Source organism: Phodopus roborovskii, unplaced genomic scaffold (genome assembly GCF_943737965.1).
Source record: "Phodopus roborovskii unplaced genomic scaffold, PHOROB, whole genome shotgun sequence".
NCBI classification, from domain to species: Eukaryota; Metazoa; Chordata; class Mammalia; order Rodentia; family Cricetidae; genus Phodopus; species Phodopus roborovskii.
In genome coordinates, this window is record NW_026126588.1 from 25,816,983 (window position 1) to 25,961,161 (window position 144,179).

General features: G+C 39.9%; 1 pseudogene; it reads right to left on the bottom strand.

Moving 5' to 3' along the window:
* Window positions 1-127,128: 127,128 nt before the first annotated feature.
* On the bottom strand, window positions 127,129-129,271 carry LOC127236707 (phosphatidylinositol-3-phosphatase SAC1-like; annotated as a pseudogene).
* Between the last annotated feature and the right edge of the window lie 14,908 nt (window positions 129,272-144,179).

Consider the following 144,179-nt stretch of genomic DNA (forward strand, 5'->3'; position numbering starts at 1 on the left):
CTGAAGAATGAAATTTTAAAGCCATGCCTAATGGTATTGGTGAACTTTCTTCATTCTAGGGTTACAGCTTGCCATTTGGTACCCAAGAATTACATAAACTGAGATAACAAAGCCAAAAATACCCAATTTCCCTTCAAAATTGAACGGCCTGAGTCTCTATGCCTGTGGCTCAATGATTGAGTTCTTCCTAACATGCATGAAATCCTACGCTCCATCATTAACATGATAGAAAAACAAGATAATAAAATAAAGGCAGATTGGTCACAGGGAATATGAACTGTACTACACGGGCTCTGAACTATATGGAGTATATAATTATAAACTGTGGATTATATTCCAGTATTAAAAGGAAAAATTGTCATCTTAGTATTCTTTAAACTGTAAATATCTTTGATGACTGAAAATGAGACATCACTTTATAGAGGACAGCAAGAACAGCTAACATTGAACATACTACTAAAGAAGTGACCCTTACCAAACCCTGGTTCCCATTTGCTAGCACATTCCATGCTCATGGCTGCAGTCACCTCTTGTTGCAGGCAGTTGCCATGTTTCTGGTTTTGTGCCTTACCTGGTCTTTGGTGCAATGTGTTGTACATCATGCCTTTCTGATATACTGAGATTCTGGATGCCTGGGGTTGGTCCCTATCCCATTCAGCAATACGCAGATGCGTTGCTTACATGGGAAAACTTGAAATTTGACATCTAACAGGCAGTAATTCTTAATAATTAAGGAAAGACTTTGGAGCATACTTTAGCTCTAGACTCTGGTAATGCATCAGCTCAGAATGCTCTTCAGACTCCATTTTCAAACCTTCCTCTAATAAGTGTCATATTGCTGGAGGATCCAGATGGTTGCTGATTTAATTCAGTTGCTACACACTAAGGGGAAATAAAGTTTAGTTTATGAACATTGGAGACATAGAAATTTCAACTTAGGAAGCAGGCTGATGCCGCTTAAAATACTGCAAATACTTTGATGGACATGATGAGGTCATTGTTTCTCACAATCATACAAGACAGGCAGTTTTTCAGGCCATGTGGCTAACCTGGAGCATGTTGGTCTCCCAGTTTCATTTGACAGTAATCACATACTTTCTGAAGTTTTGCATGGCAAAGTTTTTAATGCATTGATGGGCCATTTGTTTTATTTTATTTTATTTTTTGCTCATTTAATGCACAATTGGGAGCTAGGTGTTGGTGGATATGGGACAGTTGGTATCTGCCTAGTACCTTCAGTTATTTAGCTAAACCAGGGACTAGAGTGGATAGTGTCCACGATGCCTCCCTGTCCTAGATGCTATGGCTTAAATGCTTCTAAATTCAATTAATAATGTATCAATATCTAATTTAAAACACACATTTTTATATGCACCCGTTTTCTTCTGAAATGAGAACAGAAGATGAATTAATTTGTGATAACTTCATTAAAAATATTGTTGTCTTTGCAGACACCCACCAGTTTTCATAAGGCAGAGCAGTCAGTGTAGAGATGACAATCTTTAAGCCACAGCGAAGTACCGTTTTAGTGCATTACTTCACGTGAAAACTCATTCATCAGCCTTTAGAGTCATGAGACATATTAACAGTGTCAAGCCAGAAATGACAGGGCAAAATGCAGATAGATTTAGGCTTTCAAAATTGATTAGTGGTACTGAGCCATGGGAGCAATCTGTGTGGCATTTTCACTCTAACAGTTGCTAAAATTGATTAGCAAGTTAGAGGAAGCTGAAGCAAATCGCTTCGCTAATCAAGGAAAATTAAACCTTGGAATGGCTTGATCAGTAAACTCTGTAAATGACTCAGAAAGCCAGGTTGAAAACAGTTTTTTTTTTTTTTTTTTTTTTGAGTGGCAGACAAACTTCAGCGTTTTCTATTCTTTGATGTTTATGTTGGTTTGGTAAAATCAATCATAATGACTTTTACTCTTATGATTTTCATTTATTTCAGAAAAAGAATTCCTATCATTTGAGAAGATTCATACATCTATACTATTTTTCACACCAACCTATTGGTCTTTGTATTTATCAGTGTTAAAGTGTATTTCCTTTACCTGGTAAACAGAGATCCTGAGTACCTGGGGTAGCAGAGAATTTGTAGGTTACAGTGTAGACTGCTAAAGAATCCCCTTCCCTTTTGGATTGAAGTCTTCACTATTTACAAAGTCCATATGAACAAGATTTTTGTATTAGTGATGGTAGGTTCTCTCCCACTCTACCATCACTGTCTTGGAACGTTATGTTCATGTCCTTAGGATATGTTACTGCAATGGTAAATATTAAATTAAACTTACATTCACTTCGTGCAAGAAGCGATTAATGTTATGTATATCGTATCAACAGTTCAACTTATATTAATAAATAAATCTTAGAATATCTGTATATTTAAGTTAGTCATTGAGCTTAAACTTAGTGCCTCCTCTTTTTGAGACTTACTGGACTGGCTGTAAATGCCTTTGTCATTTGTTAAACACGTAATAAAAGTAACAAAACAAAAATACCCACATGTAGAAGAACTCACTTCAAATGACTTTTTGGAGAAATTGACAGTTAAAAGTGGGACTTGCCAACAAATATATTCAGCTGTAAAGAAAAACAAATCATGAACCTTGGGGTTCAATGAATAGAACCTGAACAGGTCAAATTGAATGACGTAACCCAGGCCCTGAAAGACAAATGTCACATGTTCTGTCTCATCAAGGACATCTAGCTCTAAATCTTCAAACGTTAATGTAGTTATCAACCTTCATCAAGAAAACTTCCTTATGCAATGTATGGAGACTGTCTTGGTAAGGTTTCCATCACTACGATGAGACACCACAACCGTGGTGATGCTTAATTGAGTCTGGCTTATGGTTACAGAAGTTTAGTTCATTATCATCATGACTGGAAGCATGACAGCATGAAAGGGAGACATAGTGCTGAAGGAGCTGAGAGTTCTACATCTTTTTTGTTTGTTCGTTCGTTATTTTTGTTTTTACATTCCAACCTAAGTTTCCCCACCGCCAGTTCCTCCCTCCCCTGACTCCCCCCATAGCTCCTTCTCCTCCTCTGTTTCTCTTTAGAAAAGGGCAGACCTCCTAAGGATATAAGCCAGCCAGTGTATGTCAAGACGCAGTGAGAATACACACCTACTCTTCTATTGAGGCTGGATGAGGCAATCTGGTAGAAGGAATAGGTCCTAAAAGCAGAAAACAGAGTCAGAAACAACCCCTGCTTCCACTGTCAGAAGTCCCCCAAGAAGACTAAGTTATACAACTGCAACATTTATGCAAAGGGCTTAGGTTAGTCTCCTTCAGGCTCCCTGGATGTCTGCTCAGTGAGAGGTCTACATTTTGATCTGCAGGCAGCAGAAATAACATGAAACTTCAAAGTCTGTCCTCACAGTGACACACTTCCTCTAACAAGGACACACCTGCCCCAACAAGGCTACACTTCCTACCCCGTGGGCCAACACATGAGAGTATGGCATCCATACCTATTCAAACCACCACAGAGACTATTACTGAAAACCCAGGAAAACCAGTTCCACGCAGATCTTTCCTTATGTGCCTTAGAGTGATGCAAACAACCTCTTTTGTCTATTTTTGCCCTTCTCTAATCTCTTATTAGTTGCTTTAATGTTTTATGGTTCCAGAGAGATAGAATTTTATGGGCCTAATTGACACACTTGTCTAAGTCACTGAGATATGCCAAAACCTGCTCTACTTCAGAAAGATCATGCCTCATCATAGAACTCAGAAAAACCTCTAAATCCCTACAATTAGTCTCCAGAACCTTGCTTAATTAACTTCTTTCTTAACTTCCTTGTGAACAGTCTTATTTAGCCTGATGAGTAAGCATCAAACACCAGTATCTCTTGCCCAGTTCACTCAGCAGTATGTTCCTCCTCCGTTGCCTCCCTGTTCTCAATCTTCATGGGGACTGGGAGGTAAGGCGGTGATAACCAAGTGTCGCTAATGGCTAGTGTGAGCTAGCTCATCAGAGACTGATGCCCCTTGTATTGTCTGAGATTATACAATTCCTGTGAGGAGTTGTTTCACTGCATACTTTCTCAGCTCCCATAGTATTCATATTGATCCCTGCACTTTGTAGCCTCATGAATTAGACCATGAGGGTTCTTTTAATTACTTAAAAGTTCTTCCCAATCTGGGGAGTTCAGAGACAGAACACTGAATTACAGTCATAGTTCCCTAAATAAGACCATTATTAAACCCATACTTGCATGTTCAATCATGTATTTTCCATTCCTCTGCATTAAAGATTTTTATTAAAGGCATATCTACTATCACGTTCATCTCATTCTCTCCCTCTTCACTCCAGACTCTTCCAACGGGTTCCAAACTTTTGGGGCTTAGCAGGGAGCTCTTTGACACATGTCTAATTTGTATTATTTCCTTTGGCCCATAGTTATAACAAACACAAGGCTGAACTTCTATCTCAACTTATTGCATCCAATTTGCCTTCCAAACCAGAGGCTAACATAGAGAACAAGAGCACATATTTCCTTCACATTGACCCTGTTAAACCTGAAATAAAAGAAAAAAAGCAATAGTACAACAAATGATTAGTATTTGAAGAAATGAAAGTGTCCATTACCTTAATTTGGCTACTGCACATGGTAAAATGTAAATAATTATTATACTATGCTTCATAAAGATGAACAAATGTCATGCCTCAATTAAAATCTAAATAAAGGTCAACTTTGGAAATTAAATGGAGCCTTTAAAAATGTCACAGAGTTAAGGAAAAAAAATTTAGTGAGTGTTAGATGCTCAGAGGGAAAGGAAAATATCAAAAGATTCATTAATAAGATAAATTCAGGAAATAAGGGTATACTGCCAGAGCTGAGAGTTTGAAGTAGGAAATGATATTGAACATGTGAGTCAGAGAAGGTTAGAGAGGAACTAAGTGGTAATAAGGTCAAACTTAAATCATAGCCCCAGGCATTAGCTCTTGAACATAGAGATATGACTATGAAGATTAAAGGCACTGGTACTAGTAAGGATGTTTCAGATCTTTATGAGCAGTCAGAGAGGAATGTTAGATCCAGCTATACTGAGAATGACCACATTCTTCCCAACCTGAACTCATTACCCTCTAAGTATATTTCTTGCTTCCATAAAGAGTCAGATGTTGTGTTTTATGATCGGATTATCCATTTTTGCCACGAAGTCTGACTCGAATGAAAGATATAAGTACATATCACTGAGGATTAACTTTGGAACTTTTCTATTACCAAAGAAAGAACTAGTAAGAGATTCAGGGAGACTTGGTTCAAGTAATTTCTGACACTCATAATGAGGCAAGCAAACACAGAAAATAGCCTAGTTAACTGAGCTTTGACTTGACCTGAGCTATATACACACCCTTCTTCTAGAAATGCATGTTCTACACACACACACACACACACACACACACACACACACACACACACACACATATTATCTCATAGCTCAGGCCAGCTCCTCTCCATAGTTGCTGCTGTCCCTAGTTGTCATCCCATGGAACTTGCATCTCTGAAATGCTCCACTGCAGCTGTCCCAGACCTTCACCAGTAGCCTCTCCTGGGCTCTCTTTAAGGACTCTGGCCCAGCTATATGGTCCCAAGCCTCAATTTCTCTCCATGGCCCTTCAACACTGGGGCTCCCAATGCAAGTGAAACTGCACTTCCACCAATGGCCTCTCCTGGCTTCTCATGGTGCCAAGCCTCATCTGCTCTCTGTGACTGCAAACTTTCAAATAAAGTACTGCCAGGGAGACTCTTACCACAAGTCTTACTATTGTAGAATGTTAGTTAAAGATGTGTTATATATTTGTTTATTCTGTGGAATATTTGATTAATGATGCAAAGCTGTGCTGCATTCTTTTATGTTGCATTTGTTTATCTCTGTGAAGCTGTATTACTTTGCCTGTCTCAAACACCTCATTGGTCTAATGAAAAGGTGAATAATGAATAGCAAGGCAGGAGAAAGGATACATGGGGCTGGCAGGCAGAGAGAATAAATAGGAAAGCACTGGAAACCCTTTAGCTTCTCTGGAGTCTTAGTTGGATGGAATCTTACAAGTTCTCCGCTGCTTCCGTGAAGAGCTCAACACTTCTATTTAGTGGTTCTAATTTCTTTAGCAATTGTAGCCTTTTTCAACACTAGACTTGACTAAGAACTTAAACTTCCTATCATTCATTTCCTCTCCAAACTGTACATTTTTATACTTCTGCCCAACTTGTGCTTTCTCTTTGTAGAGCTATATATGTGTAATCAGTTATAACTATGCCACACACTCAATGCAATGCTGTCTTGAAATTCCTTCTGCCGAGTAAACTAGTCTACTATTTTGAATTTAGCCTCAATCAAATTCTCAGGATATTAGCAAAAATAAAGCCACATTTTTGAGCCAAAGTATCAAACAAACAGGCCTTATCCATGGTCTTGATAGAAATCTTGCCCTCCTCTGAAACCTCATGAGCTGAGCCTCTACTGTGTGCATTTCTCCTACTGTTGCTGAGTTCTAACTTTCTGAGATCTAACTTGCACAAGAATGGCCTCTTAAGCCCTGCCCACAGTACTAAATGGCTTTGATAGCCCAAAGTTTCAAAATCTTTCAGAAAATAGTGAAGACACAGAAGAACATGATCAGATTTATCACAGCAGCAGCTCTACTCTTGGTGTCAAATAATGGAAGTGGCCAGCTAAGTGCTCCACTACTGCTACAGAAGCATTTCCCTGTCTCCCTGCCTGAAGCAGCTGGGAGTTCTTGTTTGGCAATCTGCAGATCTTTATTCTTGCCTCTTCTGGCTTTTGGAGGCCCTGGAGACCAGAGTCACAGATTTTGTTGTTATCATATCTACATATCATCTCCTTCAGTTCACCTCCTGTCCTCTAGGTTTCCATTATGGTGCCAACCCCAGAAGCTACTTCTGTACCCTTTACATTTCTCTTCCTCTCTCTCCAGTTACTGGGTGGTGGTTTGCTGTGACCTTACTCCTCTCATGGATCTGATGATTCTATTTAGATTTTTTCAGTGTCTTTCTTGTGCTGAGGATGGGAGTGTTGATGTTGATTTATAAGCTCTACTTGGCAAGCCCCAAACTATAAATCTGTCAATGCCTAATACTTTTTTGTTGTTGCTTTATAAATAGTCATTGGCAGTGTATACTATCTTCTGAACTTTGGCTAAATGTTGATACTGTCTTGGAAGTTTTAACAAACTCTAGCATACACAAACATACTTGCTAGTCTGTGGTTCAACAGTGACATGGCATACAACAGCTTTGAGGTGAGGCTAATATTTGATTAAGGGAGACATCCTGAGGATCTTGGCTGCAGATATGAGGGGAAAAGCCAAGAAAGACTACAAGACAAATGATGGACATATATGCTGATCCCTTGACATGGAAACAACTCTGAGATTGAATAAAACATGATAAATCTTGTTAACTACTAAATCTTCATGACCTATTATTTCATGCCACTCTTTCATATGGCATGGATGGAGGTTTGGTATATAGTCCAAACGGTTTTATAACATTGACAGATGCCCTTTAACTACTCAAACATAGAGGACAAAAAAATCTTTAGCTGACTTCTACACACCACATATTTCATAGTTGTATATGTGTAAAAGTTTCCTCAAATTCTGCATCCAAAACATCCTCAAAGCTACTAGCTGAGGTGGAGCAGACTCACAGACTACCCAGCCATAACTTTAGATAAGTCTTGTGCTTTGCCATTACACTGAGACTAGACAGCAGCTAGCTCTTCCAAGACTTGACTATTATCACAATTTCCTAAGGGCCCCCTAAAGATGTTGTTACCTCCACCAAACAACAGAAATCAGTCTAAAGAACATGATACCCACATTCCCAAGAGGTGGGCTGGATAGTTTTTGGTCATTTGTTGGGTTATGGATTCTTGTTATTATTTATGGGGGTTAGTTACAAGTTGTTATTAGTAATAGTCAGAAAAAAAAGCCTAAACAAATGAGATTAGATTCAGGGATCTCTTTCTGAAGGGCTAGAGTGAGGATATAATATAGAAATTATGTTATAAAAGGGTGGACTGTTGAGTCTACTTTTTAACAACCACTAGTCTCAAATATTTTACATTGGTATGGATTTTTATATATTGACACAAATTTAAGGTTATTTTTGTTATATTGCATACGTTTTTACTCTACTCTTGTTTAAGGTATTGTACCTAGGCAGCTCATTTAAAGATGCAATGTAAAGTTCTAGTCCTTAAAAGCTATTAAAGATAATAAGAAAGACAGGTTTGAGACTAAACAATGCTGGTCTTACAACAGATGCATCTTCTAGTGTGAGACAAATAGTTACACCAAGAATAAAAATGCCTGGTTTATAATGTTAGCCTGACTTGTGGTTTGGGCTCTGCCATGTGACCTTCAACAAAATCACATGCCACGGTGTCACCTTCTGCAAGGTGGACATAACAGCTTCATTACCCTTGCCAGCAGGCTGATGGGCAGAAGTTCTCTGGAGTTCTTAGTGCAATTAAAACCTAAATGCTTATCAATTATTTGGCCTCATCTGCTGCATGCATATTACTGGGAAGAGGAAGGAAATTTATTTTCAAGGATCTAGAATAGTTGTTCTCAATCTTTCTAACGCTGCAACCCTTTAATTCAGTCCCTCATATTGTAGTGATCCTCAATGATAAAATGATTTTCATTGCTATTTCATAACTGTAAATTAGCTACTGGTATGAATCATAACATAAATTTCGGGTATGCATATGGTCTTAAGTGACCCTTGTGAAAAGATCCTTTGAACCCCAAAGGGGTCATGATCCACAGGTTGAGAACTGGTAGTCTAGAGGGGTACTTTGTTCTTTGAATAGTATCTTCCACGTGACAGGATTGGTTAGTCTTGGTAGAGTTCAGAGCAAGGCGAGGGAGTTTAGGGAACATAGCAAGCTCATTAGCCACAGAATAAATTTCTGCTGGGCAAGTTCATTAGTTTAATATATGCTTTGCCATCTGGAAATCTGCCTCATTCACTGGCATTTCACCCACACCCCCACATTCAAGACAAAGTTCTCCATCAAAGTAGGTTGCTGCACTCTGTGCGAAGTCCCAATGGGAGGGTGACTTCCAGCACCTCTCTATGAATTTATGCAATAGAAATCCAGAGGTTGCCTTGAGGCACCACTTTCAGGCAAGGCTGTAAAGAGATGCATATACGTGTGTCCACTTAGGTTGAATGCAGATAAGTAAGTACCACATCCATGGCCTACATCTGGAGGCAGCCAGAGCACAGGCAGGGCTTTCCCTCTGAGAGTTATTCCCACCTAATTTGCTCCACACAGGGTCTTGGAAAAGTGAGGTAATTGCCTGCATTTGAAAGGGGAATTTTATTACTCCTTTTCTCGACAGCTGAGAGGAGAGAAAGCAAGGGAAGCAACATGCTGAGAAAATGAAAGTATAACCTTTTTGGAGCAATGGGTGGTTGGACAGAGATATTTGGGTTGAAAGATACCTGATGCAGTCCAGAAGCAGGTTGTTTAAATACTTGGGTAGCATTTGATTATCTTAACGATGGTGAAGGTCTGAGTTAGGCCAAATCCAGTCGTTTATGGCAAAGGTGAGCGAAATTTCTTCTTGGGAAAAGCCCATGAGCACTGAAAGTCAGTGTTCCACTCTGGCAACTTGTGCATCCCAACACTGCCCAGAACCCAGGAAAGCCATTTCCTGTTTTTTTTGTTTTTGTGTTTTGTTTTGTTTTTTTCTTTTCTTTTCAACATTTTATTGCTTATTGGAGATCTTCTCCAACAGACTTCACCTCAACAACTGCAGGTCAAAGCCTCAGAGAATTGAGCCATAGTCTCCCCCTGCTGACTATTTTCATAACAAATGGCTGCCATTTGCTCCTGCAAGCATGGATGCTGCACCCTGCTGGAAGGGCCAGTACCAACATCTATCTATAAACCTTCCTCTAGAATTCCAGCAACCACAGAGCTGAAGGATCTCCTCTGGGTCATCAAAGCCAAAACAAAAAGGAGAAAGTACTGAATCCCAGAGGACTCAGCAAGTAGATACCAAGCACATGCGCACACATGCATGCCATATACTACAAGCACATATACATGCCCCTCTCCCCCAACTCATGCACTCGTAATTAAACACAATTACAAACCCTTGAACTTTATTCTTCAGAAAAAGGAGGGACTATATCAGGCATGCTTATTCAGTAGGGTACTTAGGTCAATTAAGTTTTTTCCACTTATAATATGATAATCTCAATTTTTATTTGTTTGTTTGAGACAATCTAACTAGCTTAGGCTAGCTCTGATCTTATAATCCTCTTGTGTGAGCCTTTGAATGCTAAAATTGCAGGTGTATGTCACACACAGTTAATCCTGTCAGAATAAGACCATTTCCATAATTTTGAACCAAATTTGAAGGAGGCTTTAATTAAATACTGGAAAAGTTGGTGGGCTTTGGCCAGGTCCATTTCTGAGTTGCCAGAAAATGGCCAAGAGTCATGTTTTACAGAGGCTTAAAATCTATAATTCACCACATTTCCCATCAGGTCCAATCAAGGGCAAGCATACACCCTGAGGTATTTCCTGCCTGTGAACCTCCAATCCACCTGTGATGAATCACCTCTGGTGCAAGATGGGTCAAATGAACTTGATTAGGGGGATAGAAACATAAACAATAGCCTCCATCTTTTACCTTTGGTTCTTACAACATTAACCCACTGAACAAGACTAAGACCACTATCAGTATTTATCCCTAGTATACAAATGGACTTTGGGAGCCCATTCCACATAGACGGATGCTCTCTCAGCCTAGACACACACAGGAAGGCCTAGGCCCTGCTCCAAATGATGTGGCAGATTTCAAAGATCTCCCTAGGGAGCAGAAAGGGGATGGGATGTAGGGTTGGTGGAGGACAGGGGAGGAGGGAAAGGAGAGAGAACTTGCTTGTTTCTAGTTTAAATAATAATAAAAAGAAGAAGGAGGAGGAGTCTACTACCACAATTTAAAGCCAAATTTGAAGCAAGCTTTAAGTGAATACTGGCCAGGTGGATGGGCAACAAAGCTAGTTGAACTCTACCAGCTGACTAGGGATTTGAACTTCAATCCCAAGGTGCTCTAATAGCCCACCTGAGCATTCCTCTCTATTAGTTACTTTTGTCGTTGCTATCACATGAAAATGTACCTGACATAAACAACTTACATGAGAAACTATTTCCTTAATTTGGTTCATAGTTTCAGAGGTTTCACTGAACACTAACATGGCTTCATTGATTCTAGGCCCACAGTGTGTCAGAATATCATGAAGGCAGGAACACATATTAGAGGCGGCTCACCTTGTAGACAGAAAGAGCCAGATAGAACCAAGCCTGGGACAAGATAAACAGTCCAAGAATATGCTTCAGTCACAATATTCACCCAGCCAGATCTCTTGAAACAGGATGAGCTGGTAGGGATTTCGGACAGGATTCTTTTGAGGGGATACCTCATATTCAAACTATAACTTCCCCACCCCCTCCCACCAGAGTTCTAAGCTTCTATTTCAGATATCTAAGGAAATTCATGGTAAACTGAATAAACACCATTCAGAGAATTTATGCATTGTTGGAAGCATTTTGTTTTTCCTGTCTGGTGTTTACTTGTAGCTGTGTAGTTTCATAATAAATGTCCCAGACACCCAGCCAGATGTGTAGATGAAGTTTTGCCCTAACATCTGTGCTTCACTGGAACACAATATTCTCTGTATTCTCTCTCAACTTTGTGTTTTTGATCATGTGGCTTACTATGTTGATTGATTTGACTGCTTTATTCATTCACAGGGAATCCACCCTTTCAAGTATTAGATTCATATTTAAAGCTTCACTGTGATCCTGAAAATCCCCTGTGACTTTTCTGCCTGATGTATGAGTTTATTCTGCATGTTGCTTCTGTATGCTGTGAAACCTTCAGGCCTTTAAGAAATATCCCTTTGGATATGGCTGAGACTTGTCTAAAGCTACTGTCCTCCTTCAACCCCTGTCTCCAATAAAATCACTCCTGTGGTGTCAGGAAACAGTAAAAAAAAAAGGGGGGGTCAGAGGATGGTCATTCATGATGGGTACTGTTAATGTCTTGGTACCATGGAAGAGAAGAAAAGGGAAAAAAAGAATAAGAACAGGATGACATTGATGGTTGCAACCACACCATGGTGACATCTAGTTTGTTCAGTCAAAAGTAGTCCAGGCCTGGCCTCTTCTGGTCTGAATAACTGATGCTAGAAGGTTGAAACTTAGGGTTAGAATGCTTGCCCAGTAACGGGGGACCCGATTTAATCTTTAGCTGTTGTGGAAATGAATACAATACAGCATTGCATGTTTAAAACAAATGTTCCACACTATAAAAAAAAAAAATGTACCATGTATTCATTTAGGCTGCATTTGTTTAATTTTGTGAAGCTGTGATTCTTTGCCTGTCTAAAACACCCCATGGTCTAATAAAGAACTGAATGGCAAAAGCTAGGCAGGAGAAAGAATAGGTAAGGATGGCAAGCAGAGAGAATAAACAGCAGAAATCTTGGAAGAAAGGGAGAAGGCGCAAGAGAGAAAAGGCAGTAAGAAAAGAAAGGGCCAGCCACAGAATAAGAAGGAAAGTAAAGATACACAGAAATAGAGAAAGGTAAAAGACCTGAGGCAAAAGGTAGATGGGATAATTTAAGAAAAGAAAAGCTGGCTGGGAACAAGCCAAGCTAAGACCAGTCACTTCTAAGAAAGAATTTATGTGTGATTTATTTGGAAGCTAGGTGGCGGCCCCCCAAAAGAGCCAAAAAGAATAAATAACAACAACATTCACCACCATAAAGAGTAAAAGCTAAGAATTATTGATGTGTCAATATAGAACTGGCCATAAACATACTGAAGACTTCAGTACACTCTAAATTTTCTCAACCCCTTTAGACGTGACCCCTTTAAAGGTTATATGATCCTTCCACGGGCTCACCTAAGACATCAGAAAACACAGATATTTACATCACTACTCATAAAAGCAGCAAAATTACAGTTATACAGCAGCAACGAAAATAATTTTTTGATCAGGGGTCACTATAACATTAGGAACTGTATTAAAGTGTCGAAGCATAGGGAAGTTTAGGAGTCACTGCTCTCAAGTATCTACTTAATAATTATTATGCTCCTGATTCTACTGATGAGTGTGTGTGTGTGTGTGTGTGTGTGTGTGTGTGTGTGTGTGTGTGTGTTTGTGTGTGTAGATCTTGTGTAAAGATATGCTTACATATGTGTGGTTGCATATGGAAGCCAGAGGTCAGAGGTCAACCTAGGATATTCTTCTGGAATTACTAATTTTTTTAAAAAACAGGTTTCTCATGGTCCTATAACTAATACTACAAGTATGCTACATTATATCTGATTTTTTTAAATATGGTTGCTGAGAATCAAATTCAGGTCTCCATGCTTATATGGTGAACACTTCATTAAAAGAGATCTTTTTTTTCCCACCCAAAATACCAATTTTAAAAATTGATAATGGATTTTTCCATAGACAACAACAATAGCAACAAAATCCCCTTAAAAAATAGCAATGACTTTGTATCTAGTATAGATTTTATGGCATATGGCTGAATTTCCTTACATTGCATAACAATGATTTTTAACTGATAATTTTTCTCATTATGTAAGTGGCAATACTCTTCATAGAAAAGTTTTAAGATAATAATATAAAAGAAAAAACTCAAAGCTACCAACTGCAATCTCTGGAATGCTTTGCTAGTTTATTTATCACATTTCTACACTGATATGGTTTCCATAACTGGGCTTCCAAGACATGCACTGCTCTGAAGACACCTTACTTTCAATTTTATGAGGAACATATTTTCTCATCTGATACTCCTGAAATTCTTTTGAAACATTTATAAGACAGTTCATATGCAAATGCAACATCTTTATTTCAGTATCTCCTTAGCAATGTGTATTTTAACTTTTTATATATTTTGCTACTATACTGTGACACCTGATAAACACATTAACTCACTGATCATTAATTGTTTTCACTAGGAATCAAGCCAAAGCATCTGGGGAATGTACAAAGTGGTCCATGGCTAAATCATACCCCTAGTCTCCATTTCTGGTTATTTTCTAGTGATTAATCACAAATGAGCTCTCTATGTCTAAGAAAATGGACATTGTTAAAGATTCTTTGCTTTTAAGGCCAACATAATCTTCTGCACAGGGGCCAGAGGCGAACCTGTGGCCTCACATCTGTGTGCAGTAATTTATTATCAATCTGACCAGACGTTCATCCATGCATCACAATCCAAAAGGCTATAATAAGCAATACAGGCTGTCTTACAGGTACAATTGCTGTGACAAAACACAGTAACCAGAAGCACCTCCGGGAGGAAAGAGTTTACATGTGCAGAGTCACATTCTATTGATGGAAGCCAAGCAGGAACTCAAACTGGGCAGGAACCTGGAGGCAGGAAAGGAAGACACTGAGGAATGCTGCTTACTGGCTTGCTGAGCCTGCTTTCTTCTAACACCAAGAACCACAAGCCCATGGTGCTGGTCCCTTCCACACTAATCATTAATTAAGAAAACATCCTCCAGGCTTGCCTACAGTCCTACCTTATAAAAACATTTTCTCAAAGGGAGGTCCCTCCTCTCAGATGACTTATTTCATGTCAAGTTGACATAAAATTAGCCACCACACTGGCTATTAAAAAGTTTTGTGAGATGCTTGTTGTATAACCACATAATGCCAGTCCCCAAGAGATAGCAGTAGGAGATTTCTGTGTTTGGGGTCGATCGGAGGCACATCAGTAAGAGTCATTTTCAAAAGGCCAAAGGCTGGTGATGTCACTCAGTTGTAGAGGAGTTGCTTTGCATCTGCAGGCCCTTGGTATTGATACTAAGTACACACAACAAAAGAGTGTGTGTGTGTGTGGTGGTGGTGGGGGGGAATTACAGTGCTCAGTTTGAGTTTTGGTTGCTGTGATAAAACATTGACCTAAATCAACTTGGCAGGAAAGGTTTTAACTGGCTAACAGATGACATTCCATCATCCAGGGAAGCAAAACAGGAATTTAAAGCAAGAATTTGGAAGTAGAGAAGCAGAAGCTGCAGAGGAACATTCATGACTAGCTTGTTTCCAACTCACATTCACCTACCTTCTAGAAAAACACCTAGATACCCTGCACCTAGGGATGACACTGCCCAGGGTGGGCTGAACCCTTCTCTAACAATTAGTAATCAGAAACCACTGGACAGAAATGTCATAGGATAATCTGATGGAGGCAATTCTTCAACTGAGCATCACTCTTCTCTGGTGACTCTGGATTTATGTCAAGTTGACAGTTGTGACAATTTTGGAGACTTAGAAGGTATTTTATGAAGTGTTAGTAATGAAACTGAAGTGTGCCCCATAGGCTTGTGTGGTGAACACTCGTTTTCCAGTTGGTGGGACTATTTTTGGAGGCCATGGAACTGTTAGTGGGCAGAGTATGGTCAGCAGGAGAGGAGTCTTGTTACTGTGGGTGGAATTAGTAAAGTGCTGCTTTTCTTTGTTTCCTGTTCCAAAGGATGTGACAATCCTTTCTACACCAGCAGGGAACTCCACCATGAGTCTCCTACCAGGATAGACTGAAAACTGAAATCATAGGCAGGAATGCATCTTCCCTTCTTTAAGCTGTTTTTGTATTTTGACCAAAGCAACAAGAAAGGAAATGTAAGAAGAAAGAAATTATGCATTATTTTTAAACTGTTGAAAGGTAATGGGTATTTTACCATGGTTTATTTTCACCAAGTCTCTAGTATCAAGATTAGGAAAGTTCCTATCTTCCCAGAAAATCAAATCTTGGAAGGCAAACTCCTAAGGAACTTTCTTTTTTAAAGCTAAGTAGGAATGTGTGAAATCATTCAGAAAAGATGAGGGCAATACTTCTCATGCATGAAATTCTTAATTAACTTTTATTTTTGAAAAGACAGCATACAATTACAGACTGCATAATCACAGCATGGTGACACAGGACTCAACTCACTCATTAGGAGCAGGAAGGGCTGATGAATGCTCAGTAGGTGAATCTTTTCAGAACATTCACCATTTCCCCCCTCCCTGTGGGCCAAACAGAAAAGCCATATGCAAGAGTTTATGTGCAAATAAATAGCAAAGTGGAAGTCAATATCACCTAAATAACTAAAGACAGCTACCATTGCATGTGCTTATTATGTATAACACAGGGCTATAAAGAATGTGCATGTATATGTATGCATATATATATATACATATAATTAGATGCTGAGTATTTAGTAAAATTTTACCTTTTTTGGTGAATGTACTTAACACCCATCTATTCATATATTGTACATTTTTGAGACAGGATCACTTTATGGAGCTCAAACTGGTCTCAAACTTCTTATCCTCCTACCTCGGCCTCCGGAGTACTCTTATTATAGGCATACTGTAGCACACATGACTCTTTTTACATTTTTAGAGAATATGTTGGGTGTGGTAACACACAGCTTTAATCCCAGCATTTGGGAGGTAATGGCAGAAGCATCTCTGAGTTAGAGGCCAGCGGGTCTACAGAGTGGGTTCCAGGACAACCAGGGTTACACAGAGAACCCTTGTTGTGAAATAAACAACACACACACACACACACACACACACACACACACACACACACACACACTGTTCTACAGGGAATTATAAAATCTGGACTTGGACTTTTGTGTCTGTGAATGAGTATATGTGCGTGTGTATGAGTGTTTTAGTTTATGTGTATTTGTGTTTCAGTGTGTTTATGAATACTTGAGTGTGTGCAAGTATGAGTATGTAGCAGTGTGAATGGAAGTATGTGGATGTGTGTGAATATATGTATTTGTGTGTATTTGAGTGTGTGAGTATATGTATAAATTTGAATGTGTATTATTGTGAGTTTGTATACATGCATATGTATGTTAAAAACATATATATATATATGCATATGTATATATGCATGGGAATAGGTTAGTGTGAGTGTAAAAGAAGTGGGAGTGAATGTATGTGAATTTGTGTTTTTGTGAGTATTTGAGGGTGCAGGAATGTGAATCTCTAAATGTGTATGTGTGTGAGCATAAGTATATATGAGTGTGTACGTGTCTATATGTGTGTGTCTGTGTGGGTGTCTGTATACTGTATACATGTGTATTTGTATTTGTATACATATGTATGCCTGTATGCATGTGTGTAGTCTTGTGCCTGATTATATGGGTTTAATGTATGTGTAGGTTCACATATACCACTTAGGATTGAAAACACTCTTTGGCTTTTGAGACATGATCATCTTTGTTTTATTTCTATTTCTCTCCAGAATTTTGAGAGCACATATCATCCTCATCATAATTCTATCTTTGTCCTAGGGACTGGCTGGCTGGCTTGTTCCAATTCTTTCTGAACAGGGCTCCAAGTTCAGGTGTGTTCTGTAATTTCCCCAGCAGGTTTGAATTTTATGGCTTTGAGACAAGTGTAACCGTGTTTTCAGGGGTTTACTCCATGAACGTCACATTTCTCTGATTAGCACAGCATTTAGATGTATGGACTTAAATCCTTCGATGAGTTCAGCCCTGGTTGACAAATTCATGCGGTGCAAAATATAAAACCAACATGCATGAGAAGTAAACATTTCAAAACTGCTTCCTATTTTATTCCACACATGCTTAATCCTGACAAATAATTTGTTTATGAATTATAACATCATTGGAAAATGGAAAACAATAAAATGCTTTCAGAATGCAGGCTATAATGGAATTGTTATTAGACGAAGAAGAGAATTAGAATGTATTTCGCTCTCATAATGGGTTAGCACTATGATAGCAGATTACAGAAGGCTGCAAAGTTAGAAATATGAGTCATATGTATGATATGTTCTTTTCTAGCCAAGAGGCTGGAATTTCAAGAAGAGTTCAGGGCCACCAAGTGGGTTCTGCATCAGTGGTGATGTTACCTACTCAAGACAGGTGCTGGAAACTTCTTCATATTCAATGGATGTAGAGTGGAGCAGACCACTGGGGAACCTTGTTTGTTGATTAGGGGACTGTGTGAGATCTTATCCTAGGCCTGTTCCTGATAGTCAGTGTCATAACTAGACAACAAGAAAGCTCAGTTATTGCATCCTAGGTTGAGAGAGCTATAGCTTCTGGGTCTCCATGAGCAGGGCCCACACACTGTGCAGCTCAGCCTGGGAAGAGTGGCCCTGGCAATAAGTTGTTTATCTCTCAGGGCAGATCATTTACGAACTCTGCCAGACTCAATCTACCTGGTAACCCACTCAGCTTCTTTCTCTTGGTCTAAATTGTTCAGATTTACCAACTAAAACCACATGTTGGGAAAAAACAATACATGTACAAATGACTGGCAAACACGGTACACGAACTTCTTTATGCTGTTTTCCTAGTGCCCTACATGACACCATCATCTGAATGTCTGTCTGCCCTCCCTCCCTTCTCTTCTCTCTTTCTCTGCAGTTGATCAAACCATAATCTGTTATAATCATTATAAATCACTGAATACCACAGTTTCCTTTTAACCTATTTGCCTCCCAACTTCAAGTAACAAAACTCTATCATTAAAAAAGAAACCTGTTCATGTTCATGGTAAAATATGCTAAGAGGCTTGTTATAGTAAATAAGAGTTAGCTTGAAACCAAGAAGGTAAAAACAAAGAGAAAAAGCAAGGGGGTGGGAAGTGCTTTCAAACTAACTAATGCCCATTCTAACTGAAATAAATTGGCAGGTTACTTAGCTGTCACAAATCCATCACACTTAGTTTCTTTGTGGGGAAGATGATCCACAAGACAATTCCTATCTCTTCAATCAGTCTGCACTCTGTACATACCAAGAACTACCCAACACACATAACTCTGACCTTGACCACCTTTGGGTCTGTTATTCTCTGTGGCCAGAACCTGTGCAGATGTGTGGAGGTCTCTGCAAACACTATACCTGACAGAATAATGATTCATATGAGGCAATAAGGAAATCTAGTTCAATATAATTCAGTAGCTGGTGTTGGTTCAAACTTCTAGAGTCTGACACCAGGTAGTATATTGTTAACATATCTAAAAGTACAGTATAATTTTGGAACAAAGTTCCTGCTGTAACACAATTCCCTGTGCAGAAGGAGGAAAAATTACATTGAAACTCTTTTCAAAGTGCATGTCACTTCTTCCATGAAGATGGCTTCTAGAGACAGGCTGCATGTAGTATCTTAAGGGACTAGCACAAAATCTGGTGTGTTAGTCATACAGATAGAGGTCATCTAGGCTCTTAGCCTCCTCTGGTCCTGCTTGATGGAGCCTGGTATGACCTGGTCCTACAGATAGTGCAAGGTTTACCTAGGCTATTAGCCATCTCCATTCCTAGCCTTCTGGGTGGAAAACAGGTCATACATATTTTTCTTTGAAAAGACAACTCTGCATGTTTAACATTCCCAGTTTCCATAGTGATTTCTGTGAATACAAGGATCTTTGCACTCCCAACACAGACAGATAGGGAGACTCCCAAAGGCCAACTTGCTCTTTTATAGTTGAAGTAGACAACCTCTTACACTGTCATTTTGCCACAGTAGCTCTATATTTTGGGATCCTCAGAAACACTCAGCTCATATCTGACAAAGCATTAGTTAACTGAACCAATAGACACCTGTTCCTCTGTGTTATATATATATAAAAAAAAAGTAGCCTCTAGAAGCCATGGATTTTCTTTTAGCTGGAGTCACAACCCAGGATTTTCTTTATAAGGAGGAGTATGTTTCATAGTATCTATGAGCCCCAAGGAGAGGAGATCCTGGGTTGTGACTCCAGCTAAAAGAATATGAAGGAGAAGACTATGAATAGACCCATACACTTCAGTCTTCAACTCATACTTTTTTGGGAACAGTATCTCCATATTCCCTGGTACAATCAGCTGAGCAGAAAACAACTACTGTTTCTTTACCTGAGGCATGTGCAGTGTGTATGGGATCCAAGGTGTCTGAGAATTTGAAAAGCCAGAATGCTGCCAACTGGTTATGCTGGCTATACTTCTGTGTCTTTACAGGGAAGACTCCATCAGAACATGTAAAGCAAGCTGTCATAAGGTGACCTTTTATTGAGGTAGGTTAGAGGAGAGCCACCACCTATATTCAAATTGGATACTTTATTGGTGAAGAGTAGCACCTGGAACCTTCATCTCCTTGATGAGCTTGGGGAGCCTTGCACTAATGGTTAATCACCAGCAACAGCTGTGAAGTCTTCCCAATGGAGAGGGCTCTGAGTGGTCAGGCTGAGACACAGACCTGCCACCACAGTACACACCAAAGCACGAGATAAAAAGAGAACAATATGAAGCCCATGCTTTACTGCAATAACCCATGTGCCTGCCTGGTAACAGCATGTGCTTAAAAGGGAACCCTTGTAAGCAGGCTTAGATCTTTTAGAGACAATAAAATGGCAATACTTAATATCAATTGTCAACTTGTAGAAAATCTAGAATCACCTATCTGGGTTTCTGTACAGTTCTGTGAAGGAGTGTCAAGGCTATCTTAGCCTCTTGGCATGCTGTGGGGGATTATCTTGAGTATCTAATTAAGGTGGGAAATCCTGTCCACAAAAGCAATGGCATTGCCTAGTTTGGGTCCTGGACTGTGCAATGGAGAAAGGGAGCTGAGAAACAGCATGTGTTCATCTCTTTCTGTCTCCCCCTTGTGCCTGGAGTCCCTGAGCATCCCACTCCACACACACCACTAAGTTGCTTTTGTCAGAATAATTTGTTACAACAATAGGAAAAGAAGGTAAGACAACAACAAAGCCAGAAAGAAGCTACTCCATAGCTGGGTTTCTGATACATACAGTTATGTCGGAATCATTATTAACTGAGACAATGTTTCAATGCAATAGACACTGGGCAAGCTTAAGTCAATACTGCTCTGCTTGTATTCTTTTACTTACACCTAAAATAAAACCGTAGAAATACATTTACCAATTAAGTAGGAAGGGGTTTAATAAACAAAATACTCTGGAAATATTACTATATGAGATGGACTGCTTAATGAAAATTTTTATGAGACAGAAGACTACAGCTATTGCTCTAATATATAGTAAGAATTAAAAGTGTCTTCAATAGATACATAGGTCTTGGTTGAGCTACCAGAGAAGTTGTCAGACCTAAGACTTAGTTCAAGTGAAATGAGAGTATTAGAAAATGGCATTATGCCTCTTTTGTTTGACAAATACTTGAGGATTTTTAGCAATATTAAATCTGTTAGCAATATCCTTTACTTGTTAAAGATTCTCCTTTGACAGCCTTTGAAAGACCCATTGATAAATGTAGCTCAGTTATATTTTATATGTAAAATGGATATGAGAATGTTTAAGGCTAGAGCAACTAGCCAGAGTGAGCCTTTTCTGAGACTCCTATGGTCTCTCTCAGGTATGTCCCACATCCGATTATATGTGGCTATGGGGACAGAGATTACACAATTCACTCCTTAGGATGGCCATGCCGATGCTAATGATAACCAGCTAAGGTCATGCTTCCTGAAATCTCGCACGTTTGTTTGCTCACACACAATTGTTTATTTCTTCATTGTAAGTTATTACAATTTCTCCCTTTATCATCAAAAAGGTGCAAATTCTCCTTGAAGGTAGGATGGGATGTAACCTTAGCAACTGTATTTTACTCAACACTCTGCTTTTGCTCTTGGCAACTACAGGTTCTATGACAGTTAGCACATATGCATTTCTGCTGGGCCATATTTTTTAGCTATCTGGTTAAATATTACAAATGTTTCTGAAAGGATGTTTCCTATGGAGACCATTAATATTGACATTGGTGGGCTCTTGAGTAAAGCAGGTTGCCCTCTCTAATAATGTGGGGGCATCTAATAAGCTTAAGTCCCAGCTGAGTGAAAACCTCAGCATCACTAGAGCAGAAGGGAATTCCCTCCAACCCACCCCATCCACTCCTCAGAAAATGTAAGGCCTCCCATGAGGAGTCAACAAAGCCTGACATACATCAAGTTGAGGCAGAACCAAGCACTTCCCACTCTGCATCAAGGTTGAGCAAGACATCCTATCACAGGGAATGGGCTTCAAAAAGTCAGTCCATGTACAAGGGAAAGATCCTGGCCCTACTCCCAGGGATCCCCAAAACAGACCAGGCTACAAAACTGTCCCCCACATGTACAGGGCCTAGTTCAGTCCCATACAGTCTCTCCAAGTGTCAATCTAGAGTCCCTGAGCTCCCTGGAGTTCCTGTCAGCTGTCTGTGTGAGTTTCCCCACCGTGATCTTGAACCGCCTTGCTCATATAATCCCTCTTGCCTCTCTTCCACTGGATTCCTGTAGCTTTACCTGGTGCTTGCCTGTAGATCTCTGCATCTGCTTCATCAGTTACTGGATGAAGGTTCTATGATGACAGTGTAGTCACCAATCTGATTACAGGGAAGGCTAGTTCAGGCACCCTCTTCACTATTGCTAGGAGTCTTAAGAGTAAGGAAGTCACTTTAGTTGTTCATATGTGATTATTATAATTGCTGCCATCAGGTCAGTCCCTGCCTCCTCACAGGCTGCTTTTGTTAATCCTGTAAGTGAACAGTGAAGGAGCTCGAAGAAACTGAGATGCATTAATTTAATAAAGGAAATTTGTTTTGAGTAGTTCCAAAGATGTCTGCTCGCATCCCTGTCATTGTCCTAAACAGACACATGTGGCTGGGTAAGCAGAGGATCACTTTTGGGTAAATAGAAGCCTGAAGATGAGTTTCTATTCACCAGGAACCTCCCATAATCCACCTCAAAAGCCTACCTCAGGGAATGTCATGTTCCCAAGTCAGTCTGAACATCCTGAATCAACTCAAGGATCCCACCCTACTGGCTGTTATATAACATCTGCTTGCTTTTCAGCCATTTTGCTCTTCTCTCTGGCCCATGGGAGACATCCCTGGCAATTTGAGCTATATTGAACCTTTCTTTATAGCCATGTCAGTCTAGTTTGGTGGCTTCACTGAACCCTCCCTTACACTTTTCAGGACAGCTGACATTCATCAAGTTACAGTAACATTGTGGGTAGTTCTCCATGCCTCTGTGACATAATTTGGGCTGACAGATGTACTCTAATTCCTACACACTGAAAGCCTCCTCTTTGCTGCCACACACTATTGCCATTAATTGCTTCTGGTTTTCGTCTACCTCTTCTTCTTCTTTCTTTCTCCCCTCCATTTATCCCTTTTTATTTCCCCTTTCTCCACCTATCGTCCTGCTCATCTTTACAGCTCTTAAAAACCAATTCTATTTGAAAGCTGTGTCAATGGACCAGATTCGACCTGAGTTTAACAGCACACGTTACTTAACATCAACCGTAGTAAGACAGATACTGTTGTTTTCTAATAGGGAAATCAAGACAAATATATTAAATGATTTTCTCATTGGCATGTACCACCACAGTCTATCTCAGTTAGTTTACTTGTGCAGCCTGGGACCATCTACCTAGGGAAAGTTGCCACCCATAATAGACTGGACCCCCTTCCATCAGCTAACAGTTGAGACAATCCTCCACAGACATGTCCACATGGCAGTCTGATATGGGAATCCCTTAATGAAGATTTCCTTGTTAGAAGATTCAAGGCTTTGTCAAGATGACAGTAAAGCTAACCAGGAAACAAACTAGAGAGAGAGAGAGAGAGAGAGAGAGAGAGAGAGAGAGAGAGAGAGAGAGAGAGAGAGAGAGAGAGAGAGAGAGAGAGAAAGAGAGAGAGAGAGATTTTGGGGACTAACATTTTTTTTTAATTTTTAATCTTTGAATTATTTAAAAGTAAAATACATAATAAATATTGAGGATTGGACTTAGCTCTAAGTGAAAACCTCAGTTCATTTGCATTTCATATGTTTCTTATCAGTTTAGTCCACATATAATTTTATATTAACTTCAGTATACCTGTCTTGGCTGATACCTCTCACATAAGGCCAGTCATAGACGTTTTTGACTTTGGTTACAAATACATGAGTGCATATACAGATTATTTTAATTCAAGTTTCTTATGTAAGAAATAATACTTTTGTCTATTTCCACAAGATATCACCATTTCAAGCTAATCAAATTAAAAAGATAATCTTATTTATGTAATGTTATCCTTAAATTATCAAGTTCAGAAATAATAATCCTGTCATTTATCCCTTGCTTCTTTATAAGTAGGGCACTGTGAGTCTTGACTTTGAGCTGGCAGCAAGCTACATCTTGAAGCTTCCCCCATTGCCTTTTGGGGGTGAGGGAACTGCAGAGCAGCTGGTGACATGGCTCAGGTTTCCTCATTCTGTTTTGTGATCATTGTGCACTTTTGAGTTTTGATATTAATAAAAGGTAACACAATCCCCAAACTTCCCCCTTTGGTAACTATTGTTACTGGTGACATGGTTAGGGTATCTTAACATTGTTCAAGTTTTGCCAGACATCAGAGATGAAGTCCCATCTTCTTCACAGCAAAGCAGGTTGGGCACATCAACACAGTTGGGATGTAAGTAGCAAAGCTCACATCACCTCTTTGTTTTTGGGAACTTACCATCAGTTTATCAGTAGTAGAAAAGAAGAGCTTAAAAGATTCATTTTAAAAGTATGTGAGTCAGGGAACTAGCATAGAATTGGCCACTTTATTCTCTATAATAAACTATTTTTTTTCTTGTTAGTTTTAGAGCCATTGAAGGTTCAATTGCTTTCATTGTGGAAGTCATTTATTGAAAATTGAAAATGAAAATTTTAAAGAAACCCATTAATTTAATTGCTAACAGGAAAGCAGAGTAAACACATTTATTTCCTGCACACTTTTAAAAAAGTATGTAGTTTACAGAAAATAACGTTCAAAGGTTTTAGAGGCACAGATTAAAGTTTGATAGCTTTGTGGGCCCTGACACCCACCTCCACTAGATGCAGAGCATCTTCATTGCTGGGTCTTGTGTCCTGACAGTGACCCCTTCAGTCTCATCTCAACAAAAGACAATGCTTCAATATTTGTTCTGAAGGCCATTGCCAAGAGTAGTTTTTATTAGTCCTTACTTGACATCAGTTAAGCAAGGCACTTTGAGTTTTTCTCTGGCATCTGCCCCACTTAAGCCAATGTTTGGGAGTTACTGTTTGTCAATCTTGGCACTGGTGAGCTTTCCTTTATTGCTAAGCTTTGCCACACTGTTGTGAATCTTCCCAATACTGATTCTAGGTCTTCCTTCTCATGGAGAGGCAAGTTCCTATCAGTTTTCTACTGTTTGAATTAAAGACTGAAAACTTACACAGGTCTATTAGAGGATATGTCCTTTTACACTTGTTAGGGAAAGAAAGATATAGGTTAGGATTTGAGTTGCTAAGGGATGATGGGTCAACATTTCTAATTCTACCAGCAATATAAGCAAATTCCAGCTGCTCCAGTATGTCCTTATCACTTGACTCTTGTCAAGGACTTTTGTTGTTTTATACTGTAGTTGTTCTGAAGGGTATGAAGTATTCTTTATGTGTTTTTTTAATAGGCTTTCTGGCAACCTGATGATCTTTCTCATGACACTAGCCCTTTAATGCCCAACTTAGGGTAGTATCTTTTCAACTTGTTCACTCATTTTAAAGAGGAGAATAATTTGCTCTTCTATTATTGGTTAGCAAGCACATAATTTTGCAAGATATGTGTTCTGATTATTTTCTCCAAGCATAGACTTGGTTTTACATTTATTTTCTTTGCACCATTTATGCTGGCAGAAACATTGGTGTTAATATAGCCATTTTAAAATTTTTTGTTTGCCTTTGATGGTCAGTTTATTTATTTGTTTTTTAAACCAAGTCTAATTAAATTTTGCCTACCCAAGGGATCTTCTCTAGAGAAATATATAATCTTAAAAATAGAAGACCAATACTCATGGCCAATTTAATCTTCATCTGTGTATCTAGTATTCATGGCCACCTTTTAAAGTTATCTTTTCTATGTTCTCTCCACCCACAGTAGCTCTTCTCTATGTGGAGAGGTAATACACATATTTGTTCCAAACATGTCTAGGTCATCTATCTTCCTGCCGGGATTGGGTTGTTGTAGTTTCTCACTGTCCTAAACCACTGGGCATGGCAATGGTAAGAGATGCCCTGAGTGACTCCTATGATCCAGACATAATCTTCCTTACCTCCACTGCAGAGAGGCAGTCAAATTTCTTCCTGGTAGTCCAGGTTGACTACCACTACCACTCCAAATCGTTTCTTAATCTGCTGACTCTATGCCATCAGAAGCCTGAAGTAGTAGGCAAGTTTTAGGTCCAAGCTCAAAGGAATGTGTGCAGTGCCTTTTACTAGAAGCATGGCCAACCTTCCGCTGGAACACAGACTTCTAGGCTGACATAAGGTCATGGGGGAAGGAAGTAAGACCTTTCCTTGTGTGTCACAGAGGATCATAATGAGTGATTAAATTGTTAATCCATTTTTACTCCTTGATTTCTAGATCCTCTGAATCCATTGGCATATACATATATGTATGTATGCATGTGTGTGTGTGTGTGTGTGTGTGTGTGTGTGTGTGTAGTACTGATTCAGAATATATCAAGCCTTCTAAAGGAGAGTGTCCAAGGCCTCAATGAAATTACTAACAAGTTAATGCTGTGGCTTTGTCTTCAAAATGTCATTCCAGAATTCTGTCAAGCCAGAAGCTTCAGATTGGCAGGAAACATAGTAAGATATTGCGGTGATGAATTGTTGCTTTGCACATTCAACCTAATTGCTTAGTGGAATAGATGACAGCTCAGGATGGATATTTCAGGTTGTATATAATTTTGTCACCCTCCACCAAGCATTTGCTTTCCACTAAAGGCTCAATACCTGGCTGTCTCACAAAGGGAGAATAGTTTACTGCAGATAATTGCATAGCCTTGTTCTAAAATCTCAAGAGCCTCCTCTGTATTCAGCTATTGGGGCCTGTTGAAATCCCTGTTAAAAGATACATCAAGTACCCTTGGTTCTGCTGCATCATATTTCCAGGTGACTAAGTGTCCTGTACAGAAGCCTGAACATGCTGAAGAGCCTTCTGTTCTAAGTCCCACTGAAAACTAGCAACATGTAATTTGATGTGCCAGCTACAGTGACACACCCAAGTGAAGAGTGTGGTGCTTCCCAAATTCAAATAGACCCACTGAGCACCACACTTATTTTATGATTGCAGAAGTGGCCAGTTGCAAACAGTTGTCCTTAACCTTAGAAGGGCCATCTCTGCATAGCACTTACAAGGAAGACTCAAGAAACTTTACTGCCTGGGGACTTTGGCTGTAGTTACTTCTCATCCTTTGATGTTCATTTGCTTAACCAACAAGTACAGAAAATTCCTGTTGTTTTTTCTTAGGGACAGGTACTGGGAAAATTTAGGAGAGCAATAACTGCAAACAAGGTACCAGGAGATTGTACCAGGAGAGTGCTAATTTGTTTTCAAATAAGGGAACCACATTTTATACTGCAGATGCAAGTAGAGTCACTACTTGCTTAGGTTTGTGATAATTAACTGCCATTATCTATGATCTGTACTTCTTTTGCGCATGCTAATTAGGGCAGCCAGAAAGATTTTGATGAAACCTTAATATGTGCATCTTTAAGATTCTTATTTGTGGAACTAATCTCCCTAATCATTCTAGGAATACAATATTAGTTTGGTTTAAACAAATATCTTGGCAAAGATAGTTTTAATGCCTCCCATTTGACCTTTTAAATCACAATAGTCTCAAAGCACAGATCGAAAATATGAGGAGATTCTGCTAACGTTTAAATGCATCTATTCAACCATACATTCTGAAACTGAGGAAATCACAGCATAGTAAGTTTCCAAACTCATCTTGTTGCTTTTTTTCTCACCTAATCTCCATCATACCTTACTTTACCTGGAACCACAATGATGTTTGGCATTTCTTAAAATCAGTATTAATTTATAGCCAGTGTCTGCTAAACCATGTAAGGCCTTATTCTTTCATTTTCACTCATAACCAGAGGACAGAGTCTATACTAGGCTAGTTTTGAGATTTCCTCTGCTAACAGAATAAGTCCAAAATTCTTCAATTTAACTACAGGCAGAATATTCAGACAAAAGAAAAAACACAGTCACATTCTTCACCAAAATATCACAAGAATGATTTCTAGGCAACATAATAACATTCTTCTTCATTGAAACCTCTTGAGCCAAGCCCTCACAATTCATCAAATTACACTCAACACCACTGTCTTTCATGCTTCTACCAAGATGGGCCATTAAGGAGCACTTAAAGAGCTCAATTGCTTTTCTAATCCACAGTCACAAGGTCCATATTCCTTCAAATGAAAGCATGGTCAGGCCTATCACAGCAATGCCCCAGGCTATGGCAGCAACTTTACATTTGTTGGGCCTTCTACTGCTGTGAAAAGACACCATGGCCATAGCATCTGTTATAAAGAAAATCATTTAAGTGTGGTGGCTTACATATTTAGAGGTGTTGTTCATTACTATCATAAAAGAACATGACAGTATGCAGGTAGACATGGCACAGGAGAGGTAGTTGAGAATTCTCTATCTTGTAGGTGAAAGGAAGTGAACTGAGGCACTGGGTGTGGCTTGAGCATATATGAGACCTCAAAGCCTGCTACTCAGTGACACACTTCCTCCAACAAGGCCACACCTCCTGATAGTGCCATTCCCTATGAGTTTATGGGGAGCAGTTACATTCACATTACCATAACTCTTTTTTCCCCCAAAATTGTTCTTTTTTAAAAAAATAAAGTTGCTATATTTATGACTCCTAACAAAGGTTGAACCAGGACTATCACAAATGCATCAATCCTGTGTAATTTTTCAATAGTTCCTACTATTTGTAATCAGTGATTTCACAATTCCAGGAAAGTCTTTAGTACATTTCAGTTTAGTGAAATTTGGTGATCTACATATCACCTGACCAACAGAGAACTTCAACCTTAACAATTCTTATTCTCTAAAACAACTCCTGTTACTACAATCTATACCCTCTATGACAATCTATAAGGAAAAGGGATTTATTTGTTTGGCTTATATACTAGGTGTGGGAAAGTCTAACAATGGGCAATCTGCAAGCTACAACCTGACAGTCAAGAGTTTTTCAGTCCACAAAATCTAGGGGTCCCAATCTGGTGGTGAAGGGTTGGGCGATTCTTAAATATCCACTCGTCTTTAGTCTATGGTAGAAGGTTGATGCAGTTAGGTTTTGAATTCAGTAATGGATGAGCTATAGCAGTAGACATATACACTGGTGATAATTGAAGGTGGGCAGGAAATAGTACCACTGTTTTTCTGTCAAATCTATGTATATCTAGGATACTACTGGAAGATGCTGCCTACTTCCACATATAGTCTCCTGCATTCAGCCAGTCATTCCTGGAAGTACTTAACAAACTCACATAGCTTTCCTCCTAATTGATTCCAGATCCAATCAAGTTGACAATCAATATGTTGACAATCAGTATATTTTTTCCTCTCCTCCATAGCATTTTGTCATTTAAGGTTTCTAGTCTGTTTTCCCCTTTTTCTACCTATTTCCTTTAACTTTTAAACTTACTATTTCTACATTTACCTTAAATATTTGTAATTCCAAAACACAAGCACAACCTGTTAGTATTCAGGCATCTGTACTGGCCTGTCCTTGGGGGTTCTAACAGGATATGCCCTCACCTCAGCTGCAGCCATTAAGAGCACCACCTGTGCACATTCACTATGTTCCCTTTTAAAACGGCTCTGCCCACCTCCCATCCCCCCTCTCTCATTTCCCTCTCTCTTTTTCCTTTCTTCCTCCTTTCCTCTATCCTGCTGCTCCTATCCTGGAGGCCAGTATCCCTACTTTCCTTACACCTTTTGGTGAACCCTTTCCCTAATAAAAGGCCCTTCTGCTTGAACCCTGTCACATGTGCCTTTCTCTTTCACATTGCTTTTCTTAAATTACAACACACCCCACATTATCTGTTTTATGGTCATTGCTGGTGTATTAGACAGTTTTAGCTGAGCTTTAAGCTTATGTCTATATCATGATCAATTTGCTGCTGCTGCTGTTGTTGGAGCAGTTTGCATTACCCCATCCTGTTATATCTATAGATAATTTTACAGATGGAAATCTTGTTATGTAGATGTCTTTTCTTAGAAGAAGAAGCAGCAGCCATAATTCATTATGCTGCCTATACAACCCTGTCAACATTGCGGTGTGAGACGAAAAGTGTTTCTTCTTTACTTCAGCATTTTCTTCAACATATTCTTACTCTGGAGTAAAGGCTAAAGACAGATGAAAGCTTCCATCATCAGGGTGGGGTGAAAATCATGAATAGGGCTGTGCAAAACACAAAGTCAGAAGTCCAAGATGCCCTCTTCCCAGAAGCATCCCCCAAGCACAGCAGAAATGTCTGCCCTTTTGACCTTCATTAAGCTGGATAATTTCTTCATTTGTCTGTTTCAGTCTTTCATTCTGTGAGCTTTACACACAAAGGCACGAACACACACATACACACACACACACACACACACACACATACACACACACACACAGAGAGAGAGAGAGAGAGAGAGAGAGAGAGAGAGAGAACATTTTCAGATGGAGAGTTTGTAAACCTGATGTTTAATAGTGGGAAAAAGATCTAATTTATTCCCTTTGTTATTGAGAATTATTTCTTACAAATAATCTATGTTCAACTTTATCAAACACCTTTTTCATTAATTCTTCATTCATTGAAAATATTGTATGTTCTTTTCCTTTTATATTGTCAATGCTGTAAATAATGACTATTGGCTTGTAATGATCAGCCATACATTTATCAGATAAATGTATTAATATCTTTTTTAAATGCTATACATATGTGTGTGTGTGGATATAATGTTAGATGGATAGTATATGTCATGTAACATGTGCACATATGATTTTGAGCACAATTTATTAGTTATTAGGTTGGTCTTCGCTCTAGTTTCATAAGAGGTGCATTTTAATTGTTTTTCCTAAAAAAATGTCTTTGTTAAGGGTCTGTTTATAATTCTTTTTGAATATAGATGTTCTCATTTAAAATGCTCATAGAATTCAAAAGTGAAGCTAGCGAGTCCTCATGCTTGTTCATGAAAAAAAATTTTAAACAAGACTCAATTTCTTTAATAAGTGTAGATGTTGAAATACTATATTTTGTTTTAGATCAGCGTTAATAATATACACATATTTATGTTTCAGGAAATCTGTCTATTTTATCAGTGTCTCATCATCTCTTTTACTGTCATACTGCTTCATTCCCCAGTGTCTTTTTCCCAAGCTTATTTTGTTTTGTATCTTTTATGTTTATGGGTTGATCACTTTTAGGGATTTATTAATTTTGATGACTTTTTGAAGCAACAGTTCTGTCTCTGCCATCATTTACCTTTCTTAACATTTTTCTTTGGTTTCTGTTCTTACTTATCAACCCCTGACACCTGTTTATTCTGTGATTAATTTATATCTACTTTTCTTCTAACCTTTAGGCAGGGTGTTAGATTACCAAATTCTGGCATTCCTTTTGTTAATCATTTGCTATGCTGTGTTTTTCTTTGTTCCCAGCCGGAGTTTCTGTCTCTTCAGTGGAGAACCCTTGATGGCAATCCCAGTATGCTGCACTGTAGGAGGACAGATGCACTAAGCTTTTGCGTGTTTGTCTCTCATTGTCTAAGGTGGTTAGGCAATTAGGCAATCTTCCGAAAACATAGAAGAGAAACTGTGAATAATGCAGCCCACAGTTACTTCATGGTTAAGTGAAACTCTGTACTGTTTATCTTGAAATAATCAAGAGTTATTATTAGCATAGGCTGAGAAAACTCATGGTACTTTTAGATGATAACTGTGGAATACGTGAGAACATTTTCCTTTCAATTTGCAGTGAAAATACAGGAAGCAAACTGGGTGCCTTTCCTTCATCAATAGGCCAAAGGTTACTTTTAGTTACTGTAATACCATAACAAAGGATGCCCTTTCTTACCAAACAAAATTTTAGGAAAGCAGAAAAAACATACTCCTACTCCACCATTACAAAATGTGTTGGAGCGTCTTTTTCTCTGGTGTTTTTTGACACAGGAGCTTGCTATGTAGCATGGGCTGCCATCAAACTTGATGAAACCCTGTGCCAGCCTCCCATGTGCTCAGATTACATGCATGTACCACCACACTCCACTTGAAAATATATGAAAGTTAACTATCTATCCTGCAAAGGCCCTTGCATCCTCTGCCTTCTGTCATCCTATAGTTAGACACACTCTTTCAGTAAGGTCTGCAGTTCACAATTGCCCACATGAAAGGTGCAAGTTGATTCTGGGCTCATCCACATGGTTTTCTGGATGCAACTCTGGAAGTCAGCTTAAACTACCTTCCTCCACTGCTCGTTTATTTAGAGAAATAATTTTGTTACTTAAGAGCCAAAAGGCAAGAGAAAGCTTTTCTCAAAAATTGTTAACGTGTAAGTTGGATGCTCTACTCATCTACTGAGGGAGTATCTTTTTGTGGTGTCCACTAGCATCTTTGTTCTCTATAGTTCTTTGTAGATACCATATCACAGGACAAATTCATTCCACATAGGTGCTTAATCAGAACGCAAAACACTGGCCACATGGTTCGCAAAGGTCTTTAAGGAATGCTTTCCTTTTTAATGAGTTAAAAAACTGAAAATTCTCCAGCGGAGAAATGTTATTGGTACCTAAGATCTCACTGTGAGAAATAATTGTGTTCTGTACTTCCATTTTCTGAAGACAGTTGGCCTGAAATGAAATTTAGTTTTGCTTTAAATTGTCTCGGGAACCAGGTTGAAGACATTTTTGAGATAAGAGAAACAAAATAGAAATGGTTTCTCTCACTCAGAATCTTAAAAACAGTATTTACTGTTACCATTGATAAGACAGATTCACAGAAGCATACCTGTGAGTTCTGAGATGCCGAAGGAGTTAAAGAAGGATTTGAAGTTAAGAACCTGATGCAGTGTTGGCTGCTATTATTCTCAAAACAGAATCTGGGCTCCAGCTTTCTCTGATATGTTTGCCCCCTGATGATCTAATAAATCTTATGTCTAGTCAACTACAGGAAGGCATTTCCTTTCGCAAGCATTTGAGTTCTCATATCTTTATTTGTAGCTTTTTCAGAATATTATAAACGAATAAAATATTCACTTCAGTAAGTTGGAAAACCTAAAAGAAATGGTTGAATTTTTACATTTAGTCAAACCTTCAAAATTAAAGCAAGAAGAGGTGAACAACTCAAACTGACCCATAGCAAGTGAGGTGACTAAAATAGCAACAACAACAACAATAATAATAATAACAATAACTATTCAGTAAAAAGAATTTCAGGGCCAGATTGATCCATGGTGAAGAGTGCTGTAGCTGTTTTGCATTTAGGAGATAATGCTTCTCCCAAGTGGATGTATTATCTGTTGTTAGGGAGGAAACCTGTGTTTACTTTGTCATTGCTCTCCTGACTTCCAGAGTCACAGGATCTATAAATATCAGACATATATGTGTCAAAGCTTGGGGATCACCAGAGGAAGACACCTAAACTCAGCTTTGGAAATGGCCTTCCAAATCAGTCCACTTGTTCCTGGGTTCCCAGATTACATTCTAAAAATTTTCCATTTTTTTTTTATCTGCTTCTAAAACTAAAGCAGGCTTGTCTCCCTTCCTCAAGCTAGATACCCCCCTTCCCCGACAAAAGAAGAAAACCTACTACAAGAGTTTAGTTTTTAATAAAATATTTCTCACATGGTATTGTTAACTCAAGGTAGCCACACTTAACCCTAAACAAGTCTAGGTTATGAATAATTAGGAAGAACAAGCATTAAAGGTAGAGATGATAGAAACAATATTTAACCTAGTTTAAACTAATCAAGATAGACTGCTTTTTAAAATGACCTTTAATTGCTTTCTTGGTAATTATTTCTATTCCCTGCATGTTTTGTGATTGTTTGTCACTGAGTAGCCTCATGAGGCATACCAGTCTGTTAAACATTGACTCACAAGTCTGGAAACTATGTGCCAAAGCTATCCCCTTTTCAGCCATCTATCTCTGACATAGAACTTCATACGAGGGGCTTGACATTGCCAGTTATGCTAAAAATGAAACAGAAATATCTTATATTTTCATAGTACCTTTGATGTAAAAATTCTGGATTCAGATGATACATAGAATTTCTATTTCTTTTGTTTGTGTGTATGTGTGTGCATGTGTGTACAAGTCAGAGGTCAGCATATGGTGTCTTTCTTAATAAGTCTCCATCTCATTTTTTGTAATAAGGTCTCTCACTGAACCTAGAGTTTCACCAGTGTGTTACTCAAAATTTTGGGCAGCCCAAAGTTGTCCACTGAATTTTACTGAGGAACCTGGGGGGATCTCTTTTATGTGTTCTTAGTCTTGTTAATAAAATAATATAAAAACTGACTTGGAAGAAAGCTTGAACAAGGTTTTATTAGAGTTTGAGAGAACAGGACAGGCAAGCTGTAAATCTTGGCAGCTGCCAGACGGAGGGAGATGGAGAAGGAAAAAGAGGAAACTGTTGTTTCAAGGCAACCCTTTAGCAGAACAGAGATAGCTTCAGTGAAAACGTGAGAAAGCCCAACGCACTGAGGGTAAACTGACTAGCATCTGAAAGAAAGGACAGAAAGGAGAAAAGTCAGGAGGGAGGGACTGTAGAAATGTCTGCTCTTCCGGCAGCACAGATTTCAGGCCCCAGCCCCTAGGTTAAGATGCTCACAAGATTCTATAATGGCAGTTTCTGTGGATCCCACACTTTACACCTCTGGCATGGGCACAGCCCTGCACTCAGCACACATACTCACACAGAGACATACATATACACATAATGTATGGTTTAAAATTGAAAGTGGTTATGCTTTTCTGAACACTGAGCACTAAGCTGATCAGACTGCTACAAGATATGAGAGGTGCAGGCATCTGCATGGCGGAGGGGGTTCTTGGAAGTATACTGACATTATCTCACTGAGAGATGATCATTCCTCCCAGTATCTTAGCATGGCTATAGGGAAATTAGGCTGAAGTACCCGAGGGCCAGTCTCTTGAACAGGTAGTTGAAAGATACAATTGTATTTACTATAAGGAGGGGACAATAGTATGTAGCATTCTAATCCGTCTAGACAAAGAGGTAGATACTATTCTTCTTTGTACATTTTATTGTGTACAGCACAATAACACACAATCACAACATGAAGTATTAAAGTAATCTTAAGAGTATGCATGTAGTGGCCACGACCTGCTTTCTATGCAACTATTTTGGCTAAACATTGATGACCAGGAAGAAATTGCTTCCTTTAATGGGTCCCAGCAGAGTCCTGATAGCTATCCTCATTGCTTTCCAAGGCTACTCTAACATATTCAGCTAGGCTAGCTGCCCAATATGCCCCAGAGAGACTCATCTCTGACTCCTCAGTGCTTGTATTTCAGTTACAAAGCCACACCCATACTGTTCATGGATGCTGGGTGACACAGAAGGCCCCGTGTCACCCAGCTTAGAATTTCTAATTCTAAACTCACACTTAACATCTTCCAACCACATGCCATCTGAGTGGGTTTTATTATCACTGGCTGTAGTAATCCATTACAGTATACCCAAGCCTCCCATATTCAGATCAGACAACACTAATCAATAGTGGAATTGCCTGATGGATAGCATTTTAAGGTTTCACAACACAGTGCTCCAAGTAATTTCCCCCAATGTACTTGTTTTTATAACTGGTGGTGCCATTTCATTTATATAATCCACTGTCTATTGGCAGAACACCTTCATGAACCTGAACTTATTTCTTGAGATAAATTACTCCACCTATAACTGTACTGTGATAATTGTTTGGCTAAACATTCAGCAATGTAACTATTAAGTGTCTGGGTTCCTATCTCTCCTTTATTGTTTTTTTTTCTTTATTTCTTATTCACTCGTTTGTTTTTACCTGACTTTATACTTCTTAGTTTGATTCAATTTCTAAAAATAGGTTTGGGCAACACTGAGGGTTCTCCAAGAAGAAAAGACTCTCAAAGCAGTTCTGAGAGCTATGCTAGAAGGTCACCATGAAGGCATCATACATAGATAGATATCAGAAAGGAATGTAGCCTTGAAAAACCTGAGTTGGTGGTTTTCTTTGAGAACCAGGGAAGCACACCCCAAGGACAGAAGTGGGAAAGGGTATTGTAGTTGCTAAAAATACCTTGCTCAGCTCTGACATATAAGCCACGGGTTACTGGGTCCAACTCTCTAAGTTCCTCTGGGACTGGGGGCCATGGGTGTGGATGAAGGAGCAGGAGCCTGCACTTCTAAGAGGTGTCTCTGTGATGGTAATGCTCTTAAACCAGGGACCACCTTTAGAGCTTTTACATACTGTGTGCTCCATAATCACTCAATTCCAAAGGCTGACACCTTTCCTGTCTGGCTTGTTTTCTAAGCCATGGTTATTGGAAAGAATACAAACTGTGGGTCTTTGTCAGTCCTACAAAGGTCCCCTGTCAGCTTACTAAATGTGAGCTTACAATGGGGCCAAAGGACGAATGTCAGAGGCAAGGGTGCACCAGTGAGCATAGAAAGAATAACATTTTATTTAAGATCTAGTTTTTTATTTAAATTAAAAGCAATCTTTCTTTTACTTACCAATCTCAGTTGCCTTTCCCTCCCATCCTTCCACTCCCCCCTCCATATTCCCATCCCAACCCCATCCACTCCTCAGAGAGGGTGAGGCCTCCCATGCGGGATCATCAAAGTCTGTCACATCATTTAGGGTAGGACCAGGATCTTTCCCTCTGTATCTAGGCTAAGAAAGCATCGCTCCATAAGAAATGGGCTCCAAAAAGCCAGTTTATGCACTAGGGGGATAAATTCTGATTCCACTGCCACTGGCCCCATAGATTACCCATGACCCCCAACTGATATCCACACTCAGCGGCCTAGTTCAGTCTTATACAGTATACCCAGCTGTCAGTCTAGAGCTTAAGAGCTCCTACTTGCTCAGGTCAGCTATTTCTGTGGGTTTCCCCAAAATGGTCTTCACCCCTTTGCTCACCATTCCTCCCTTTCTACAACTTGGATCTGGAGTTATAGGCACTTGTAAGCTGTCTGAAATAGGTGTTAAGAACAGAGAACATAAGTCCCTTTGAACTACAGTTTACACTCGTAACTGATGGGCCACCAAAGAGATTCCGAAGGACAATATAGAGGAAGGATAGGAAATAGTCTCCATCTTAAGTCTTATAGTGAGGTCTACAGTCAATGGTGGGGACACTGATATTTGGAACTCTGGCCTTGCAAAAGCACACAGCACAATGGGCCCCTCATAAAAGTGATCAATGCCTCTGCATGGTACAGTGACCTCTGTGCATCCTTTGCTCCTCCTACTAGGAGCTGGTGTTTTTTACTTGCACTAATGACCCTTTGCTCCATGACTCATTTATATTCCTCTTCCTATCTCCTCAGCTACTTCCTTCTCTCAGTTCTCATTGTGCCTGACTTTTAATGTGATTCCAGATTAAATGGTACTAATAGTGTGCAGTTCTGTAGGATATTACCCTGTTTGGGCAACATTAATGCAACAACAACAACAAAAAAAAAAACATATAGCTTTGAAATAAGACCATTCTGTGCACTAGAGTGGTGCTTGGTATAATGAAGCAACTCATAAATAATTAACTTTGTAAGTCAGTAATTATCTGTAAATCTGCAGGGTTGGACCCACTCTGTGAGCCTTTTAGCTTGCAAACAGCTTTGAAGCAGGACTTAAACTTTTCTACTTATGACTTTTACATCCAATAACATTTACACAGCTCTGTCGTGGTTTCTGTTCTATTGCTGTGAGGTGACACCATGACTAAGGCAACTTATAAAATAAAACATTTAATTGAGGACTGGCTTACAGTTTCAGAGTATGACTTCATGACCATGGTGCATAAGAGGCAGGCAGTCATGGTACTAGAGCAGTGGCTGAAAGCTCTATAACACACACGTGCACGTGTGTGTGTGTGTGTGTGTGTGTATATACATAGAATAGATACACAAATCAATTAGTGACAATAAATCATAAATTTTTAAAGCAATATATACATATATATAATTTTACTACTTATACAAATAAATCCAATTTATAAACTGATGAGATCTTGTACTTATCTGACTGTACTTAAATATTTGAAGTTTTTGAAGCAATATTTTTATTAATTACTTTACAATTTCACAAAATATTTAAATAGTAGTCACTCCCTTGTTCAACTCCCCTCAGATCCATTCCTGCTTTCCTACCCATCCAACTTTGTGTTTTCTTCCCAAAAATAAAAATCGGACAGATAATTCAATTTGCATTACACGCCTTCAGTGTAGGGCCATCCACTGGAGTATAGTCAATCTACCAGACAAGACTGACTCTCTTTGTACTGGCAGTTATCAATTGCCTGAGCGAGGGATGGAACATCATGCCAATCCTTGTGCTCGATTCTTGTATTTTGTATGGCTTGAGCTTACATAGGGCTTGTGCATGGTGTCACAACCACTGTGAGTTCATATGTGTAACTGTCTTGTTGTGTACAGAAAAAAATGTTTAATTTTAGTCATCTTCTGCCTCTTATTCTAACACACTTTCTAGCCACTCTTCAGCAATAATCTCTCAAACTTCAGAAGGGGTGTATGTGAAAAATGTTCTGTTGGATGGAGTATTATGATGTCACTTATTCAATGCATCTTGACAGATGTGTATGTCTGTATTAATCATCACCTACTACTTCTTGATATTTTAAAGATGGGGGCCTCATGTAGTCCACAATAGTCTTGAACTTGCTAGGTAGTCCTGAATGCCTTGAGCTCTTTGTTATTCTGAGGATGTAAGGCATCAACTTGTGCTATGAAAGCACATTTCCATCTGAGACATTAAAGTAGCAAAAATAATTCTTAACTCAGTATTTGACAATGAGACTTATAATGACTTCAACATTTTTTGTGAATTGATATTTTTATTTAAAATTGTCCAAACTGATAATGCCATTGCACATAATATATAGTAGAAAATAGCAGAAGTATGTCTAGGGCCAATTCATTTGACCATTTTTATGATCTTCAAGTCAGCAACTCCAACAACAACTTTTAAAATCAGCCATTCTAACCCAATACAATGATATACTAATATGCAATGACAGTAGGAAAATAATTATGTTAGAAGTAATTTCCAGAATTAGTTTGTTGTTTTTCTATAAGAGCAGAGAATTTTGGATATAGAGTTTAAACACCAGCTGAGTAGCTATGGTGAGTATTATCATTGCATGGCATCATGGCATGTACTGAGTGAAGCATGTTCAGAACCAAAGCTGCTTTAAGTTGATGGTCACAACACGGGCAAGTATTGCTCCAAATCCCTTTGGCTCATTGTGCTTTGGATTTTAATTAAAAATTTGGTCACTGGCATAAAAAAAAATCTTTCACTGTTACCAAGTTTACCAGGTCCCTGTTAGGAGTCCCAATCACACACTTTGAAAGTCAGGGCCTTGTAATATCATTTAGTTCAATTAAAAGTTTTCTTTTCTCAATCTGACTGTCAATTTGAAGTGTACAGACAAATGCAGATATTAGGTTCACCAAACATGGGGCAATGTCAGCGTGGTGAGCCTATCGAGAAGCAAGGAAGTGGACAGGGTTACTATCCGCTTACCATGCACGCTCTGTGACTCTTGCTTTGGGCATGACTTTCAAACCCCCTAGGCTTACTTATTTCTGGTCATTTGTTTTTCATCAACTTTACAGATAATTAAGTGGAAGGGCATACTGCTGTGTGGTATACTAATTATATTAATCTCCACTTGCTTTGCTGTTCGTAACATCTCTGATTCAAGTGTTTTGGTGATAACTGTTGCCTGAGTTACTTTTTGGAAACTTGAAGACTGCCTTTGTCACACTGACTCTTGGTCATGTGCAGCAGTCTGTTGACTGATTTTTGATGTTGGAAAGCTAAACAAGAAACAGTTTAGCCTCAGATCCTGCTACTACTTCCATTTTCTAGGCATGTGTTCTATGAAGATCCATAAAGATTGACCACCATGCTCTGACCACTGACTACCTCACCACCTATTACCTTTCATCTTTTTTCTTAATCCCACAAATTCCCTTATATTCTGTCCTCATAGAAGAAGACTTGAGGTTAACTCTCTAGTTTCTACAAGCTGAGGTATGAATCAATCTGTTCTGCAATCTCATTTCAGTGATTGGTACATGGAACACACCTGGCATGCAGACAATGAAGGCCTGTGCCATTAACATTTGCGTGCTTTAAGGGTGGTTGTGTTTTGCCTCTGACCAGAGGGATTTTCGAATCCACTTATTGCTCAATGTGGGTTGTACTGCTCTGTACCGTGTTGGTCAAGGCTGGAGAATGTTCCTACAAGCACCTCAGTCCATTTTCCATATTACCTTCAATGATTGCACTATCCAGAATTGATCTGAGCAAGTACAGGCCCAAGTCTGTCTTCATATACTTTAATGGAGAGTTCTTGGCATCTATAAACTGGGGGGAGGTCTTTGTTTGAACAGGAGGTATTTTTGGAGTTTTGTAGAAATACTAACTATACCTTATTTTATCATAATAAGTGATAATGGCACTTAGATCTGAACGGTTCCTCTATTTGTGTCTTGTTCTTGTGTCCTCAATATACATAATACTTCAAAAAACATTGGCTTTAATGATTTCTAATATCTAATATCCCACGGTTACTTCTTGATTCCACTGGATACTCTCCTTTCTCCTATGGGAAGGTGATGCTATGTAGATTGTTTTTCTTTAATATCTCCCCAGTCTCTTCTTGGCTTAGGCTCTCAGCATTTGTATTGCATTGACGTGAACTCAGGATGCTTCAAATATCCTGTCAACTCATGCTATTAAGTTTGACTGGCTTCCAAAGCTTTGCACTCTCTGCCTGGCTAATTGTAAATGGATCCTGAGCCCATCTCTAGCCAAGGCATTGAAATTAGGCGGAAGACACGAGTGAATACCCACAAGAGGCTGCTCTGCTTCGGCTTGTCCTAGTCACTGGGCACTTGTGATTGAGGACAGCTGCTGCATAGAAGCAAGAAGGGCATTCTGGGTCTCTGGAGAAATGCCAAATGTACTACATAAGAATTTTTTCATTTTCTTAACATCGGTGTAGCTCATCTTTCCTGACGGTTCTCCCGGCTGATGAAAAGTGTTTACATTCTTTGCAAGGGCTTTTGTCTGTGCTGTTCTAATTTTTGGGAGAAATTTCCTCCTCTCCCTTTACTGCCCTTCTTACCAAGAAAAGCCGGCATGTTTGGCTCAGTTTTTCTTTGGGTGTAAAATCCTGGCACGTCTGTCTGAGATTTGGCTGGAGGAGACAGCGTCTTTCAGGGATGCTGCTCAAACCCTGCTTTCTCTGCTCCAGTGCTTCATCCAGGAGAAGGAATTCTGGGACTAGACCCAGAGTGGAAGACGGGTGTTGGCTCTGAGCAGCAAAACACCAGTCTCCCTGAAGAGTCTCCTTCATCTTATCTTTCCCAGCTTTCCAGTCCTTTTATTTAAAGCATCTTTTTTTCCGGGAAAAAAGCTAGTCTCCCTGGGACAAAAAAGAGTACAGTTGCATCTTATTTCTGACTTGGGTTCCAGGAGTGCCCTTATTCCATGCATTGTCTGTTCCTTGTCTCTGTTTCTGCTCTTGGTTGCACTGTATTTTCAGGCAGATTTTTTTGGTTTGGCTGTTCGTTCCTATTTTATACTGATAAAATAGAGCTGGAAGAGAGAATGTTGTGGGGGCCATGTGTTGTAGATTTTCTGAGAAATGTAATAAGCAGAGAGTTCCTTGCTACCTCTTCATTTTGTCTTTGGATTTGGGGGACATTGCACTGCTTCCTTCCTTCCTTTCTTTCTTGAAATCTGAGTTACTGCTTACAACCATCTTTCCTTCATCTAAGCATGCTAGCATGCTACTCATTAGATGTAGGAGAGGCTCAATGAACCCCAATGACCATTGGAGAGTTTTTGAAGAGAATTAGCAACCAGTTCATCAACAAAAACAAGAGAATATTAAAATAAAATGTATGGTGAGTTTTCAAAAGGTCTCTTATCACAACACACACACACACACATACAAGCATATATATATACACACGCACACTATATATATGTGTGTGTGTGTTGTATGTTATTGTTTGTAGAGGCCATTGGATCCTGTAGAGCTGGAGTTACAGGCAGTTGTGAGCCACCTGGAACTTAACTCTGAAACACTTTTAAATAATGTAATCTCTCCAAGCCCATAGTAAAACTATTCCTAATATATGTAGTTAATGAAACTTGGATTTCATTTTCATATTAAGACCATCAATATTTTCTCCCACAAATTTTAGCTAGATGTTTATAACAATGTATAGGAGCACACATTGTCCTGTCCTTTATGTGAGCCCATGCTCCAGGGGTGACATCCCAACATACACAAGAAGTGTTTTAAAAACCAAGCTTGACAGGAGAAACTGAGGGGGCTCCTCTATAGAGGTAGCATGCTTAGCCTGAGAGCCCCACAAGTCTGCACCCACGAATATAAAACCCTCAAATGAGGGGTTCCAGAGTAGCATGCATAGTTTGATAATCCCATAAGACTTTTTCAGGAGTTTGAACCCTCAAGCTCAGGGCTGTAGAGGAAGCATGCATGGTTAGAGAACCATGTGCTGTGTTCCCATGAGTTTAAACCCTCAAATTAGTTACCCAAACAAGCCTTCAATTTTCCTGAGTTCTAGAGCCATGCCTGATCTGGGGCTTCTGCTCCAGTGAACACTGGTTTTCTGTATCTGCTTGCTTACTGTATCAACTTTATGGCAGTCTTTGTTCTGTGACTTAAGTTGTCTGAAGGGTCTAAGTGCAATTTTTGGCTTTTAGTTTGTCACATGGAGGTGATAGCTGCCAAGAGCTTTATAGGCCAGACTGGAAAGCAGAAGGCTAACTGCACATATATATTTTAATTAAAATTTTGTTATAATAATTCTGCTTGCTAAGAAAAAAGCAAAACCACTTCAAAAGAATTTTGAAATGTCTGCAACTGTATATCCATTTTAGGAAGAATATATGCTTCTTGTTCTTTAATGAAAAGTTCTATCAACATAGCATTTCAACAATGAGAAAATCCAGTAAAGTATGTTCATCTCTCGGTCAGGGCAGCTGTCTATTGAAAGATGATGTAGTTTTGTATATTTCTTTTCCAATTCTTATATATTTCTTTTCCAATTCTTATTTTTTTTACTTTCTTTCATTTTCAATTTTTGTTCTTAGATAATTTCTTACATGTAATCATGATCCCCGCAATTTCCTGCCTCCAATTTCCCTCAGATACCTCCCAACATGTTTCCCTGTCTGATTTATGTTTCTTCCCCTTCCTCACTCTTATTCTTTCAGTATCCCATCAAGTCTACTTAGTGTAGCCCATTTGCACTTGGTGTAAGGCCATCTATTGGAGCATAGTCAAGCTGTCAAGGGCTTCATTCCCCATAAAAAGTTATTCTCCTGCCAACAGCAGCTATCATCTGCTATTATCTCCTCTGTTGGGGGTGGGGCTATAAGAGCTTCTCCCCTATTTATGCTGAAATATTGGATGGCTTGACCCTACAAAGGTGTTGTGCAGACATCCATCCACAGGTGCTGTAAATTCATGATGGCAATAGCTAGCTTATGTCCAGATGACCTCATTTCCAAGTATTCCTCCAGATCCTAGCCTCTACATCCTTCTTATATGATGTTTCCTGTACTTTGGCAGAGGCTTTGATAAAGATGCCTGTCTCATTTAAGGCTGAAAACTCACAGTAAATTGACTAGTTTGCAAATATTTTGTTGGGAAGATTTGATGCTGAGTGCAATAGAGTTTGGTCTATATATTTTTTTCTTTATCTTATTTTGTCATTGAGAAAATACAGGTTTCATACAAAGGTTTTGGAAACATTTCTTCCTTTTCTATTTCATGGGATTATTTGAGACATATTGATATTCATTGTTAATGTTCTGGGAGAATTCAACAGTGAATTCATCTAGGTCTGTGATTTTTTTTTAACTGGGAGATATTTTGATACTATTTCAATCCCATGTATCTGTTGAACTTTGTCTTTTCACCTTTATTTTTAGCATATGAAATACAGGTATAAATTAACTCATTTATTTAAGAATATCTAGTTAAACAGAATATAGAATTTTATTTTCTAATTTTCATTAATATCCATTATGCTGTAACCAGTCTCAGACCTACTTTTATTATTTTTTGTATTTTCTTCTCATTAATTCAGCTAAGGGTTTGTCAGTCATAGTATTCTTTGTTTCATCATTTTGTTTCTATTTTATTAACTTCTGTCCTGGTTATTTTTTGTAACCCACTGATTGGATTGCCTTGCCTCCATTTTCCAAACCTTAAAGTGAATTTTTCAAGTTATTTATTTTGGTTTTGTCCTATTTTTTAGTGCACAAATTTTCAGCTCTAAAATTTCCTCTTAGTTGTGCTTTTATTTTATCCCATAGGTTTTGGTAAGTTGTATTTTCATTTTCAATTGATTTTTAGGATTTTTTAAATCTCTTTGATTTCTTCTATGACTCACTTGTGATTCAATAATGGATTGTTAATCTTCAAGAGTTGTGCACATTCTACAATTTGTCTTTCTGTTTACTTCTAAGTTTATTCCATTGTGGTCAGATAGAATATAAGAAATTGTTTTTTAACTTACTGAATTTTATAAGACTTGATTTGTGTCCTATTGCATTACCTAAGCCAGCACAAGTTCCGTGGTCTTATGAGAATTACTTCACTTTGGCATTTCTGATATGCAGTGTTCTGTAGTTCATCTTGTGTATGGTATTTAACTTAAATGTTTCTGTTTCATTTTTATCAAGATGATCTATTGCTTAGGGTAATGAATTAACCCATTATTACCATGTTGGAGTTAATCTGTCACCTTCTACCTAGTTTTACTTGCTTTGTGATATTGAGTGCCCCTGTGCTTGGTTTGATTATGTTCAGAACTGTAATATCCTCTCAAGAGGTTATTACCTTAATCAGGATGCAGTAACATAGTCTTTCAACACTCAAAACAAACAAAAACCAACAAGACAAAATACACCAAGACAAAATGGAACAGTATGTCCTCAGAGCACACACACACACACACACACACACACACACACACACACACCAAACCTTGGAGTTCAACTACTCCTGGGCATGGAGCCTGCCCTGAAGAATGTTGGATATTTCCAATGATACTCCCTGAGGGAACACTGATTTGACTATCCAGCAGGCATCAGATTTCAAATAGCTTCTTGGTTGGGGGTGGGACATTGTGTTCAATTTCCCTTCTTAGCCCTGTGATATTATCTGGTTTAAGCTTACACATGTCTTGCACATGATGCCACAGTATCTAACATGTGTATCAGTCCTGTTATGTCTAGAAGATGTTTTCTTGGAATCATGCATTACCCATGGCTTGTAATCTTTCTGCCTTTTCTTCTGCATAGATCCTGGATCCTTAAGGGAAGGCAATTTGATGAAGATATCCTTTTTAGGACTGAGTTCTCTAAAGTCTCTCATACTCTTTACCTTGTCCAGTTGTGTTAATCTACATTAATCCAGACCTAGAAACCATTGTTTTTGACACAGAAACTCTTACTGAATTCCTATTGATCTCGATTTGTTTTGAGTAGCTGACCAAATTCCCATGGACCACCCTTTCTCTGGAGTCCTAGAAATGAGACTACTTGATTGATTGCTATCTGGGTGTGGAGATCTGAACTCAATTTCTCATCCCTGTGTGGCAAACATTTTATCAACTCATCTCCCCTGTTGTAACTCTGTTTTTAACTGTACTTTAAAGTTAAATGTATTAGGTGCATGTGCACTTAAGCATGCTACTGTGTAAATGTGGAGGTCAGACAAAAATACATGTGGATTCTAGGAATCAAACTTGGGTCATTGGTTGTAACAAAAGTACCTTTTAGGGTTGAGCCATCTTACTGGTCCTGAACACTAATATTTATTTTATTTTTATGTTCATTGGTGTCTTACCTTCACATTTGTTTATGTGAAAATGTCAGAGCCCTGGAACTGCAGTTAAAAATAGTAATGAACTGAAAATTGAACTAGGGTCCTCTTGAGAACAAGTGAGTGCTCTTAAATACAGAGCATTCTCTCTAGCTCCCTGAATCCTAGTAGTAAATCTAATCTGTTAACTTGTGCTGTGATTGCAGAATTGAGTCCATTATTATTTAGATTTATTACTTAAGTGTGTTACTAATTCTCATCATTTGTTGATTTTACCTTATTCAGTGTTTTCTATCTCTCATTTGTTAAACAGATGTTCTATCCTGTATTATATTTTCCTGTAGCCTCATGGATGTGTTCATCTTTCCATTCAGTCTCTTCTATAGAGGTGACTTAGTAGTCAAAAATTGTTTAGCCTATTTTCTCCTGAAGTTTTCTTCTTCAACTGTTATCAGATTAGGTGAAATGTTAGTTTGGGTTGATTGGTTATGGCCTAAGAGATCTACAAAATGACTAGATCTAACTAGAGCTTATGGTAATCCCTCTTGGATTTTACAATTCCTGTTTAAAAATCTGATGATATTCTGAAGGGATGCCTTTATGTAGACCTTCATGTTTCTCCCCTGTACCTTTATATACATTTTGCTTGTTCTGTGATTTTAGTGTTTGAACTATACTATGATGTGGGGAAATTCTTTTATCTCCTGTGTGTTATCAGCCATCTTTTCCTCTGGATTTGGGAACTTACCTATTGATAGTTCATTGAGAAAGTTCTCTGTTCCTTTGGCATGAAATTCTTCTGGAATATATGGTCATGATTTATAGAATTTGCCTTTTCATACCATCCATAGATCTGACATATTCTTTGTTTATGATATCATTTAAATCATTTGTGTTAGAGGGTATTAGTCTGGGAATACTATGGGGGAAATCACAATGGTTAAGTTTTTCATGTGTCTTATCTTGATCCACAGATGCTGGTCCCATCAGTGAGAAACCCTTCAAAGGTAAGATCATACATGCTGGTGACACCCCTGGGCTATCTCTCAGAAATCAAGTTGTAAATATTAACCCTGGCCCAGGATGGTCCTTTGGGTTTTGGATCACAAATGGTGGTCACTTTCTCATAAGTCAGGCTGCAAATCATGGCTTTGCTCCCACACAGTCCTACCCAGAATTCAGTCTGACTTTAGAACCTCAATGTATGCCTCTGCTAACACTGGCCCTGAGCAGGTTTCTACTCCACCATGTGAAAAAATCAGAGAAACTAACTCACAATGTCTTCTCTGTGGTCTTGAAGTATCCTTTTAGTCAGGTTTCTGTATGTGAGTCTATGACATTTGCTCTGATTCCCTGTAGACTGTGGTTGACAGAGGTTTTTAGTGTCCACCATGCTGCCAACTAAGCAAAAGTCTTTTTGACAAACTACAGACATGATTCCTAAAAGGACAGTCTTAGGGGTCTTTAAAGTGGCATCCTGTGGCGGTTCACATACTGTTCCAAGAAGAGAATTCCCTGATGTCTCCTCCATCAGCAGGTCCTGCTGTTATGCACCTCTTTCCTTACTCTCCCTTGCTCTTTAAAATGCCCTTTATTCAAAACAGAGTACAGATTTTCTGAGACTCTGTCTTAAACCCTGGCTCTCAACTGTCACCCATTGGCACACCCTGTCGTGTCCCTTGGAGCTCCCTAGACTACGTCAAAAGATCTGGGACAGACTCTGAACTTTCCTACTTTATACATCTGTAATAAGATATAAGTTTCCATATATCTTTAATATTTAAAACTAGAGGTATTCAGGCATCACCTCCTTTATCTAATATCTGTTTAGTACCTGATTAAAACCTAACCCAGTTTAGTACCTAAGATTCCAACAGACTACCTGGGTGGATAATCTACCGTCTTAGATCTGCCCAAACCACCAAAATATTTAGAGAACATATTTTAGCATTTTCTCTAGCTGTCACCTACTCAGGTTCAATAGTCTTGAGTGCTAGTTCCTTTCCTCTTCGTTCCAACCAAAATGCATCAGTGTCCTTAGTGCCATCTTGTACTTACCTTCTTGATTCTTCTGAATCTTGTGGGCTCCTGATGCCTCAAATAGAAGGGATATATAAATGTGACTTCTGTCCTGTCTTGTAATGTTCACAAGAGTGCTGTGGTTTCAGTCATGCAAGAGGGTTCTTCTATAGTAGTGGTTTGAATCCCATATATAAAGAATGATAAGATAGCTTTAGAGAGTGAATCCCAGGAAACCAGGACCTAATCTTCTTCCATGGTAGCACACCTAGAATGCCAGCCGTTAGCACTCAGGTTAAGGAGATGAGGGGGAGAAGATGTGACTCTACACTGGGCTACTGTGTAGCACAGTCCCTGAAGCACCATAATAAGAGTTCTGGGTTTGGAGGGCTTCACTATAAAGTACCAGTCCATGAAAAAGAAATGCAAGGCAGTGTAGGCACAGGAGAACAAAGGATGTGCAAGTGAGGAATGAAGCAGTTTCTATGTCCTCCAGTGATTACCAACTGACCCAGGGACTCTGCATGGAGCACTAGTGTTTGCTAAGGGAGGATCACAAACAACTGTGTCAAATTAGTGCACACAAAACAGTGATCAAGCAAAGTCAGGTGTGCCCCACTTCTGTGACAGGCAGTTATAAGTACCCATATAGAGCTGCCTAGAATTAACAACAAAACTTAATCAAATAGTCAGGCCCTGCATTAATTACTGTGAAAACTTGAATACCCCTTGCCTGAAATTCTTGGGACAGAAAAATTTTTGTTTGCTTGAGACAGAGTTTCTCTTTGTATACCTGGCTGTCCTGGAACTCACTCTGTAGACCAGACTGAACTCAAACTAGAGATTTGCCTGCCTTTACCTCTCAAGGGCTGGGATTAAAGGCGAGCACTACCATATCCTAGCAAAGAAATGTGGTTTATTTTTGTTTGTTTTTGTTTTTTGGGTTTTATTTTTGGCATGCACATAACAGATATTTTAGGGATGGGGAGAATTCTAAACACAAATTAATTCGTGTTACATAAAAACCTCATTTACATATCTGCAATTAATTTTATTTAAAGTTTTAGTCCACTCTACTTACAATTATATACTAATTGTACATTTCTATACATTCTTATACTGTACCTAATTGTACTTGATAATGTTTTAGTTGTTCCCCCTGTTGCTATGATAAAATACCCTTAATAGAGCAACTTAAAAGAGAAAGTGATTGTTTTTGCCCATAGTTCAAGGATACATTCCAAGAAGTAGGGGAGCCAAGCATCCAGTTCCATTCCATCCACCTGTCAGGAATAGAGAGCAATGATGGCTAGTATTCTCTTCTAATCTCTCTGGGACACAGTCAGGGAATCTATTCCTAAAGCTTTGTTCCCTAATCTTCTTTTAATGGTTCCACCCCTCTGAACAAAGGCATTGAACTTTGAGTTTCAACGGATGAAATTTGGGAGATGCTTTCAGAATCACCCTCTTGTATTATAGTTCTTTTAAAAAAAATAAGTCTTGCTTGTTAAATTCTTAAAAGTAGGAAGCCATTCTTATCAGTGCCCATGAACCCAGTTTCTATAGAGGGTTTATGTAATTTTTATTGAGGGTGGAAAGGAGAAATGCTATTGTTACACCTAGCCTATTATATACCACAAGGAAGGAGAGATGTACAACTTACTGGTTCCAAAGACTTCAATAACTTCCCACATAAGGATGTCACTGGTAGATCAGGGCTGCGGGATAAGACTCTCGAGAGCCTTGTTTCTCCTGATATCCCAAAGCATGAGCGGAAGCAGGGTTTACAATCACAAAAATCACAAACATTTGTTGCCAAGTTTCAATTTCACCAATCAGGATTTAGAGATTAGGGGCTTCTTTAAATGTTCCATCATTGTCAATTGATAAGCAATGCAAGCCCTTCAGTCCAACTAATCTGATCCACTTGTTCTTTCTGTTGTTAGGAAAGGCCACAATAAATCAATGACAACAATTTGTAGACAGAGTCACTGCCCTTGAGTCCCAAATAAACATACAGATGCTTATATTTTTTTTTATAAACTCTTTAGCCAATGGCTCCAGCTTTTTTCCTGCTCTCTTCAGTATCATCACTTACTTTGGTCTAGTAAATCACATTGCACACAGGTGTCAGAAGTTATATGACACTTAAATGCAATTCCTACAGAAAATTTTGAACGTAAATGTTAGAAACAAAGATGGAAAGGGAAGGGAGAATCACTAAAGGGGAAAAAATGCAAAAGGAGATATAAGTTTACTGGGGCAAGATGGCTTTGAAAGCATAGTTCTAGTTGGTGAGAAGAGATAAATGAAAACAATTAAGAAGAGCATTGAAGCCATTAGATTCTTAAAGAAATAGAAATGGGTGCAAATACCCACCATCAAAGGTATGACAATGTTGTGAATTGAACACTTAATAAATAAGAAGTTTATACTTCTGGGCTTTGCTAACAAAGTAAATAATTAGAATGAAAATTGAAAAATCGAAATCTCCAATGTTTTGCTTGAAACAATAAGAAAATGATTTAATTTTAAGACATTAGTAAGTCAACTGTCATTTCATCACTTTCTCCACATATTTATCAAGAGAAAATGGGGTTAATCTTTAAGATGTAGAGTAGAATTAATAGAATTTCAAGTTTGTTGTAATTTTACTCTTCTGCACTTGGAAATGGTTAAAATATAAAATGAGCTCTGTTAAATAAAATTAGTCAAATGTTGCACTTTCTCCATTATACTCCTTCGCCTCTTTGAGCCAATAAAATAGCAGGGGTGAGATTTGCATATCAGCATAATATTAGGAATTAGGAAGGTGGGCTAGATCAGCCAGCAGTTCAGTAGGCAGATGAATCACTGCAGTAGATACTGACCTAGGTTTGTGTTTTTATGTTCTTTATAAACCAGTTCCCCCCATCAGAAAAGAAATTCCAGTTTTTTAATATAAAATTCCTTGCACAAACTGCAAGATAATAATATCCATTATAGTAAATTTCACTTTCAGAAAATTTAAACATAAAACTTGGCATTAGAGGAAAAGTTAAGTTAATGGATGATTTCTTACTTTGTAGAACAATTCAGTAGTGTTTATTTTTATAGTGGATACTAACATATAAGTAAAATGTGGCTTGACTTTGCATCTAGAACTTTCTTGGACTTATTTATTGCACAAAAGCTACAAATCTGCTGTAAGCATTCCGACATAATGCAATTACTAAAAATGCACAACTGATAATCCAAAGTCCCTCGATTAAGGGACTTTAAAATGCAAATGATAGGCTAGATATGTATGACATTAGAAAATTTGTAAGGGTAAGATGGGCAGCCTAACAAAGGTCTCACCTACTGTAGTTGCACTGTATATTTGCTTACATATTTTGACTCACTCTGAAAGGTCAGAGTTATGTATGTGATGAGTTTCTGGGCAGAAGAACCTATGCAGGTCTCCCGTAAGAAAACTCTGACACAAACATGCACACTCAACATGTACATGCACACACACAACACACACACACACAGAGAGAGAGAGAGAGAGAGAGAAAGAGAGAGAGAGAGAGAGAGAGAGAGAGAGAGAGAGAGAGAGAGAGAGGGTTATCAAGACACGTCCTAACTGCCATGATCTGTATCATTATAAAAGAGAAGCAGAGGGAAGTTCAATGCATATAGAGGAGAAAGTCATGTGAGGACTGAGGTTAGTTAAGAATATAGTTGTGAGTAGGGTACACAATTATAGAACCTGGAAAAGACAAGGGATGTATTCCTTTAATTTTTACATTTGACCTTCCGACACTTTGAATTGCTGCATCTGACCTATAGAGAAACGAGGGCATAACATTTCTCTTCCTGAAGTCACAAACTTCGAGACTATGTCTTGCAGCAGCCAAAGGAAACCGGTACACTCCAGATATGTAAAGCAGAAAGATATTTGACACAGAAATATGCTGTCCACAAAAATTACGAGAAGAACGTGAGTGAAGATGTCATGGGAGGCTTTTCGGATGATCAGAGGTCTAGAGACAACGGGAGATTTTTATCCTCAGTTGTCATAGTCCTTTAATTCTGGAGCCAGTGACTAGATGGTGAAACATGGAGTTGGACATGCGCAAAGGTAGAGAGAGACCTGCAAAGGGAAAGAGGAAAGTGCGAGAGCAGAATGTAACAAGGAAGACCAGGGACCACCCAGAGGATCTTGATTTAAATGTTGCACAGCTGGTGACTATAGCTGTGCAAAGCCAGAAGGGCAATGGGATTTTTAAAACTAAACAGATCAGCTCAATACCAGTTCCGCTCACAGCAAAGCCCAGAAGGGCCGTGCAGGTCAGAGTAGGAGGGCATGAGTTCCGTGGGCTCCAGTAAGCACTAGAGAAAGCAGGATTGCTAAACATGCAGACTCTTTTTCTTCAGTGGAAGAAACCGGCGTCTGTTCATTGGCGTCCAGAACTTTAGAATGCCTTATTGATGATCCTGCACCTTGGGCAGATGCCTAGCAATTCTGTTCTGAGTTGGAGTATATGAGGTTAATTCCTAACAGAATCCATACTTGTGGATAATTCCCATACAAGTGTGAGTGTAATGTAAGTTTTTCAAGTATATACTATTTTTCCTTGCTTCTAAGATGGCATCGACTTTTTTTGATGCTTTATTATGGATACTTTTGATTTTGTGTGCGGGTGTTTTGCCTGCCTGCATGTCTGTAAAACCACATGAGTACCTGGCACCCACAGAAAGGAGCGCCAGATCCTTTGGAACTGGAGTTACAGATGACTGTGAGCTGCTATATGGGTGCTGACACTTGAACCCAGATCCTCTGGAAGAGCAGTCGGTGCCATTAACCCTTGAACCATGTCTCCTGTCTCCCCTATATGTGACTAATTAAAACATCATTATTTATGCATCACCAAGAAAGAAAAGAGATGCTGCCAATAAACTTTGCAGGATTTATTGTCATTCATGTTTCAATTAAGATGTTAAAATGTGGGATGGTAACTTATTGTTTTTCACAAATGAAAGATGAGGAGTCAAAGGTAGTGTGGAGGGACTCCTTTTTAACAACTCACGGAGCATGACTTCAATAGATAAATTCTCAATAAAAAAGTCAAAACACAAAACAATATTGTTTCATTTTCATTCTTTTGTAAGTTTAGTTTTTATAATGAATGTAATGGCTAATTATAGAAAACTGCAAAGAGAGCAATCACAATTATGCAAGTGGGCCTTTAGAGGTCCTTGAAAAATCATGGTGATGGAAACAAAACCCAGGGAAATATACAATTCCCATTCAAGCTGTCTTCTTTTCTACTGTAGCAAAGGGAAATTTTTTCAAAGGAATTCAGGAAAGGAAAAGTGCTGCTGCTTTTGATTTTACCTAATAAGTTCCTCTTGACTCCTGGATAACGTAGGTCATTCTCTAGGTAACTTTCCTTTTAATAGATTGCTAAGTTTACATAAAACCAGTATGATTCATGAATAAAGAGAACTTGGTGTATCTGTCCTAAAAACACCTGCTAATTTGGCACATCTAGTTATTTTGCTAGAACTAATTCTACATATTACATGATTTCCCTTGTCTCTGTGTAGCCACACTGGAGTTTTAAAAAGCATTCTGTTAGTAAAATAATTAGTAAAAAAGTCTGATTCACTGACGTCCAGTAACTGATGGAAGCAGATGTGGTGGTCCACAGAAGTCCCTCTGAAAAGGTCAGTTTATTAACTTAATGAAGAATATCAAGATGCCTAGATTTGTTACCCTCTCTTGTTTATTTTTTTTCTCCCTGGCAGAAATACTTATTGAATTTTGTAACCAACGTGAGTATTTAATTCTAAATACCACACAGGAAGGGGCTTGCTTATTGCTATAGGTTCAATGGTGAGAATGTTGTCTAGAGCAGGTGACTTGGTGAGGAAATGTAGATAAAGTCCTACCTTGTTGTTAACCACATCACAGAGATGAGAAATAGATGAAAATGGGTAGATGGAAAAATCTGGGGCAATGACATGTCTAGTTCTCTTAGTTATGAATTATTCCTTGATAAATTGCTCTCAAATGTACTGACTTTACACAAAACCCCATGTTACTGAAAGTCGAAAATTCACTTATGACTTTTTTATCCAGGGGCTATGCCTCATTGTGGTCTCAATGTGGAGGCTCTGCTGAAGTCACTCAAGTTGCCATGTAAAATCTCTAGCCCTTTTCCCTGGGAAACCTTGTATGGGATGGCCCATGCCATTGCAACTGGCTTTTGACAAGAATCTTAGAGATAACAGGAGCAAACCAAGCCAACAAAAATGCAATAAATGTATTGATCCACGGTTCTGGGTGCTAGAAGTCTAAAAGCAAGGTGTTAACACTGCCTTTACCCTGTGGGCACTTAAGAAGAACTTTTTGTTTCTACTTTCTTCTGCCAACTGTTGGACAGTACCGGCATTCTTCTGTGTCCTTCCATGGTCATGCCCTGTAACTTTGTCTGTATTCCCCTCCATTTACAAGGACAGCAGAACTTGGATTAGGCCCACCCTATTTCAGTAGCTCCCTTTTCCTATTTGATGTCATCTAAAAAGATCCATTTACAAACGCCAGAGATTAGGACTTAAATACATCTCATTTGAAGGTTATAATTCAACCCTCACATGGGACTAGGAACTATTTGGAACAAAGAAAATCTGTAAGTGTTCACTTTGATTAAAAATTATTTATGGTAGCCAAGTGATGGTGGTGGCACACACTTTCAATCCCAGCACTTGGGAGACAGAGAGGGGTAGATCTCTGTGAGTTCAAGGCCAGCCTGATCTACAAAGCTACACAGAGAAACCCTGCCTCAAAAAAAATAGATTTTTAAAAAGTACAAACAAACAGAACAAAATCTTTGTGAATCCATCTCCTAAGAAGACGACCAAAGGCAAAAGCAGAAGAACATCAGGCCTTCAGGAGATGGGCTTCAGAGTAAGCTCCAAGACTCTCAGTGCAGGGAAGCTTTCTTTGCTGAAAGACACTTGCAGCATGAAGCAGACCCCTGGGGCTCTTCTACTAAAGTGTCAAGCTGGCTGACATGCTTCTTCTAACTTATAGGCATTCACAGATTTCCAAAGCAAGACAGAGTGCACGGGTTGTAATGGATCTATTCAACAGGAGGGTGACATTCTCAACACCCAGAGCAAATAATTTCCCTGAAACAGGTTTGCCCAAGCAACAAGAAAATTTCAGAGAACTGTTGATTGATGTTCCTACTAAGAATATAGTAGAACCACAGATTTTAAGGAGAAAAAAATCTGTCTGAGAGCAATGAAAATTAGGAGCATCAATTCCATGTCAAAAGTAGTACACAATTATAGTTACCTGGAATGGGCGATACCATGATTACAGAGATGCTTTCTCAGTTGTGAAAAACTGGATGGTATCTTGTTTTTTAATGTGCCTCACTGCTACATTGACATTTCTACATTAGATTTCTGTGTGCTACCTATGGTACAGTTCAGAATTCAATTATTGTTGAGTCAAATTAACCCTTTTTAAAAAAAGTCTCCTTTTATTTGTTTTCCCTCCCTTTCTTTTCTTCGGAGTCGCCCATAATTCATAATTTTGGTCAGCTTGATGATGTCCCATAATTTCCTTTAACGTTAGTCACTCTAAGCCCTTTTTCTTTTCCTTTCTTTTTAATGAGATAATTAATACTGGTAAGCAAGGGCTGAAAAATCGTCAATGATTAATAAGAGACCAACATCTTTGAGACACCATCTTCTGGGAAGTTTGTTGGGGTCAGAACATAAAACCTGTGGTCCCAGGAGATGGCAAGATTGCACTTCATGCTGGCTATTGAACTTGGTTATGTATAAGATTTTCCCAGGTGATCCTCAGTTTTTAGGGCATGGGAAGGTCATGTAGAGCTGCTGAGGCTTGCCACTTTGAAAGGCCATTGATGAAAGTATGCCTCAGTTTCAGTAGAAGTCCAAAAACTGAAGGGTCTATGGAGAATTGATACCATGTGGTAGTGTCAGAGTCCCTGAAAAGAATCACTGAGAAACTATTAATGAACTTTAGGATAGTTGCAGTAGGGAACTCAGCACATTGAAGATACACTTCTCTTGTGGTGATCACCAAGGTCAGCATCAGATGTAGAACTTGCATGAGCTTACAGACAAGCTGTATGTGCTGTGGATGACAGACCAGAGAACCAGCACTGTGTAAGCCCATTGGAGCCCAGATGGTTATGAGTCTAAGAAAACAGATACTGATTTTTCTACACTGCTGTACTTTGGGTTTGCTTTGCTTTGAATGTAACTATACCCTGGTTCTTCCCTTTGGTAGTAGGATTTATTTAATTCAGTTTTGATTTTTTAAAAACCCATAGTAAAGAGGCTTTGATAATTTTAAATATGCTGATCTTTAATGTATTTGGGTTTTGATGGGTATAATGACGTATGATTAGTAGTTGGTTTAATACTATGGCTATTTAGCAGAATAATACAAGTAATTCCTGTCAGTTTCTGTGACCTCTGTGTAGCCAGAGGTTCTTGAGGCAAACAAAGGTGCTAGGTATATGTTTCAATCTGTGGTGCAGATTTTAAATCCAATAAGGAAGTTGTTGGTTATTCCCATGATATTTGAGATACTATTGTAGCAGTGGTCCTCTTGCCAGGCCTTCAATTATCAAAGCTTGCAGCATTCAAGATTGGATAAGATTGATGATTAATTGTTTTGTTTTTGAGAACCCAACTGACTGTCAGTTATTCAGGCTCAGTGTTCCAAAACCAAATTCTTACCCTCAACTGTATTGTTCAAAGAAATAACTTGTTCATTATTACATCAGCTACCTTTCTGTGGCTGGAATGAAATACCTTCATTGAGGCATCTATAGAAGGAAGGTTTACTTTGGTATCTATGGATAAGAGTCCATCATGGTGGGAAGCATGGCAGCAAGAAGACATGGACAAAGAGCAGGAAGATGAGAGCTCACAACTTCAAACCTAAGTGCAAAGCAGTGTGCAAAATGGAAGAAGGACAATGCTTTATAAACTCAACCCTCTCCTCACCCACCCCCGACATACTTCCTTCAGCAAAGCTACTCCTTCAAAGCCTCTCCAAACGCCACTACCACCTAAGAACCAGGTATTTGAATACAATGGAAAGCTCTCTCATTCAAACACTCTAATTATGACCAAGGATTATGTTTGTCTTTCACATCATAAGCACCTATTGGGTGTTCTTAATATTGATTGAATTGCAGTTAAATTTAACCCAATTTAAATATTCATGAACTAATTCTATTTTGTCCTGTGCTTTTTTGACCTCAGAATTTCTGAAAGTGACTTTTTCATAACAGGAAATGAACTATATTCAAAGCCAATTTAGAGTTCACAAGCAAATAAAATATTTTGTTATACTCTTATCACATTTATGCATGTGCCAAACTCTAAAGGTAAGGATTTTGAATCTTTCAAAATAAAAGGGGAGACTGGACTAGATCCTGTACCTGGAGGAGCTTCTCTTAGCTCTTACATTAGCATTGGTAGTGATTTCCTTTCATCTTAGGCAAAGCAAGCAATTAGCTTTGTTGTACTGTGGAAGCCTATCTTTCTCAGCATGCTGGTTCTATTAGTGTTTGCCTAGAGTTTCTTTTGAATTGTGGATAACTTCATACAGACACATGTATCCACTGAGTCCCAAAGAGTAGGGAAAGGAAGTCAATAGGACCCCAGTCCTGGGGACACTTGATTTATTACTGCTATGACTATTCACTGCAATATGGGTGCAGCAACCAAGCTGTTTTTCTGCTTTAAAGAAGTTGCTCTTTAAAGACAGGCAAAAACATTTCCCAGTCCAGAAATTATTGTCTGTGGAGCAGGTATTGACAGCAGTGAGGAGTGAGAGGCTCCTGTGGGCCAGGCTTACACAGTGAGGTGTGTAGCCTGCATGAGCTCAGGCCTTGATGCTTCATCCTACCCAGGACAGCATATAGGACTAATTCTGTACACATGCTGCATATATCTGAACATAGAAAACAAGAGAACACATGGCAAAAAGGGGGGGGCACATTCTCAGGAACTGACTGCTGATAGTCTGTGGTGGGTGAAAACCTAGGGATGATAAGTGGTTTCTAAAAATCAGTATGAAGTCTGCCTTCTTTCAGAAAAATTTAATAGGACCTTGTTAAGACGACATGAAAGAAGGCAGAAAATTGAAATGAAAATAAGACTGAAAAAGAGAAACCGATGATACACCCTTATAGTCATAATGTGTAAATTAGTTTTGTTCTTTCAGCCATGGAATTCTTTTATCAATATGGTGATAGCCTCTGCCAAGTGCTTCATTGTCTCTTAATTTAGCAAGAGACCAGATATCACAATAGGTATTTAAAATTTATGAACTTACATTACTGTTTCTGGTGTAATAGATGTCCCACCCCAATCTGCATCACTTCATTTATTGTATTAAATAACTAATGTACTTTAATGTGGGAAAGTCAATTGTGCAGGAAGAAGCAGACTCCAGGGCCAACTTCATACTGCTCAAGCTCTTCCATGCTGCTTAAGCGCTACTGTCTTCTTTAGCAAGGAAGACAACTTTCACAGTGCCAAATTTTAGGTACTGCTACTTGAGCTTCCTACTCCTGCATGCTACTGACTTTGACATCATAGAGATAAGCTTGTCTGCAAAAAATAGTGTACTGGTGAGTTTTATGTCAACTTGACACAAACTAAAGTCTTCTGAGAAGAAACCTTAATTAAGAAAACGCCTTCATAAGATCAGGGTGTAGGCAAGCCAGTAGAGCAGTGGTTCCCAACCTTCCTAATGTTCATGTTGTAATGGCCCCCAACTATGAAATTATTCTTGTGGATATGCCATAACAGTAATTTTGATACTGTTACAAATCATAATGTAAATACCTTTCTAATGCTTTTGGGTGACTACTGTGAAAGAGTCATTCAAGCCTCAGAGGGGTCATAACCCACAGGCTGAGAACCACTGCTGTGGGGAACACTTTTCTTCGTGATTGACTGGGGAGGGCCCAGCCCATTGAGGTTGGTGCTACCCCTAGGCTGGAGTTCATAGGATCTATAAGAAAGTGTGCTGAACAAGCCACGAGGAGCAAGCGAGTGAGCAGCACCCACTCCCCATGGCCTCTGCATCAGCTCCTGCTGTATGAGTTTCTGTCCTGACTTCCATCAATGATGAATGATTATATGGAACTGTAAACCAAACAAAACTTTCCTCACCAACTTACTTTTTGGTCATGGTTTTCTTTTCACTGCATCAATAGAAACCCTAACTAAGAGACAGAACTAGCAAGATAGACTTTCATATTGTCTAGAATTTCTTCATTAATCAGTACAGATTCAGTCTAGTCTTACAGCCTCTTCCTTCCCTTCGACTCTTTGGCTGTTTTGTTTGTATATGGGAAGTCAAGTCATTAGAATATCAGAAACCCCAGTGGATGCCATGTTAGGTCTTAATTGTTGCTTCAATAGAGATTGCAGTTGAAATCACCTGGATGCAGAATAATTTTGTTATTGTGGCTGTGGTTGTTATAATTTCTCCTTGATTGACCAATTAATTGAAGTAGGGTTTTGGTATACTGCTCAGACTGTCTTGGGCATTTATGTTGAAACTGTCTTTTTACCTTCCCTTTCTAAGTAGCTGTGACTGCAAGCACATGTCTCCTAACTTTATTTGGAAGTCTTTGCAGTAAACATTTATTTTAGTAGACATTGGACTGTTTAATTTATCTATTTTTTTTTTAAGTTACCTTTGGATGGTTGTCTCAAGAAATTTGTTCATCTTATCGGAGCTGTCAAGAATATAGACATAAAGCTGTTCGTAGTGCCTCATGGCTTTTCTTTTGGTGTCTGCAGAATTGCAACTGATATCATCTATTTCTTTCCTGGTGTTATTTCTTTGTTTCACGTGCTGTCAGGCAGGAGAAGATCCATTGATTTTATTGTTCTTGCTTTAAGGTCTGGCATTTGGTTTTATTGACTTTTAGTCATTGTTTATCTTATTGATCTATTGCTAATACTAATTTGTACTTTTGTACACTTAAATCAGATTTAATAGTCCCCTGTCAAGAGACGGTGTGTAGTAATTAATTTGAGACTCAATTTACTTAATATTATTTAATGTGATAAATACCTTACTATGTACTATGCATACATTGCTCTGTTGTGTAGGTGTGACTTTTAGTTTGACTTAAAAATAATTCAGATTTCTCCCTCATTCACAGCCTATTTGAGAAGTGTTATTTTGTGTTTAAATATTCATGTATTTTTCAGGTACCTTTTGACTATTAATTTTTGAGTACCATGTGGTCATAGAATATAATTCATATGACAGGAAATCTTTAAATTTGACAAGAATCATTTCTTGCTTTGAAATGTTGTATTTATTTGCATATGATTTCTTCATATATCGAAATTTTTACTATATTCTATATCTTTAGTATTTCTGTATGCGTCTGCAAGTGTATTAGAGACAGGGTCACTGCATTCCCAGGTTGACTGCACACCATATCTGCCTTTCTTGGACGAGTAGCTGGGATTACACACATATTGTTGTCATTTCTGCTTATTTATTTAATTAACTATTGAAAGTGCACTGCTGACATATTTACAAATGGATCTGTCTCTCTATCCAGTTGTTTCTGGTTTGCTTCATGAATTTTTAGATTGCTGTAATTACCCAGACATTACTTAGCATGCATGATTAGTATTTCATCACAGTGTTGTGATTTTTGCTGTTGTTTGTTTATTTGGTTGACAAGTGGACTTGAAGTCACTGCAGGATAGTCAGTCCTGAATTACTGATGCTACTCTGCCTCCAACTCCCAAGCATTAGAATCCTAGACGTATACCCAGATTCAGTGAGGAGATCTTTAATTATTATGAAATCATCTTCAATAATTCTTTGTTATGAAAACTGATTTAGTTAATTGTTACAACCAGCGCCACTTTCTCTCAGTAAGTATTATATACTTTCAATCTGTCTGAATGACTTCATCCATTACTTGCTTTTATATGCCTTGCTTATCCTTGTCCCCAATGTCTCTCCAGTTTCCTACTGATCTCTTCTTCCAGGTCCTCTTCTTTTCTCCAACTGGCCCCCATTTCTGCTTTCATTACCACACACTCTCTATTCCCTTCCTCTCTTCTCATTTAAGATCTCTTCCCACTTGCTTGTTACGCTCGTGTGTTTGTGTGTGTGTGTGTTTGTGTTAGACACGTATATCGACTGAATACATTTTGTATTTAACATTTAGAGCTCTTTATGTATTCTAGTTAGCTGGAAAATATTTTCCCCCTTCTGTAAACTGTCTCTCCACACTGAAAATTATTTCCTTCACTGTGAAAAGGTTTTCAGTCTTGTATAATATCTTAATTCAATTCTTAAGATTAGTACTGTGCTATTGGAATTACTTTTAGAAGATCCTTGTTTATGTCTGTAATTTTAAAGTTCTATATCTATCTTTTTCTCTGTCATTTTCAAAGCTTCAGTTCTTATATTAAAGTCTTTGATCCATTCTAAATTGATTTTTGTGCAGGGAGAAATAGATCTAGTTTTATTTTTCTAGATGTGGATATCGAGCTTTCAATGCACCCTCTGTTGAATAAGCTGTCTCTTCTTTCAATGTGCTTTTGAAACAATCATCAGAAGTTTGATGGTTGTAGCTGTTGTGGTTTATTTATGAGTTTCATAACTGGGATGAAGCCAAGGTGGTTTGGTACAATTTGTTCTCTTTCCAATATATGTAAGAGATTTTATACAAGGAGCATCGGTGCTGAGTTTTTCTTAAAGGATTGGTAGCACTTGGCAGTAACTCTAACTGGTCATGGAACTTCTTATCCTGGGGAAGCTGTCTATTTTTCCTTCTTGGTGCTTGTTATGGATCTGTCTAAGTTCTTTACCTCACTATTTTATCTAAATAAACATATATGCCTAGGGATTTATCCATTCTTCTATATTTTCCAATTCTGGGAGTGTAAGGTATTAAAGTATTTCTTAATACTTCTAGATTGCACAGGAATCTCTCTGTTGAAGCATACCAATTTTAGAGTTACTTTATTGTTTTGGGTTCTTTCTCTGACTAGGGGTTTGTTAGTATTATTTGTTGTTACAGTGATTCATTAATCTATGTACCGTTCTTTGTGATTCCATCTACTGTTCTAGGTTTGTTCATCATTGTTTTTCTGAAGAACTTAATGACAATTGAGAGTGCTCTGTGTCTGTTTGTCTGTCTGTCTCCCTCTCTCTATATAAACACTTTATACTTAGAACTTGATTAAATCTCAAAGTTGAACTTTCTTTTTTTATTTTTTCTGGTTTATTAAATGATTATTGATCTTTCAAAAATCTATTGGTCAGTCTCTAAATACATGTGAACTTCCTGTTATTATCATCATATTATTTTTCTTTTCATTTTTAAGGATTTCACACATGAGTACAAAATATTATTTCCACCTCTCTTTCTTCCCTACTCAGTTCCTCTTATGTGTTATGCCACCCCATGGATTCATGAACTCTTTTAGTGTTCTTTAGTGCACATGAAGTTAGAACTAGCTGCTTGGTATTGGATAACCCTTGAGAATGGGCTGTCTTTGCATCTTCTGCTTCATCCTACACAATTTTCTCCAGAGATTTAAAGTTTCCATTACAAAGGTCTTCTTTCTTCATTATGTGTGTTCTTATATTTTGTTTTTATTTCTATTTTTAAGGTGTTATTAATTGGAGCGTTTCCAGGATCTCTTTCTCAGTATATTTCTTATTGGTGTGTAGCAAGGCTACTGATTTTTTTATAAAGTGATTTTGTATTCTGCTACATTAGTGAAATCATTAATCATTTCTAGAAGTTTCCTGGTTAAATTCTGAGATCTCTTATGTATAATATATAATTTTTAAAAAAGAGATACTTTGACTTCTTTTCCTGTTTCTAAAATTTAATTTCATTCTCTTGTGATGTTACTCTAGCTAATACTTTTAGAACTATATTACAAAGGAGTGGGGATAGTGACCAGCCCTGTCTCATTCTGATTTTAATAAGATCATTTTGATATTTTATTTATTAAGGAGGATGTTGACTCAGGCTTTGCCATATATGACCTTAATTATATTAAAATAAATTCCTTCCAATCCTATTGCCTTTTATCTTTAAAATAATTTGCATAATTTATCACTAGCCTATATTTTAAAATACATATTGTTGGGATATTCTTAGATTGTCAGGATAAAGCCAATTTGGTGTTGGTCTTTTTGATATATGTATGCATTCAGTTTTTAAATGGATTATTGAAAAATTTTGCACCTGTCTTATTCAAGGGCCTTAGACTATAGTCTCTTTTTTTGTCTTTAATTGCACTGGTATTAGAGCCATACTGCCTGTTTGGGTGTAAATTAAGTCTATGTGAGGATAAGATGAATTAGTTTACACTGGCATGGGAACAGCTGATGTGAATATTTCTCAAGAAGGAAATTTAGATTACCAACAAATATGGGGTATAACACATGAATATCTGTGACTTTCCTCAATTTCTAGAGAATAGCGAGTGCAAATGATATTCCCATACCTCAGAATAGTTTTGAAGACAAATACTATTGTACTTTGTATGACATTGAACATGCTGCCTTGTGAAGCAGGATTCTCTGATGAACTGTAAACTCCTAACTCTGTTATCAAAGGAGGTGTGATAATAAAAATGATCTTGTCCAAATTGAATGGCTGTCTCAACCCCTCTGGTTTCCTGTTTCAGTTATGGCATTAATCGGGAGAAGCCACTTGGCCAACCTCACCTACTGGCTGTGTGTAATGAATTTGGAAGAGTCACTTCTGTCTCTGGATTTTGCTGGTCTTTGTTTTGCTTTTGTTTTTAAAGTGTTGGCTGTAGTTCTTCTCAAAAATCTAGTAGAATTCTCCTCTGACTCTATCTGGAACTGGGTTTTAATTACTGTTTCAATCACCATTTGTTACAGGTCTGATTAGGTTGCTGATTTCTTCCTTTATAATGGTCCAATTCCACAAACTTGTCTTCAAGTTCTAATAATGCTTTATCTTTTAATTGATGTATTCAACTGGTTAGTTTTCTCCCTGAGTTTTCTAGAAGAGTTGGATTTTGACTCCATTTCCATTTCAGTTTGATCTGTGTTCATATTTCATGTTTACATTTAATCAATTTTTGCAATACTGAGTTGTCTCTGCCATTTTATTCAGCTGAGATTTTGTTTTCTGGAACTTCAGCTGTGTTTTTTCCTTGCCTGCTTTAAATTCATTCTGATATCAGTGACCTTTTTAAATTCTTCATGATCTTTTATGAAGTTTATTATTGTTCTTGTAGATTGTATAGTTACAATCCTTCTAGATTATTATTATTGGAGACCACATCTATAGGACTACTGTTTTTGTTTTATTGGTTTTTTGAGGGATATACTTTCTGGGCCTTTAATGTTGTTCGAGTTTTTGCAATGGGACCTAGGAATGTGAACTTATTTTATTGGTTATGCTTCTGATATGAGATTCTAGCTTACCTCTGTTTAGTGAAACTCTTCCCAGTGTTCTTCATTGCTTCATTTAAATCTATATATTGTTTTTTATGTTTACCCTATCAAATTTTATTTTCTCCTTAATATATGGAAACTAAAAAAGGTTAATCAATCTGAGACTATAATGGTGATTACTAGATACTGGGGAGGGCGACGGGGGGGGGTAGAAGAGTACAAAGGTAGAAGGTTGTTGGCATGACCAATACACATACTATACTCCTGTATGGAAATATCACACAGAAACCTGTTAATATACACAACTGATGTGTTAGCCGAGAAGAAAATAGAAACATCTCTGCCATTTCTTAGCGTGAAAAGGTGATGCTAATGAAGGTTTCTTCTTTCACACATATGTTAGTGATTTATTTCACCTTTTATAAAAAATAATATATTTACTGAGGTATAATTCAGGTGATAGAAAGATCATCTCTTCAAAAATACAACTTAGTGCTTTTTAATAAATCCAGTGAGATGTACTTCCAATACCACTCCTAATTTCAGAACATTTCTTCATGCTCAAAGTGATTCTATCCTTATCAACAATGAGTACTTATGTCTCTGTCTCTACCTCCTGAAAAATAACTGACTTTCAATCTGTGTTATTTCATCTACTCTATATATGCCCCATAAATGCACTAGACAAATATGACCTTTGTATTTTGTGGATAAATCCAAACATGCTATGTGAAGCCCACTAAGTATAATATGTTTACAGTTCATATTGGTGAAAGGCATCTTTACTTCCTGTCATCTATGGAAAAGCATTTTGGCATCAATGCAGTCCATTCCATACACCAGTTCATTAAGTAATATTTATGTGTGAATTTCTTTCAAAATTTTTTTGGATAATTATTGCATGTATTTTGTTATCCTGTAGTCAGTTAACTGTAGTGTGGAACTGCTCACTTACTAACCCTGTACTTAATATTTTGTGGGTTATAAAATAATAGGCTACATGCTTAACAAGAAAGTATGCCACTTCCAATTTCTAAATGGTTTAATCAAAACTTAGAAATTTTCTGTCTTTTAATTGAACTGTATATTTTGTAGTTTGTTTTACTTTCCTGTAACAGCTAATAATCTTGACTGTCTTTTGTTGGCTATTTGTATGTCTGCTTTGAGGTACTGTTTTCACTTGTTATAAATGATCATGCTGGATATAGATCTTGGTTGGTGTGACTTTTCTTTCAGTACATTATGTAATGTTCCAGGGTCATATGTTCCCAATAGCAAATCATGTGCCACCTGTATTTTTTTTCTTCTTTCTCTGTATATTTTTTCTCATCAGTAGATAATTGATTCTCACAAGTTGTACACACACACACACACACATACATACACACACACACAATACTGCTACTACTACTACTAGGTTTGTGTTGCCATGAGCAACACACTTGCTTTGTATAATATCTACTACATGTTGATGAAATTCGTGTTAGAAAACAATGAAAATAATATGCAATAAAAACATTTTAAGTCAGAAGAGATCCCTGTAGGAAAACTGTTTAGAAAGCTGGGATTAAATAACTCAGCTGGAAGCCCTACCCAGGCCATCCTGAGAAATAAAGCTGCCTTGGAAAAGTCAAGAAAAAGGCTGCTCCTCACAGGCAATGGTGGGATATAGGGTTACCAGGAATCATCAAGAGAGCCTTATAATATCAGTTCACCCACATGCCAGAAACCCAAGAATACTGTAGGTAATTGCTTTTTTCCTTTGGTTGCCTCTCAGGGGTTAGAGATTAAGTCCCTAATACTCACACCTCCATTTTATCACATATAATATAGCAACAAAGGAAAGGGGAAATTTCATAGGATCCCACCCTTAGAGAAAGAACTATAGATAACTAATGAATGCTAAGAAAACTCAGTGTCTCCAAGGCATAAGCCCTCTAATATGGTTATCTGATGTAAAGTAAACAGACTTGAAAAAAAAATATATTCACATATATGTGATATTAATGTACACAATACTAAATATTCATATATACACATGTATATATATGCATATATGTATATAATAACTAAAGTAAAAGAGGCCATCAATTTTAGAAGGAATGAGAAGAACGTGGAGGGGATTGGAGGTTGAAGCCATTAGCGAGATTGGGATGAGGACACATGGAAAGGGTTGGAGAAAGGAAATAAAGTGGAAATTAGTAATATGTGACATACATTATATAGGTAATATAAAACAATATGATTTCTTGAGGCTTTATGAAACATCCTTTGTATTATTTCTTCCTCATCCCTCCTCTTCTAAATTGACCTCCCCATCCACATATTTCTCATTTCCCCATTTTGTATCAACTGTATATCACTAGTCTTCCCTCTACACCACTTTCGTGGTTTCTGTGTTTACTTCTTTACTTCTGAAGATCTGGAGCTAGGAACCTCTGATGAGTGAGAACACATAGTGTTTGTCTTTCTGGGTATTGCTTACCTCATCCAATGTAAGAGTTTCTTGTTTTATTTACTTACCTAAAAATTTCAGGATTTAGTTTTTCTGTATAAATGAATAGTGTTATAGTTGGGTATGTACACCAAATTCTCATTATCCATTTATGTGTTGGAAGACATTTAAGTTATTTCAATTTCTTAGCTAACGTGGATATGGTAACAATGTAGATGGCAGTGCAAGGTCTTATGGAGTAAGGTGTTTGGTCATATGCCAACAATAGTGTAGCTGGGTCGAATGGTCAGTTTACTTTTAGTTTTTTGAGGATTCTCTATGATGATTTCTAGCATGGCTGCAGCACTTTTCATTCTCACAAGCAAAGAAGATTCCCCATGTCTTCACCAGCACTTGTCAGTTGATTTGATGATCATTGCCATTCTGGATGATTTGAGGTGAAGTCTCATAATTGTTTTAATTAGTATTTCCCTAATTACAAAAGATAATGAAAGCTTTAAAAAAATGTTTCTCAGCCATTTTAATTTCTTCTACTGAGAATGCTCTATTCAGTTATACCAATCACTTTGAAAATGAGAAATATTTGTGATATAAACATATACATCAGTTAGTGCTTTAACATAGTTTGTCAGCTAAAATGATCAAAAGGTGAAATATAAGTAGTCCTGAAAATAACCTAAGCATTAATATTTTTATTTTTCATCAATTTATGTGTGGTTAGTGCCCTCTCTCTACCTTGCTCTTGTGGATGAAGCTCTCAGCTCCAGTACCATGACTTCCTACCTTCTGCCATGCTCTCCACCATGATGATCGTGGAAGCATTTTCTGAAATTGTATGTTCACAATAATCTCTTTCTTCTTTAATTTGCCTTGGTTATGGTGTCTCATCACTGAAATTGAAACATCAACTAACAAAGCTACTATTATCTGATAGCTCATTGGAGAAATGACCAATTCCAAGATGAACCTGGAGTGACTGAGAGCATCAGAGAGTCTAAGTGAAGACATTAAACCTCTGACAGTTTGAAAGCTACGTCAATATGAACCACTCTAAGTGCTAATAATTGGTACAATCTGAATGGAATAAGTGAATGAATAAACAAATAATAAGAACAAATGCTCCCAGAGGAAGTCCAAATATTTTATACTTTAACACAAAGAAAGGGAATATTCATACATCTATCCTTTTCCTTGGCTGTATATTATTTCTTTCCAAAGAGGACTGTGGGAGAGTGCAACTGCTGTGGACAGGTGATGAATAAATTCCACTGGATAAACTTGACATACGTACATCATGGACATAGACATTGATCACCAGAGAGATACGGAATGCTGTCCTTGATATGAGTCAATGAAAGTGACAATCAGCTACTGTGATCTCCCTGTCAGGAAAATAGAATTCTTTTCTAATCACAACAATAATATCCGACAAATTCTAATGAAGGAGTATTATTCAAACTAACTGGCAGGTTTGGCCCTCAAAACTATAAAACCCATTAAAAGTAAGAGAATAAACACAACAATGCTATATCTAATATGATCCCTTGGAAGCATAACAAGAGAGTGTACTGTTGTGTGCTGGGTGGAATCCCAAAGAAGAAACTGACATTAACTAAAATCTAAGGGAATTTGAATAAATGAACTGTTGTTGCCCTTAATGCAACCACAGCAAATCATTCAGTATAACAAGTACACATGCCAGTTCTAGATATGTGAACCAGGGATTTAAAATATTTGTACTACAGTCTCAACATTTTAAGATATCCATCTAAAATATTTATAATTCATATTCATAAAGATCAAAGCCCCTTGAGAGAAATCAGAAAAGGTCACAGCAAAAAAGTTTAGGGAAAAGAAATATAAATAGTTCTTTCTTTAAAAAGTTCTTTAGTCTCACACATTAAAATCATATGTTTTCACTTTTCAAGCTAGCAAGAATAAATATTTGATAAGTCTATAAAAGTTGCAAATCTATTCAAAAATTCTTAGATTTCTTCCAAGAGATTATTCTTAGGTCTTTACCCTCTCCTGAGCATGGGATATACTTATTGACTCTGTGTAGTGAGATACTACCCTGCCTGCACCTGTTGCACTGACCACACCCATTGGAATGATGGCACAGGTGTGGACATGACCTGTGAGAGACTAGGTCTGGGGTCCCAGACCCCAGCTTGCTCTCTTGGTTCCTATCGGGTCACTGAGAGCAGCCTGAGTGTGGATCCTTGAACGGGAACTTGTGAGTCATTGGTTTCTTGTGCAAGTGATTTCTCCCAGAATGAAATATATAATAAATATTTTATACTCATCCTGTATATCTTAATCTTTGCATCATTAACTGTCTTTTAATTAAAAATGGATTAATGTGCTGGGTGGTAGTGCAGCATGCCTTTAATCCCAGCACTCATGGAGGCAGAGTCATGTGAATCTCTATGAGTTCAAGACCAGCCTGGTCTACACAGTGAGTTCCAGAACAGCCAGAGAAGTATAGAGAAACTCTGTCTCAAAACACCAAAATGAAAAAGAAAAATTATGAATCATAGATGTGATTGTTTATGACTTCTAAGTCATGAAAGGCTTGATGCTTTGTGGGGGCAACCTCTCTTAGATCACATTCTGTGAGAAAGCCCTTTTCACACTCCATATGATGGGAATCTTAGCTAGTAATGTTTTATATTTGTATGTGAATGAAGTAGTATGGTTGTAGACTATGAAACTAAAATGGAAAGTATAAAAAAGGAGAAACAGATGTTGAAGAAGGGTGGACACCATTCACAATAACAAAGACATTTAATTGCCTTAAGTATTTAAAAACTGATGAATGGGGCAAAAATGAGAAGCATTCACAGTGGAATACTGTAAAAACACACTGAACTGTCATTTCAGGCAATAATTTTAAAAAAAAGATGGATATTTTTATGATAAGTGGAATAACCAAAGACAGAAAGATAAATACTGCATGATATCATGTAATCTCAACAAGTTGACCTCTTAGAAGCAAAAAAGGAAAAAAACAGTTACCAAAGGTTCAAGAGAGTCTGGGGAGATGATCAGGAGAAATTAGCCAATGAATGCAAAGACATAAGTCACACAGAATGAATAGTCATCTGTATTCTTGTATATCAGTGTGGCAATAATTGACAAGCTGGTACCCCATATTGAAAATTATCTAGAACAAAAGACTTTTTTATGTAAACATAGAAATGCTTTGTGAGGTCATGGATGTCTATGAGAACATCACTGTGCCTCATCTCCATGTGATATTATTGTGTTTACCTTAAAAAACAAAACAGAACTAAAAAAATAGCTTATTTTTATTGAGACCCTATTCCAAAGGAGGTGTCAGGCTTGCATTATAATGATGCTATCCATGTATTCACAGAAGAATGTAAAAGTGGAGATGAAGGCTCTGGTCATGGCCAGTATATCACAGAACAAGCACTTCAGCTTCTGACTAGAGCCAAGTCATGATGGTGTCAGTAAATATGTACACAATGACGAGAAATGCTCAGCACAGAGCTTCCCTATGCTATGGTTTTCCACCCGACTGTCCTCTCCATGCAGCCCTGTGGGATGGAATCTGGAGGTTAATATCTCAAGGTGACCCTGAATTTTTTGCATGTTCTCTGCATGTGCCGCTTGGTTCTTTAGCTAGATTAAGAGTTACCTTGCAACAACTATCTCTCTCTCTCTCTCTGTGTGTGTGTGTGTGTGTGTGTGTGGTTTGTATGTTTGTTTGCCTGTTTTGCCACAGTGGCTTTCTCCTTCATTCTGTGCTCAGTACATCACTCCTACGTTTCCATCCCGAAAACAGTTTCTTACGGTAGGAGCAGGAAAGCACCAGTTTCATGTAGTGGAAGCAGAGAGCTGTGGTCCAGCTTGCTCTCTTACTAAGAGAAGCATGGCAGCAGAAGAGAGACATGGAGAGATCACATCTTTAAACAAAGTAAAAAGCAGAGTGAGTCAACTAGAAATGGTTTGAGGCTTTAAACTCTCAACTTCCCCTTGCAAGGCTACAATTCCCTATACCTTTTCCCATGCAGTGGGAAGTATTAAAATGAATACTGTGAAGTACATTTATTATTAAAACTACCACACTTACTTAACTCTTAACTCTGGAACCACAGTAACAACTGCCTGGTGAAGATACTTCTCCTTTTGTAATAGGGGCACTAATGTTATCAGAGTAACCAAACACTTTTCTGAATAGATTTAAAGCCTGCTCCATAATACAGAACTTATATATGGTACTGTTAACTGAACCAAGACTCCACTATTGTCTAATTCAAAGTCCCTAGGGGAGAACCTAAAAGAAAAATTTACTCTGCTAAATGAACATAGTTCATAGTTCATCAGTTAGTATTAAATTAAACCACAAATTCTTATCTTTATATTAGAGTTTCTCTCAACTATCATTAGTAAAGCTTTATTGCTTTTAACTAAGTTGTTCAATTTAGCAATAAAGACTTAGGACTCAGGTGTTGGGGTGAAAACCTATTAGATCAGAGAAGCCAAGAAGCAGCATGCTGACCTTTCTTTTTGGCTAGAGACACAGCAAGAGACAGTCTTTCTACTTATCCCAAACCAAAAAAGACCATGAATTTATAAGTCCTTCCCAACTCCTTCCCGTGCACCTCTATCTATATTCCTGGCACCTTCTTATTCTCTGTGGCTATTTCCTGTTAACTAGTTGTTGGTTCCTCCACCCAATCCATGATTGATTTTATTAACAATTGCAGGGATTCAGAGTGCAATCAAATCTGCTGCAACAAAGCTTCCTTATGCTGTAGATAGTGATTATTTCAGAGACCACAAGTAATCAACATGTTGGGGATGAGAAACTCTGGAGTGCTCAGTTCTACATCATACCCTCTCCCCTAAGACTCGTGAATTATCATGATAAAAATGGTAGAGATATTGTTAGACTCAGAAGTTGTAAAGGTCTGTGACATAATAGTATTTGCTTGACATGGTATAGAAATTATACCTATGTACCCACATCCATTGGGGATGTAAGTAGAAAACTTGCACAAAGATTAAGTCAGCCAAAATCCCAGCATGGATGGAGAAGGGGCTCACAAAGTCCCTCTTCTAGCTGAAGATATTCACAACTGATTAATGTTGGAGGACTGAGGAGATTTTCTTTCAAGATGCAGCCCATGGAAGTCTACCTATGCTCCAGTATGTGTTCCTATACCCGGGCACATATAGGCAGATCTAAGTGGATTCAGTGGGCTTTAAAAAAAAAGAAAGAAAGAAAGAAAGAAAGAAAGAAAGACAGTGAATTTGGGAGAGAAAATGGTGAAGATGGAAAGGAATTGGAGGGGAAGTAATAAAGATTGGATTTGATCAAAATGCATTATATACATGTATGAAATTCTCTAAGAATTGGAAAAATGTTACATGAGTATCTGGGCTTCCAGCATGGGTGCTTTCCTGACCAAGGAAGAAAAATGCTATAACTCCCATGACTCCTGAGGGACCCCATCTAGAAGTTATTCCACCTCCCTGCTATATTATTCTGTGTTTCTCATTCCAACTCATTGTGCTTGCTTACAAGTAGGACCTGGTCATTGTTATGAACTGTGAGGTCTTGCCCCTTCATCCCACACCTGAATAAATACCTGGTGTCTTCACTTGCACAGATTAGTTATATGGAGATAATGAAAGTTTATACCAGCATCCTCTGTGACCCCAACAAGAGGTTCATGAAGAGGCCGTTTCCTTCCCTGCTGCTGAGGAGAGTGTTCAACTTGTATTCTCATTGCACATGCTTTGCATCTGCTCCTCTCTCCTTTGGGACCCTTCAGACTATTTCAATCATGCACACTGCTAAAATTTAACTGCAGTCTGGGCTGTTTAGAACAGTCTTCTCCAGGGAACTCTGAGACCATGAGGGTTGTGGTCATGCTTCTGCTGCTTGCACATTGTTCTCTGTTCTTTGGCTTGTCTTCTTTTTTTTTTTTTTTTTATTTTTAAACTCCTCAAGTATTAGGTAGGTGTGCAGAATATCCTATGTGTGTATTTGAAGAAAAGTGAGGAGATTTTTTGTTTTTGTTTTGTTTGATTTTTTGGTTTTGTTGTTGTTTTGTTCTAACAAAAGAATATGACCAACAGAACACATCTTAAGCCCTCTACACTCCCGTAAAACAAATGAACAGTGTGGCAGAGCAATAGCCATATTACTTATAGGGACACAGTGTCAAGGATTATTTCACAGCAGTTGTTGCCAGAGCCAGTGAGGCTGCTTGAGGTCGCTGAAACACAATGACTGTGAGTTGGGTCATTTCTGCTGCAGTCCTTTTGGATTCATGCTGACAGTTCTACCAAAAGCCACGTACACAGGTGCACACCCCCTCCCCCAAGCAGATGGTGGATGCCTATCACAGAGGCCCTGGATATGAAAACCCACTGATTTTCTAAATGCAAAGAGACATTCTGTCTTCCCATTATTGTCAGCCTTGGGCTGAAAACGATTGTACCTGACATCTTTCATTTCACCCTACTGAGCTATGCATTTCTACAGCAACAATCAGTGTAGCAGCCAGATTCTCATTAATCCTCTGATGTCCCCATTTGGTCTGCAGCTGGCAGCCAATATAAGTTCCAGTTCATTGATGGAGTGGAACTCTACTGCCATTTGTCAATATTGCTGGGAAGGAAAGACACAGTACCATTGTAAATGCCTTGGAAAACACTTTGTTGCTTTTGCTTTCTATGACTCTTTCTGTCTGCCCGTTCTGGACTGTGTCTTGTCCACTGACCTCACTCACATTTTGCCGCCAGAACCCTCAGCTCTTACGCTGAAAATAACTAACTTAGATTTCAATTCTCTATGCTTGCTGTTAAGGACATGGGTGTCTCACCTCCTTGCTGCTATACTAAAGGGCTCACACTCCGTGTGGATCCTCTTTCTGGTTTTGAATAGTTTCTTCATGCAATCAATTTATTCAAAATATCTACCTCTCCCTGAGGCAATTTTAAAAAACATTCTATGAGTCTAATTTTTGAACCCTGCCTGAGGCTGGCCTCAGCAATCAATCCATGGAGAATAATAGGCTAAAGGTTTGTACTATAACCTACTGGGAATTAATCATCTGTGCAGATGAATAATATGAAGGGGATAGATTGCCTTTTCATGAGGATGAGTATAGAGATGTCTTTAGCCACGGAAAGGAAAACGAGGAGAGAGGAAAAAAATCATTAGGGAAAAAAATAGCTCCAAGAGAAGCAGTCATGATTGCTGTTAACTTGGATACATGTTGGTTCTAACATCCTCCTCCAAGTATAAGTGGCTTTAAATGTGATATGTTCATTAACTAGACACGATATTTTAAAATGGGTCCAGAAGTTCATCCATTGGCTTGAAATAAAAATCATCCATATACCAAGAGGATATGATGTTGCACAATAAGGCTTAGAATTTAGTAGAGTTCCTTGCGATAGGAAAAGATAGGATAAAGTTGTTGCTTCTTCTCTGCTTCTCCATTAAATTTACAAATCTATTAATATATATATGAGAAATAATAATAGGCTAACATGAGCAATTAGCACATCTCCCAGTTGAGTATAAATATGTAAACAGGTTGAAACTGTAAAAAGAACACCATTCAAGTTAGAATATGTTCTTGTCTTGCAATGGTTAAACCAACTGTTTACTAAAAACCGTGCCAAAGGTATGGTTGTCCCTATTAGAAAATAAGATGAAGGACATGATCCAGGTCTGTAATTCTAGGAACGAAGGCCGAGGCAGGTGGCTCCTGATTTGGAGGCCATCTGGGCTTTGGAGAGTGAGGAAGAGTCTGTCCTTCTCCAGGAAGAAATAAAGAAGGGGAGGAAGAGAAGGAAAAAAGAAAAGACAAGAAAAAATGGAAGAGATGAAGAAAAGTAGGTAAAAAAGGGAAGGAAAGGAAGCAAAGGAGGGGGGAAGAATGAAAGAAAGAAGAAAAATTAGTTATCCTGTTAGACTTTCTGCTTCTCTGGGAAAGGGATGCCCTTTATTCCTTGAGTCAAAGCACACCAGGGTAAGTCTTTCACTTTCATTCCTGTAGTTGTGGAAAACTGCTCTGACAAAAAGCAACAAGGGAAAGGAAAAGAGTTCTTTAGCTTGTGGTTTCAAGTCACAGCCCTTCTTAGGGGGACAGCGAGTGCTAGTCACATAATACCTAGAGTCAAGAGCAAAGAGAATTAAGTAGCACTCTCGCTGGCTTAAATGGTTGCTTGCTTTCAGCTAGTGTTGCTCCCACTGGTCTACTTAAATCCTGGTTAATACTCTTCCCAGGTGATTCTAGGTTGTATCGAGTTGACAATTAAACCTACTCAGCACAACAAACAAAATAATAATGGCAAAATAAACTTAAAGAAGGTGTTGGAATACAGTGCCACTCATCACCCAGCTTCTCAGCCCTCCTTCTGCCCACAAGGCCACTTCTCTGGAGGGCCATATTTTCATTGCCAAGACCAGTCCTCCTAGTCTTACACAAGAGCTACAATGTACTTGTTCTTTTTGGTCTACAGGTCTATAAGGCAAATGCCATGATGCAAGATGCCTGTACCCATATATTTCTTTCTGTAGCTAAGGAGTGATACTGAGAGGAGGTCTATCCTTAATTGCAACAGATATTTCTGTCCAAACCATAATCTCTGTCTCAGCACAGATTGTGCCAGCTATCAAGGAAACTGTAAAGAAAACACTGTGGCTGTTGGGGATGCTGGACACCTCTCCCATGACCAGTGGATTACTGTGGAGCTTTCATCTCCATGAACACTTTCATTGACAGGGACTATGAGGGTCATTGTGCTTAGGTATTTTGATCCCACCAAATCGTGCCCTTGTAAGTCTCAAATATTAACCATTGTTTGGAAACAAGCCATCAATGATCCCAATTGTTTCTCTGTCATTTTGAGTTGTAATGGCTATGAGGAGCTGTTCCATCTTCTTCTAACTATAATCTGTGTAAACACTACATTAAGATGCATATGGAGAGTCTTTGTGATGGTAATCAAATTACAGGTCATTTTTCATCAGTGTGAATTTTTATAAAAGGGGGTCATTTGGACATCCATTCATGATGAGGAAAACGATGCAAAGGGTGAAGAAAAGGAAACCACAGTTCTAGAAAATATGCTTCCAAGAAGATCTTCCTTTTCGGCCTTCAGTAGCAAGCAAGCCCAATACCTCAGTCTCAGATTCATACCTGAGAATTGAGACAGCACACGCCTGGTGTTTAAGGTATGCCGTTGGTGGTACTTTAATGTGGCCAGATGAGCCAACTAATGAGCAGCAAGGGCACAATAACTAGGAACTGTATTCCTTCCAGATTTTAATCAAGTAAAACTCAGTTGGGTGCGAGGAAGCTCTCCTGTAATCTTGTTAGGTGATGGGTAGAATCATTAGGTATAATTATACAGATGAGGATACTTTAAAAATGATCAGAGCATTCTAGTTATTTAGAAGGAACATAATATGGGACTGCCCAAGGAAAGCAGGAGGGATGGTCATTCTATATAGAGCAATCATGTCATCAAAACATTGGCATCCCTTTGCTTTTATCTTCTTTACATTCATTTACTAAAAACCAAGGCTGTCCATCCTGTAAAAATTTTGTTATAAGATTTTGCTAAATCCAGCCCTATTGCTATATGTTCCTTTAATTTTTAAAATAACTTTGTGTGTATGTATATTATGTAGCTATATGAGTGGCACAATTGCCATGGCCGTGTTACTGTGTTTTTCTCTGTGTATATGCATGTGTTTGTGCCTGTGTGCTTGTGTGTGTGTGTGTGTGTGTTTGTTCCACCAATGTGAATGCATGTGTATTCTTTCTATGGATGTGTGCATGTATGGTATGTGTGTCATTACATGTTTCCTATGGCTATTTGTATATATATATATATGTTTCTCTCTCTGTATAGGTACATGCTTGCATCATAAATATATTATGACACACACACAAATATATACATACATACATATACGTATACATATACATATACATATACATATACATATATATATGTATATATATATATATACGACTTTCCAGCTTTATTTAGTTCTCCTCTTTTACCTTGTTTTGAGGCAGAGTGCTATTGTTTGTGTGCCTCTGTGAACTTCAGATCCAGAAACTTCTTGGCAATTCTCTTTTTTCCACCTTTCAGCCAGCTATGGGAATGCTGGAATTACTGATAGGTGCCATTACTTTGATCCTTTTACATGGGTTCTGAGTTGCAAACTAAGAGCTTTTACCCTCTGGCATCTTACAGATCCCATATGTCTGTCTCCTTTGACTAATAGTCTCATGATTCCAAGCATCTGAGAAGCCTGATTTAGTTGAAAACTGGTCTTCTAGTCTTTGTTTATGTTTTCATTACTTTATATGTATGGATATTTTGTCTGCATACTTATATGTCTATCAAGCACACGTCTGGTGTTCAGGGAGACCCTTGAAACTGCAGATAGAGATGGTTGTGAGCCACTTTATGCATGTTGGAGATTGAACTTGGGTCATTTGGAAGGTCAGCCAGTTCTGTTAAGAGTTGACACAGCTCTCTAGCCCCCATTTTTAGCTGCTCCATAGGTAAGAGGGCAGAATGTTGTACAGCCAGAAGTATTAAAAGTAAAACAATTATATGTAAACTAATGTCTAGATTTGAACATAATATTGTGTGATAGTCACGTAATCTTAGATCTTCTTTGCCTGTAGTTTATTCAAGAAATGAAGATAAGAGAATTGAATGTGAGCCTAAGCTTTTAGTGGCTGAGGTAGGTTTTGTCTAATTGGTCTTTATGTTTGTTTTAATTTTTGCTTTGGAGTTTCTGTTGTTATTGTTTTCTGAGATAGAGATAGATTATAGATAGATAGATAAATAGGTAGATAGATAGATAGATAGATAGATAGATAGATAGATAGATAGATAGATAGAATAAAGTTGGGAAGGTAGGGATCTGGGGAAGCTTCTAGCAGTATGGCTTCTAGTTTAGTGTTTTTATGTAATCCCTGGGTGTGTGAACAATTGGGTCTCTGAGTATTTGTTTCTTGAGCTTTTTTTTTTTTTAACTCTTTTCCTTCAGCTTGCTTTGGGCCTATTCTTATGTGTGAGTTTCTTGTGATATTATATATTATATTTATTATATTACACATTGCTACCCTTCAAAATCCTGTTTATTTTCTAATGAGAAATAGGAAAGGGTTAGCTTCTGATGGGAGAGTGGGTACAAATAGGGAAGAGTAAATGGAAGGAAACCATAAACAGTATATATGATGCAAGAAAAAAATTTACTTTCTTTCTTCAGCTTGAATGAGGAGTTTATTTAGAAAGGGGAGTGAGGGAGAGGGGAATAGACACAGAGACACTGGGAACAGAAGAGGAGAGAGGGGGAGAAGAAAGAGGAGGTAGGAAAAATGTTAAAAATTATTTGGGCTAACTACTGGAGAAACTGAGAATGTTTCAGGGCACAAAGAAGCAATGGAGTATACAGTGGTATGATGATATGAAGAAATAGGAAGTGAAGTTTAAACTTTAGTGAAGTGTCAGAATATTTACAGAGAACCCTTCCCAAACAGAGAGAGAATCTCTCCAAGAACTCTGTCTCCTATAAAGATGCATCCATGATGGACATTGTAATTAAGGTTTTAGGAGATGTCTTTTATTTCCATTCATTCATTCATTCATTCATTTTAATTTTAACTCTTTTTTTCTTATTTTACATATTGATCCCAGTTCCCTGTCCCTTCTTCTCTCCCTCCCTCCCATGCCCCCCCAACCACCCTCATCCCATTCCCCCCCCCACTCCACAGGGAGGGTGATGCCTTCCAGCAGGGGTCAACAAAATCTGTCAAGTCATTTGGAGTAGGGACTAGGCCCTCCCTCCTGCCTCTAGGTTAAGGGAGTATGTTCAGGGGGTCTCAATTGGTCCAGTACTAGTTTCCCAGATATCAGTCCGGGGGTCCATTAGCTCCCTCTTGTTCAGGCCAGCTGTCTCTGTGGGTTTCTGTAGTCTGGTCTTGTCCTCCCTCTCTGCATCTGGATTCCAGTTCGGCTCAGTGTTTAGCTGTGGGTGTCTGCTTCTGTTTCCATCAGATGAGGGCTATATTATTTTCTTATCTAGAATGATAAAATGGTTTCCCTTCTGGAAATTTCCTACCAGTCTCCTGAATCAAGTTCTAAGCATTTTGTAATTTTTGACCTTGACAGAGGCATCTTGTACTTTTTGCTCATTACCAGTACCCTATCATCTTTTGTGGATACATCTTGGGCAAATATTTAAAGCATTAATCAAAACCTTGTATTTCTGACAGTGCTACTGTTCAGCTGAATAATAGTCAAGATCTGAGAGACTTATCATCCCCACCAGGCCAGCTGAGCGCATGCACGTGTGCGTGCACCCGTGCACGCGCACGCGCGCGCATCACACACACACACACACACACACACACACACACACACAGTGTGGGGTCCCTTTCTACAGGGAACTGGTTCCCAGAAGACCAGCTGCACTCACACACTGTGTGAGATAACTTTCTTTGTGGGCACAGGTGTCTTGGCACAGAGGAGTCACTTGAGATAATAGATAACATTTTTTTGAAAATGTTTTCAAATAGTAAGACTATTATAAACTGAATGAGAAACACTGATACATACCTAAAATCCCTGATTTAAGAGACAAGCTGTAAGCACAAAAAGTTAAGTCCTGCTTACTGTGATCGGGGCCTTGAATAGGCTCTGAGAAATGGTCATTCAAAGCCACATAATTGCTGAGGACTCTGGGAGAGGCGATGGCCGGGGGAGTAGAGTTGCTAACAGTGTCTGGATCTTGACATGCATTTCTCACAACCCAAGGTCCCCTCATTTTCTGGATTTTCCACATATTAAAAAGATCCAGCTCACCAGCTCATACCCCATTACCAAAATTTATTGAGCTCACACAAACACACACAAAAAATGACATGGATAAGAATTTTCAGAAGCAGGAGTGGCAGATTTAAAGCTCCAAGGACTTGATGTAATAATTATAATAATTACATAATATAAAATGACTACATCTCCAATATATCAAAAAAGTGAAATGGCATTAAGTAGGAAACAATAAAAGCCTAATAGCAATAAACAGGCAGCTTTGACAAAGAACCAACTATTGCTTTCAAAAGTGCAAAAATACAACCATTCAAATAAAGTGAGACGTTTAAAGAATACTGAAGAAAGAATTAGTGAATCCTGCAAAATACAGGTCGAACGAGACACCTAGGTGAACATGGCAGTTCTCTGGGACACAGGCTTCCATGAGACTTACTGTAAAGATACGATGAACGAGACTGGGAGTTATCTCTGAGCACTGCATCTGGGACTTCACCATGGACCTCTTTGTCCCACTGGGGATGTGTTACCTTTTGTCTTGAACCTCTGGTCTTCGTGGAGAGGAGCCTGGATTTTAAATTTGAAATGTATGCTAATGAGCTATAAGAAGACAACAACTCCATTTGGTTTATGTTCTGCAACTATCCCTATTATAACAATGCCCTCGTCAGCCTGATACCCTCACCTGCATGTGCCATGCACCCACTCCACTAAACATTTTACCTAGCAACTTGTTAGTAATCTAGAATCCCTGCATGCACACCCTAGCTCCAACAAAATCAGTCTCTCCTTCCTTTAAGAACTATCAAATGTAGACAAATTTTGTCTAGTCTCACTCTTGTTACATCTCTGAACACAATTATGAAGGCAAACTGTCATCTGAGTGAACTTTGACAGAGAACAAGTCCTCTTCAGCAACTTATGACAAATGGGTGTTCAAAGACTCAGACTAAATGCATTCTGGGAAGAGAGACATGAACAGTGCACTGCCATGGTTAACCTTATCTATCAAAATAGGATATGGGGTACAAACCAAATTAAGTTATTGCCTGGAACTCTTACTACTATTCACTCTGTCTGCTGTTACTCTTGATAGTGTATATAACCGATCCCTTGGGTTTTGAATAAGGCTACCTTGATGCTTTTGGAAATGTGTGTAAGCAATTTTTCAGCTCTCTGAATAAGAGGCCACGGGCCTGGAAACAACTTGTCTAGATGTTGGCCACCAATGAAGCAAAGAGGTGGTTGGCCTTCGTTACCCATGTAAGCCCAGCTACTACAGAATAAATAAAAGGCCTGGAAAGAGAAGACAATTGTACAGCTATCTGGGCTTCACTGGCCTTGGGAAGTTGGGGTTTCTATAAAGCTGACATGTAAACCTACATGAAGGATGGTGGTTTCAGGCCTTCTGAGCATTTGTCATGATAACATGAGGCACCTTTCTGCTCTTCCACGTCTCACCTCATCACCCAGAGGCAATGGAATGTACTTCCTAACGCTTCGACCCTTTAATACATTCTTCATGCCGTTGGTGACCCCCAAACATAAAATTGTTTTCATTGGTACTTTATAACTGTGATTTTGCTGTTATGAATTATTACATAAATGTCTGATAGGCAACCCCTGTGAAAGGGTCGCTTGACCCACCAAAGCAAATACAACTCACAGGTGGGGAACTGCTGGGCATAGATCCTAAGAGGACCCAAATGCAGCTCCCATAAGTTTACTACACACTCAACCTCTGGGTTTTTTCCTACTTACTGAGTCCCCTTTCAGTTGCTTCCTTTCAAATGCTGTGAGGACAAAAGTTAAGGTTTAATGCCTCAGACTGTATCTTTCAGCTGTAAGCCATTTTGGAACGGGTGATCTGCACATGCGCACCTGTGTTCCTGTAGTGGGTGGGCCATGAATTCTCCCCCAACTCCCAAAGCTATCTCTTGAGTTCCCTGTGTCCTGCAGACCTTGAGCTTGTTTGTCTTTTGTGCTGTATTTACAATCTTGCCAGCATAAATGCAGTTTTAACAACTAATGAACTGTCCATTTTAATGGGGAAGGGATTTGTCAAATGCTGCACAGAGCATTTTTTTTTTCACAAAAAAGGAACAATTATTCATTACGTATTTTAAATCTCTAATGTTCTTCTGCTGGTGGAACAGATTGTAGCAGTGGCCAGCATTCAACTACAAGTGGGTCACAGTGACCAAGACTGGAGAAGCATACTTTAGCTTTTCTCCTTTCTTTTTTCCTCCCTCTCCTCCCTCCTCCCTGCTGCTCTTCCTAACCCTGCCTTCCCTTCCACTGTGTTCCTCATTCCAACTCTTCTATGTCTTCCCTTCTGCCTGCCTTCCTCTCCTCTTCCCTTTTCCTCTCTCCTGTCCCTTTCATTTGTCCTCTTTCTCCAAATGTCTCCTTTGTCTCTTTCATTTCCTTTTCTTTTCCAGTGCTTTCTAAGAAGAGCTAACATGGGTGAAATTACTGTCAAAATGTTTGGAAAACTAAATTAGTAACAATAAAGGGGAAATGTATGCAAGGTAGCACGGGGTCATGGCAAAACACCAAACCAATAACAAGCCTGTTACAGTGCAGATGACATGTGTGCCGGGTGTGTGCCTATGGCACTCCAACGGCTGTTAGTAGAGTCTCCAAGGCTGCATGCAGCACAGTCTTTATTTCTTGACTTCAAAGCATAAACAATCTGTTTCTTAAATACTATAAAAGATGGTATTTACCAGGCTATAAAAGGTCCCTATGTACAAATAATTTAGATAATCCATCTATGGGAATAGCACTTCAAGCCATAGAAATACAGGTTGACCAGATGTCCTGGGCATGTTATCTCAGAGCAGAAACTAAAGTTTCTCATCGCTTCAATAATTGCAGTGGTTCTGATGAAAGTTTGCAAAATGCCTTGGTTATGTTAGACATTTCTGCCCTCATGATCATGATTACCCCACATTTTTAGGATTAAAAACTAATTTAGAGTCCTAACTATGGTTGAGAATATCCTTAAACTGACACAGCTAAACTCTCAACACATGGTTAGTTAAAAGTCTGTACTCTCTGGGACAAGATCCAGATGAATGTTGGACTACATGGTAGATGAGAATTTTTTCCTAAGAAAAGTAAAAGGGTCATGTATAAAATCACAAGCAAAACAAGGCAATGAGGGTGGCTGCGGAGTAAATTATTAGCTTGGGACACAGGGAAGTAATATGACCTCTGAGCCATGAGACTTAAAGAGGAGGTTTCTAGAATGTGGAAATGGATAGGTAATCTTCACTGACAACTCAAACCATCCAATGTAAAATGAGCAGAGAAATTAGGCAATGCTGGAGAGGCAGGGTTCATGAATTATGTACATTACAGAACCAGGAGGTTTTTAGATGATACCTGTAAGATAGTCTCTTGATGGAATGCGTATGATTTTAAAAATTTAAAAACATCTTATGAGCTTCACAAAGAAATTTTAAAAGAAAAGTTTTCAAAAATTCTTCAGTCTATGAAGAAAAACAAGGAGTTCTTTGTAGCTGTACCCTGCCTGATGCACTGTTAGATTTGGTAAGACCCTTGTAGGTTATAGACTGTCATTAGTCACCATCACTAAACTAGGTGCTAACGCTAGCTGCAGCCATGACCAGTGTCCTGCGGTACCATAGGATGCTGTTTGCAATTCTCATCTAGCATGCAGCTTTCAGATGCATTTCATGGAGGGCTGAGGGAACAAACACCACCCAGAGGATGTAATTTCAACTGGTCAAGAAGCTGTTATTTGTTGTGCTTTTAAGAATACACTCCCCTTTGTGTGTGTGTGGGGGGGGGCGGAGACATAGAGAACACATGTCTTTTCTGTGTTGAACTCTATACTCCAACATGTGAAGTGAGATACTTCACACTTCTCTGTGTGGGTGCACATGCCATGGAAGAGGACTTGGGATGTAACTGCAGCTGTGACTCACATGGAATTGCTAGACACGCAGAAGAACTAGACACCTTCCGTTTCATCCTTTTATCCACTGTAATAGCACTTAATGTGTGTTTCCAAAATCCATTCCTAGGGATGGGTTGGCAGTGTAGAGACAGCCCCTCTTTTGTTACACGCTCACGAGGGACCATAGTCATTGTGCAGACTAAAATCCCCTTCTGGTTTTAGCATGGAACAGGACTGCCAGTTAAAATGGCGAAGTTGAATTCTGAACTATTTTCCAGCCCCAAGAGGTATTAAGTACTACTCGACCTAAAAAGTTATTCCTTTAAGCCATTTACTTGCTATCACAGACTCTGAAAGTTAGCAGTCTATTTCAAAACCCTTCTCTCGGCAGTGGCTAGAGGGACCTATAAAGTTAAAAAAGCTAAATTAGTATCAATTGGGCAGCGCCACATCTCATCCCTGAGCCACAAACTCAGCACCAGAATTCCAACGTCCATCAGTGGTCATTCGGCGTGACAAAATAAACCTGAAAGCAGGATTTCCAAGTCTTTATTTTCGTTAAGAACATTTGATGTTCTGCTCAGCTGTTGCAGCGTAGACAGAAAATAGATGGGGAATTTTGAAAAGCTTATGTGAGGATACTTAGAATACTTTTCCTTCAAGGCCTTAGTCAAACTGTAAATTTGTATTCTGGGATCTCAGAAAAATGCAAAGGACTAAATCTAAGCATAATAGAAACATGTAGGACAGTGGTGTACCACCTTCCTATGCTTCAACCCTTTAATGCAGTTCCCCGTGTTGTGGCCATGAAATTATTTTTGTTGCTACTTTGTAACTGTAATTTTTGTACTATTGTGAATCAATATAAATACCCCTGTTTTCCAATGGACTTAGGTGACCCCTCTGAAAGGGTGCTTGATCCCTAAGGGGTCATGATATAGGGACTATGAAAATGGACTCCTCTGTGAAAGCCTCAATGCTCTGAATTGCATGGATTTTGCATAGAAATAACACAAGTCTGTGTCCTTTATAGTGATCTTGACTGGTCCTAGATCCAATGCCTTGCTGCAGGAGCCAAATGTTGTGATTTTGAGATATGTTCAGCAGCAAAACCACAGACTAGAAACTGGTAGTTATTTGAGTAGTTTGATTGTATATCTGTTGAATCTAATAAAAATGACCTTCACTGCATTTAATTTTTTTCAATCCTTTAACACACATACTCAGGTACACATACATATTATAAAACCAGAATTTTTTTCAAAACCTTTTCTCATCTTCCATGATTTAAGAAGCATTATCCATAGGGAAATGTCCAGAGATCTACAAGGATGATCCCAACTAAGAATCTAAGCAATATTAGAGACTACCCTGAATGCCCTTCCTTGATAATGAGATTGACAACTACTTTATATGCCATCCTGGAACCTTCATCCAGTAGCTGATGGAAGCAGAAACAGACACCAACAGCTAAACACTGAGCCAAACCCTGGACTCCAGTTGCAGAGAAGGAGGAGTGATGAGCAAAGGGGTCAAGACCAGGAGCTGGAGAAACCCACAGATTCAGCTGACTTGAAAAAGGGGGACCTCATGGACCCCAGTCTGATAACTGGGAAATCAGCATAGGACCGATGCAGCCCCCCCTGAATGTGGTGTTAGTTAAGAGGACTGAGCAGTCTATGTGGCCTCTGGTAGTGGATCAGTATACAAATGGACTTTGGGAGTCCATTCGACATAGAGGGATACTCCCTCAGCCTAGACACATGGGGGAGTGCCTAGGCCCTGCTCCAAATGATATGACAGGCTTTGAAGATCTGCCATCGAAAGCCTCCCCCTCCCTGGAGAGCAGAAAGGGGATGGGATGTGGATTGGGAGGAGGATAGGGGAGAAGGAGAGGGTGAGGGAAATGGGATTGACATGTTAAACAAGCTTGTTGCAAATTTAAATAATAATATTGTCAAAAAATGAAAAATGAAACATTATTCTTCATAGAGACCATTTTTTATTTTTTTTTCAAAAATTGACTAAAGAAAAAAAAAATTTTGTAAATTGTGAATCATAGTTTAGAAGGAGCATCCAAATCTGTAATAGCATTTATAATTAATCCCCAGCTTGTTCTTTTAGTGGAGTTAGGCAAAATAAAACTGATGAAGAGCATGCTTTGTGAGCATCTATAATTAAAATTTTCATTTACATGAAACTAGTTAAAAATTTAAGACTATAGAGTCTATAGGGCAGAAATAAGAGTAGCCAAGCTTCAGCTCTGAAGTTAGAAAAGTTAATTCCAGCTGCACCCAGAGGACTTACTTCAGTATTTATCTAGACACACTGTACCATCCCCACTTTATGATCTAGCTAAAACTTCAACAGCATCAGATCAAAACACAAACTCCAAAATGCACTGAGTACTAACTCAGGCTCAGCCTAACCAATCCATAGGTTTCCCTTCTTAGTCCATTGGAGGATGATATTCAATATATAGCTAAATTCAATTCTATTTATTTGCAAAAACTTCAGTAATATTATCACCATCCCCCCCAACCCCTACCCCACACATACTTCCTTTCCTTCCTTCCTTTGGTATTCGGCAGGAACTGAAATATTCTGGTGTGCTGTGACCGCCAGTACCGACTACATTTGTAGCTTCTGTTTGTCAATTTGAAACTGTCTACTTAGTACTTAAAAATCTTAAGAGATACTTCTCTTTAAGTATAATTTCTTAAAAATAATATGTTAATTTTAATTTCCAAATTAGAATATAATTATATAATTTCCCTTTTCTGTTCTTTCCTCTAATGCTTCTCATTCACCTTCTCCCCACTAGGGCAAAAAGAATAAGTAGCTTCATGTGAAAAAGCAGCATCACATGCAGGGATCCTGTACCTGAGTTAGCTATGATTCTCATGGAGGATGTGATAGCACTCACAGAGCCTGTGGAAGTCATAGCAGAATGGATTTAGATGACCCCTCCAGGAAGGCATCACCCTACATGTGACGTGGGGGGATGGGATGGGAGGGTAGAAGAAAGGGAGGGAAAAATAAGTAAATTTTAAAAAGGAAACAAGACAAAGGAAACAATAACAACAACAAAATCCAACTTCAATGCATGAAGTTGGGTGTTTCCATAAGCTTATTTTGTCTAAGCATATAGTGACTATCTTGGTACATATACATAATAAAATGTTCAGAGTCAATAAAACCATGGCATATTTCTCAAAACCAGAGTACATATCCATCACTGATATGTTACATTTTTGTGCTTATTCACTCTTTCATTTGTTGTTAATGACATATTAATATCACCATTACTTTCTAGGCAGATAATTTGTATTCTGTTACTTATATTTCTAAAATTAACTCATGGACTACTGCTGTTGATGTTTCTAAGATATAACTATTGGAATGAACCAGTCTCCCTGGGCATGATAACTACATCAGAGGGAATGGCTGATGTTTGAAACCACTGGCAATTTTATTAGTTCTGAAGTCTGCAAAGATGCATAGTTGCAAGGTTGAGAGTTGTAATTGCTGTATCTCCTGTCAAACCATAACTGTTTCTTACTTTGCACAAGAAATGTGACTTTTTTTAATTTAAAGTATCTACTGAAATCCACATGAACAAATTCTTCTGTTGAAGCAGTAGACAATTCTTTCACATATAAAATTGTGGAAATAACATATGTAAAATGATTTCATTTTTTCAAAAAGATTTATTTTGTTTATTTTATGTATACAAATGCTTTTCCTACATGCAGGTGTGTACACAGTGTGGGAGCTTGGTGTCCATGGAGATCAGAAGAAGGTGCTAGATGTGTTGGAACTGGAGCTGTAGACAGTTATAAGCAGCCATGTGAGTGGTAGGTACTGAACCTGGGTCCTCTGCAAGAGCACCAAGAACTCATAAATGTTGAACCATCTCTCCCGCACTCAAACTTCATTCTTGTCTGCTGCAATGGATCATCTACCACAGTTCTAGAAGGGAGAAAAACCCTGAAAATTTAGTAACAGTTATTTGTTTCATTGAATCAACTATCAATCACAGTACTTTAGATTTTTTTCCAATACATATTTGGAAAAATATCAAGCCTACAGGAAAGCTTTAAAGAATGATACAGTAGGTTTTTGAGATCAACTGCAGAGCACAGTTATTCTAGTTTGTAATAATACATATTTTAAAAAGGCTAGGAGAATAATTTCAAATTTTACCTTTGGTAAGTACATGAGGTGATGCTATGATAATTAACTTCAGATAATCATTTCACATGGCATTTGCAAATCATACCACATTTTACTATATATAATTATTGTCAGTTATAAATAGAAATGATAAAATCAATGAATCTCTAAACTGAGAATGATTATCAAATACTTTTTACAAGATAGATGTCATTTTCATGTGTGTGTGTGTGTGTGTGTGTGTGTGTGTGTGTGTGTGTGTATGTCTGTACAATTTTGAACATTTGGAAGGAAATAACAGGTAGAATTATTTATCCCTAACCACTCATCCACAATTTGATTCCTAGGTGCAAAATATTTTCTCCTATGCCCCCTGTATTACCATCACTGGAAAGGTCAAAGCCTATGAAGACATGGACTATATTGGTAAAAAATTCACAGTTAATACTGATTTTCTCCCAAATACTCTCAACAAAGGATTTCACATCTTTGATTTTCCAGATCAAGCATATAATATCATACTGCCTTGGTATTTTAATAATCAAACCCAATGGAATTTTAGAATAACTCTTATATTTTCAAATTATGTTAATTTTAAATGCTTTTGAAAAAAATATTGAACTCTGGTTGTATACCACACCTGGAAGCATGTAATATCAGCTGTATCGTTCTTGGTGAAATTCAGTATAGAAGATTATGTTCCTGCTGTCAGTCATCTCCCTCAGAAAGAGTAATTTTTCCCTTCATAATTAGTGAGCTATCCATGTAATGAACAATAAATGCATTTCCTGTTGCTCTAGATAATGAAATAACATGAAAATGTACACTGTAGGATGGTTAATAATGTTAATATCGAGCTGCTGACAATTGGTGAAGTTTTCTGATTTGCACCAGTCGACATCTCGTGAGAGTTCTGGATGCATTCCCCTGCAGACACTTAAAGACAACCATAGTTTCTATATTTGAAACAGGTTAAATATTTAATAACACTGTATTATGGCTGATAGTGCCCCAGGAGGAAACCTGGATGGCATAACAAAAGCCCACAGAAAGCATAATTTTCTCCAAGTCTCAAGCAAGTCCCCAAAAAGAGTATGTCTGACAAGCACTGACAGAAGAACAGACTCTTAGAAATAAATGTTTTGTGTAATAACCAGCATAATGATAAGTGCTTTTTTATCCTAGCTATTGAGAAGCTGAGGCAGAAGAATGGTGAATTCCTGAGTAATCTGAGAAATTTAGGGAGCTACTATCTCAGAATAAGAAAAGAATTGGGAGTATAACTCAACAGTAGAACATTTGCCTAGTATTGCCAAGATCTTGGCTATGATCTTGCATAGTACTAAGAATAAATCTTTATGTAGTTACATTCCTTTATGTACTTGCAAATCATGATTCAGCCAACCTGTAGGAAAGCTGTCGTGGCTAGTTCCACTGTTGCTTCTGAGGGCTGAGAAGCAAAATCATAGTTTTAACCCATACCATTCTGGTCACAGAGAGGGAGAGAGAAGAGGAACCTTAATGCTTGGCACCAGCTTTGCTCTAAGCACTAGTGAAGGTGAACTTAGATTTCATTAGAATGTGCTTCAGGTGAAATAAAAGGTGATGTCAGCTGAGCCTCTTCTAATGCACATCGAATGAAGAACTGCCCTAATTCTGAGCATGGGAGTGAATAAGACAAAGAGAACTGATTGGCACCGAAGGGTGGAGGCCTGTGACTCAAGAATCCACCCCCAAATATTTTTAGGAGTTAGTTCAGCAGCACAGCTGGAAATTCAGAGCCTTGATTTGTTTTTGAGTTCAATATGAAATTTTATTCAGGATCCCAACCTGAATAGAATTCAGAGGCAGAATGGTTTACCCTACTCCCAGTTTGGAAGCAGAAACTGGAGCAAACACAGAGGTCTATGCAGCTTTAGTTAAGCTTGTTTACAAAGTTAAAGGTGGGCGAACAGTGCCATGGAGATGAACTGGATGAGGAGGAGTGGTTGCAGACTTCCTTTCCATCCTGTCTCCCAGGCCAGGCGATGCATTTGCAGCCAGAGTCCTTCTGCTCACTAGCACAGCAGTCAGCTCCAGGAAGTCCATGTTGAGTGAAGTATTTTATGTTACGACAGATATTCAGATGATGACCTTGCTATTGTTTGATATGAGGTGTTTTCAGAGAATGCATGTATGTATCACAAGTTATCAAGAAGAAGTTTCTTCATAACAGAGCTATCCCCAAATAACAGAGCTATTACACAAAATGTAAATACTCCTTCCCCAGAAAATGAGGCAAAAAATTCAGTTCCTAAACATGATTATAAAATAGAAATACTTAAAAGTTAGCACAGTCACTATATCACGAAGCATATGGAAACAGGGACAAAAATTGTTATTGGCCTAATGTATATGGTACTATTTGAGAAGTGATGGAGCATTTTCAACATGGGGATTAGCTTTCAGGTGTATATATGTACACATAAATGTGTTCTTAGAAAATAAGGAACTACATGATAGTCGTGACTCTTGTTCCCACATTTGTCCAAATTTTTGAAGATGATATTCCTACTTCTACAACCCATTCCATACTTCAGCTTCAGCAAATATTTCACCTGCTCAATGTTCTGTACCTGTCACAGTGGCCCAAACATTCATTTCTAAGAGTCTAAGAGATGTGTCTGGTCATCTTTCTAAAATGGCTTGTTACAATTCTCATTGACTTTAACCGATGACATATAACATTGAGAGAATTTCTAGTGTCTAATTAAATAGTGGGTCATGGCTCCATGGGGCAGGGACACACTCCATAGAACTGGATGTTGGGGTATCTGACAACAATACAAAAATTTCTCAATACACAATGTCCAAAAAATTAATTCAAAATTAAATATGTAATTAATGTTGGATCAAGTGAGCTCGAGGTAGTCCTGTGTCTTCACACACTTGGCACACTTTGTAACATAAACCACAACACCAGGCAACACAAAGAAATACAGCCTGATCCATCTCGGCACAGGTAGTAGACTAGCGTGTAGCATGAACTGCTAGATTTGTTCTGTTCACAATAACTTTTTCTGCTGTTACAGTAATAGGATCATAAATGCTCTAGTTAGGAAAACAAATATTGGCAACACTTTCTTACCATCATTCCTCAGGGTTCATTAGATTAGAAGGCCTTTAGATTGTTATGTTGCTTAAACGTTTGATATTTCTAAAAGTGCTGTTTGAGTTGGTGATTTGAATTACAAAAAAAAAGAGTCCATACATTAATTTTTATATAGGATTGTGAGATTAGGAAAGAATTGCCAACAATTTCTGAAATGTTACTAAATGTAGTTCTTCTGTTTTGAGTTATTATTTATGTGAATTGTCACTCTATGCACTAAAATTAAACTATAAAAATATCAACCAGCCTTAGCAAACACTGAGGAAGCTTCACATGCGTAGTATCAAATACTCAGTGAAAATTTAATTCTTTATGTAAAAATCAATAAGTGCATCTATCTTATCATAGTTCAAATTAAGTTTGAATTTTTAAAATGATAAAAGTATGTGCATAACAAAGAATTATTTATAACTTAAAAACAGTAAATGTTTGATTTGAGTATCTGGGCTACACACTTAAATAGTTGGTATCACATGAAAATGTCTTGGGTGAAAAGGGTTTTTGAGTGGGAATCGTCAGAAGACATGTTTGAGGGCATCTCCTGTATTTATTTCCAAATCCTCTGTTTCCCCCTACACACACAATGAAATAGTTGCTAACTTCCTCCATGTTCATATATATCAGGTATCCCATGCAGCAACACAAGAAAGGATTTTCTTGGCCTATGCCAGGAGAGACATCGGGAATCAAAGGGACAAGCTTAATTTCCTGTTCCATATGTTCCAGATGGAAACAATTATCTCTCAGTAATGAGACCTCAGCAGTTTGTGAACTCAAGATGTGAAATTTGGTAGTAGGTTACTAATGGTGATTAGTGCCATTTCATTTTTGCCCTCTGAGTCCTTGGCTATGGAAGAAACTATCATATACAGGATCCAGTTAGGAGAAAATGCAGGTTCTGAAGACATTTGCACCATCCATGCAAATTAGTATAACTCAGCTTCACTGTATTCAAAAAAGCCATTCTGCTGGTAGAGCAAGCTGCTTTAGGATGTAAGACGTGGGTAAGAGCCCTGATTGTTTTTCTCTTTGCCATGTGAAATGAGTTCAGTGATGAAAACCAGCACTGGAGCCAGGTATGGTGGTACAGGCCTTTAATCCCAACACTTGGGAGTCAGAGGCAGGCAGCTCTCTGTGAGTTTGAGGCCATTCTGGTCTCCGATGCAAGTTCCAGGCCATCCAGGGTCACATATGGTGATCATGTATCAAAAACAAACAAAGAAAGATGAAAACAAAATTAGTACCTGTGCAGAATGCTGGGGTGCTGGTGGAGTATTCTGAGATTCATAAATGGGAGTTTGCTTAGAAGTGTTGCGTGCAGAAAAAACAAACCCATATGCAAGTAAGCTCCTTTCATAGGAAAAGTCACACCCATTTGTCATTAGGAAACTATATAATACAGATATATATATATATATATATATATACATACATACATACATATATATATATATATATATATATATATATATATATATATATAAAATCTCTAGGAAAGGTGTCATGTCAGGAGCTCTTTGATGGCCCTTGATGCCTGAGATTCTGTGCTCAGCAGTTCCCATAGCCATGCTGGCCTTGTCTGATGGCAAATCCAAGTTGCTGAGCCCATCTAGAACCTCCATCCCTGCCATCATATCACCGAATTCACGATCTCAGTTGCATAGTGTGACAGTATGGATTTCAATAACAGAATCTGGAATCACATAGGACACAAGCCTCTGGGTATACTTACAAAAGATCCTATAGGTTAGGGTAGACTTTGGGCAAGTCTGTATGGGATTGTGTAAATTATGATAGTTAAGGGTGTCACTCAGCCTAATATGGGTGACACCATGCCATGGGTGGTAATCTGGATGGAATAAAATGAATACAGTGAGTTTGGCACAAGCATTCATCACTTACTGTTCCTGATTGTACATGTACTATGACCAATTCCCTGGAGCCTCTGTCACCATGACTCCCCTGTGTGACAAAATGCATCCTGGAAGTTTGAGCCAAAATGAAACCTTCCTTCCTTAATACTTTGTCACAACCACAAGTTCAGTAATTAATGCAGATGGTGACAGGCATGATTGGGACGGGGCTAACCAGTATCCACAGAGTATGTCAAACTAACATTCAGATTATTAAAATCCTGCTTTGCTCCAGTGACACTTAAGTGAATATTCACAATGTACATGTATTTTCGTGCATTATTTCCCATTCAAATTGATCTATCCATCCTCTAGATGTTTTGTTACTAATTTTCTAATCACGTTTCTTCCAAGTTTCAGCCATACCCTATGCATTGTCATCATTATATAACTTCAGGGTGACTGCCCTGGAGTGCTGTCCAGAGAGAATATTTCTTTCCACCACTGTTCTCAGTCATGTTCCATGGTGACACTGTGGTCCTGCAGCCATAGACTCTGCAATGGCGTCCCCATAGTGTGCAGAACTGGGGCTAAGCTCTATTCTTAGCCTTAAGCTAAAACCTTGTCATGTATTTCCCCAGGCCAAAAAGACTGCTTTTAAATTGAGCATGCAACTTAGGTAACTTGATTTTGTGACTCCCACAAAATCAAGTGGAGACTGGAGAAAAGAAAACAATGTAACATTTAATAAGAAATGCTAAACCTACACCAAAATGCAAGAATCTGATAACAGCCATTTCAGCTCCTAGCATGAACTGAACTGATGCTAGAAGACATAATGGAAACCTGGTTGCCATTATGCCACCTGGATCTAGGCTTTTCTCAATGTAAATGTGATAATCCCCCATTGTTCAAGTTCACCATTGCACTACTGGCTTTGTGTATCTGAGAGCAGGAGGAACTTCTAACTGAACACAAGCAGAAAAAAAAAAAAGCTCAAGAAATTTCAGAATGCAGGGATGAGAATATATTTGCAAAGTTTTCTAGCAATTCAAAACAAAGAAATGATAATCTAATACTTTTCATCAAATTGACTATTGACTCTGTGCTATGAACAAAGAATAAACATCTCCAAAATTTCAAAGGAACGGTGTCTTTGTCTTAGACAGCTGTGTTGCTTACTCCTTTTGAACTGTGAGGTAATGACATTTTCAGGTTTACATTTTCTTACCTACTCCTCCCCCCGTAGTGTTTCTTAGGATGTCATTTAAAGTTGTGCTTTCAAAAAAAAAAAAAAAAAAAGCAAAGGACCCTCAGAAGACCGGAATGCAGCCTGGGGTCCTGTTGACATGGTAACAATGTCCTAGGATAGCATCTGCCATGGATTTGATGGTAGAAAAGCCACTGTAGCACAGAAGGCAAGTTGCTCAGGCAAGGAAACCACAATAGAAGGGGTGAACGGAGATTAAGGACGCCCTAATGAGACAGAATGTGAAATAACAGGAGCAGAGAAAGCTATGTAAGTGAAAATATTAAGCAATTATTCACCAGTAAGAGAAAGAAAATGCGCTATTAGAGGGTTCATAGTGCACAATTACTGTCAGTATTGATGTGTGGCTCTCCTAGGAGAATAGGATATGACTTTTGAAGACCTCACTTTAGATTGTGACATGGTGAAGTGCACCCATATCACACGTAACTCATAAACTATGAAACTTAAGAATTGACTAGTCAATACATGTTTTGTAATCAATTAAGTTGCTAGGAAACTTATTTTTGTAGTTTTTCCCCTCCATATTTCCCACCTAAATGTCAGCATAGGCACTTAAAAATCTATAGACAGGTTTAACACGAGTTCTAATCAGTCTTCATGGTAAAATCCGATATTAGGGGGTGAAAGCTGAAAGATCAGAGAAGCAGAGCAGCCAGTCACTAGAGCTCTTACCTCTAGGAAATCATCAGACTAAAAAGAGACTGAGTTCCTGTCTCCTCCTGCCTATATTCCTCTTCCTACCCACTCATCTCATTTCCTGTCTATACAGGCCTCCAGATATCTATGGTTAGCTAGTGGCTAGCTCTGCACTCTGATCTTCAGACAAGCTTTATTGGTTAGAGTAAAAGTAAGACACAACCACAGATAGGCAGGTGTTTGGTGTCTCTGATGAGTTCTCCATGGCACTGCTCTGCTGCTAGATCACTAACTGTTCACCTGCTATGGAGTTAACTACAAAATTAATACTAACAGACATTTGATTAACGGTCGTATCAACAGTACCATGCACAAGGTGTTTGCAAGTTATGCTAAGCATTATCTGACATACTATTTCACTTCATTACCTACTTACTATATGGTATATCACACTTAAAAATGACACGCTGACTGGATGAGCCCAGCATCACTCACCTAGGCTTTCTCCAGAATCTTATATTATTCTAAAACTAAAACAGAGAAGGTAGCAGAAAGTGCACTGTTTAGAAATGAGAAGGTTAATAACAGAACAACGAGGTGAAATGATTTTATCTAAACATTTGAGAGGCGGGTTTGAAATTAGGATATGGTAGAAAAGAAAATTGTTGATTTCCATAATAAACATTTTTGTACTTTTAACTACAGGCTTGAAATATTTTGCAAATTGTTTAAAGTTTTAAGTCAACAAACATCACAATTCAAGCCCACACAAATTTTCTTTACTTTATTTCTGACACAGAGTTGATATTTTAAGATGTGGTAGTCAAATTCCGTACTACCTGACAATGGCAACATGCTACCTTGAGACTGTAACAATCCCCAGGTGATTGTACTTTGTCAGGTTCTTACGTCTTTTGCCCAGCTTCAGACAGTGGCTAATGCTACTAATAGGTCAGTCTAATGAGCCTGTGTGGTCATGTAAAGAGAGAGGATGGAGAACCTGAAGAATTATTTATTAAATTTTCTATTCCTTGTTTTTATTTAAACAATAATGTTTATTGGCAAATGTTAAGAGTATTAATTTTGTCATATGAAGGTAGTAAGCCCTAAAACTTATCAAGTTCTCTTTCTGTCTCTCTCATTCTCTCTCTCCCTCTGTTTCTCTGTCTCTCTCTCTCTCTGTGTGTGTGTGTGTGTGTGTGTGTGTGTGTGTGTGTGTGTGTGTGTGTGTAATGATTGGAAGGTCTTGATCATAAATACACTATTCTCAATTACTGAGCATGAAAAGGCTTTATCTTTTACTCAAGGACCATTTTGGCATAGTTGTGTCTTTGTTTTCAAAGTGAGATTGATGAAGCCTATGCATTATGTGGACTCGTTAGCAAATACTAAGCATTTTGTCTCATATGACAATGAAATGGTAAAACCATATTTTGAGCGCATCATCTTTTGTTTCTTTCTTCTCAGTATATGATGTCTATGTCAAAACATTTCTCCTAGTGGGACACCATCACTCACTGCCACTGTCAAATGTAGAGCTGACTACTTACAAAGATGGAGTGCAGGTAGCATGACAAAAATCATGATAGACTTGGTAGAGAATATCATTCTTTCCGACAGAGCTTCCTGATACTCTGGACCTGGAGAGATGAAATATGGCTTGGTAAAACCAAGATGTGCAAACTTTTCCAGCAAAGTTAAGTAGTGGATAATTGGTATCAACTCATTTTAACATTTTAATGTTCCCGATAATGAGGGCAGACTTTTCAATAGAAATGAAAGACACTAGTCATATGAACACAGAAAAGAAGGAATTGGCAGGTTCCAGTAAGGAATAAGACTTGAGACGATAAGAGAACAGTGTTAATGGTCTGCATCACAGAAACTTACCAGTACACTGGACTACCTGCACATGTGTGAATCATCCAGCTGAAGCCAAGGCACCTGTGTCTAATGCTAGCAAGTGATGAGTTTGACCAAACAAAATCAAAGCATCCTTTTCTTATGGTCTCCCATGAACCAACATTCTGTTTTAGGGACGCTGCATCAGTTGCATATATACTCCTACTTAGACAATGGAGAGAAAGGAACACCAATATGGTGTCTGGCTTCAAAGACTACAATCCAGGAAGAGAAATTGATATAAATGTTTAATATGCAAAAATAAAAGTAAACACATTGAAATAACTAATATATAATAATATATAGAATAACTGATAGATGAAAACAGGAAATAGCCGGGCATTGGTAGCACAGGTTTAATCATAGCACTCGGGAGGCAGAGGCAAGCAGATCTCTGTGAGTTCAAGGCCAGCCTGGTCTAAAGAGCTAGTTCCAGGACAGGCTCCAAAACAATACAGAGAAACCCTGTCTCAAAAAAACTAAAAAATTAAAAATAAAAAAAAAATAAATAAAAATAAAAACAGGAAATAACAGTGAGCTGAGTGTACACAGACTTCTAACAAAATTTGGGGGAATCAGACTTAAAGAATTAATTCACTTTATGATCTTGAAAGACTTGGTTCCTTCACATGTTTTTTTTAATCATCTGAAAATGAAGCTTTCCTTCCTGAAGTTGTTCGTTCTGTAATTTCATGACAGAATTTCCCACCAGACCAAATATGCATATATCATCCATTAAACACTATTCCATATACACACCTACAATTTCCATTATTATATATAATTTTAAGTTATATGTGTCTATAGTGTTTAAAGACTAATTTCCCTCATGAAAACAAGTTAACAATTCTGTCACTTATATTCAGATCTCTGGAAATTATTCAAGATGAAAAATTTCTTAATGCAGTTGTGGAAAGCGGTGCACTTGGCAAAGAATGCCCAAAGTGATATAAGGGCAGGAAGGGGATGGCTTTAACTTATGTCACACACTGGAGCCAGATCGCTCTGGTAAAATCTACCTCACCATCACTGCTCTCTACCACACAGTGAAAGGCTACTCTCTCAGTATCCAGGTATCCAGTCTCTTAGCTGCCTTTAACTTTTGTCCTATGATTCTTTTCTGAATTAAACACTATTACATCATAAAGAAGAAAAAATTGCAAGCAATTCTGGGCAATAAGAAACTGTACTAAAAGAGGTAAAGGTGGCTTTGAAACTCAAAGCAGTAGATCTAGCTGCAATCTATGAGGTTTGCACTATGGATGGGATAGCACAAAGCACCTAGACATTTATGCACATCTTCATTACTTTTTGCGATATAGTTGTGATAACTATAAAATCTCCTACTTTATAGTTTAGAATCCATTGGCAATATATTCACAAGGTCATCCAACATCTCTTTCTAAATTCAGTACATTTTTTAGCACCTCTTCTCCATCACACTCATTAATTCACATGGTGTGTGTGTGTGTGTGTGTGTGTGTTTACAACTTTTGATTTTAAACCTACTTTTTATCATTGAACCATTCTTCAGTCTAGGTTTTTAACTGGCACATTTAATCCATACCTGGTGAAATAGGAGGTTCTCCTTGTGACCCATGCATCTTTTGCATTCCTTTTTTCCCTCAGTTCCTTGTGTACCACAGAATGTATCTTTGTACATTGTTACCATCAACAACAATGTATTTCCATACACATTTGACTTTTAATTACTGTAGGAAAATGACTGAAAAGCCAAATACAGATGGATGCTGTCCTGTGCATCACTTTGTGGTCCTCTGCACCAGGCTCTCTACTTGATGTGGATTCAGATTGTAGCCTAACTTCTCTCACTGCAGCATGAAGTGCATGAAGCCCTCCTTAATGTGTCTTTTAGGGAAAATCTATGAGGAACAAACTCTGTGCATTGCTTGTCTGTATTGTTTCATCCTCATTTCTGCAGGATAGCTTTGTGGAATCCAGAATTCTTGGCTGGTAGTATTGTGGGCTTCCCTCCTCCCCTGCTTGATCTTCATCTATTGCTTTCAATAAACCACCCCTGCCTCTTTCCTTCATGGCTTCTGCCATTCTATGGATACATTGTCAGAGTCGAGATTCATATATTCTGTGCTTTCTTTTCTGCATGCTTGGTTCTTGTTTTGTTTTTATTTTCTTTTCTTTCCTAATATAAACTGCATCAATTAAGGCCTGAAAATGAAAATCTATTTCTCAGCTTGCATGCATTTAGGCCAGAATTATGTATCAAAAGCAACATGGGTCCTGGAAGAATTCTAAAATCACATTTCCAGTCACCATCAGAGACTTTCAGTCTTCATTGGTGGCTTTATATTCTAAGAAGCTGAAGCTCAAATGATAATTCATCCTTGAAAAAATGTTCTTGCTAAAATTTAAAGAAGGTTATTAAACAGCCAGCAAAGGCACCCCCCATGTAAAAGGATGAATGACAAGAACCAGTGGCTACATGAGCCCTGTAAACTGGAGAAGCTCTAACAAAGAGGGACAATGGTGTTGTAACTAGGATTTGAGCTTTCAAGAGCCAACAAAAGCTGTCATAGTCATGATAAAATCCTGAAGAAAATAGAAATGATTTTAGCATATCTCAACTTAATAAAGGCTACATATAACAAGTCTATAGTCAAAATCATACAAAATAAGGAAAGGCTGGAAATATTTCTAAGAAAATCAGGAAGAAGATAAGAGTGCTCATTTTCTGCATTTTTGTTTAATATACTGCTTGTCATCTAGTTAAAGCAATAAAAGAGGATCTTGAAATAAAGGGGGTAAGAATATTACAAGATAAAATCAAGGATCCTTATTTGCAGGTGATACATTAATATACTTAGGAGACTCTAGAGATTCAATTAAAAACTCTTACAGATTAACAATTTCAGCACAGTGGTACTATACAAAATTAAACATAAAAAAATCAAAAATTTTCCTTTGTACAAATAACAAACATGCTGGAAAAAAACAGGAAAATAATATCATTCAACATCCTTTCAAAAAAGTACCTTGAAATGAAACTTACCAAGGAAGAGAAAGAGCTCCATAAGTGATGAGTTAAACAAAATACGGGACCCAGACAAAAACCCATGCACCTAGAGTTGCCTGCTATTATTTTTTTCCAATATGACTTTGTTGATTCCTCAAGGAAGGCCTTATCCCCTCCAAGGAGGGGATGGAGACTGGGAATGGGGCAGATGGGAGGGCAAAAGTACAGAGAGGGGGGAATTGTGGTTGGTATGTAAAATGAAAAATATATTTTTAAATAAAAAAGAATCTCAAATAAAAAAATAAAAACAAAAAACTAGAAGACTTTATCTTAATTAAATACAAGAAACTTAGAGGTCAGGAATCTTTATTAACCTTGCAATAAGAAAAAAAACCTAAAACTCAGTATATGAATGTCTTCCCTTAGATTTACTGCATTAATAAGAAAAACAAGTAAATACCGAGGAACAGAATTTGAATTGGTATATGTGAAATAGAAAACAACAAGACCAGTAGCTAATGGGCATAAAAATTCTGGTTACTTTATGAAGACTGAATGTGGACATAGTTAAGAGCTAAGACTTGCTGGGATGTGGTTTTAGACAGCTAACCTACCTCTTCTCATGGAGTTGTCCTCTAAAGAGCCCCCAATTTTTGCAGTGAATGCTGTAGGAAACATGATGCTACATTTACATGAAAGCAGGGAGGCAATAACAGTTTCGAATTAGTCCAGAAGATGTTTTCCCAGAAGCACATCTTGAGTGGTCTTAAACTTGACAATAATCTACCTCCCTCTACTTCCTGGTGCTTGGGTTGCAAGCTCATTGCCACCATGCTGTGCCTGCTCAGATCGTTCTTCATAATGAAATTATGCCTTCCAAAACAATACTTTGCCAGAACTTTGCTTGACCTGGGAAATTACCAAATTCTGTCTCCCTCTTGTCTTGCTGTGTGATGCAAAGATAGAGTTTTTAAAGTCTAAGAAAAAGCTTCATATTTCCTATTTTGTTCTAGCCAGCCTAGGGACACATTTCTCACTTAGGAACCAAGAATAAAATATAAAATCGTAGAACTTTTCTTCACATCACATCAACCAGAGGCTTAAAACTGAAAAAGCTGCAAATCAAAAACTCATCTTGAGACATTTTTAAAATAAAGAAACAATCTGGTCAGGGAGTAAGAAAAGAAACTAGTAGAGGAAACTAGAACCTTCAGCGCACAGCCTGGTCTAGATGGAATAATATAAAACCTAACCATAGGAACCTCCTTAAGGAATACAACCTGCTTGTCTTTCTGCACATAGCCACTACAGGTAGATTTCCAAGTCACTCCTCTAAAAACATCCTTCACCAGCCTCAAAAAGCCCTAACTCTTATCTCTAGATAGCGAGACTGAATTCTTTCCACAATTAAGCTCCAACCATACACAGCAACCCCACCTAACCTGATTGCACACCTGTACTCTCTTCTCTAGATAGACAGCATATCCCCACTAACAATTAGACTCACATTAATCACCAGAGAACTGCCTATATATCTCCAGGGAGGGCCACTAGAACAATAGCACAATGTCCACTCACCCCTGTAATTCACTCAAGATCCATATGGCCCCAACCTGCCTTCCACCCATACCACCTGATTCCCTATTCTCCAGGTAGACATTTAAGATGTATATTAGCAACTCCATCACCACCTATTGTTTGAGGAAAAGTCCTGAGCACCTGCCCGAAAGAATTACTCTGAGAATCCTAAAATTCAACTATGCCTGGGTGAAGAAATCTCATTTAGCCCATGCTGAGCTATGACTACTCCTGAAACCTATTGAAACGTCAACAAATCCACATAGAATTGGCCAGCCGCCTGTGAAATTGTGGTAATAGTGCTCTAAACACCTACTCAACAAAAGAGAGAATTACATACAAAGAAACAGTATCAATGACCAAATTCCAGATGTCTATATCCCATCATAAACATGTAAACACAAATAACCTGAACAAGTGTACATCAAAAATTACATTCCCAGAGTCATGTTCTCCAAGAAAAGAAACTCAGGAGATGCTTTATTGTTCTATTGTTGTGAAGAGACACACTGACCAAGGCAGCTCTTATAAGAGAAAGCATTTAGTTGAGGGCTTGCTTACAATTTCAGAAGGTTAGTCCATAATCATTATAGTGGGGAGCAGACAGCCATGGCCTTGGAGCAGCAGCAGAGATATTCACATGCTGACCCGTGGTCAGCAGGTAGAGCCCATCCTCAGTAACACACTTTCTTCAACTAGCCCACACCTCCTAATCTTTAGCACTTCAACTGGGTACTGTGGCGATACCTTGCTTGTACAAATGAAGCCTGTCTGTAAGTCAAAGAATGGAGCTGACCACTAGCTAACCATAGAGGTCTGGAAATCTGTACAAACAGACAGAGAGTGAGATGGCTGGGCAAAGAGAGAATATAAGCAGTCAGAAACAGGAAGTCTCTCCTTTCTACTAAGACAATAGGAGATAAGGTGAGGCAGCGGCTTGCTCCTTCTCTCTGATCTTTCAACACTTTCCTTTATATATCTGACTCTGAGTTTTCATTATTTAGACCAATTAAGGACTCCACTTTTACAGGGGACTAAGAATGTGAATATAAGAGAGCCTGAGGAGGAAATAGTAAGAGAAGTAATGGCTAACAAGAACAATAATGTGACCTATGACAACCAATCATATGGCCATAATCAGGGGACAATGGAACCTGCTACATTCTTGTAGAGCTATAGGGGTTGAACTGACTGGGGCAGTCATCACTTCCTCTTAGTTCTTCTCACTAAATTAGAGGGAAAAATAATCTCTCTTCTAAGAAGCAGTTTTCGCTCAAGTTTAGCAAAATTCAAGTTAAAAGAAAATCTTCAATTGTTTTGACATTTTTAATGTCTTAAACCAGGGTGAGGTTTTAAGTTTCTGGCACACTTTACTTTGGCCCTTCAGTACAGATCTCAGCATCAATCCCTCCTCAGATTGTAGAGCTTGTCCAACTGTGATGAGAGAATGGGCTTACTCCACTATAGTATTGGAACATTATCAGGGCACTGAGTTACAAGGCAGAGTTAGTGTGGTGTTGTAATGTGGAAACACATGAATACAAATAAACACAAAAATTTATCAGTTGATTTGGTCTGGCCACAAGAACAGGCTCAAGAAGATGCCAGCCCTCAGGCCCTGGATCTGTTCAAATCACAAAGTAGATACTGAACATTTACCAAAAAAGAATTAAAACACATCTGTGAACGTGTTGCCTTGGCACACTGCAAAGAACAATAATTTGGCTTCTGCATAAAAATTTCTCTTTTCTTAGTCTCTTTCTTTTTCTCGCTCTGTCTCTCTCTGCCCTCTCATATTCTAAAGGAAATTTATTGATTCTATTTATTCCCACCCCTACTTAATCAAGGCAAAGGCAGAGATGGAGATGGGTTTGAAGGGAAATTGCCCCTGGGCCCACTGCTCTAGACTTTATATTCACTTGTTTCTCTCTTGTGCTAGGAGAGCCACATATAGGCTGTGCAGATTCATTTCTACCTCTTTATTATCCAGATGCCAGTGAAGTGTCTGGAATGGAGATTTAATAAACATTTCAGGAAAGACAAAATGAGTGTCTGAGGAGAGAGATTATTTGATTCATGAAGAACAAAGTCGGAGAAGGAGGCACACAAGAACAAGATCCATTGCAATTCTAATGTGAATCTCTGAGCAGCCCAGCAGACTCATTCATGCAACGAGGAAAGTGGCTGTAGTCAGTGCAATAACACCAACCCTAAGTTTTACCATTCATTGCGGCCACTTTGAAGTGTGATAGGATTTTTAAGGATCTCTGTGGGATTTCAAACTCAGATTCTAACTTTTCTCACACTCACAGGATACCTTTGGATCCCAGGATTAGCAAAAGCTGCAGAAAACTCTGTGGCTAGCAACAAATATAATTAGGATGGAGGCTGAGAGCTATGCAAATTACAAAAGATTCTGTTAAGTGAAGGCAGGGAAGATGAAGTAAACTGAAATCAAGAATGTCCTCTGTGGGAAATTTGATTGGCCACCTGCCAGTTAAGGAATGTTGAAGTGACTCAGTTCCTCTTCCATAAAAGTAGTCACATACCAAGTCAGCAGGATATGGGCAACATGGCTTTCCATCAAGTCCAGAAGCAACTGGACACAAACACAGAGAGTTGAGCCCCTGAAGTTCTATTCTTCCATGCCCAGCTCTATCTATGTTCCAGGCTTCCACTGAGAGGAAGAAAATCCCCAGATGGAGAATGGCCATTGCAGATGAACAAAACCAAGGTTATATCTATCAGATGCCCTGGGAAGCTCTGCATCAATGCCAGAAGGAGCACTGTATGAAGTCAGTCTTTGATACTGACAGGTAATTTGCCTCAAGAACTCCATGAATACTTCATGTATTATATGAATACTTCAGATGCTAAAATTGAACTATAAAATAAATGAATATTTACACAGAGCATATGAACATAATCCTGCATGCTTTAAAACACTTCTAAATTACTTGAATTGCTTAACTCAGTATAAATGCTGAACAAATATTATAATGTCTTGTTTAGCCAACCACAATAAGTTAAATAAGTCTATATCTGCTCATATCAGATGCATTTTCAAATTCTTTTTATATAAAGTTGGTTTTTTTCAAATACAAACTCTTTGGGAAAGAAAAGGAAAAAAACCCTCCTGTGCTTATATATCTGCTTAGCTGGGCTTCATTTGATAAGTTTTGCCCTTCAACAAGAACATCTGTGTCTTTCCATATTCTGAGCCAGTTGCTATTGAACAATTCTCTGCCCCCTTCTGTGACAGATGGTAGCACTGGAGGTACGCTTACTAGATCATTTGTTCCATCTTCCCCAAGAGTTACTGGCATCCCACACAGATTGATAATGACTCCTCTCTTCCACCTCATCCTTGTACAGGTTGCTTGTGCTAGGGTCTGGAAATCTGCGGGCATCTCCCTGCTCAATGTACATACTCATTAGAATTATTAATTTTGGTGACAGGTGTGCGTGCTGAGTATGGAGGAAGGCTCTCACCTGGCTTTCCACCTGCCTGGATTCTGTTGTAGAAATTCCATATATATTCTGTTTATCTTTTAAAGTGGTGAAATTTCATGGAAAAGGATTTGGTACTGATCAGTGGGTATTTATATTGCAACATGTAAAGTGAGTGGAACAATATTATTTAAATAATAAGATAAAGCAGAGTATAACATCTTCATATATTTTTCTGTTGTTCATATGTTTTCTACAGATGGTACAAACACATGAACCAGTGGGTTTAAAATATGACTGCAATTGAGGCAGGATTAAGAGCAAAGAGTTTTATTCCATTGACAGGAGAGAGCAGTCTGATGTAGGTGTAACTAGTTTTCTTCAACAAGAGAACCATGAGCAGTGACTGTTTCAGAAGGCCTTTAGGGAATGGACTTGACCCTCCTTGGCAGTAGTTCTTCAGGCTTAGTGGAAAAATCCACTTTTCTCTTCCAGGCAGACTTAAGCTCGGCTTCTTTTCTTTTCCTTTCCTTTCTTTCTTTTCTTTTCCTTTTCTTTTCTTTTTTTTAAAGTCTTTGAAAAATCTGTGTCATTTCCATTATGTTATCAATACCTTTATATGAAAAGGAGATTAAAGAACAGAGAAATGTGAATTTTTTTCCTATGTCCAGCACGTTAGACCATTTGTGACTAGCTTAAAAACTGAATGAAAGAGATTTTATCAACCTATCAACATGGATTTTAATAACCATCCATGTGTAATGTTCAACAACAGAACTATTTAAATATTTGTCAGATTGTCATGATTATAATTCAGATTTAGTAAGAAAAATATTAACTATTAACTCCATTTAATGTATGATGTCAATTAAATCTGGTGTTTCTCTGTTTATTTAAATTTTTTGTCCAGATGAATTAACAATTGGAGAAAGTAGCATATTGGAATCGCCTATTACCAAAAGACTGATATTTATCTGTGTCTTTAAATTTAATCATGGTTTTTTAAAATGAAAGTTTGGTGCATATTTGTTTAGAATAGTAATGTGTTCTGAATTAACTGTTCCCTAGATTGGAATAAAGTGTCCCTAATTTATCTTTTCTGATTAGCTTTTGGTTGAAATTTATTTTGTCATGTGTTAAGGTATTGATGCCTATTTGCTTCCTGTTCCCATTTAATTGTAGTATTTGTGTGTGTGTGTGCGCGTGTGTGCATTCATTCTTTACTGTAACTCGCCTTTAGAGTAAAGTTAGGATGTATTTCTTTTAGACAAAGGAGATATGGATTTTGTTGCCTTGATCCATTCAGTCAGCTTGTGTCTTTTGATTAAAAAATTGAGATAATTGATATTTAAAGTTAGTATTGAAGTGTGTGTGTTTAATTGAAATCATGATAGTATTGATTTTTGGTGTAGTTATTTTTGTGTTTAGAGGGATTTTTGTGTTTCAATAATTGTGGCTTTGTATTTCTTTCCAAAGTCTCTCAGCTCATTCTGCTCTTCAGCTGATATATTACTTCTAGTACTTTATTTAGGTTTGATTTTTTTTTTTGGTTATAAAATTTTGTAGACTATTTATATCATGACAAGTTTTCCTTTTTACCATGAATTATAATGAATATTTTTTTTAGCTGGGTGTATTAGACTGGGCGTCTTGTCATTGTTTTTTAGAACAAGAAATGCAGGCTCTTTAGGTTTTCAAAGTTTCCATTGAGAAGTCAGCTCTTATTCTGATGCGTTTTCCTTTATATGTGGCTTGTATTTTTTGTTTGTTTCATTAGTTGGTTGGTTGTTTTTTTCCTTTGGAGATATCAGCACACTCTTTGTTCTTTTTACTTAGTGTTACTATAACATGACAAAGGGATTTTCTTTTCTGGTCTTGTCGACTTGTGCCCTGTGTGCTTGTTGTGTCTGCATGGGTGTTTCTTTACTTGGTCTGAGGAAATTTTCTTCTATAATCTCACTGAAGATCTGTTCTACAACACTGGCATGACATTGTTATGTATGTTTTATGCCTACAATTCAAAGGTTTGCTTTTGTCATGGTATTCCTCGTTCCTTATGTTTCTTTTCCTGTGTTTCTTGAAATTTCTCATATTCCTTGCTGATTTGTTCTAGATCTCCTAGTTAATTTTTGAGTCTTGATAGTCGCTCTTCTGCTTGATTTATTCCATTTCTAAGGCTTTCTTTTTGTATTTTCTTGTTGAATTGTTGAGTTTAAAGCTCCATCTTCATGTCAGCTTGATTTGTCTTCAATAGTTCTATTGTTCAATAGTTCAATAATTTAATAGTTTACTGAATAATATTATCAAATGCTGAATTTTCTTTAGCATCTTAGTTGTGTCTTTTTTTTTGGTGTTTATTCTTCTTAGGTTCTTCTCCATAATTTCATTGCACTGCTTTTTTCTGTCTTCTTTAAACTCCTTGAATTATAAGATGAAGCTTATGATCATTCTTTTAAATTATGCATCATGAAGTTCATTTAGGTAATTCTCATTGGTAAACATTTCTACAGGATTGACAGCTTTTGGATAAAAGTTACAAGCTTAGCTTGATCTTTCATATTACTGTTATTCTTGTGATGAGCACTTAGCAATATGAACTTCTATTTTTAGCTCTGAGTATGATATGGACAGTTGGATCAGAAGAGAGGGTGTGTAGGAGACTTGGGCCAAAAAGTTTGAAAGAGCTTGGGAGGAATGAAGTCAGCTGGGCAGAAGATTCTAGGTTAGTGTAAAGGAGGAGGCTCCTGAGCCAACCCTGGGGTGTGGGGGTAGATATAGTTAGGTAGAAATGTTGAGACTTGTACTTTGGGGATAGATAGGATGGGTATAATAGAAGACTAAATGTAGGTTAAAGTATACACAGAATTAGCCACAGGAGGCCAGGAAAACTGAGCTTGGGATCTGGGCTAGATCTGGGTTCTTGGATGGAGATGGTTAGGGACATTCACCAGTATAGACCCTGGGACAAGATGAGGGATATTCTGACCAGTTTCGAGGATTTACATTTTTAGTTACAGAAGCTAGAGTCACTCCATAGATATTAGAAAGGAGAACTGGAAAAAAAAAGGATAAAAAAAAATCAGGGAGAGATTTTAAATATAATTCAAAGAAAGAGCTTTTAGAATATAATCTTTAATAGTTGTGAGTTAAAGAATATTCCATAAAAAGGTATTTTCCCAACCCCTTACTTACTGTTACCATTAATAAGAGATACTCATTTACTATTCAGTATCATCCTTTGATTTAAGGAGAGATCATTTTAAATTGGCTGTTCCTTGCAGTGTAAGTGTTAGAATCTTGGTCTTCACTGAAGTTTCGATTTTCATTTTTTTTTTTTTTCTCATTTTAGAAAAATGTACCATCCTGGCTTTGTTTTGAAATTGTTTAGTGACTCTGTTGTAAGAACTGCCAAGCAGTTTCTCTTGATGGGAACAGTTGTCAGCCTGTGGAAATCAGTGAAACTTAAGGTTCAATTGAAGCATAAGGCTAATGCTCAGGCCTATAACATTTTGAACTTTATTACTCAGACCACACTGCTGTGACAAGTAGAAGAAGAATCAGTAATCTCAGAGGGCCCCTCAGTGATACTTTTCTGAAACATAAAAATTTCCCAGGCATTTAGCCCTTATTGGGAAGAAGGGCCCCAAGAAGGTACCTTTATTTGAACCTGAGTTGGCTTGAGCTCAAATTGAGCTTCATAGTGTATTCATAGTCCTGAGGTGATTAGTCAAAGTAACAGGGTCAGAATTTTTATGTTCTGATTTTAATCTGTTTCTCTTGATAGAGTACTGAGAATCAGAAGTTTTTTTTTTTTTTTTTTTTTTTTTTTTTTTTGGTCCTTCAGGTAAAGTCTAGTGACAGAGAGACCACAAACTGTGCCACACAATGTTACAGAGCGCACACAATAGTTTCCAGAGAACTAGAGAAAACTACGAAGAGGTCTACAGAGAGATGGAAAGGTTTTTAGAAATTCTCAGATGAAAGAAGCTGTACAGAATTTACCCAGAACTGCTACTAGTTCTCAATTGAAAGGTAACCAAAAACCTGAGCATAGTAGATTATTAGAACTGTCATGAAAATCTTCCTGAGAACTTGCATTCATGGTAGCAGATAGTGTTATGCCTGCTTCCACAGGAGGAAGCAGCCAATTGTCCTACCCAGGTATAACACCTATGAACTACAACAATGACCAGAATTCCTTAATAACCCTCAGGGAGAAGTAGTGGCATTCATATCTTGGCAGTAACAGCTTTCTAAATGGGCCAATTATTCGTGTTACTGAAGACCTAGCTGACTGCAAAAGATTAGTCAACTCACGGATCTTGGACAAAAAAACCACAATGACCATTTTACTAACCCAGCACAATCCCTAATATACACAGACAAATGTATTCCTCACTCTTCATCAAGAAAACTTCTCTTTGTAACAGATGGAGACAATGATGGAAAACCACAACCAGTAAAATTCAGTCATGAATCTCAGTCCCAAAGGATGTATGTACAAAACAAATAATTCCTGCATCTAAGGCTCAAGCAACATCATTTTAAAAGATTGTTAGAGCCAGAAGGTTGCTGTGAGATTGTATATCCAAATAATGTCAGAAGCTGCACTCATAAACTCTCATTACTTGACTGCCAAACCATGAGCTGATAAAGGATAAGAACAATAAACATGCCTAAGTGGATGGGGGAAAGCCCAAGAGCCCTCCACCCTACATGAAGAACTATAGGCAACTAAGGAATGGTGACTGGGAAAAATAGTCTCCTTCAGGGAATAGAGTATAAATTTTTATCTAATACCAAATGGTTAGTCCTGAATGTATAGATGCAAGTAATAGTATACAGACTGAGCACGATATATTTAGGAATAAATTTTTATATACATATATTAATATAAAATCAATGAAAACAAGATGATAATTTGAATGGGGACACTATATGGGAGAGTTTCAGAAGAAGGAAATGGATAGGAGAATTAATTTAATTATATCATACCTCAAAAATAAAAGTATCAGAAATGTAACTTTGTCTAGTAAAGTACTAAGAGCTACAGAAAATAGGGGTTGCTAATGGCTGATGACACGAGTCAGCAGTGAATCTCTGAGTACTGGGAATTGTCAGGATGAGGAGGAAGATGAAATCTGATTTTTTTGTGATGACTTCAGACAATCTGTAGCCTTTGATTGTAGAAAATACTGCAACTGCAAACAAAGATCCTTTCAGTGAAGAATGTAAACAAAAATAAATGTGCCTGCTTCAAAATGCAAGTTCAAGTGGGTGATAAAAACAGAAGGATCAAAGGCCATTTACAAAAGAAAGCATAGAACTCTTCCCCAACCTTTTGTTGAAGCCCTCGTGCCTTTATGCACATGGATGCTATAATATGAAGCAATGACAGACAGTTATAACCCAGAACTACATTCGTGATCCACACAAAATAAATCAAGGTCAGAGAGACAGCTCAACAGTTAAGAGTGATTACTACTCTTAGAGAGAACTCCAGTTGGATTCCAGGCAGTCATCAATTGGTAGGCAACTGCCTCTAGCTCCTGAGGAGCCATTGCCATCTTCTGGTCTCAGGGGGTACTTGCATGCATGTAGTACACATAAACCCATGCACACTCAATAATACATACATACTACATACATACAAACCCATGCATACTCAATAATACATAAATACTACATACATACATACATACATACATACATACATACATACATACATCTTTCTTTACGAGAATGTTGATCCTAAAAGATGTAAGGAAAAGGAAATGAAATAAGTGATTGGAGATGTTGAGAACTTCTTAACAAGTAGAAAAGGAATGTTCTTACCCTGGATTTCTATTATGTAGTAGATGGCATAGCACAGTTTCTTCAAATACCAAACAAAACCAAGAAACAAACTACTATGAATGAAAATTCCCTTAGTGTTTTCAAATAGCTAAAGGATCGATAAAATGTGTGCAATGTCAGCTAGAGTTTTTCTTTCTTGTCAGTGTGTAACATGTGACCTGACACTATAGATACAGCCTGTTTACATTTTAATATCTTCATGACCTGGCATACCAACAACTTTATGATTGGGTCCTCAGCCCCATGAATCAAGTTCATGGAAACCTTTTTGTCTTTAGTATATATCATTGAATGAAGTTTACTGATAATTATTTATCTAGTAGTAACTTGATTACTACAAGTATCTTAGCATCAGAAAGTTCAAATTCTGTGGGTGATATGTGGGGAAACTTTTTCTCAGTTGATGGGAGGGCAGTAGAGGAAAAACTTGTCAGATCAGAAAACAGTGGAAAGTATTAAGACTGGTACTAATCCTGAGATTAGGAGACTTGATAAGAGAGCAATGGTACGGTGCTTTTGTAGTGTAGACATTATCATCTCTGAAAATGTTCTAAATACACATACATAGCCCACTACTTTAGAAATTATAACACACTCCTAATAGAACGCCTGCTTAACATTCTCTATAATTATTTGTGGCAGTATAATATAATTCAGAGACATCTTTGGTATTTGCTCCATGTTCCTGGCATAAGCTTCCCAAACCCTTGGGATTTAATGGGCTATAACAATATGGTCTGTTATTTCTCAAGTTTCGGTTGATCAAGCCTGAGTTCTTTTTAATGAGATGAGTTAGGAAAAGAGCCTGAAAGGAGCATCACTATCAGAAAATTTCAAGAACCAAGAACCAATGGAGGAGAGGAGGGTGGGCAGCAAGGAATTCAATAGAAGATGAATGTTGCCAACACTCATACATAGAGAGATCTAGAAAGCTTCTGGCTTTGAGCACATCAAAGGTGGAACACCTCTACCTCTTTTCACTTGCCTGCTCATTGGCTGTTTTTCCATAGCTGATGATAGTATGAAAATGCTTTTCATTTCAGAAATTTCTCAGCCATTGGGAGCAATAGTGAATACCCCTAATTTACTGTTTTATCTAAGGAGTCTTCACTATTTCTGATAATTTTTCTCAATATTAAACAGAACTGTTGAGACTCTTATAGACATTTAGAAAGTTAAAAACTTCTAGTATGAGAAAATTTTATGAATAAGTAAAGTAAAAATAAAAGTATTTCATATGGACACAGCACTAGCAACTCATCTCTATAGTAACAGAAGTAAGGCTAACAAAATGAAATTGGTGAACCCAAAGCTTAAATCACTGTGGCTTCCAATATAAGAGTTCCATAGCTTATTCTCAAACTTATTAACAACCTCTTCTGGGCCCTGTTTATTGTAGAGTCCTCAGACCTGCCCCAGGGTCACTTACTAGAATACCCAAACTGTAGAACAGCAAATGCCTATCAGGCGCAAGCACACATTTAAAATAATTGGAAAATATAAGTAATTTTCCTTTTAAATTGGAACATTGAATGCCTCATAAAATTGTAGGATAGATTTTTTTGTTGCAATTTATTAAAGTCATTATCCAACTGTTTTCTAAAGTATCTTCTATTTTCTTGTTCAGTGAGCTGAAGTGTTTGCACAAAAGTTGCTTCCAACAGAAGAGTTTCATCTGTGCAATAGGTTATATTGTGAGGGAAAATGCTATGTGTTTGACCAGAGACATCAAAGAAATGGAAGGAAAAAAGGAGTGGAAAGGGAAAAGACTACTATTTTAGTAAGCAGGTAGTTTGGCAAAGGCTTGAAAATCTCCTGGTCATATGAATGAGGTCTGCTTTCAAACAGCAAATAGAGGTTACACCTCAACTGACAAAAAACAAACAAACAAAAAGCCCCAAAATCCAAACAAGCAAACACCTAGTGTCTTTCCTTATATACCCAGTGATAATCCAACATTCTCCAATGCGTTAACTTTATCTCTAAGTTAATTTGTGTGCACATAGATTTAGTAATTCTTAATTAATGATCTTATATCAATGAAAGCTACATTGCATGGCTAATAAATTAGAAGACAGAAAACACAAATGTCTACTTAATATCTGTATATACAGAAATATATTTTTTTGAAATTGAAATGTTTTTAAAATTCAATTAATTTATTTTACATCAAGACAGCAGCTACCTACCCCTCATTCCTCTTCTCACACACCCTCTCCTCAGTTCCCCTCCACAGTATTCACTCTGAAAGGGGCATGCCTCCCATGGGCATCAGCACGGCATATCATACAAGAAGCCATAAGACTAAGCACCTCCCCCCTGTACTCAGGCTGCCAAGGCCATACATAATGAAGAGTAGGTTTACAAATGCCAGTCAAAGCACCAGGGATATCTCTTGCTCCTATTGTCATAAGTCTTACAAATAATACAAGCTACACAACTGTCACATCCATGCGGAGGGGACTAGGTCGATCCCATGCAGGCTCTCTGGATATTGCTTCAGATTCTGAGTTCCCATAAACCAGGCTAGTGGTTTCTGTGGGTTTTCCTGCAATTTCCCTACTCCCCTGGCTCCCCCCTCCCTCCCCCTCCTTAGCAGGACTCCCTAAACTTGATCTCATGTTTGACCCTGAGTCTCAGATTCTGGCTTCATTAGTCACTGGATGAAGGCTCTCCAATGACAACTAGGGTAGTCATCAATCTGATCACAGGGGATGGCCAGTTCAGGCTCTGTATCCACTGATGTCAGGAGTCTTATGCAGGGCCATCCTTGTAGACCATGGAAGTTTCCCTTGTACCAGGCTTCTACCCAACTCCATAAAGCTCCCCTTTCTAGTCATCTCTCTCAGCACTGTCCTCCTGCACCCACCCTACAACCTAATCCTTCAAGTTCCCATGCCCATCTGCCTTCAGTCCAACCAGAAAATCTCTATCTATTTCCACTTCCCAGGGAGATCCATGGGTTACCTCTTGAGCCTTCCTTGTTAGCTGGCCTCTCTGGGGCTGTGTATTGTGGCACTGTTATTCTTTACTTTACACTTAATGCCCAATTATAAATGAATATATACCATGTTTGTTTTCCTGTGTCTTGGTTACCACACTCCGGATGATTTTTTTCTACTTCCATCTGTTTACCTTCAAATTTCTTGGTGTCATTGTTTTTAACAGCTGAGTAACACTCCATTATGTAAATGTACCACATTTCCCTTATCCATTGTTTGTTTGAGGGGCATCTAGATTGTTTCCATGTTCTGGCTATTATGAATAATGCTGCTATGAACATAGTTGAGCAAGTGTCCTTGTGGTACAATTGAGTATCTTTTGGGTGTATGCCCAAGAGATACCGCTGGGTCTCGAAGGAGATTGATTCCAAATTTTTGGAGAAAATATCATGTTGATTTCTGAAATGGCTGTACAAGTTTGCACTCCCACCAGCATTGGAGAAGTGTCCCCTTACTCTAAATCCTTCCAGCATGAGCTGTCGTTTGCATGACACTACACTCTAAGCATATGGAGCTGAAATCATCCCCACATCTAGCCATGCTAACATATGAGTTTGCAGCATCCTTGTTATGTGCCTGAAGTGCCTTCTCCCAGCACTACACCTGGCTGAATCCCACCCTTCACTCAAGCCCACACCAGGTATCAAGCTCCCTTGGCTTCTCTGAGGAGTGGCTCCCCTCCATTTATCTGGGCCTGGCGCCATTGTAGTCTCAAAGTAGTGCCCCACTTACCTTTATTTTTAGAGCCATTGTTCGCACAATATTGACACTGCATGATCCTTGCTCTTGTGAGCCCATATTAGATAAGCACTGTGTTCTATTATATGGCCCTGTTACTAGCGTGATGGTAAATAACATCGAATTTGGGTGAATGGATAAAGACAATATGAAGCAAACCTGCAGCCTGCCTCCTGCCATTGCATTTTAGAGATGTATTTTACAGACTTTTTGTGTCCATCCTAGGTTATTGAAAAGTGACTTTGACTAAGAAGTGGAGAAATCAGTCACGAATATTACAAATGATTTTGTAATGTGGCTAATAGACATGAAACATCTAATTTAGCAGAATTTAAGACTGAAGCACGAGTTAAGAGAGAATGGCATTAGAATCGTATTCTGCCAGTGCTTTAGAATAGTTCCAATAGTTCCATCATGTATCATAAAATAAGCATCCTGAAATTATGTTTCTACTTTATCTATCCTGCTTCTTTTCTATTACATTGCTTTCTCTGAGCTGGCCCAAATGCTACGGAGTAGTAGAACAAAATGTTAGGGAGGGGTAGGATGTGTATTGAAACAGCTAAGTTAATTTTAAGAAAGGAACAATTCCCTACAGGGCAATATTATGATTTGAGAATTTTTCAGCACACTTCTACATTGCAATTGCTCTCCCAACAGTCTAATCAAACTATTTAATGACTTCTCTCACTATAAACACCACATGGTCCCTCTCAGATGAGTAGTCTGCCTTTTGCTAATAAAATGGAAACCAACCCAGAGGGAAAATCCTTCATCTTCTTTTCACAAAATATACCAAACCTCCTGTATCTTCTTCCTTGTTATAAAAATGCCCACACACGTCCAAGTTTAATTCTACAGTAAAAAGTACACTTTACCTTCTCAGGGACCTTTTTTCGACTTTATGTACCATGCTTATTACTAATTTATATAATCAATTCTTTCTATCGGTTTATTATCTTTATGATACAGAACTTCCTCTCTTGAATTAAATATGAAATGTCTTCTTGAACCCTATAGCCCTTCCCAGAGACCTCAAAGTTCTTTAATTCTACTTATAGCCCAACTTACTTATAAATGATCTGTGTTTGCCCGCTTTGCTATCAGATCCCAGTCTTGCTCATTTCACCACATCCAGGTTCCTTGACCCTCCAATGGAATGCTGAAAGATCAGAACTCTGTGTGTTATATTTTCCAGCATTGTTGACAGCTCAAGTCCTGGCTTCACTAGCCTGAACGACTGACTTCCTTCTCAGTATATTAGCTGGTTATTCCTCTATTCGATTTACATATCCCTCACTACCAGGTTTCCTTGAAGGTCCCTCTGCTGGCTGTAATTTAACCACAACATTTTACAAATTTATACACTTTATAGTGATGCCCAGATTTCTATTTTTAGACGTGAAAATGAACTCTAGTCTATTTATGCAGTTTTCCTAGTATCCATTTACACCTGAACACCTAGGAAATATTACATGCCAAAATACTTAATTTTACACACATATCCTCCTCAAGATTCATCAGATGTCAGTCAGAGGTACTCTGAGGCAAGCATAAGACTGAGTGTGCATAGAGTCTCTGAAGAAAGATGGTACTGTTGACAACATCTGGAATTTGTGTCTACCAAAGACTCTTTGAACTTTGAGTTCAACTATTTGGTAGTTATGGTTAGTCATTTTACTATGGGCCGCCAAGGTGTAATTTACAAGACAGATGGGCATCAGTATAATTTATTCACTAACAGAAACAGAATCAGCTATAATTGCTTTACCATTGAACCCAGGTGAAAAATAAGAATCCAAGCTTTTATTTCCCAAAGTATTGAAGCATAGGCAGTAGTTAAAAGTACCTCATTATATCTTTTTACTGAAGCCAAAGGGAAGATTTGATGTGGATTTTTTATATCAAATCATTTTATTTTATCTCTTATTTGTTTACTTCTTCATCTGACAGAAAATTCACTCTGAAACTAGTTTTAAGATCTTCATTTTCAGAAGTCACTCACAATGCTATATAATGATTCTTGTTAGCAGAGATGGTCTATTGTGTTCTTTGTCCATGCCAATAGACATCAAATAATTATTTCAAATGGAGACAATTGATGTTTACCAAAAGTGGTAGTTCTTAAATTTAGAATAATGAATAGGGAAGTCTTTGCAAAAGGAAGCTGAAAGTTTCAGTCAAATTTGCAAATTGATTTTAAATTTTCATAGTATTGTTCATTAATTCAACCTGTCCAGAGGATTGAAGATGGTAGGCACAATGAAAATTCTATACAAAATTTATTAATAAATTTAAATGCTTGTCCAGTAAGATTAGCCCCCTGATAACTATGCATTCCAGCAGGAATAACATTTGCTAATAATTTTTTTTCCTACTGCTAAAATGGAGATTGTTTTAACAACTGAGGACTTCCATCCAGTGGATAAATATACAGACTAGCACTAAGGCATATTTATATCCTTTTTTCAAAGGCATTTGGATAAATTTTAAGTGACAGAATACAAATGACCCATTTGACAAAGGAAAATGCCCTTTTTCTGATTGTATTTAGACAAAATACAGTATCCCAACTGTAAGTTATGAGCTCTTTAGAAGGGGATGTTTTGCTTAACTTATTTGGTTGTTTCTGTGGCAAAAGACTTGACAAAAAGCAACTTCAGGGAGAGAGTTTATTTGGGCTTAAAGTTTAAGAAAATAAAGTCTACTATGCTGGGAAAAGCAAGAGTTATTTGCAGTCATGAGGCAGAAAGTGAACAGGAAATGAGGCCGGATTATACATTTCCAAGCTTTTCCCCATGGCCACACTCTTCATAAAGACCCTACCTCCTAAAGGTCGCATGACATTTTCAAACAGCACCACCTGTTGGAGGCAATATCTTTAACCCAGGAGTCTATGAGGGATATTTTACATCAAATTAATTGAAACAGGAGAGTTGCCCCAAGATTACCTTCTCTGAGGTTTGATAGGTTTAATTGTAAACACCACAGAAGTGCCAAATTGTCATTGGGGGTTAATATGGGAATTGTCACTAAGGTCCCCAAACAAAGTCTTTTTGGAAAATAGAATTGAGGAACATATTTTTTTTTTCCAGACTCCATTTGCTCCTTGTGGAGTCTCTGTTTAGAAGAAAGAACAAAGGCAGCGATGAAAGAAGCCTGATTCAACCAGAAAAGCAATTTCCACACACCGGTTTTGCTACTTTGAGCAAATTGTCATCTTTGACCTCATTAGTATTTGCTTTTAAGTGTCCTGGGATTTTCATAATATCTAATTGGGTGAATGTGCACTACACCACAAATCTGAAATCTGTTTTGGATAGCCTGACCAGGGTAAGTTAGAAACCCTTTGTATTTCTGTAACAGGCTACTGAAAACACATCTGGGTAAATATTAGCTGCTTTGTTTTATTCTGAGTGGCATATTCTGATTAAAGCTATGAGTTCAGCCATTTGAGGAGATTCAATCCCAGGCAAATGAGGACTCTCAATTACATCAAGTGTGGCTGTAACCACACATCCTATCTGAAAATGCCCTTGTTCATCTCACAAGTAAGAATTACTATTAAATGGAATTAATTCACCTATTAATGGTAGTTCATAGTAAGTGTCCCCAGAGTAACAGTGTTTATGTTACTTGAGTATACTCAAGCTTACCGTTTGCTAATTCATCTGATAAATATAATAAAGGGGCAAGGTTAAAAGGTATAACTCTCTCAAGAAGCAGGATAGCTTATTGAGTAATGATGGGCGGGATGCAAATTTAGCTCAAATTTCACAAAAGAGGTTCTGTAAACTGAGAGGAGACACTGGGGTTATTTTGTTAGCTACTCTTAGTAGCATAGCAAAGAAGGCCCTCATGTAGGTAGGGATCCTCTGGCCAGTGGGTCTAACTGCTGTCAAAGTACCTAATATTCCCAAGCTCTCTTCTACCAAACCACTAGTTTAAGTATTCTTGTACTATGGAATTAATTTTTAGCAGAGTTTTTTTTGTTTTTTTGTTTTTTTTTTTTTTTTTTTTTTTTTTTTTTTTTTTTTTTTTGCTCAAAGGATACTGTTTTATATTCAGCACAGTTTTGGCTTATCTATTATTATCTCACTTGGGGCAGCTAGTCTTGTAAGTTCTCTGTTTGTTTAGGAATTTATTTATTTATTTATTATTTTTTTTTGCCCATGATATTTATGGTACTTGTGAAAGAAAGCTCTTGATTTCCCTTGATGGGCTCTGTTCTGACTCCTTTATAAGAGACACAGAGAAGAGTGTATTTGGTGTTAGATTATCTGTCCCCTGGGAGAGAAGATATGAGAGCTCCATCCTTCTGAAAACTTTTATCTTGATAAATATATAGGGCAAGTAACTGCTATTAGAAAGTGTGTTATCCTTGGTTTTCTCCTGATTCCTGTTTTATTGGGTTCCTCTAAAAAGCAGTTAGGAGTAAGTTAGAGATTGCCTCCATTTGAGTTTTATCTCTATTCTGAGACAGTCTTTAAATGTGTTGGAATGTATAACAGGTAGACAGTAACTTTATCTATTAAGGCCTTTGTTTCTTCTTGGTTAATAGTTATCCTGACTTCTCTGGGAAGTCAGTAAAGAAAAAGAATGGGGTGAACCCTGAATTCCCCTAGGGAGGCCATGTTTTATCTCTGACTTTGTTCGAGATTTCCTAGATGCCCTCAGTTCCTTTGGAGACAGGACCTGCTTGAAATTTTTGTACTGTTTTTGAAACACTCAGATCCTTTACAAATAAACTTGTTGCCCTTAGGGCAGAAGGATTTAAGTCTCTCTGTCTGAGAGCTGCTCAGTTTTAGCTGTGTGTTCCTGATTTTGATTAGCAGCATCTTTGGTTTTGTTGATGATGATGATTTGTTTGTGCTTTTCACTGGGCATGTAATTCAGTGCCTTGCACATGTGCTAGGCACATGGTGGATGGATCACTGTGTACTACGCAGCTTGTCCAGACTTCTTTTAGCTTTGAGACAGGCTCTCACTACTTTGTGCAGGATGAACTCAAATTCACTCTGTAGGACAAGCAGGTCTAGACTGTTGGTCCTTCTGCTTTAAGCCTCCAAGGCCCTATGTTTACAGGTCTGCATAGCCTGGGTATGGCTTTTTGTTGTTGTTGTTACTGTTCTTGAAAGTTGGTCTGTGAAGATAACAGAAAACATCTGTGGAAACGAATATTTACTTTAAACTTAGTTAAGAAAACAAAAACTATTATATGTCTAAGAAACAATGTTTTCTGTGTTTTAGACACAGCCTCCTAAGCTGTGTCTCCTGTTTTTTCATTAAAATTGTTTTTTAAATTTTGTAGTAAGAGTAACAGTGTTAATACTAAAGTATGCTGTAAAAATAATGTTTTGAAATGTTTATGGTTGCTTGTTTTAATAACAATGTTTATAAGTATATAATTAACTTCAAGAAAACACCTTAAGATTAATTTAATGCTTGATTACTTACAACAATATTTTCTCAAGTACTTATTTGTTCTGATAATGTTTACCAAAAATAACTTTTAAAAATCCTTTGTTTATCTTTCTACTAAATGGATATTTTAAGACCTTTGATTAAATATGATTTCACAGTGGACAAATTCTTTGTCACTGCTTAAACAATTCAAAAGTTCTGTTAATAGAGTTATGCCCATTTAGAATATTACTAATAAATGAAATAACCATTGTGAAACTTTTTGTTTGTTTGGGTTTTTTGTGCTTTTTTTTTTTTTTTTTTTTTTTTTTTTTTTTGGTTTTTAAAGACAGGGTTTCTCTGTGTAGACTTGGATGGGGTGTCCTAGAACTCCCTCTGTAGACCAGGGTGGCCTTAAACTCACAGAGATCTGCCTGCTTCTGCCTCCCTGAGTGCTGGGATTAAAAGTGTGCTCCACCATTGCCCAGCTGTAAGGCTTGTTTTAACAGACAAATATTTAACTATGTTAATACATTTTGGTTGGGATAAACAAATAACACATAGTATTGTAAAGGACTTCTAACTATGATAGCTAAAGCCCAAAATCATTTACAGGATCTTCCTTAAAGTATAAACAGAGTGTTTTTTGTTATGACAGTTTGTCATACCCCAAACCCCAATCTTAGTTCATTGGATAAAGTATAAAAACTGCAGTTTAGGAGTCTATACCCTCCCTATTGTTTAACTAGTCTTATATACTTGCGTTGCTTGTTCTGCATTCTTATTGGATACCATATACTGCTCTGTTGAAATTTTTCCTGGGATCACTATGATTTCAGAAGCTCATGATGCATTCACACTTACTTGTATCTATTCTGATGTCCTCCTCCCTTCAAAGGTGTGGTTGTCTTCTGTTAACATTTACTTTCTGTTTAGACAAATTCCATCAGTTAATGGTATTTAGTGACATTTTAAAAATTCTCTTAATTTCCCCTATTTGAAAATTGATTTATTTCCTCTAAATAATGGGATGGCTTTGGCCCAGGCTCTTTAGCATTTGAAAAGATTTGTGTCGCTTCCTTAGAAGTCCATAGTTTCCCACAAGGAAAAAAAAATCCATTACCATTAAATTGTTTCTCCCTAAAGGTAAGGGACCTTTCTCTTTGGCTGTTTGCATTCATTGCTGCTCCCTTTGCTGTGAGAAAACAGAATCAAATTAGTTGAGAAGAGGTTTGTCCTGGCTCACAGGTTTGGAGTCCACCATTACAATGATGAGTGGACTGACTCCATCCAGAGCTCTGTGTGTCTGTGTGTGCGTGCGTGCGTGCGTGCGTGTGTGTGTGTGTGTGTGTGTGTGTGTGTGTGTGTGTGTATGTATGTGTGCGTGTGTGCTTTTCTGGGACATCAATGCAGTAATGTAAGTAAGCTATTGTTAATTTCCTATGGGAACCCCAGTGTCTGCTCATTTTATTTTTGTCTATCTGTTCTCTATTTCCCAATTCTCACTCATGTTATCAGTTTGTTGTATTTCACAGAGTCTGTCCTATATGGTTTTTTTTGTTGTTGTTGTTGTTTTGTTTTGTTTTTATGTTTTTGTTTGTTTGTTTGTTTTTTGCTGTGAATGGCTGTTCAGCTCCTTGTTGGGTCCCACTAGTACCGTGGAAAGAGGAAGCTGAGAACTCCTAAGATTATTTTCACCCTATAGTGAGAAGGCAAAACTCAGCTCCCCACTTGGAGCAGATGACTGCAGCAAGTGTAGGGCAAGGACAACCCACTCATGTCCCCTCAAGAAACCGTGTTTTTTCCTGGGCACCAGCTGGGAAGCAGGCTTAGTTTCCTGATGGGTCAGTTGGCTGTGAGCTTGGAGGCAGTGTTCTGGTGCTCATTCTCACTACCCTGGAGACTTTGTTCAGTCCCCTGGAGCTTGCTGGAGATCAGTTTCCCCTTGCCTTCTGCTGACACCACCTGGGCTAGGGAGTCAAAGTGCTGCCCTCCTGAGTGGGGAGATCTACAGGAGTACTTCTGTTTGCTTTGGAGAATCAGACGGATCCATTCTTCTACCAGCTGACAATACAGGGCTTGACAGGGTCCTGGTGGTGTTTGGCTGAAATTGGAAAACGTTGCTATAAAAGCAAACTCCTCTGTTAGGCCACTCTTCCACAGTCTTCCCGGGGGTGGGGGCATAGACCTTTCTTGGATCTTTTCCTTCGTTTTTTTTTTTTTTTTTTTTTTTTTTTGGCCTGTCTACTAGGACCTCTGACTGGGAATTATCTACTGAAATTTACAGAATATTTCTGAAGCAAAAGGGAACCCAGAGAAGTTGCCAAGGTCTTTCCACAGTACTGGAACCACTAAGAAATGAGCCTTTCTCTGCCTAGTTTTCTTTATTGTTGGCCATCCACCACTTTTTAGTCATAAAGGAGAAGGGTAAACTAAAATGAATGTTTAAACATGCTCATGTGAATAGCAAGCACATTACACATTCCATTCAAATCTAAGCATTCCCAATTAGACTGACTTGGATGCTTTCTCAATGATTCCCCCATGGATAATGGATGCCCCTTTACCAAGAGCTAAGGCAATAAAGCAGGGCCCAGACCTTGGGGGAGAAAAGTACTTATAGATGTGTAGACAAGGATCTAAAAGTCAACTATGAGTAGAACTACTTAACAACGGTCTATAGAATTCTGAGAGGTGGTGACTGCTCTGGGGGTAGAGCCCAGGGGAAGTGGGTATGTTGCTTCTGGATATACAATGTAAATTAAATGCAATAGAAAACCTGATGTGCACCTTCTTCTTACAGTGTCCTGTAAGTTAAAGGAATGTGATCACGTGATCTTAACAATGCAGGTTTTTTTTTTTTTTTTTCCCTTGAGAATGACAGAGCTGTTCATTTAGGCAGGCTTGGTGTGTATGTGGAATGGGGGAATTAGTGCATCTGAAGATCAGAGGTACCACATGCAGGTGGACTTTTGGTTTTATCACAAGTTTTAGAGGAGGAATCAGAGACTGATGGGAGCTGTCCTTCTGAATGATGTGCATATATGCTTCTTTTATTGGTTGCTGAATAAAAGCTGTTTCGGTCAATGGACAGGCAGGATTTAGCCAGGCAGGAAATCAAAACAGGGATAGGGAAAGGTTTAGGGCTTGGAGAGATGTCTCAGAGGTTAAAAACACTGGCTACTCTTCCAGAGGTCCTGAATTCTATTCCTAGCACTCACATAGTGGTTCATGACCATCTATACTGAGAAATTTTTAGGTTGAGTCAGAGAGATGCCATGTAGTACTGGGAAGGTAGGATGCCTGAACATTCTCCTCCAGTAATCCAAGATTACATGAAAATACAGGAGAGAGGGTCATTTTTCTACCATTGTGTCCCAACACAATTATAGCACAGGGAGGCTGTTTTACTCAAAATAGGAGATGCAAATTCATTGGGATGGCAGAGACTAAAAAAAGTCATCATAGCACAGCTTCAATATGTCCCTGCCAGAGGGAGGCACAGAAGAGGCAAACCTAAGACCTAGGATTACACAAATAATTCAGCAGTCATTGTTCTTAGTTCTTAGCTTACAGCCAAGTTTCCCCAAATAAATCACTCTTGCTGCTGCCTGCCACTGTGCAATTGCTTTTGCAATAGAATGCATTCGCATGCTAAGTGAGACTGCTCACCAGGCCCCAGAATACCATTTCTTCCTGAGACCAGAATATTAAAAATAAATATTTGCAGCTCCTGTGAGAATAAAGGAAAGGCACAGGAGCTGCGGGGCGAAGGTGGAATAGACGACGGAGAAGCTGTGAGTGTTGCTGGAGCACAAGGGAACCGGCCAAGGCCCCACTCCCTAGCACACTGGCTTGCTGTGACCACCGAGTGACTGAGGTCTTCATCCTGCTTTTAAATGCTTGGAGCCCTGTTATGTTGGCAAGTCTATCCTTTTTGAAGGGAGGGATCAGATATGCTTCTATATGACAACATAGAACTTGATTAATTTTCTGTTCAAGAAAAAGAAAGGCCCTCCCCACAATTAGGAAAAATTATCCAACAAAAATATCCTATTTATTTTTTGAGTGATGTTTTAATGATTCTTCCAATATCAATTTCCTTTCCATAACTGATACTCCCCTAATTCATTAATCATGCAGCCACTGTCCTTATCTTTGTTTTGTCCATTTGGCTTGAAACAATGAAAAAGCGAAAGCAGAATGAAGGGGAGAGTTCCATGTGTATTATGTCACAGAAATGACTTGTTTGATGCCATCTTGTATCTGCCCTCTAGCCCTTGACAACCACATCTGTCTTGAGAACACATTTGGAATTTTCATACTGACCACTGTATTAACCATATATATGAACCAAAACAACTAATGCTTTTATAAACTAAGGATAAAATAGAATAACCAATAAAGGCATAAATCAAAATTAATTGTCATGTTGTATCTGTAACAACTACTAGGTTCTGTCTAAACAAATGTTGCAAAGTTACTCTGTAACTTCAGTAACACCAATGTGAGTATGGGTTTTTTGGGGGATTTACCTTTAAAAAAAGGCTGTGCCCCTGACCTTTGACAGAAAGAGACTCTGGGGTATTGGCCTGTTCTTGGTCTCAGGACAAAATGTAATGACTACTATGCTCTTAATTGGCTTAACTAGCATGGTAGTCTGTACCATTCCCTCATAGGTTATTTATAACACACACACACACACACACACACACACACACACACACACACACACACACTTTGCAATCCTTCCAAAAGAGGAAAATAAGAAAACACAAATCAAAGAGAACATCCCCAGTGTCAAGAAAGGCAGAAGAAGTCATCCATTCATCCTACCACTGGAACTCCAGCTGCACCTTGAAAATAAATAAAAGAGCAGAGAAGTCACTCCCTGTGATCTTCCTGTCTAGTTCACCAATTGGCTGTGTGACCATTCATACTTCTTTCTCTATCCAAAGCAAAGGTAACTAGATACTGTGCCTGCCATTTGTGAAATGTAGGGGAAGTGCTGGATGATGTAGGTGGCTTTAGAGGCAGACAGCCCTATAGTGTGCCTGGGGAGTCAAAATATTATACTGTATAAGGGAAGTGTATTCTGTTCAGTTTAGTTATTTGCAAGGCGTGTTTCCTCAGAACAAAAAGCAATGTGTGATTACTTTGCAGCAGGCAATCCAAATTGTGTTCTCATGAGAAAGTAATCTTCCACGAAAGATAGTACTGAGATCCAGAATCAATGGAGATTTGTGTTACGTTGAACACTGAAAATATGCCTGGCAGTGTATTAGATAGTTCTCTCTATTTTATGAAAATTAATCCTTTGAGCCGATTGTGGATTTATTTTGACACCAAGGTGCTTTTATTTTTATAAAGATACTGGAGTTTAGCAAGGTTAAATGACTTGATAAATGATATAATTACTAAGGGGCTACACCAGGATAAACTCTGGGCTTTCCCTTCATGCTTCCTATGTTTACTTGGAACAGACCAACCCTCTCCCTGCTTGGCCTCCCTCCTCAGCCCTGCCTAATGGGTGTGGTCACAGGTGTGGATATGAGGGGGGAAGGCTAGATCTGGGGTGTTGGACCCCCAGCTTGGTCTCTCTTGGTTCCAGTCGGGTCACGGAGAGCAGCCTGGGCATGGATCTTTGGAACGGGAATTTGCGGGTCATTGGATTCTTGTGTAAGTGACTTCTCCCTGAATAAAATATAATAACCTGTATTTAAAAAAAAAAGAGTTATCTTTACAGCCTTTCTTTGCCTGAGCTGGTCTCCTGTGTCTCTGCTCATGCTGACATGCTAGAGCTGTTCTCTTAAGGGAGAATTCTTATTTTGTCTAAGTATCTTGTGATATTACAGCTGCTAAAAGAGTCTACAATTTCTGAAAGAGCTATGCTGGGCCATAGGCACTAGTGGGCTGTAGTTTGAATCTGTCCCCCAAAATCCAGGTGTTAGCAATTGAATCCATATATTGATGGTGTCTGGAAGTAGTTCTCTGGGAGGTAGAGTTAGACTAGGCCATGAGGTCAGATCTCTTTGGTTCCGAAGAGAAAGGGTCTTAAGCCACCAAGCCTGTTCATCTCACCAAAGGATGTTCTCTACCTCTTAGTGATAGAGAAAGAGGTTCTTCAGTATAGGCTAAGTGTGGCCATGCCATGTTTGTGCTCATCTGGGGTTCCACAACAGAAATGATTTTCTTTCTTTTTTTTCTAAAAGCAATAACTTTTATTGTTTATAAAAGATAATGTTGAAAAAAAGGTAATGTTAAAATAAAGGCGCTTTTAGAAATATTTAAGGACAACATAAGGTACCTCTATTAGAAAAAAAAACACTGATGTACCATAGCAGTATTTAACTGAATTGTTTGATAGTGCAATATACTGTTCTAGTATCTAAACTTCATAATTACAATTTTAATATATAACCTGTCTTACAATTACAACTATGCACACTTCTGAAGGGCAGTTTTCAGTCTGCTTTATGCATAAATTAAAGTTGGTCCTTGATTTGGAGAACTATGGCTACCTAGAAGCACTAAATTTCAGACACTTATTGACAGCCAACAAAAACCTTGACAAAGTGAGAAAGCAAGAATACCATGCATAGAAGAGCAGTTGCTACTCCAAGTGTGAATCAAATCTGGCACAAGACCCTCTATGAGGCCTGCATGTCTCAACAAGTAACCGAGAGAGAGAGAGAGAGAGAGAGAGAGAGAGAGAGAGAGAGTCCCACAAGATGTGGGAGGAAGCAGACGGCCAATAGATTGTACTTTTTCCACAATGGAGTAATTCTTAAAAAGAGGCAACTTTGGACCTTTAGCATAAGAGACAGGCTTTACATTCTTTGATTTCATTTACACCTTTTAAAAAAGATTACATATATCTGAACTTTTCATGACATTTAAGCAGCTCAAGCTGGCTGAAGCCAAGTGGCAGCTAGAAGCTGCGAACAACACCAGATTTCATTCTCCTCTTCATTCCTGTGAAACTGTAACTTATCAAACTACCTGATACCTGTAGGAGACATCCTATAAAGATAGGAAAAGTCCAAAGATATATGGAAAATATGCTTGCTAATAGTGGCTGCTTTATAATGACAATAATGAAACAGAGCTAGAAAAATAATGTTACTGTCTTAAATAATGAAAGAAGTTAAAATTTTAAAATATATTATCTGTGAACTTCTGATTAACTTGACAGTGAATAGATTTCTTCTGATCGGTGACCTGAATTTAAGCTACATTTCAATTACAGTATAGCTTCAAATTATAAACATAACCATCCCAACAGTAAAGAGATCAAAGCAGTAATCGTGACAACCCTAAGACATCGCCTAGCCAGACCACAAGAGGTGCTCCTGGGTAAAAGCTTCTGGGTAAAGAAGACCTTGGGACTCATGTGGAAAGCAGGTCAGTAAAGACTCCAGTTCTGCATCATGGAGTCTTCCAAACCAAGCTGCTTTCCACAAATACAAATTCAGTCTATCTTTTCTTTCTGGACCAACCTAGGAGCATCAACAAAATCTTTGCCATTGTAAAGAATAATAAAAAATGTTCCAATGCTTGCAACTCCCCAGAAGAGGACATACGCCAGTGTTCTGTCCAAGTGTCACCAGCCATAAGCAAGCAGATGATACACATTGAAAAGGCAACAACCATGATGATGGGCAATGCGAGAAATTTCCAGTCCCTCTGAACACTTAAAGGACTATGAGATTCTAATTCATCCACTGAATAGTTTCCAAGAAATAAGTCTATAGAATCTTGTCTAAATCCATCAGAAAAGTTGTTTTTGTAATATCATAATAATGAGTTGCAGCCATCCATTACAAGTCCCAATCGAGTTCTTTTCCCAGTTCTTGTGAAGTCAGTCTTGAAGGCACCTGTTCCCGCATACTGTTTGGCACAAGCGTTAGCATTATCAGCCCAGGCATTTTTGTAAGTTTTCTCAAATTCATCTTGTTCTTCAAGCTTCTGTCCCACATGCAATACTCCTAGTCTCTGCAGCTGGGCTTGAAGGGACCGCCGAGCTAGTAAACTCTGGATCACATTCGTTCTATCAAGACAATCCATGCAGTTGCCGCTGAAGACTCCTTCCTGGCTTGTCACCACCTTGCCAGCAGAGTCTACTAAAAAATAACTTAATTCATCCTGCAGTTCTTCTACTTGATCCAATAAAATACTCAGTCGATCCCATCTCATATTTTTTACATTCCTTATGAAAGTCAAATGCAATGTACCTGATCATGTCACTATCCAAGGATGACACCATTTGCAAATGTTTCTCTGATCCCTTGTGATTCACTAAGCCGTAGGGTATCTCTGCAGCATTTTGTCCGTCCTCCTCCACACATTGGGTGATGGATTTTGTGGTAAACAGGAATCTTGTTATTAGCTCCTTTCACCAAACCAGAAGAAGCAGACCAGACCACACCTGATGGATGTACATGAGATTATGCACACCAGAAGTAAATCATCTCTGTGTTGTATTAATGAGCCAGGGCCAGGGCCAGATTGATGGCCAGATGGCGAGATGGCCAAATGGCCAGCTATTTGAAAGTAGGATCATCTGGTACTCTGTTTCAGGGGGTCTGGCTTGATCAAACCACATTAGTCTGGAAGGAATCCAAATCTTTTCATTTTCTGTGGAAACAAAAATAGAAATCCTTTTCCCCAGTAACTTGTCCTTGAACTTAAATTTTGGAGTCAAAGCATTGTTTTAATTTAATTTATTATTTTACATGTCGATCCCAGTTCCCACTCTGAACCTCCAGCCCTCCCTCCCTCCTTCCCTCCCTTTTACCCTCTCTGCCCTCTCACATGCACCCTAACCACCCTCCCCTCCCATCCCCCCACCCCAATTCCATATGTAGGGGAATGCCATCCAGTTGGGGTCATGTAGATCTGACAGGTCATGTGAAGTAGGGACTAGGGCTTCTCTCCTGTCTCTAGATTAAGGCAGTTATCCCTCCATTGGAGATGTGTTCGCAAGGTCCTTTCATGCACCAGGGATACATCCTGGCTCCACTCTGAGGTCCATTAGACTGCTCAGTCCTTCTGGCTGAGACCCATATCAGGGGGGCCTGAGTCAGTCCCATGCTGGCTTCCATTATTATGGCCATAGCCGTTATTATGGCCAGGACCACTAATATGGCCAGGGATACTATTATGGCCAGCACCGTAATTATGGCCAGAGCCGGTATTATAGCCAGGGCCATGATTATGGCTAGGGCCACACTTACCGCCAGGGCAGCTCTTACGTCCAAGGCTACTATTAAGGCCGGGGCCTCACTTACGGCCAGGGCTGCTCTTATGGCCAGGGCCACTTTTATGGCCAGTGCCGCTATTACGGCCAGGACCGCTTTACGGCCAAGGCTGCTCTTAAGGCCAGGACCACTATTATGGCCAGCGCCGCTATTATGGCGAGCGCCGCTATTATGGCCAGGTCAATTATTATGGCCAGGGCCACTATTATAACCAGCGGCGCTATTATGGCAAGGGCCGTTATTATGGCCATGGACGTGATTATGGCTAAGGGCTGCTATTATGGCCAGGGCCGCTAATAATCCCAGGGCCGCAATTGTGGCCTCGCTATTATTTTGGATAGGGCCGCTATTATGGCCAGGGCCGCTATTATGGCCAGGGCCGCAAATTACAGCCAGTGCCGTTATAATGGCCAGTGCCGTGAATATAGCCAGGGACGCTATTATGGCCAGGGATGTTTTTACGGCCACGGCCTTTATTATTACCAGGGCCGCTATTATGTCCAGGGCTGCAAATTACATCCAGGGTCGCTATTATGGCCAGTGCCGCTATGATTGCCAGGGCAGTTATTATGACCAGGGCCGTTTTTATGGCCAGTGCCGCCATTACAGCCAGGGCCGCATTACGGCCAGGGCCGCTCTTATGTCCAAGGCCGCTATTACGGACAGAGCTGCAAATTAGAGCCGGGGCCTTTATTTGATCCAGGGCCATTATTACTGACAGGCTCGCTATTACGGCCAGGACCGCTATTATGGCCAGGACCGCTATTATGACCAGGGCCACTTTACGGCCAAGACCGGTCTTACAGCCAAGACTGCTATTATGGCCAGGGCCGTACATTACAGCCAGGGCCGTTATAATGACCAGTGCCGTTATTATTTCCAGGGCTACAATTATGGCCAAGGCCGCTATTATGGCCAGGTCAGTTATTATGGCCAGGGCCGCTATTATGGCCAGAGCCACAAATAACAGACAGGGCCATTATAATGGCCAGTGCCGTGATTATGGCCAGAGCCGCATTACGGCCAGGGCCGCTCCTACATCCAAGGCCGCTATTAGGGACGGGGCCGCAAATTAGGGCCGGGGCCACTATTTCGTCCAGGGCCGTTATTTCGGCCAGGCTCGCTATTATGGTCAGGACCGCTATTATGGCCAGGGCCACTTTACGGCCAAGGCCGCTCTTATGGCCAAGACTGCTATTATGGGCAGAACTGATATTATTGCCAGGGCCGTTATTATGGCCAGGGCCGTGATTATTGCCACGGCCACTCTTATAGCCAAGGCCGTTATTATGGCCCGGGACGCTTTTAAGGCCAGTGCTGCTAATATGGCCAGGGCTGTTTTTATGGCCACGGCCGTTATTATTTTCAGGGCTGCTATTAGGGCCAGCGCTGCTATATGGCCAAGGCCACTATTATGGCCAGGGCCGCAAATTACATCCAGGGCCGGTATTATGGCCTTTCCCGCTGTTATGGCCAGGGCCGCTATTATGGCCAGGGCCGTGATTTTTGCCATGGCCGCTCTTATAGCCAAGGCCGTTATTATGGCCAGGGTCGCAAATTATAGCCAGGGCCATTATTATGGCCTGGGTCGTCATTATGGTTAAGGGCAGCTATTAAGGCCAGGGCTGCTCTTATCGCCAGCGCCGCTATTATGGCCAGGTCAGTTATTATAGCCAGGGCCGTATTTACGGCCAGTGCCGCTAATATGGCCAGGGCGGTTTTTATGGCCACGGTCGTTATTATTTCCAGGGCTGCTATTATGGCCAGCGCCGTTTTTACGGGCAGGGTCACTATTACAGCCTTGGCTGCTATTATGGCCAGTACCGCTTTTATGGCCAGGTCAGTTATTATGGCCAGGGCCGCATTTACGGCCTGTATCGTTAAAATGGCAAGCGCTGTTTTTATGGCCACGGTTGTTATTATTTCCAGGGCCGCTATTATGGCCAGGGACGCTTTACGGCCTTGGCCGCTCCTATGGCCAGGGCCACTATTTTGGCCAGAACTTTTATTATTGCCAGGGCCGTTATATTATGGCCAGGGCCGTTATATTTCCCAGGGCCGTTATTTTATGGCCAGGGCCATTATATTTCCCAGTGCCGCCAGTATGGCCAGTGTCGTGATTTTTACCACGGCTGCTCTTATAGCCAAGGCCGTTATTATGGCCAAGGCCGCAAATTATAGCCAGGGCCGTTATTATGGCCACGGACGTGATTATGGTTCAAGGCAGCTTTTACGGCCAGGGCCGCTATTATGGCCAGGACTACTATTATGGCCAGGGCCGTGATTTTTTCATGGCCGCTCTTAAGGCCAAGGCCACTATTATGGCCAGGGCCGCAAATTACATCCAGGGCCGCTATTATGGCCAGTGCAGCTGTTATGTCCAGGTCAGTTATTATGGCAAGTGCCGCTTTTATGGCCAGTGCCGCTTTTATGGCCAGGGCCGTGATTTTTGCCACGACCGCTCTTATTGCCAAGGCCGTTATTATGGCCAGGGCCGCAAATTATATCCAGGGCCGTTATTATAGCCAGGGCCGTGATTATGGTTCGGGGCAGCTATTAAGGCCAGGGCCGCTCTTATGCCCAGGATAGTTATTATGGCCAGGGCCGCTATTATGGCCAGTGCCGCTATTATTTCCAGGGATGCAATTATGGCCAAGGCCGTGATTATGGTTCAGGTCAGTTATTACGGCCAGGGCCGCTATTATGGCCAGGGCTGCAAATTACACAAAGGGCCATTATAATGGCCAGTGTCGTGTTTATGGCCAGAGCCCGCATTACGGCCTGGGCCGCTCTAACATCCAAGTCCGCTATTAGGGACGGGGCCGCAAATTAGGGCCGGGGCCACTATTTCGTCCAGGGCCGTTATTTCGGCCAGGCTCGCTATTACGGTCAGGACCGCTATTATGGCCAGGGCCACTTTATGGCCAAGGCCGCACTTATGGCCAAGACTGCTATTATGGGCAGAACTGATATTATTGCCAGGGCCGTTATTATGGCCAGGGCCGCGATATTGCCACGGCCGCTCTTATAGCCAAGGCCGTTGTTATGGCCCGGGCCGCTTTTAAGGCCAGTGCTGCTACTACGGCCAGGGCTGTTTTTATGGCCACGGCCGTTATTATTTCCAGGGCTGCTAAATAGGGCCAGCGCCGCTATATGGCTAAGGCCACAATTATGGCCAGGGCCGCAAATTACATCCAGGGCCGGTATTATGGCCTTTGGCGCTGTTATGGCCAGGGCAGTTATTATGGCCAGGGCCGCTATTACGGCCAGTGCCGCTAATACGGCCAGGGCTGTTTTTATGGCCGCGGTCGTTATTATTTCCAGGGCTTCTATTATGGCCAGCGCCATTTTTACGGCCAGGGTCACTATTACAGCCTTGGCTGCTATTATGGCCAGCACCGCTTTAATGGCCAGGTCAGTTATTATGGCCAGGGCCGCATTTACGGCCTGTGTCGTTAAAATGGCCAGCGCTGTTTTTATGGCCACGGTTGTTATTATTTCCAAGGCCGCTATTATGGCCAGGGACGCTTTACGGCCTTGGCCGCTACTATGGCCAGGGACACTATTTTGGCCAAAACTGTTATTATTGCCAGGGCCGTTATTTTATGGCCAGGGCCGTTATAATTCCCAGTGCCGCTAGTATGGCCAGTGACGTGATTTTTACCACGGCCGCTCTTATAGCCAAGGCCGTTATTATGGCCAAGGCCGCAAATTATAGCCAGAGCCGTTATGATGGCCAGGGCCGTGATTATGGTTAGGGCAGCTTTGAAGGCCAGGGCCGCTATTATGGCCATGTCTGTTACTATGGCCAGGACCGCTATTATGGCCAGGACTGCTATTATGGTCAGGGCCGTGATTTTTCCACGGCCGCTCTTATGGCCAAGGGCACTATTATGGCCGGGGCCGCACATTACATCCAGGGCCGCTATTAAGGCCAGTGCCGCTCTTATGGCCAGGTCAGTTATTATGGCCAGTGTTACTTTTATGGCCAGTGCCGCTATTATGGCCAGAGCCGCTATTATGGCCAGGGCCGTGATTTTTGCCACGACCGCTCTTATAGCCAAGGCCGTTATTATGGCCAGGGCCGCAAATTATAGCCAGGGCCGTTATTATGGCCAGGGCCGTGATTATGGTTCAGGGCAGCTAATAAGGCCAGGGCTACTCTTATGGCCAGTCCCGCTATTATGTCCAGGTCAGTTATTATGGCCAGGGCCGCAATTTCGGCCAGTGCCGCTAATATGGCCATGGCTGTTTTTATGGCCACGGTCGTTATTATTTCCAGGGCTGCTATTATATCCAGCGCCGTTTTTACGGCCAGGGTCACTATTACAGCCCGGGCCGCTATCATGGCCAGGGCCGCCAATTCCATCCAGGGCCGCTATTATGGCCAGCACTGCTATTATGGACAGGTCAGTTATGGCCAAGGCCGCATTTACGGCCAGTGCCGCTATTATGTCCAGGGCCGTTCTTATGGCCACGGCCCCTATTATGTCTAGGGCCGTATATTACAGGCAGGGCCGTTATAATGACCAGTGCTGTCATTATTTCCAGGGCTGTTATTATGACCAGCGCCGCTATTATGCCCATGTTAGTTATTATGGCCAGGGCCGCTATTATGGCCAGTGCCGCTATTATTTCCAGGGCTGCAATTATGGCAAGGCCGCTATTATGGCCAGGTCAGTTATTACGGCCAGGGCTGCTGTTATGGCCAGGGCCGCAAATTACAGACAGGGCCAATATAATGGCCAGTGCCGTGAATATGGCCAGAGCCGCATTACGGCCAGGGCCGCTCCTACATCCAAGGCCGCTATTAGGGACGGGGCCGCAAATTAGGGCCGGGGCCACTCTTTCGTCCCATGCCGTTATTTCGGCCAGGTTTGCTATTATGGTCAGGACTGCTATTATTGCCAGGGCCGTTATTATGGCCAGGGCCGTGATTATTGCCTCGGCCGCTCTTATAGCCAAGGCCGTTATTATGGCCAGGGCCGCAAATTATAGCCAGGGCCGTTATTAAGGCCAGGGCCGCTCTTATGGCCAGTGCCGCTATTATGTCCAGGTCAGTTATTATGGCCAGGGCCGCATTTACGGCCAGTGCTGCTAATATGGCCAGGGCTGTTTTTATAGCCACGGTCGTTATTATTTCAAGGGCTGCTATTACAGCCAGCGCCGCAATTATGCCCAGGATAGTTATTATGGCCAGGGCCGCTATTATGGCCAGTGCCGCTATTATTTCCAGGGCTACAATTATGGCAAGGCCGCTATTATGGCCAGGTCAGTTATTACGGCCAGGGCTGCTATTATGGCCAGGGCCGCAAATTACAGACAGGGCCATTATAATGGCCAGTGCCGTGATTATGGCCAGAGCCGCATTACGGCCAGGGCCGCTCCTACATCCAAGGCCGCTATTAGGGACGGGGCCGCAAATTAGGGCCGGGGCCACTATTTCGTCCCATGCCGTTATTTCGGCCAGGTTTGCTATTATGGTCAGGACCGCTATTATGGCCAGGGCCACTTTACGGCCAAGGCCGCTCTTATGGCCAAGACTGCTATTATGGGCAGAACTGATATTATTGCCAGGGCCGTTATTATGGCCAGGGCCGTGATTATTGCCTCGGCCGCTCTTATAGCCAAGGCCGTTATTATGGCCAGGGCCGCAAATTATAGCCAGGGCCGTTATTAAGGCCAGGGCCGCTCTTATGGCCAGTGCCGCTATTATGGCCAGTTCAGTTATTATGGCCAGGGCCGCATTTACGGCCAGTGCTGCTAATATGGCCAGGGCTGTTTTTATGACCACGGTCGTTATTATTTCAAGGGCTGCTATTACAGCCAGCGCCGCAATTATGCCCAGGATAGTTATTATGGCCAGGGCCGCTATTATGGCCAGTGACGCTATTATTTCCAGGGATGCTATTATGGCCAAGGCCACTATTATGGCCAGGTCAGTTATTACGGCCAGGGCCGCTATTATGGCCAGGGCTGCAAATTACACAAAGGGCCATTATAATGGCCAGTGTCGTGATTATGGCCAGAGCCCGCATTACGGCCTGGGCCGCTCTAACATCCAAGTCCGCTATTAGGGACGGGGCCGCAAATTAGGGCCGGGGCCACTATTTCGTCCAGGGCCGTTATTTCGGCCAGGCTCGCTATTACGGTCAGGACCGCTATTATGGCCAGGGCCACTTTATGGCCAAGGCCGCACTTATGGCCAAGACTGCTATTATGGGCAGAACTGATATTATTGCCAGGGCCGTTATTATGGCCAGGGCCGGCGATATTGCCACGGCCGCTCTTATAGCCAAGGCCGTTGTTATGGCCCGGGCCGCTTTTAAGGCCAGTGCTGCTACTACGGCCAGGGCTGTTTTTATGGCCACGGCCGTTATTATTTCCAGGGCTGCTAAATAGGGCCAGCGCCGCTATATGGCTAAGGCCACAATTATGGCCAGGGCCGCAAATTACATCCAGGGCCGGTATTATGGCCTTTGGCGCTGTTATGGCCAGGGCAGTTATTATGGCCAGGGCCGCTATTACGGCCAGTGCCGCTAATACGGCCAGGGCTGTTTTTATGGCCATGGTCGTTATTATTTCCAGGGCTTCTATTATGGCCAGCGCCATTTTTACGGCCAGGGTCACTATTACAGCCTTGGCTGCTATTATGGCCAGCACCGCTTTAATGGCCAGGTCAGTTATTATGGCCAGGGCCGCATTTACGGCCTGTGTCGTTAAAATGGCCAGCGCTGTTTTTATGGCCACGGTTGTTATTATTTCCAGGGCCGCTATTATGGCCAGGGACGCTTTACGGCCTTGGCCGCTACTATGGCCAGGGACACTATTTTGGCCAAAACTGTTATTATTGCCAGGGCCGTTATTTTATGGCCAGGGCCGTTATAATTCCCAGTGCCGCTAGTATGGCCAGTGACGTGATTTTTACCACGGCCGCTCTTATATCCAAGGCCGTTATTATGGCCAAGGCCGCAAATTATAGCCAGAGCCGTTATGATGGCCAGGGCCGTGATTATGGTTAGGGCAGCTTTGAAGGCCAGGGCCGCTATTATGGCCATGTCTGTTACTATGGCCAGGACCGCTATTATGGCCAGGACTGCTATTATGGCCAGGGCCGTGATTTTTCCACGGCCGCTCTTATGGCCAAGGGCACTATTATGGCCAGGGCCGCACATTACATCCAGGGCCGCTATTATGGCCAGTGCCGCTCTTATGGCCAGGTCAGTTATTATGGCCAGTGCCGCTATTATGGCCAGAGCCGCTATTATGGCCAGGGCCGTGATTTTTGCCACGACCGCTCTTATAGCCAAGGCCGTTATTATGGCCAGGGCCGCAAATTATAGCCAGGGCCGTTATTATGGCCAGGGCCGTGATTATGGTTCAGGGCAGCTAATAAGGCCAGGGCCGCTCTTATGGCCAGCCCCGCTATTATGGCCAGGTCAGTTATTATGGCCAGGGCCGCCAATTTCGGCCAGTGCCGCTAATATGGCCATGGCTGTTTTTATGGCCATGGTCGTTATTATTTCCAGGGCTGCTATTATGGCCAGCGCCGTATTTACGGCCAGGGTCACTATTACAGCCCGGGCCGCTATCATGGCCAGGGCCGCCAATTCCATCCAGGGCCGCTATTATGGCCAGCACTGCTATTATGGACAGGTCAGTTATGGCCAAGGCCGCATTTACGGCCAGTGCCGCTATTATGTCCAGGGCCGTTCTTATGGCCACGGCCCCTATTATGTCTAGGGCCGTATATTACAGCCAGGGCCGTTATAATGACCAGTGCTGTCATTATTTCCATGGCCGTTATTATGGCCAGCGCCGCTATTATGCCCATGTTAGTTATTATGGCCAGGGCCGCTATTATGGCCAGTGCCGCTATTATTTCCAGGGCTGCAATTATGGCCAAGGCCGCTATTATGGCCAGGTCAGTTATTACGGCCAGGGCTGCTATTATGGCCAGGGCCGCAAATTACAGACAGGGCCATTATAATGGCCAGTGCCGTGATTATGGCCAGAGCCGCATTACGGCCAGGGCCGCTCCTACATCCAAGGCCGCTATTAGGGACGGGGCCGCAAATTAGGGCCGGGGCCACTATTTCGTCCCATGCCGTTATTTCGGCCAGGTTTGCTATTATGGTCAGGACCGCTATTATGGCCAGGGCCACTTTACGGCCAAGGCCGCTCTTATGGCCAAGACTGCTATTATGGGCAGAACTGATATTATTGCCAGGGCCGTTATTATGGCCAGGGCCGTGATTATTGCCTCGGCCGCTCTTATAGCCAAGGCCGTTATTATGGCCAGGTCCGCAAATTATAGCCAGGGCCGTTATTAAGGCCAGGGCCGCTCTTATGGCCAGTGCCGCTATTATGGCCAGTTCAGTTATTATGGCCAGGGCCGCATTTACGGCCAGTGCTGCTAATATGGCCAGGGCTGTTTTTATGACCACGGTCGTTATTATTTCAAGGGCTGCTATTACAGCCAGCGCCGCAATTATGCCCAGGATAGTTATTATGGCCAGGGCCGCTATTATGGCCAGTGACGCTATTATTTCCAGGGATGCTATTATGGCCAAGGCCACTATTATGGCCAGGTCAGTTATTACGGCCAGGGCCGCTATTATGGCCAGGGCTGCAAATTACACAAAGGGCCATTATAATGGCCAGTGTCGTGATTATGGCCAGAGCCCGCATTACGGCCTGGGCCGCTCTAACATCCAAGTCCGCTATTAGGGACGGGGCCGCAAATTAGGGGCCGGGGCCACTATTTCGTCCAGGGCCGTTATTTCGGCCAGGCTCGCTATTACGGTCAGGACCGCTATTATGGCCAGGGCCACTTTATGGCCAAGGCCGCACTTATGGCCAAGACTGCTATTATGGGCAGAACTGATATTATTGCCAGGGCCGTTATTATGGCCAGGGCCGCGATATTGCCACGGCCGCTCTTATAGCCAAGGCCGTTGTTATGGCCCGGGCCGCTTTTAAGGCCAGTGCTGCTACTACGGCCAGGGCTGTTTTTATGGCCACGGCCGTTATTATTTCCAGGGCTGCTAAATAGGGCCAGCGCCCGCTATATGGCTAAAGCCACAATTATGGCCAGGGCCGCAAATTACATCCAGGGCCGGTATTATGGCCTTTGGCGCTGTTATGGCCAGGGCAGTTATTATGGCCAGGGCCGCTATTACGGCCAGTGCCGCTAATACGGCCAGGGCTGTTTTTATGGCCATGGTCGTTATTATTTCCAGGGCTTCTATTATGGCCAGCGCCATTTTTACGGCCAGGGTCACTATTACAGCCTTGGCTGCTATTATGGCCAGCACCGCTTTAATGGCCAGGTCAGTTATTATGGCCAGGGCCGCATTTACGGCCTGTGTCGTTAAAATGGCCAGCGCTGTTTTTATGGCCACGGTTGTTATTATTTCCAGGGCCGCTATTATGGCCAGGGACGCTTTACGGCCTTGGCCGCTACTATGGCCAGGGACACTATTTTGGCCAAAACTGTTATTATTGCCAGGGCCGTTATTTTATGGCCAGGGCCGTTATAATTCCCAGTGCCGCTAGTATGGCCAGTGACGTGATTTTTACCACGGCCGCTCTTATATCCAAGGCCGTTATTATGGCCAAGGCCGCAAATTATAGCCAGAGCCGTTATGATGGCCAGGGCCGTGATTATGGTTAGGGCAGCTTTGAAGGCCAGGGGCCGCTATTATGGCCATGTCTGTTACTATGGCCAGGACCGCTATTATGGCCAGGACTGCTATTATGGCCAGGGCCGTGATTTTTCCACGGCCGCTCTTATGGCCAAGGGCACTATTATGGCCAGGGCCGCACATTACATCCAGGGCCGCTATTATGGCCAGTGCCGCTCTTATGGCCAGGTCAGTTATTATGGCCAGTGCCGCTTTTATGGCCAGAGCCGCTATTATGGCCAGGGCCGTGATTTTTGCCACGACCGCTCTTATAGCCAAGGCCGTTATTATGGCCAGGGCCGCAAATTATAGCCAGGGCCGTTATTATGGCCAGGGCCGTGATTATGGTTCAGGGCAGCTAATAAGGCCAGGGCCGCTCTTATGGCCAGCCCCGCTATTATGGCCAGGTCAGTTATTATGGCCAGGGCCGCAATTTCGGCCAGTGCCGCTAATATGGCCATGGCTGTTTTTATGGCCATGGTCGTTATTATTTCCAGGGCTGCTATTATGGCCAGCGCCGTATTTACGGCCAGGGTCACTATTACAGCCCGGGCCGCTATCATGGCCAGGGCCGCCAATTCCATCCAGGGCCGCTATTATGGCCAGCACTGCTATTATGGACAGGTCAGTTATGGCCAAGGCCGCATTTACGGCCAGTGCCGCTATTATGTCCAGGGCCGTTCTTATGGCCACGGCCCCTATTATGTCTAGGGCCGTATATTACAGCCAGGGCCGTTATAATGACCAGTGCTGTCATTATTTCCATGGCCGTTATTATGGCCAGCGCCGCTATTATGCCCATGTTAGTTATTATGGCCAGGGCCGCTATTATGGCCAGTGCCGCTATTATTTCCAGGGCTGCAATTATGGCCAAGGCCGCTATTATGGCCAGGTCAGTTATTACGGCCAGGGCTGCTATTATGGCCAGGGCCGCAAATTACAGACAGGGCCATTATAATGGCCAGTGCCGTGATTATGGCCAGAGCCGCATTACGGCCAGGGCCGCTCCTACATCCAAGGCCGCTATTAGGGACGGGGCCGCAAATTAGGGCCGGGGCCACTATTTCGTCCCATGCCGTTATTTCGGCCAGGTTTGCTATTATGGTCAGGACCGCTATTATGGCCAGGGCCACTTTACGGCCAAGGCCGCTCTTATGGCCAAGACTGCTATTATGGGCAGAACTGATATTATTGCCAGGGCCGTTATTATGGCCAGGGCCGTGATTATTGCCTCGGCCGCTCTTATAGCCAAGGCCGTTATTATGGCCAGGGCCGCAAATTATAGCCAGGGCCGTTATTAAGGCCAGGGCCGCTCTTATGGCCAGTGCCGCTATTATGGCCAGTTCAGTTATTATGGCCAGGGCCGCATTTACGGCCAGTGCTGCTAATATGGCCAGGGCTGTTTTTATGACCACGGTCGTTATTATTTCAAGGGCTGCTATTACAGCCAGCGCCGCAATTATGCCCAGGATAGTTATTATGGCCAGGGCCGCTATTATGGCCAGTGACGCTATTATTTCCAGGGATGCTATTATGGCCAAGGCCACTATTATGGCCAGGTCAGTTATTACGGCCAGGGCCGCTATTATGGCCAGGGCTGCAAATTACACAAAGGGCCATTATAATGGCCAGTGTCGTGATTATGGCCAGAGCCCGCATTACGGCCTGGGCCGCTCTAACATCCAAGTCCGCTATTAGGGACGGGGCCGCAAATTAGGGCCGGGGCCACTATTTCGTCCAGGGCCGTTATTTCGGCCAGGCTCGCTATTACGGTCAGGACCGCTATTATGGCCAGGGCCACTTTATGGCCAAGGCCGCACTTATGGCCAAGACTGCTATTATGGGCAGAACTGATATTATTGCCAGGGCCGTTATTATGGCCAGGGCCGCGATATTGCCACGGCCGCTCTTATAGCCAAGGCCGTTGTTATGGCCCGGGCCGCTTTTAAGGCCAGTGCTGCTACTACGGCCAGGGCTGTTTTTATGGCCACGGCCGTTATTATTTCCAGGGCTGCTAAATAGGGCCAGCGCCGCTATATGGCTAAAGCCACAATTATGGCCAGGGCCGCAAATTACATCCAGGGCCGGTATTATGGCCTTTGGCGCTGTTATGGCCAGGGCAGTTATTATGGCCAGGGCCGCTATTACGGCCAGTGCCGCTAATACGGCCAGGGCTGTTTTTATGGCCATGGTCGTTATTATTTCCAGGGCTTCTATTATGGCCAGCGCCATTTTTACGGCCAGGGTCACTATTACAGCCTTGGCTGCTATTATGGCCAGCACCGCTTTAATGGCCAGGTCAGTTATTATGGCCAGGGCCGCATTTACGGCCTGTGTCGTTAAAATGGCCAGCGCTGTTTTTATGGCCACGGTTGTTATTATTTCCAGGGCCGCTATTATGGCCAGGGACGCTTTACGGCCTTGGCCGCTACTATGGCCAGGGACACTATTTTGGCCAAAACTGTTATTATTGCCAGGGCCGTTATTTTATGGCCAGGGCCGTTATAATTCCCAGTGCCGCTAGTATGGCCAGTGACGTGATTTTTACCACGGCCGCTCTTATATCCAAGGCCGTTATTATGGCCAAGGCCGCAAATTATAGCCAGAGCCGTTATGATGGCCAGGGCCGTGATTATGGTTAGGGCAGCTTTGAAGGCCAGGGCCGCTATTATGGCCATGTCTGTTACTATGGCCAGGACCGCTATTATGGCCAGGACTGCTATTATGGCCAGGGCCGTGATTTTTCCACGGCCGCTCTTATGGCCAAGGGCACTATTATGGCCAGGGCCGCACATTACATCCAGGGCCGCTATTATGGCCAGTGCCGCTCTTATGGCCAGGTCAGTTATTATGGCCAGTGCCGCTATTATGGCCAGAGCCGCTATTATGGCCAGGGCCGTGATTTTTGCCACGACCGCTCTTATAGCCAAGGCCGTTATTATGGCCAGGGCCGCAAATTATAGCCAGGGCCGTTATTATGGCCAGGGCCGTGATTATGGTTCAGGGCAGCTAATAAGGCCAGGGCCGCTCTTATGGCCAGCCCCGCTATTATGGCCAGGTCAGTTATTATGGCCAGGGCCGCAATTTCGGCCAGTGCCGCTAATATGGCCATGGCTGTTTTTATGGCCATGGTCGTTATTATTTCCAGGGCTGCTATTATGGCCAGCGCCGTATTCTACGGCCAGGGTCACTATTACAGCCCGGGCCGCTATCATGGCCAGGGCCGCCAATTCCATCCAGGGCCGCTATTATGGCCAGCACTGCTATTATGGACAGGTCAGTTATGGCCAAGGCCGCATTTACGGCCAGTGCCGCTATTATGTCCAGGGCCGTTCTTATGGCCACGGCCCCTATTATGTCTAGGGCCGTATATTACAGCCAGGGCCGTTATAATGACCAGTGCTGTCATTATTTCCATGGCCGTTATTATGGCCAGCGCCGCTATTATGCCCATGTTAGTTATTATGGCCAGGGCCGCTATTATGGCCAGTGCCGCTATTATTTCCAGGGCTGCAATTATGGCCAAGGCCGCTATTATGGCCAGGTCAGTTATTACGGCCAGGGCTGCTATTATGGCCAGGGCCGCAAATTACAGACAGGGCCATTATAATGGCCAGTGCCGTGATTATGGCCAGAGCCGCATTACGGCCAGGGCCGCTCCTACATCCAAGGCCGCTATTAGGGACGGGGCCGCAAATTAGGGCCGGGGCCACTATTTCGTCCAGGGCCGTTATTTCGGCCAGGCTCGCTATTACGGTCAGCACCGCTATTATGGCCAGGGCCACTTTATGGCCAAGGCCGCACTTATGGCCAAGACTGCTATTATGGGCAGAACTGATATTATTGCCAGGGCCGTTATTATGGCCAGGGCCGCGATATTGCCACGGCCGCTCTTATAGCCAAGGCCGTTGTTATGGCCCGGGCCGCTTTTAAGGCCAGTGCTGCTACTACGGCCAGGGCTGTTTTTATGGCCACGGCCGTTATTATTTCCAGGGCTGCTAAATAGGGCCAGCGCCGCTATATGGCCAAGGCCACAATAATGGCCAGGGCCGCAAATTACATCCAGGGCCGGTATTATGGCCTTTGGCGCTGTTATGGCCAGGGCAGTTATTATGGCCAGGGCCGCTATTACGGCCAGTGCCGCTAATACGGCCAGGGCTGTTTTTATGGCCACGGTCGTTATTATTTCCAGGGCTTCTATTATGGCCAGCGCCATTTTTACGGCCAGGGTCACTATTACAGCCTTGGCTGCTATTATGGCCAGCACCGCTTTAATGGCCAGGTCAGTTATTATGGCCAGGGCCGCATTTACGGCCTGTGTCGTTAAAATGGCCAGCGCTGTTTTTATGGCCACGGTTGTTATTATTTCCAGGGCCGCTATTATGGCCAGGGACGCTTTACGGCCTTGGCCGCTACTATGGCCAGGGACACTATTTTGGCCAAAACTGTTATTATTGCCACGGCCGTTATTTTATGGCCAGGGCCGTTATAATTCCCAGTGCCGCTAGTATGGCCAGTGACGTGATTTTTACCACGGCCGCTCTTATAGCCAAGGCCGTTATTATGGCCAAGGCCGCAAATTATAGCCAGAGCCGTTATGATGGCCAGGGCCGTGATTATGGTTAGGGCAGCTTTGAAGGCCAGTGCCGCTATTATGGCCATGTCAGTTACTATGGCCAGGACCGCAATTATGGCCAGGACTGCTATTATGGCCAGGGCCGTGATTTTTCCACGGCCGCTCTTATGGCCAAGGGCACTATTATGGCCGGGCCGCACATTACATCCAGGGCCGCTATTATGGCCAGTGCCGCTCTTATGGCCAGGTCAGTTATTATGGCCAGTGTTACTTTTATGGCCAGTGCCGCTATATGGCCAGTGCCGCTATTATGGCCAGGGCCGTGATTTTTGCCACGACCGCTCTTATAGCCAAGGCCGTTATTATGGCCAGGGCCGCAAATTATAGCCAGGGCCGTTATTATGGCCAGGGCCGTGATTATGGTTCAGGGCAGCTAATAAGGCCAGGGCCGCTCTTTTGGCCAGCCCCGCTATTATGGCCAGGTCAGTTATTATGGCCAGGGCCGCAATTTCGGCCAGTGCCGCTAATATGGCCATGGCTGTTTTTATGGCCACGGTCGTTATTATTTCCAGGGCTGCTATTATGGCCAGCGCCGTTTTTACGGCCAGGGTCACTATTACAGCCCGGGCCGCTATCATGGCCAGGGCCGCCAATTCCATCCAGGGCCGCTATTATGGCCAGCACTGCTATTATGGACAGGTCAGTTATGGCCAAGGCCGCATTTACGGCCAGTGCCGCTATTATGTCCAGGGCCGTTCTTATGGCCACGGCCCCTATTATGTCTAGGGCCGTATATTACAGCCAGGGCCGTTATAATGACCAGTGCTGTCATTATTTCCAGGGCCGTTATTATGGCCAGCGCCGCTATTATGCCCATGTTAGTTATTATGGCCAGGG